The sequence below is a fragment of the Carex rostrata genome, chromosome 25 (genome assembly GCF_964058835.1).
Source record: "Carex rostrata chromosome 25, lpCarRost1.2, whole genome shotgun sequence".
Classification (NCBI taxonomy): domain Eukaryota; kingdom Viridiplantae; phylum Streptophyta; class Magnoliopsida; order Poales; family Cyperaceae; genus Carex; species Carex rostrata.
Window position 1 is genome coordinate 4,399,422 of NC_135942.1, and position 144,179 is coordinate 4,543,600.

General features: G+C 34.2%; 8 protein-coding genes and 2 long non-coding RNA genes across 14 annotated transcripts; 6 read left to right on the top strand and 4 right to left on the bottom strand.

Annotated features, from left to right (window-relative positions):
* Positions 1 to 4,786: 4,786 nt before the first annotated feature.
* LOC144576121 (aquaporin PIP1-2-like) lies at positions 4,787 to 7,425 on the bottom strand. Its single transcript, XM_078326387.1, has 4 exons — positions 7,000 to 7,425; positions 6,077 to 6,372; positions 5,837 to 5,977; positions 4,787 to 5,085 (listed from the first exon to the last, which is right to left on the bottom strand). The coding sequence occupies exons 1-4, from the start codon at positions 7,334 to 7,336 to the stop codon at positions 4,984 to 4,986; spliced, it is 876 nt and encodes a 291-aa protein (XP_078182513.1). The 5' UTR covers positions 7,337 to 7,425; the 3' UTR covers positions 4,787 to 4,983.
* A 3,709-nt stretch (positions 7,426 to 11,134) lies between these two features.
* Positions 11,135 to 13,348, top strand: LOC144576124 (aquaporin PIP1-2-like). The gene is made up of 4 exons (XM_078326389.1): positions 11,135 to 11,603; positions 12,230 to 12,525; positions 12,624 to 12,764; positions 13,032 to 13,348. The coding sequence occupies exons 1-4, from the start codon at positions 11,267 to 11,269 to the stop codon at positions 13,119 to 13,121; spliced, it is 864 nt and encodes a 287-aa protein (XP_078182515.1). The 5' UTR covers positions 11,135 to 11,266; the 3' UTR covers positions 13,122 to 13,348.
* A 2,257-nt stretch (positions 13,349 to 15,605) lies between these two features.
* On the top strand, positions 15,606 to 19,142 carry LOC144576123 (short-chain dehydrogenase TIC 32, chloroplastic-like). Its single transcript, XM_078326388.1, has 8 exons — positions 15,606 to 15,822; positions 16,377 to 16,608; positions 16,712 to 16,791; positions 17,305 to 17,461; positions 18,042 to 18,120; positions 18,342 to 18,426; positions 18,734 to 18,780; positions 18,890 to 19,142. Exons 1-8 carry the CDS (start codon positions 15,717 to 15,719, stop codon positions 19,046 to 19,048), a joined length of 945 nt encoding a protein of 314 aa, XP_078182514.1. The 5' UTR covers positions 15,606 to 15,716; the 3' UTR covers positions 19,049 to 19,142.
* A 7,379-nt stretch (positions 19,143 to 26,521) lies between these two features.
* On the top strand, positions 26,522 to 32,370 carry LOC144543724 (ascorbate transporter, chloroplastic-like). 3 transcript variants are annotated; one of them, XM_078292098.1, is made up of 12 exons: positions 26,522 to 27,053; positions 27,411 to 27,844; positions 28,357 to 28,464; positions 28,793 to 28,948; positions 29,454 to 29,669; positions 30,028 to 30,237; positions 30,327 to 30,464; positions 31,143 to 31,244; positions 31,388 to 31,453; positions 31,695 to 31,779; positions 31,873 to 31,990; positions 32,036 to 32,256. In XM_078292098.1, exons 1-11 carry the CDS (start codon positions 26,999 to 27,001, stop codon positions 31,968 to 31,970), a joined length of 1,668 nt encoding a protein of 555 aa, XP_078148224.1. In that variant the 5' UTR covers positions 26,522 to 26,998; the 3' UTR covers positions 31,971 to 31,990; positions 32,036 to 32,256. The 3 variants fall into 3 exon arrangements, with proteins under 3 accessions (XP_078148224.1, XP_078148223.1, XP_078148225.1); XM_078292097.1 differs by having other exon boundaries at positions 31,873 to 32,370; XM_078292099.1 differs by having other exon boundaries at positions 26,779 to 27,053; positions 27,417 to 27,844; positions 31,873 to 32,370.
* Positions 32,371 to 38,123: 5,753 nt separating this feature from the next.
* Positions 38,124 to 41,424, top strand: LOC144543684 (uncharacterized). Its single transcript, XM_078292038.1, has 7 exons — positions 38,124 to 38,175; positions 38,479 to 38,546; positions 38,633 to 38,704; positions 39,083 to 39,183; positions 39,383 to 39,475; positions 40,240 to 40,379; positions 41,033 to 41,424. The coding sequence occupies exons 2-7, from the start codon at positions 38,502 to 38,504 to the stop codon at positions 41,155 to 41,157; spliced, it is 576 nt and encodes a 191-aa protein (XP_078148164.1). The 5' UTR covers positions 38,124 to 38,175; positions 38,479 to 38,501; the 3' UTR covers positions 41,158 to 41,424.
* Positions 41,425 to 42,193: 769 nt separating this feature from the next.
* LOC144543941 (uncharacterized) lies at positions 42,194 to 49,023 on the bottom strand. The gene is made up of 3 exons (XM_078292385.1): positions 47,878 to 49,023; positions 46,324 to 47,790; positions 42,194 to 46,144 (listed from the first exon to the last, which is right to left on the bottom strand). Exons 1-3 carry the CDS (start codon positions 49,021 to 49,023, stop codon positions 42,194 to 42,196), a joined length of 6,564 nt encoding a protein of 2,187 aa, XP_078148511.1.
* A 6,521-nt stretch (positions 49,024 to 55,544) lies between these two features.
* Positions 55,545 to 76,693, top strand: LOC144543942 (uncharacterized). Its single transcript, XM_078292386.1, has 18 exons — positions 55,545 to 55,999; positions 56,391 to 56,831; positions 57,557 to 57,678; positions 60,746 to 61,492; positions 61,909 to 62,290; positions 62,483 to 62,648; positions 62,775 to 62,877; positions 63,674 to 63,787; positions 69,753 to 69,767; positions 70,423 to 70,451; positions 70,555 to 70,743; positions 71,059 to 71,247; positions 71,627 to 71,811; positions 72,359 to 72,454; positions 72,550 to 72,595; positions 74,632 to 74,738; positions 75,038 to 75,145; positions 75,661 to 76,693. The coding sequence occupies exons 1-18, from the start codon at positions 55,727 to 55,729 to the stop codon at positions 76,375 to 76,377; spliced, it is 4,029 nt and encodes a 1,342-aa protein (XP_078148512.1). The 5' UTR covers positions 55,545 to 55,726; the 3' UTR covers positions 76,378 to 76,693.
* LOC144543726 (uncharacterized) lies at positions 66,046 to 67,624 on the top strand. 2 transcript variants are annotated; one of them, XR_013508051.1, is made up of 3 exons: positions 66,046 to 66,268; positions 66,692 to 66,789; positions 67,173 to 67,624. It is a non-coding gene; the product is annotated as an uncharacterized LOC144543726 (long non-coding RNA). The 2 variants fall into 2 exon arrangements; XR_013508052.1 differs by having other exon boundaries at positions 66,046 to 66,263.
* On the bottom strand, positions 67,992 to 69,204 carry LOC144543725 (uncharacterized). 2 transcript variants are annotated; one of them, XR_013508050.1, is made up of 2 exons: positions 68,988 to 69,204; positions 67,992 to 68,479 (listed from the first exon to the last, which is right to left on the bottom strand). It is a non-coding gene; the product is annotated as an uncharacterized LOC144543725 (long non-coding RNA). The 2 variants fall into 2 exon arrangements; XR_013508049.1 differs by having other exon boundaries at positions 67,992 to 68,879.
* An 8,474-nt stretch (positions 76,694 to 85,167) lies between the features above and the next one.
* Positions 85,168 to 89,638, bottom strand: LOC144543719 (2-oxoglutarate (2OG) and Fe(II)-dependent oxygenase superfamily protein). The gene is made up of 4 exons (XM_078292094.1): positions 89,224 to 89,638; positions 88,758 to 89,005; positions 86,515 to 86,833; positions 85,168 to 85,720 (listed from the first exon to the last, which is right to left on the bottom strand). Exons 1-4 carry the CDS (start codon positions 89,533 to 89,535, stop codon positions 85,439 to 85,441), a joined length of 1,161 nt encoding a protein of 386 aa, XP_078148220.1. The 5' UTR covers positions 89,536 to 89,638; the 3' UTR covers positions 85,168 to 85,438.
* Between the last annotated feature and the right edge of the window lie 54,541 nt (positions 89,639 to 144,179).

Consider the following 144,179-nt stretch of genomic DNA (forward strand, 5'->3'; position numbering starts at 1 on the left):
AAATAGCAAAAAAATTCCAAAAAATGTAAAATTTGGTCTCCAAGCAGATATTAATATGGAGAACAAGATGAACGGTTCGGATCGACTGTTTGGATTTTGAAAAATCGAAAATGGGGTGGCAGCACTTCGGGCCAAGTGCTTATAGAAGCACATTAGCCTATCTCTATATATATATATATATATATATATATATATATATATGTGTGTGTGTGTGTGTGTGTGTGTGTGCGCGCGCGCATCTATCCTAAAAACAAAACATATTGAAACAGAAAAACACACAAATTATGCATAGAGGTGCAAACGGATCGGATATTGGTAAAACCATATCCGTATCCGCTTTTGTTTTTCGGATACGGATTGGATATTTGATAGATACGTACGAATACGGATCGGATATCGGATATCCGTAGATATATACATAAATATTTTCATAATATATATATTAAATAATTTAAATTATATGGTATATATCTACTATTCGGATACGGATAATTAAAATTCAAAACCATATCCGTATCCATATCCGTACGGATATTCAGATATTCGTTTCTAATTATCGAATATGAATCCGGATACAGTCGGCTATTATCTGATATGTTTGCCCCCTATATGCACTAGGGTGCAGCTTTCATATGTCAAGTTCCTACTGTGATGTCTAGATTCTGATATCAATTGGCACTACATCATTCTTTATTTCGGATAATCAGAAAATTAGTTACAATAAACATAAATTGATTGTAATAGATTAATTGTGCAACAGAAAAATTAGTTACCAGTGACAATGATTGCTAAATGTTTTGTTGCAATATATTCGCAACCAATTTTTTTATTGCAATTAAAATTGGTTTGGCGTTGCATTTTTATTTCTGTAAAGATTCTTAGATATTGTGATTGTATATGTCTGACCTTTTTTTAGTTCATATATGAGAATAATGCACATGGCAACGGATAAAAAATATAAAAATAATGACAATGTTATTTTAATTTACAAATTATATGTCATATCAATTTAATTTTAATATTCATAACCATGTTGTCAATATTTTTTGCATAGATTGGACGGCTGATCAGATCATCAAACAAGACTAGTCTCGTCTCTGATTCCCTAACATTACAGGTGCATTTGGATGAAGCAAGAATAGCACTAATCGGAGAATAATACTATTTTTTTGAGCTATTCGATGTTTAGATGGAATAAAAATAGCACTAACTCACTATTCTTTATTTGTCTTATATGAATTAGTTCATTATTTTACTAATTCAACTAAAAATTAAATTAGCTACCATTCTCATACTTAAAATTAACTCTATTTTTAATCTATTCTTACAAGAAGGGTAATTCTTCGTTCTGAATACAAGTCAACATTCGAGCACTAGAAATTTTAAACAGAGGGAGGTCTCCCGTATTCCCCAGTGCTGCTGCTGTGGGAAAATGCCACGTGTTAGAAGAATAGTGGTTTAGGGGTTGATCTTTTTTTCTTTTTGGAATATTTTTTTATCCCGTTTTTTTCAATTGATGAATAATACGACTAATCTTATTTTTAAATATTTGACAACTTTTTCCGGATTTGCCCTTCTAGACGCTGCAGCTATGGGATTCGTATCCTCTGCATCAACTCAAAAGAGAATCTTTTGAGTTAATGAATCTTGACCATTCAATTTGTTTTAAGATTCGTATAGATCAGATTCACACAAATATTAAAGGATCCCCTATATCATAAGCAGTGACTGAATTGGTTCTGTTTAAAATTAGACAGTTGAGATTCATTAACTGAAAACATTTCTTTAGATTCATTAACTAAAAATATTTCTTTTTGAGTTAATGCAGAGGATACGCATTCGCAGCTGTGTAATTATTTTGTTAAAAAGTTCGTACAGAGAAAATGTGACTATAAATAAACTACAACTGAGTATTGAAAAACTGACTAAAATTTGATAGATGTTATGAATCCTCCGAATATGTCATGTGATGAATATTTGGCAGGTTTAATGTTCATTCAGATTTTATTTTATGGTATATCTAGTTACGTTTTATTCTTTACAAGAGTATTTTATTTTATGGTAGGTCACTAATTCGAATAGGGAAATAAATCATAATTCTGTAATTTTAATAATTATTCTGAAAATCTTTAGTTTATTAAATCCATTCACATTCTAACAAGTGTTTTTAACTTTTTATTAGCGGTCATTAGTTACAAAAATTTGGACGATCTGAAATTTTATATGGAATTTAATTAAAATCATATAGATTCACAAGTGAAATTTTATATAAATCAAACAAGTGAACTTTCCACTCTACAATAAAAATTAATCATTACTTATTAATCAAACTACCCCATAATTTTTGCCAAATAAACTAAATAAATAATAAAATTTAGACAAAAACGTGTGTTTGATAGGTCACAGGATCACACTCAGAAATAAGTAAAACAAAAAACGATATTAGTAGAACTCTGAAATTAGTAAAAGAGTTGTATTACTTACTTTTGCCTTGCGAGACACGCTTTAAATCTTCTTGATTCGTTGCATGTCTAAGATGGTAAGATTTCAAATTCGCATCCTCTAAAATGGTAAGATTCGCTTTAAATCTTTCCAAATTTGCAAGCTTTCAAAAACGCTCGAGTTGGCAAAATGTTTTATTTTCATTGATTCTCGTTGCGACAGTCTATTTCCGTATCTTCTCTCTTTCATCACGAAAACAAAATTTTCTTCCGTGAATCTCTCTGAGCTCAAGACTCCTCTCGCCGCAACTGACTGCAACGAAGGTGGCACCACCGCACCCTCCTCCTTACTGCCTCCGCCGCCTCAGCCTCACTTACCTCCCCTTCCCACCATTTCGCCTATCGCAACACCTGCGGACCCCGCCCCAAACCTCACCCTGACCTCGTAGGGGAGGTGTTTCAACCTGAGAAGGAAAGTGAGGTTAATCCGTTGGTGGAGAGCCCTTCACCTGCCATGGAAAGGAAGCTTGGATCGAGGCATAGCTTGTTAATTGGAGAGTTTTCTTCTGTGGCTACGTTCAAGCACTTCCAAAGCACGACATTTGCGGTAATTTTGATCCATTTTTGTTAAATTAAGTTGCAATTTATTTTCTGACATGGATTTCCATGTGATGAAGATTGGATTTCTAACTAGAAGTGATTTGAAAATTTCTTTCATCATTTTGTTGCAAGTTATATGAAAGCATCTGGTATTTGATAGATTCAGTATAGTTCACAACTTAGGATTAGGATAGACTTAATAAGAGAGTCTAGATATATATTTAGGTCTAATTGATACTGAAATTTATAAGCTTAAATTTGGGTCTGGTTTTCTTTTGAATTCACTGCTTAAAGTGAGGTACTTTATAAATTGCTAATGATACATGCTACTAGTTGTATCTAATTTAACTATAATGTTATTTTAACAAATCGTGTTGTAATGAACTAATAAGGTAACTGAAAACACCTATCTTGGTACAGTATTGAGACTAGTTGCTCATAGTTGAAGCCTTTGAGCAGCATTGCATTTTCCATTTATGCCATCACCCCATAATTTGAACTGTGCCTTAAAGTTAAATATGTGCATCGAGCATCTTCATGTGTTGTGGTGTTATATTTACAGTCTATCCATATAGCTGAAACAAAGGGAAAAGGTTCAGTTGCTTGGATTGCTTTCTTGTTTGAATGGTCAAAATGAGGAGCAAGGCATCCTATTTATACTTGCTCCATGAGAGCCAAAAAAATATCTAGACCTAAGATATCTTTGGTCTCTTTTAGATTTTTCCTACATCTTACACTACAAGATATTTTGTTTGATAGTTTATAGACAATTCTTGATCATATCTTCATGAAAATTAATTTTGGACTTGAACTTGTTTATAATTTATATGTAGAAGTGAAGACATTGATCATAGGCCTTCAACATCTAATTTAAGAAGTTATGATGGGCATATATATAAATTTCTCAAAAAAAAAAAAGATGATTTAAGAGAAGGATAAATCTTCGTTCTGAACTTCAAATGTTTATCCTGAGTCGGCTCTTCCTCATTTATAATTAATGCTACATAATTTTCAACTATTTATTTTATATCAAACAATTAAATTGAAAGTAACCGAAGAGCTAATTAATCTCTACTAAAATGCCTAATTTTAATAACAAATTAAGAATCAATTTAAGTAATTAGTCTAAACTCTAAAATTAACAGTTCAAATTAATGATGGAACTTAGAAACTATGCAGTGAATTCCCTACAACCGGACAGGAATTGTATTTGGAGTTCTATGCAGAACACATTTTTTCATTTATATTGGAAATGAAGCTATATATAATGGGCTTGTTTGGCAAGCGTAAGAGACTTAAAATTTCAAAATGTTAATTTATATGTAAGATTAAAAAAAAGCGTCATGTTCGGTAAGATTAAGCTTTCTTAAGGTATTATTAAGGTCTAAAAAGAATTAATCATAATTAGTTGCTGGAGATGTACTCGAAAATTTAATTTTAATGCCCTTAAATGCTCTTTCGTAGTTTTCTGTACATTTTATAAGGCACACGTCGCTATGCCATATAATAAATACTTGACTATATATACTAGACTCAGTGTTCTAAAAAAACGTCTGTTTAGACCGATTAATTGGTCGATTAATTGTTGGCGGTGACTAAACCGTCATGAATTTTTTCGACTAATTAATTAGCTGATTATTTTCGATTATGACCGATTATTCCAAATTATTTTTGATTAATCGTTTGGTGATTCCCTATCCATCCGACGAGCGCATACCGTTATTTACAACACTGACTAGACTACATGCACCCATAAATTTTCTTATTTATATGTAATTAATTTACATCTTACACGCACGCATATAGTAGCACACTTCGCTTAATTGTGATGGTTGAGGCTTATTGAAAACAAGGCCCCGGAACCACAAAAAGGCAGGAAAAAGAAAAAAGCAAAAAAAACAAGCCACACCAAAGATGACATAATTAAGAGAATTGCAATATTTTAGTAGTAATCTTTGGTCTTGAAGGGAATAGCTCTAATCACTATCTGGTGGTACATTGCAGCAAGTGCAGCTCCAATGAAAGGTCCCACCCAGAAAATCCACTGTATTAGCAACAAAAAGAAGAAGAAAGCATCAGGTAAGGTTAGGTAATAGCTGATTAGGAATTACCGAAATTTTTATTAATAAGAAAATAATTAAATAAATATCGATAATGGAGAAAAAAATTGTATTTTTGTTTACATTTAAGAAGAATGTGATTGTTTATAAACTATTACAGTCTGCTTAGCGAAATCTAATTACAAACTAACTAAATCGCGGAAAAAAAAATCCTGGCCTTCACAGACTATCACAATCAGAGGACTTCATAGTCTATCACAACCAGAGGGCACAAAACTCGTCCTCTGGCCGTGATAGTCTGTGAAGGTCAGGATTTTTTTTCCACAGTTTATTAAGAGAGTAATTAGATTTTCGCTAAGCTGGCCGTGATAGTTTATAACGTTCAGAGAACGTTATAAACTATCACATTTTTCCTAGATGTCGAAAAAACACAATTTTTTTATCCATTATCGATATTTATGTAATTATTATTCTATTAATAAAAATTTCGCGAGGAATTAGGATGTATCCAATTTCGAATTAATATTTGTGCCAACTCATTTTTTTTAAACTTATTTAACCTTTTTGTCCCGTTCTCTGTTACCAATGTAGGTTAACCTCTTGCTTTGCTATAATTGCGTTTAAAAGTGGGGCTTACTTTTGAGCACTAACTAATTAATGAAAAGTTGAAAACTATAAGCAATGCAATAAAATAGAAAAGATAATTTGTGGTAGTGTAAAGGTATATATACATACATGATCATTCCAAGCATGGCTCTTGTTGTAGATTATCGCGGCACCGAGGCTTCTGGCTGGATTGATACCAGTGCCGGTGATGGGGATGGTAGCCAAGTGAACGAGGAACACGGCAAACCCAATTGGAAGAGGTGCAAGGATCTGCACAATTTCATAAACCAAATTACGAGTCAAAATTACACGAAACAACTCAAAATAAACAACACTCGTAGCGTGAGTAGTTAAAATTTTAACACGTACTGGTACGTGGGAGTCGCGAGCGTTGCGCTTAGCATCAGTAGCAGAGAAAACGGTGTATACAAGGATGAAGGTACCGACGATCTCAGCACCCAATCCATCTCCCTTAGTGTACCCAGCAGCCACGACATTGGCACCGCCTCCATTGCCGTCGTAAATACCCTTTTGGAACCCCTTCACGACTCCGGCACCGCAGATTGCACCAAGGCATTGCATGATCATGTAGTATACAGCCCTTGTCAGGGAAAGCTTGCGAGCTAGGAACAGACCGAAAGTTACCGCTGGGTTTATGTGACCACCTAATTAAAAAAAAAAGAATAAAAATTAATAATTAGGAGAGCTGTGTGCATAAATCACAATCTTTTACTAGTTAATAATTTTTTTATACTAGTTTTTTAATAACTAAGATAATATTTTTTGTGTGGAAAGTTGCAGGTTCGAAATATTTAAGTGATGAATTCTTTACAGGTTCTAAATTTAATATTGGACCAAATTCATTTAATATGCCTGAACTAACATAAAGTATTATCTTATCCAACCGAGTTTGGTTTATTTTGGTTCTAAACTGGTAAAAACATTATATGGTGATTTTGTTTTTATTAAAGCATATATATCAACTGTTATTTAATTAAAGCATATTCTGCAACGTACGTAATTATAAAAGTAAGAGCATATTATGTCTGTTTCCATTTTTTTTATCAGTACTGAAAAATTATATATTACATCAGGAGGCTGTAAAATCCTTTCATAATTTCATCAACCTTTTCTTATGGACCAATTAATTAATTGTAGAAAATTACAAGTCCTCTGCTTAATTTATTGAGATTGATCATTACCTCAAAGGTTTACAAACCTCTGGTGATAGCTGCAAGCAATCAAATTAAACAAAATAAAAGTAAGAAAGAATAAGCTCAAGTTAAACAAACCTGAGATGCCGGCGGTGCAATAAACAAGTGCGAAGATCATACCGCCAAAGGCCCATGCAATCCCTTGTATCCCCACGGTCGAGCACTTTGTCGGAGACTTAACCACACCCATAACAGTCAAAACTGTAATGTACAAGAACAAGAATGTCGCCACGAACTCGGCGATGCCGGCCCGGTAGAACGACCATGAACCCAGCTCTGACGGGTCGAAAAGGGGGGCCGGTGGTGAATCATGGTAGTCTTTGCTATCTTCTGGGACTTGAGCAGCAGTACCAATTGGTTGCCTCTCTGAGAACTTGTTGGCGCCTAGTCTCACATCCTCTTCTTTTCCCTCCATGCTTTTATTTTTGAATTAATTTGTTTCCTCTCTTTGGTGGATTTGCTGCCTCTGTATTCTCTTTAGAGAATGTTGTGTGAGAAGCTTGAGATGGAAGGATGTCTGATTTGTGGCGTTTTTATAGGAGCTCTAAGAGTCAGGAGCTGATGTTACTCTAAATAAATTAAATTTAATGTAACAAAGGAAGAAGCTTTTGTCGTTTGTTTTATATTTCTTGCAGAAATGCCCCCCAAAAATATTAATTTGTTCTGTTGAATTAAGGCTTCTTGATTTGTCAAACACTAATTAATTGCTTGTTAACTAAATTTCAATAAAATATTAAATTCATGCCATTAATATTTTTTATTTTCGGAAGATATTTATGTTTTTTTTTTATTTTAATTATCATAGTTAACTCAAAATTTAACGACGTCGATGAAAATTAGCACATGAAAATTAATTATCATAGTTAACTCAAAATTAACGTGGACGAAAATTAACACATGAAAATTAATTATCATAGCTTTACAAATCATAATTTAACGTGGACGCAATTTTTTTATGAAAATAATAAGATTAAAAATTTGGAATTATTATTTGGATTTAATATTTTAAAATATGATTAAAAAAATAAGATTAAAACATTTATGGATAAGGCCTAAGGGTAAGATATTGTATAAGCTCAGCATGGATATCAATTCATTATATTGTTGATTAAATTATATATGATATTAATTTATTCAATAATTATCGTTATTCATTTTGTTTTCTATTATTACAATAGATAAGAATAAGATATGTCTAAGGCTCTAAGCTCATATTTAATATATAAGAATAAAATATGAATAAGACTAATTTTATATCAGTATGGATATAAAAAATATTTTCACCCTATCCTACCCATTACCATTTTAACGCTACAATTTTTCTTTTACAAATCTGATCAACATTAATTAGGTGCGACTTTTGCTGTTATTCCTTTCTATAGAAAAACAAGGGACGTGTTCCTAACTATTCTTCTTCGTCAACCTCACCTCTTATTCTAAACAAAGTGCAAATTCATTTCTTCATATTCTGAAATGGAAAAGATAAAATGGGCTTCTTTCCAGCTTCCGAATTGGGAATGCAAATCAACATCCGAGCATTAAAAAATTTAAACAGAGAGAAAGAGAGGGAGGTCTCCCCAGTGCTGCTGACGTGGGAAGATGCCACGTGTTAGCATAATAATGGTTTAGGCGGTTGATCGTTTTTGGAGGAAGAGCTCTGAAATAAGCAAAATATTCTTATTTGTAAAAGTTTTACATCACTAATAATTGGGCTGTGTTTATTTTTTTATAAGTAGGCGGTTGTGAATTGTGGCTATAAGCATAGCTGCGGCCACCGGCCCTGTAGCCCTGTTTGGCTGATTCCATTTGTCCCTTAATTTAAATTTGATACTGTTGGTTACAAAAAGAAAAATATTGACCTTATGTTAATCACAAATTTACAGTAAGTTCCTACTTATAGTAACTGTATGATCTTGCCAAAGTGCAGGGGCGGACTCAGGATTTTCGTCAGGGGAATATTGAATCGGGTTTAAATAGCTTATGGGATTTAAACCCATTAACTAATTGGGTACTCAATAAAAAAAAAAACAATGCTTTAACTTATATTTTTCAATGCTCTGATTTATAATTTTTGATGCTTTAACTGATAATTCTAATTATCAATCATAATTCAAAAAAATTATTTTAATTTTAACACTAAATTTAACCCGAATTACAAATCAAATATCTAGAGGGGAACAAAAAAAATTCTAGAGAGAGACAAAATCGATCAGTATCAATAAATCACCACTTGAAATCTAGGGGAACAGTACTCTGGGTCCACCCCTGCCAAAGTGAGAGGATTAGTTATTTGTTTTTCTTTGTTTCAGTGTCCAAGACCACTAATATTCCGAGCATAATCAATGGTTTCAATTGAAATTGGGTTTTGTTGAAGGGTTTTGAACAAATCTATCTTATAGTTATAATCTTGGATGTGAGTTACTGTTCACCTACAGTGATTTTTCAATTATAATTCAAAGCTGGACTCAATCCGTTTGATCAGCTTTCAGATTCGTACAAATAATTTAAAACTTAAAATATTTAAGTTGCTCCATAAATGTAATTCATTCGTGCAAACTTTAACGTTGATTAGATGGTTTGGTTCCGACTTCAAATAAGATTTTGTCCAAAGTCCGTTGGATAAAACCGCACCGTTTCAATGTCTTGCCAATAATATTTAATTTTAAAAATAAAATTTAGTAGGCTTTTACGGGCTGCTGATTACCTTGTTATTTTTTTTGTTATTAGGACAGTTGATCCAAGCTATACATGCTTAAATATAAAACAGAGAATTATATTTAAGTCCACAGTTAACTATTACAATTAGATGATAAAACATACTCTTTTATTGAATGTACGCTATTAGGAGTACATTCAATAAAACAGTGAATTATATTTAAGTCCAAGCTATGCATAATTAACTAAAATTAATTGTACAATGATTGACAAGCAATTAGCACAATGCATAAAACCCAATTAGTGTATTCAAGTCCCACAGTAAACTATAACAATTAGATGATAAAACACACTCTTTTTATTGAAAAAAAAAAATGCACTCTATATATAAAGTAACTTTAAATTAATCTTAGGTTCACAGAGGAAGCAGTTGGGTGGATTAGGTGATTTTAAATAATTTTAACACTTTAAAACTGTTTGTGGTTGTGCAAGAACGCAACTTTACAGTCAAGCAATTTTAAATTCGAAATTAAGTATTTTTAAGTAGTGGCTGATCTCACTATAGATAACGCTCGACCGCCCAGTTTGTCATGTCCCTACCAAAAACTAATAATTTTATATTTTTTTTATAAAATTAGGGGTGGCAAAAAAAATCGTGGATAGATCGTGATTCGCATCTGACTTGCTCGTTAAGAACTTGTTTGTTAGTGAACCGAGTTGTTAACGAGCCAGCTCCCCACTAGCTTGATCAAAACTTAACAAGTTTGAATTGAGACTTAGCTCGCTCGCGAGCTGGCGAGGGAGCTGGGTCCAAGTATGAATTTGTGAATTTGATATGAATTTGTGTGAATTTAGTATGTATCAATTTATTTTGTGAAACTATGTTTGTATGAATTTAGAGATTTAGTATTTTAATATGTATGAATTTAGTTACAAACTTAATTTATGGTAATTGACTTTATAATACATTATCTAATATATTTGAACTTTTGGTCCACGAGCTGACTCGGCTCGCTCGTTGCCAAAACAAGCGAGCCATGAACTACCTTTTCAGCTCGGATTCGAATGTTGACTCGTTCGTTGCTAAAAAGAGCGAGCCATGTGCTTGGTCTAGCTCAGACCGAACCGGCTCGTTGCCAACCCTATATGAAACCAATAATTTTTTTTTTCGTTCTGTATAGTCCCTTTCTAGACCATCTCAATCCATAGTGGATTAATTTAACACAAGGAAACACCGACCAGCTAATAATAGACCATCTTCATTCCGCACTTTAAGATATATTAACTACTGCCAGTGATTGTGACTTTCTTATTATTGAGTGCATTAGTTAGTTCTAATTAACTAGTGTTTAAAACTATATCTTGTTATTATTTTTTGCCAGCCAAGTATCACCTAAGACAAATGACAAGTAGCCAAACAATTAATGGATGTTATGTTTTGTATATTGTACGGTTGATGATATTAGTAAGATAAGCTTAATCAAAAGATAATAAAAAATACAAATCTTCCTCTCTTACATCACATTAATTAACAGAGTAACAGCAGCTACTGACTCTTAGAGCTCCTATAAAAAACGCCACAAATCAGACATCATTCCATCTCAAGCTTCTCACACAACATTCTCTAAAGAGAATACAGAGGCAGCAAATCCACCAAAGAGAGGAAACAAATTAATTCAAAAATAAAAGCATGGAGGGAAAAGAAGAGGATGTGAGACTAGGCGCCAACAAGTTCTCAGAGAGGCAACCAATTGGTACTGCTGCTCAAGTCCCAGAAGATAGCAAAGACTACCATGATTCGCCACCGGCCCCCCTTTTCGACCCGTCAGAGCTGGGTTCATGGTCGTTCTACCGGGCCGGCATCGCCGAGTTCGTGGCAACATTCTTGTTCTTGTACATTACAGTTTTGACTGTTATGGGTGTGGTTAAGTCTCCGACAAAGTGCTCGACCGTGGGGATACAAGGGATTGCATGGGCCTTTGGCGGTATGATCTTCGCACTTGTTTATTGCACCGCCGGCATCTCAGGTTTGTTTAACTTGAGCTTATTCTTTCTTACTTTTATTTTGTTTAATTTGATTGCTTGCAGCTATCACCAGAGGTTTGTAAACCTTTGAGGTAATGATCAATCTCAATAAATTAAGCAGAGGACTTGTAATTTTCTACAATTAATTAATTGGTCCATAAGAAAAGGTTGATGAAATTATGAAAGGATTTTACAGCCTCCTGATGTAATATATAATTTTTCAGTACTGATAAAAAAAATGGAAACAGACATAATATGCTCTTAGTTTTATAATTACGTACGTTGCAGAATATGCTTTAATTAAATAACAGTTGATAAATATGCTTTAATAAAAACAAAATCACCATATAATGTTTTTACCAGTTTAGAACCAAAATAAACCAAACTCGGTTGGATAAGATAATACTTTATGTTAGTTCAGGCATATTAAATGAATTTGGTCCAATATTAAATTTAGAACCTGTAAAGAATTCATCACTTAAATATTTCGAACCTGCAACTTTCCACACAAAAAATATTATCTTAGTTATTAAAAAACTAGTATAAAAAAATTATTAACTAGTAAAAGATTGTGATTTATGCACACAGCTCTCCTAATTATTAATTTTTATTCTTTTTTTTTAATTAGGTGGTCACATAAACCCAGCGGTAACTTTCGGTCTGTTCCTAGCTCGCAAGCTTTCCCTGACAAGGGCTGTATACTACATGATCATGCAATGCCTTGGTGCAATCTGCGGTGCCGGAGTCGTGAAGGGGTTCCAAAAGGGTATTTACGACGGCAATGGAGGTGGTGCCAATGTCGTGGCTGCTGGGTACACTAAGGGAGATGGATTGGGTGCTGAGATCGTCGGTACCTTCATCCTTGTATACACCGTTTTCTCTGCTACTGATGCTAAGCGCAACGCTCGCGACTCCCACGTACCAGTACGTGTTAAATTTTAACCATACACACTATGAATGTTGTTTATTTTGAGTTGTTCATTGTAATTTTAACTCATAATTTGGTTTATGAAATTGTGCAGATCCTTGCACCTCTTCCAATTGGGTTTGCCGTGTTCCTCGTTCACTTGGCTACCATCCCCATTACCGGTACTGGTATCAATCCAGCCAGAAGCCTCGGTGCCGCGATAATCTACAACAAGAGCCATGCTTGGAATGATCATGTATGTATATATATACCTTTACACAACCACAAGCTATATTTTCCATTTAATAGCTTATAATTTTCATTAATTAGCTCTCAAAAGTAAGCCCCATTTTTAAACACAATAAGAGCTTAACCTACATTTGGTAACAGAGAATAGGACAAAATGGTTAAATAAGTTAAAAAAATGAGTTGGCACAAATATTAATTCGAACTTGGATACATCCAAATCATCTATTACCTAACTTTACCTAATGCTCTCTTCTTCTTTTTGTTGCTAATACAGTGGATTTTCTGGGTGGGACCTTTCATTGGAGCTGCACTTGCTGCAATGTACCACCAGATAGTGATCAGAGCCATCCCCTTCAAGAGCTAATTAAGCATGGAGAATCAGGCACCGCTTAATTATGTTATCTTTGGTGTGGCTTGTTTGTCTCGTTCTTTTTTCTTTTTCTTTTTCTTTTTCTTTTGTGGTTCCGGGGCCTTGTTTTCAATAAGCCTCAAGTCCTCAACCATCTCAATTAAGTGAAGTGTGGTACTATATGTGTGTGTGTAAGATGTAAATTAATTACATATAAATAAGAAAATTTATGGGTGCTGAAGACTGAAGTTATATATATTTTATTATTTTATCTCGTTTCCCTTTTACCATGGCCTCCGATTTGAATAATTTTCCTAACCTAATATCGAATGGATTGAATACTTGTATAGCTGGGTTAGATCATCATTCTTTAGCCTGAAATAAACAAAAAGGCCTAAACACAGATCAACGAATGAAGCCCAATTAGGGTTAAAAACATATTTCATTTAGGAATAAATAACTCAACATTGGGCTTGAAATTTTCTTATTGGGTTGCTCCATATTCTGCAATGAGCCCGTTACTGAATTGTTCCTTTTTCGGTGTACAAGAAGGCCCATTACTTGTTGTAAACAAATTTAGATGTGCATAATTGCACTTTTAAGTAGAAATGCATTTTCCATGACAAAAGAGTGGCAACTGAAGTATAATGATTACCCTTCTTGATCGGGCCATGTACTAAAGGTCTCATAAAAACCACTATATATCAAACATATAGAGGTTCGAATCCGAGCGGCGGTATGGATATATATATTTGAAAATATATTGAAACAAACTTAAAATACAAGGACTGAGGAGAAATTTCTTACCAAGATAACGTGAGGCTTCTTCTAAAGAAAAAATAGATTGCTGAATTTGAAACTTTTTTTCTGAAATTTAGAATAGAAATTTGATAGAGAAAAGATTTCTAGAGACCGAGTCTGTTTTGCTGAGATAAGGAAGACTGAGATAAGTGGTGGATATATGGACACGGTGCAGCCCACTAAAGCCCACAAAGGAGTGACCAATCAATTTGGAGCATCAGACAACATCAAAATTGACTTGTCACTTCTTAGTTGGCCCAACCATATACATCTTTCAACATCAAAATTGACTTGTCACTCCTTAGTGGGCCCCACCATCTCAGTTGAGCCACACGTGGACCGATCTAAGGAATAAGGAGTGAGTCATTTGATTCCAGGACTAGTCAAAAGCTCTGCTAATATCACCCAATGGTCCCAATGTGAAGTTGGTTAATCAGTTTAAGGCTCTTTATTGTTAAATTTTTCAGTTTTTTTCTAGTTCAGCACTGATTAAATTTTATTCAATATAAAATATATAAAACTAACACTAAATATAAAATTCACCAAATATAAAATTCACCATTGATTTTTTGCTCCAATCGTGCTGCACATCTTTATCTTCGTTTTCGATATTCAAACAGTCGATTCGAACCGTTCACCATGATATTTGTATTAAAATATATTAAATTTTTTTTTTTTAGATAGGTACAAATTCACTGTTTTGGATGGTCCATAATCTTCTGAAAACAGTGATTTTGTACCTATCTAAAAAATATAAAATTTGATCTCCAAACACATTAATACAAAGATCATAGTGAACAGTTCGGATCAACTGTTCGAATATTGAAAATAAAAATGTGAATCACAATTGAAGCACAAAACTAATGATATAGTGTACCTCTACTCATATTAATTTTAATAAAGTAAACACCAAAGATAAATAATAGTAACTTGTGCATCATTTTCTTTTACAATAAATTAAAAAAAAAAATCTAAGTTCCTATCCCGTTAAAAACGGATTCAAATCAAGAAAAGGAGCACCTTCTATTCTTTAATCCGAACCGTTCAGAATCGATCAAACAGCTTCAATTATTTTTTTCTTTTATATCAATATAATCTATTAAAATGAATCAGATGTAATGGGAGCCGTTTGATCGATTTTCAACGGTTCGGATTGAAAAATAGGAGGGTGCTCAGATTTGAATCCGTTAAAAACCTACTCAAGTGAATCATCACCTGAGTTAACTCAAATTTTGAGATTATACCTGGACCGTCCGATCTATTTTAGCATGAATATTAAAAGAGCTCTGTGCATTCCATGTCAAATCGAATTGACTCGCATGCTGATCGGATTGTCCTAATCTAATCTTAGCAATAGTTAACTAAAGTGGCCAATCTCCTTTGAAATTTGTGAGGGCCGGTCTGCGGAGTGCGTATCCTATGAGATATCTCATATTGTGCGTGACCGACGTGTCCGGTGCCTATTCGAGAATAACGCAGGGGCCAGTATTATTTGAGCTTTGAGATTCGTGCAGAACGTGTTTGAACGGTTGAGATTTTCCAAAAAGTCACGCAAATGAGATAACTCAGAGCATGCGAATTCCGGTCTGCGCACCTGAAACGTGAAGACAAAAATTAAATAAATAATTATAAAAAACTAAAAACACTGCCAAGTTGCGTCCGTTTCATTTAGTTAATTGAATCCCACACTAAGAGTCTCTAATAATTGACTCCCATCTTTCTTTCACACCTTCCTCGCCTTTGCCAAAGCAGCCCAAAACCTTGTCGCTCACAACCGAGACAAGATAAGTGGTCGAGAGAGAGGAAAGTATGTGGCCATTTGTTAGAAAAGGCGAATCTGGTTTCTCGTGGTACTCCACGGCCGAGGAAGTTACCGATGGGATTGACGCCTCTGGCCTCACCGCCATTGTCACTGGTATCGTTTCAGATTTCATCTATTGTTATGTTGACAATTCTCTTATTCACCTTTTTTTTATTCTCCCATCACTGGTTTCACTGTTCGTTTGATATCTTGATTTCAAGTTTGTTGATTGTTGTAAAGCAAGAGAAGTTTATCTTTTCTTTCTTTTTTTAAAAAGGCAAAAAATGCCCATTTCATTGCTGAAATATAATAATTACAAAGACTAGTTTGTATCTATCCAGCCTACTGAATCATTATAAGAGAAGTTTATCTTATCGAAAATAAAAATAAAATTTATTTATTTGATGATTTATGAAACAATTATTTTCTTAGAGCTGACCTCACCGGATTTAGCTGATAAACCAGCCGAATTTGCGTGTGAGTTGAGAGTAACCTTATTTACTGATCTAAATGTCTAAATCTGATATGACCTGAAATCGATGAACAATAATCCAAATGACCTTAAATATCAATCTCAACAAGAGTTTGTTCTACTGAAATTCAGCTTGCTATCTTTTCGTTACTATTCATTATGCTGAACTCAGAGATGTATTTAATCCTTATTGTAGGGGCATCTAGTGGAATTGGGACTGAAACAACACGAGTTCTTGCACTGCGTGGGGCCCACGTAGTGATGGCGGTTAGAAATGTATCTGCTGGTGCTACTGTAAAAAATGAAATATTGAAGGAGATACCTAATGCGCAGATTGATGTGCTGGAGCTTGATCTGACTTCCATGGCTTCTGTCAGGAAGTTTGCTTCAGATTTTAAAACGATGAATCTTCCACTCAATATACTCATGTTAGATAATTCTCTTATATAGATTTGTATTGTTACCTACCAATCTTTCTAATTTCATCTATCTATGCAGTATATAATATTTATTTCTATTGTACTTTGACAGTAACAATGCTGGAGTAATGGCAACCCCATTTTCGCTTTCAAAAGATGGAATTGAGCTTCAGTTTGCGACAAATCATGTTGGTAGGTTTTATTTCCCACAAGTTCAAACTTGTTTTGAATAATTACAGCTTTTTTAAAACAATTATGCAAAGAAGTACCTAACTTATCATAACCATAAAAGACAATATTTAATTTTCATTATTTAAACTGAGTCCCATTGTATCAAAAAATTAAGTTTGTCTCTTTGGTTGGTCTTTAACACCATTTGTACCATGCATAGGTAACACTAAGCAGTGTAAATGAAAACAACATTCTATAATTTATTGTAAACAAAACATTGATAAAGTGGACTCTAAACGGCAAACTAGTTTCTGTGAATGTCTGTCCATTTTAAATTGAATATGGAGGGTTTTAAAGATGCAACAAATGAAAGAGATTTATAATTTAAATTCTCAATTATCTAGGACCCTTTTTTTTGCAAACAATGAAAAGAAAGTATCTGCAATTTCTTAATAAATATGGGGCTATTCTTTGGCATGAAAATGGAGAAGAAGTGTTTTCCATACTCTTAAACATACAATGTCCATGTTGTAGGTCATTTTCTTTTGACAGACCTTCTCCTAGAAAACATGAAGAATACAGCCCGCGAATCAAACACAGAAGGAAGAATAGTTATTGTGTCATCAATGGGTCACAAATTTGCTTACCGCGAAGGCGGCATTCTTTTTGACAAGATAAATGATCAATCAGTGTACACAACATAACTCTTTTTTATTTTTGTTCAGTTTTTGTTCTATAAAAAAATACAGCTATACTGCCTGTGTGCACTTTGTTTCAGAAATACAGTTTAACAACCACAACACACTTGTGAATCTACCTTCATATTATGCAAAAAAAAAAAAAAAAAAAACTTTCAAACTTCTAAAAACACCTAGAAACCTGCTCTAAATTGATAGAGGTTACCTGTGAGTATCAAAATTGGACTGCAGTTTCAATAGAGCCCCCTCAAGCTTCATCATTTATTATATTACCATCAAAACAGCATGTTAGTGCTGGCATTTAGAAGTCAGATCTTGTAATTTAACAATCAGATGTGGTATGTAATGTAGTCTAGTGTTGGTACTTTTCATATACCGAACTTGTTGTTTGGTGTTCATTTAGTTAGTATATGATTAACTGAGTCTTAATTAGTAAAAAAGACCTCTGTCGATCATCTGCCTAGATGAATCTGGTCACCTACCTGTTCTGGTTGGCATGGTAGTCCTTCTTTTATAATAGGCGAAAGCCAATATTTTTCTGCCTTTATCTTATTTTTCCTATTTATTTTATAGGTATAACACAATTGCTGCATATGGGCAGTCAAAGCTAGCTAACATATTGCATGCAAATGAGCTTTCAAGACGATTTAAGGTAACTATCATGAATTGGTTTTTCTATAGATTAACTGAAACTTAACCTAGAGATGCAGATTGGGGTGTCTCAGTCTATTAAGCTGAGAAGTTAATTTGGAAAACTATCTGCAAATGCTAGCAGTCAGGTCCTAGCTTAAGTTGGTTACTTGCACCTAAGAGGGTCAATTATCACTAATCTTTAAATGCTTCAATCATTGAATTTTATTTTTTAATGTGCAGGAAGAAGGGGTGGAAATAACAGCAAATTCTCTTCATCCAGGGTCAATCATCACTAATCTTCTTCGCTACCACAGTATTTTAGATGGTGTGTTACCTGACCTCTATTAGTTGTGAATTTTAATTAAACAATGAAATACAAAAAGGGATTTTTTCAAGTAGTTTGAAATGATCTTGCTGCTTATTGCATCACCCAAGAAACTAAGCTGATTAACAACCTCTTTAGTCTAATCTGTTTTTTATTGTTTGTAAGAAGAAAAAAAAACGGCACAGAGGATTGATGACATGAGCCTTACAGGGCTTTATTTTACATTTTATATTATAATTTGAAATATTTCAGCTCAATGTGAACTATTTGCGAAAATAATAGATCAACTCTTCTTACTTTTGTGCAGTGATTCACCGTACACTTGGAAAACTGGTGCTGAAAAATGCCAAGCAGGTGAGATAGATGATGTTGCTTCTTTGTTCTTTCGTTCTATCTTAATTTCTATATACAAAATTATATGTGAGAAGTTTTTAAATTTCATATCATAATTTTTGTGCTATAGGGGGCTGCAACCACCTGTTATGTAGCATTGCATCCCAAAGTCAGAGGAGTGACGGGTAGATATTTTTGTGATAGCAACTTAGATGAGCCGTCTTCTAGAGCTAAGGATGCGGATTTGGGCAAGAAGCTGTGGGATTTCAGCATGAATTTGATCAACTGATTTCTGTAAATAATAAGAGCCACAATACCTTGATCTTTATAAAAGGGCACTTGTATTGTAGCATGCTTCAATCACAATAACTCTTAAACTGTTATATTGTTGTGTGATTTTTTTTTTTCTTTTTCTGTTTTTTTTGTGGAGGATATAAAATCTCCATTTTTTTTGCCTCCATATATCCTCTATTTTTTTATATTCTTACAACAAAAATTTTAAATCTGAAATAACCAAATAAAATTGTTAGAGGTGATATATTTTATTTTCCCAGCACATATATAAAAAGTACGATTTCAATGTTTGATGGTAAAATTAAAAACTTCAAAATCAACATTTTGTTTTTGTCCATATCAGTGGTTTTTTAGAAGTTATTGATATCAATCAAAACAAAGTTAAAACGTTATGATTTTTATATGTGCGTGAAAAATGATATGAATGATGAATTACATTTTACGATTTTATTCTCCGTTTTGAGTTACAAGGGGACCAAACACACTGATTAGCGCAAGCGATTAAATTTTAACGTTTTCTAGTACCAATAACAAATAAAATAGCCATAACATATAAATAGATTTCCCATTGTTCTCATTATTTTGGTCTAGTAGAACAACATGAAATAAATCTGGTACTGTATAAATAAACAATAAGAATATTATCAATAGTTAACTAAAGTGACCAATCTCCTTTGAGTGGAGTGCCCATTCAAATTTCATCGAGGGATAGACAAAAAAATTTTAGTGTGCCCATTCAAATTTTCAAAATAGCTAATATTCCCATAAATACATCATAATATCCAAAATTCCCATATAAACTTAACTTTCTTTCTTTTATCTCCAATCGTTTCTTTTATCATTTATTTTATTATTTGAAAATTTGTATTGACTATTATACCCTTCCATTAAAATGGAGGTGTCCATTAAATTTCTAAAAAGGAAATGCTTTCATCTTCCTGGGCCGCTTCACTTTCGTGTCACTTCTCCTCTCCTTGAATATTTGTTTCTTCACATTTTTTCTAAAATTATTATTGAATGGCAGGTTGGATCAGTTCTATACATCAACTATGATCTTCGTTTCTGCGCATTATGGAATAGTGCACAACTACTAAGCAAGGTCTACGAGCCCCTTCTCATCCCATATTACTTGTTGTATTTGTAGATTCACTAATGAGTAACATTAAATTTAATGAAACTTGGGTCGTCTGAATATGATTTAAAATTTAAACAAAGGATAGAAACTAATTTTGTAACTTAGATAGACTCGATACAGAGACCTTGGCCTTGGAATTTCTCTTGCTTTCTCTCTCTCGCCGCAATTCCATGACTGGCCTTGGATATGACAGAGTATACTCGATGAAGAGACCTCCTTAGCTCACGACCAGTGCGACAGGCAGCATATTGTGTAAGAATAGATCCTGTGATCGATGACCTCATCAAGCAAGCAAGAATTGATCTTGCTTTTGCCACATCAGATAAGAAGGTTTGGTCGTCGCGACGCTGCTGACATCAGCAAAGGCTGATGGAGTGGAGGTAGTGCCACCAAGATGATGAAACAGACCAGTTTTGTCAACACTGGTATTGTGATCTGAACAATCAGATCAGGCATGATCGGATTGGGATCGTAATTGGGAAAAAAATATTATGATAATCCCAATTGGAAGGAAAGGGGCTATGATACTATCTTTTAGTTTAAATACAGAGAATGAGAATTAAAAATGACTCTTGTAATTGTTTCATTGATCCAGCGACCATCACATTACATCCTGATACAGGTAATGTATAGAAACTAACTTCTAACTGAATTAATTTTTGGATCCTAGTCTTCCCTCTTAGACTCGGGCAAAAGGTGATTTGTTGGTTTGTCTCACAGTAAATTGTGTGAAGCGAAGAGGAAGAAGAGTAGTTAATTCAGAGGACAGCTTCGTATTTTTTTTTTTTTTTTTTGGTGATTTGTTGTGAAGAAGGGTCAATCTAGGTTGCACTACGTGAAAGCGGGGTTATTTTAGTGATTGATCAACTCAAAATTTGAGTTATCTCAGAGGATATGGAATCCGTAAGAACTAGGGCTGAGAGAGACATTTGGATAAAAATTTGGTCTGAAAATATCAGGGAGGAAGAAACAATTAGGAGTAATGGACATCTCAAGTTGAAATCCAAGGGTATATTGGTCAGTTCATTTTATAAAATAAGTAAATAAAATATTTCATTGTTAAAAGGGGATAGAAATAAGAATGGTTAATTTTTATGAGAATATTAGATATTATGATGTTTCTATGGGGATATTGGCTATTTTAAAAGTTTGTATGGGTACATGGAAAATTTTCTCAAAAATAAACTATTATGAATTTTTATTAATTTTTAAATAAAATTAAAGAGTATGGCTAATATAACATCGGTGTTATTTCAGTCTATATAACACCAACTCTAAAACCTATCAAATCGAATTCAAATGGTGAATCCAAATCGTTCAAACCGATCTACTTCATTAGTTGTGTTTACATGTAAAATTTATAAGTTTTTGAGTTTATTTGGTATCAAGTCAAATGTGTGAGTTTTTAAGTTAATTTTAATACATTCATTTTTCAAATTTTTTGCCGCTTGATTTGATACTAAAATAACTTGAAAATATAAAAAGTTTGCATGTAAATGCATCACTCATAAAATAAATTAGTTTGAACGGTTTGGATTCACCATTTGAACTCGATTTGATAGGTTTTGGAGTTAGTGTTATATAAACTAAAATGACACTGATGTTATATTAGCCATACTCAAAATTAAAATCATCAACGCACTCTTTATTAAAAACGAAGATAATTTTTATTTATAAATAATTCGGTAAAAATATAATATTAAAATAACTTTCATAATAACTAGCATAAAAGTTTACTACATTTACAAATTAACTATACATAATATATATGATATATTTTTAATTTCAAATGTAAATGTATGAAACATTAAATCATAATTGAAAAAAAAATAACAGTTAAAATTTTCACTATAATCTGTGATTTACACAATTTTTGTGATAAAAAGTAATTTGACTCACTACATATTAAAAATGTTCAAATAGCAATGCATAATTGCCTTGACTGATGTGAGAGTCCAAATAACTTATCATGGCCTCCGGTTTACTTTGAACCAATTATAACTTTTATCTTTAGACTTAATAGACCAATGCACAAGTGTATGTAAAAACAAATATCCAATTAATTTTCTTCTTCGAGGAACCTTTAGATTCTTCAGAGAACATAGCTGCATTCTCTTAATTTCTTCTCAAATCAACGGAACTGATAAATTCAAATTGACGCGAAAAAAGGACTAATCAAGCCACAATTAGAGAGAATCATGAGACAACGAACCGAACCAGAAGTAGGCAATAATCTTACTTTATACGTATTTATAAGTATTTTTCAAAATCCACTACTCTTGGTCTATACTGGCTCCGTCACTGTCCGAGATATCTCATATTTTTGCATGACCGACGTGTCCGGTGCCTATTGGGGAATACCACAGAGCCAGTATTATTTGAGCTTTGATATTCGTGCAGAATGTGTTTAAACGGTTGAGATATTCCAAAAAGTCACACAAAATATGAGATAACTCAGAGGATGCGAATTCCGGTCTGCGCACCTGAAACGTGAAGGCAAAAAATAAATAAATAAAAAAAAAAAACTATAAACATTTCCAGTTGCGTCCTGTCAATGCATGTCCGTTTCATTTACATCCTGTTTGGATGGAGAGTAGAGGAAGGAATGGAATAAAATCTCTCGGGATGCAGGAAAATTCTGCCTCTTCAGTCACTGTGGGTGGGACTAGTCACTGTTAAAGGGGGTCGGTCACTGTTACTTTTTAAACTGAGGGCCCATCAACAGTGACTCTGGGGGCAGGAATTTCCTACCCCCAGGGGGGGCAGACAATTCGACCTCAATGGAATAGAAGTGAAGATTAACATATTTAACATCTTCGTGTTTGGATGATTAATGAGAGAAAATAAATTTAACTTTCCTGTCTGTCTTATTTCTTGTTTGGTTGATTAAAATTTAGAAGGTTAATGAGAAATTCGGTGACTGTTGTAGCTTTGAGAAAAAAAATTTGTATGAGAATTATATATGTAAGATATATAGTTGGGCATTTGTATCATTTTTTCTAAAAATATTTCTAACAAAATTTCTTTCCATCCGTTACCCCCAATTTGAGAGGGAATCCGATTTTATTAATTATAATGATAGAAGGTTTAAACCTTTCACCTCCTGTACTCTTCACCTCCGATATAATTTTATCAACCAAACATGATTCAACAGAAACTTTTTGTTCATTTCCATTTCCTCCCTTCCTGTACTCTCCATCCAAACAAGTTAATTGAATCCCCCACTCAGAGTCTCAAAATTTTTTATCTATAGAAATTATTAAAGTCACACGTACGAAAACAGAAAGAGTACTTGAATTTCAACAAATTTAGAAAAATTTGGTTCAATGAGTTTGATCCAAATATATGGATCGGTCTCAATGGTCCAGATTCATAGATATGTTTTTATTTTAAAAAAAAATAGACGTTGATGGAAAAATTTGAAATATAGATGCCACAGAAAATCAGACAAGAAATGAATCGGCTTCAATGATGAAGATCCAAGTTGATTTTTTTTTTTTTTTTTTAAATTAGAAGGATGAAGCATCAACCTCTACCAAATTTAAAAAAAAAATTCCTTTTTCACCGTTAAATATATATAGATTGAGAAGAGTTAAAATGCACCCTCCTCTCATATCTTTATTTTCAAAGTTAAAATAGTCAATTCGAATTTTCCAACGTGTTCTTCATATTAAAATGTGCTTGAAGACCAAATTTTATATTTTTTGAAAACTTTTTACTATTTTTTCAGAATTTTTGATTTAACTAAACAATAATAAAAAATTCAGCAAAATGATGATTTTCAAAAATTCTGAAAAAATAGTAAAAGTTTCCAAAAAATGTAAAATTTGATCTCCAGACACATTTTAATATGAAGAACACATTAGAAGGTTCGAATTGACTATTTAAACTTTGAAAATGAAGATATGAGAGAAGAATGCACGTTAGGAGAACAAAAGGGAAGATGCATTTTAACCAGAATAGTATCCTCTGCGGAGTTGTTCCGTGCGGAGCTTTTAATCTAGTCCGTTCGTTTCGGACTGGACGGAACAGATCAGATCTTGTCCGAATTGAAAAAAAAAATTCTTAAAATTTGTGGAGCTTTTAATCTAGTCCGTCCGATCCAAAACGAACGGACCAGATTAAAAGCTCTACACATAATGACTCCGCAGAGGAGTGACGGGTAGATATTTTTGTGATAGCAACTTATTTGAACCATCTTCTACTAGAGCAAAGGATGCGGATTTGGGCAAGAAGCTGTGGGATTTCAGCATGAATTTGATCAACTGATTTTTTGTAAATAATAAGCGCCACAATACCTTGATTTTTATAAAAGGGCACTTGTATTGTGTGTAGCATGCTTCAATCACAATAATTCTGAGCTGTTATGTGATATATATTTTTTTTCTTTTTTTTTGTGGAGGATATAAAAATCTCCATTTTTTTTGTCTCCATATATCCTCTATTTTTAAAATTCTTAACAACAAAAATTTTAAATCTGAAATAACCAAATAAAATTGTTAGAGGTGATATATATTATTTTCCCGGCACATATATAAAAAAAATACGGTTTTCAGTTTGTTTGATGGTAAAATAATAAACAAAAATCAACATTTTGTTTTTGTCCGTATTAGTGGTTTTTAGAAGTTATTGATATCAATCAAAGATTCAAAACACAGACAAAACGTTATGATTATATGCGTAAAAAATGATATGAATGATGAATCACATTTTAAGATTTTGGTCTCAGTTTTGAGTTTTTGAGTTATATCACATCCCACAAGATTTTAGGATAGAACCATAATACGATGAACAATTGCATGGGAGCTCGGTGTCATTTATCTTGAAAATCCAAAATCTATATGTGGTTCTTTATGAATATACAAAAGGTAGGAGACTTATCTTTTGTTTTTATTTTAAAAAATTAGTTGAGTGACAACGCACAAATTTATCATTTAGAAATAAATGTTCGACCTCAACTACCATGCCAAAAAAAAAAACCCCCCGAAATTTAGATCTAATTCTTAATTCTTTATGGATATTTAAAGATGAGAAACTTGTCTATCATTTTTATCTTAAAAAATTAATTGGATGACAATGTACAAATTTTTATCTCAGAGATAAAGGTTCAACCCCCAATTCTCTGGAAGAAAGGTTACATATGAATTCTCTATGTCCCGATAATGTATTATCGAAAGATAACGCCTACAAGACCTTATGTGTTCCAAGTTTTCAGGATAAAGTTTCAAATCACGTGTTTTCCGAAAGCAATGCCACATACCTAATTTCACATGATCCCCAATTTGAAGCGCAATTATTTTAATCTTCAGTTTCATTTAAAAAAAAAAGTTAGATGCGAAAGTCATGCTAGGTGTCGATTTTAGTTCCAATTTAGTCTTAAAATCCGTGCAACATGATCATGTCATGCTTGTGATATGTCAAAGCATTTATGCTATGCAATTCGAAACTATGACAAAAAGAGTTTAGCTATTACTAGACAATTAATGATATTTTTGATAAGACATCACGTGTCATGAACAAGTCCAGAAAATTTGATTTTGGTTAGGGAAAAGTCAGAATTTTTTTTTTATAAATGGAACTCAATTAATGATATTTTTTATTTTGCAGCTCAATTTGGTGATGTGCAACAAAAATGATTTTTGGTCATCTTAAGTACTGTCTGTTGGACTATGTGGAAATATCGCAACGACATATGTTTTAATTCTAGTGCCAACAAATCAGTTAGATCTTTGATTTTACTATTTCTGTTTTTTAATATTGGAGGACTTCCCCTTGTACTCACTAGTGGTGCTGGCTCCCCAGCTGAGTAGAGAATGAAGAAAGCCATCAAATTTTGTTATGATCCAATGTTTGAATCTGATAATTATCTTAGCCCTATCTTAAGTGGCTTAGCATTAGGACTTTGTTTTTCTATAACTGTGTTTTGGTAGTTGCTTAAGAGAAGAGCATGTCTTTTGCTCAGTATTAGCTCCTGTTAGGATGTTTTTAGTTTTCTAAGTGACGGTTATATTGTTTTGTCTTTTAAATTAACTTATGGTTTCAACCTCATAGAACAGGGCAACAGGCATTTTATATGCCTTTTATAAATAAAAAAATAAAAAAAATACTAGACAAACAAACAAGTCGGAAGGACCATCGGATGACCGAAGACAGGCCCTTGAGCCCAACCAAAAAAAGGCCCATCGTATCTAGACCACGGCCCGTAAAGCCCATGCTTGAGCTCCCTTGGTTGATAATAATAAATTCCTCGATTGATTCGAATCAAATGATTCGTCATCCGTATCCGAGCCCACCGGAAGGAATCGGACACGTCGCATTTACTAACGACAGGTCCCCGCATCAACAGCTCCGATCATCTCATATTTTTCTTCAACGGCTCAACGGTTGACACGTAGTCCCTCCTCCTCCCGCAGGGTCCCTATCCAAGATCTACAACAACAGAGAAAACAACAAAAGCACCGTGCTCCAATCGACGGTCAAGATCCGGCCACTTAAACAACAAAGGGGCTACGTGGCAATACCCACGCCGTTCGAGGAATGGGCATTTTCGACCTTTTTATGTTTTTCCGCGCTTTTAGGAAAAAAAACCAGACAGTAGCATTTGTGCTCACGAAGCAGTGGCTCTGCTTATCCGTTCTTCTCTCCTCTCCTTTTCCTGCAATGACACAACTTGAAAGGAAGAAAAGAGCACGAATTCGATTCCGTTAAATTTGTTGATTCGAGATAAATTATCTGACAGTCTGACAGAGTTGAATTTCTTTGTCCGATATTTTTTTGCTTTTTTGTATTCTCTCTTTCTAGTTCTCTCCAATGGCGTTTGGAGCGGTTCTCTCCAGTAGAAGCTTCGGCTCTCCTCTTGTATCAGGTTTCTTGTTTCTTTCTTTGATGTATTCTTTTATTTGTAGTACGTTCCAAAATTTTAAAACGGTGCACATCATTTTGCATATTTGCCTCCATTATGCGAGTTGATGTTCCTAAAGGCGATTGCATATCTTCCTATTTTACGTGCTAGGAGTAAAGATAGAAACATATGGGAAAGTATTTATTACTTGTCAATGCATGAAGAGTTGAAGACTAACATAGTTTAAGAAAAGATATTATACAAATTGGTCAAATAATAGTAGCAGTAAATCCACTAAAGCATGCATTAATGTTATCAATTGATTGCTCTTTATGGTATATCAAATACATATGTATTTTAATAATCCTAAATTTCATTTAGGAAAAGAATGCCAGCTAAAGCAAACAATTCCACCAGAGAGAAGGCCGAATTTACCTTCCATTCGGGGCCAATTTGCTCTGAGACGCATTTGCGCTATGTCCATGCAAAGAGAAAGATCCCACATTTGTAGAGTTTTCTCTCCTCTTCCAACCAAACATGTGTTCGATCAAGAGAGAAAGCTTCTTTCAAAACCTGAATGTGGTGGTTTAAAGCTGAGAAAGCTGGGAATTACAACTCGGGCAAAGTACCAGCCAGAGCAGTATGGAATTGCAGGATTGCCCCTAGAGCCGAACGGGTCTTCTCCCGAAGAGGCAGTTTTGATTGGAGGAGAAGCAATTGAGGAGGTGGCGTTGCCATGGTGGCAGCAGTTCCCCAAGCGATGGACAATTGTTCTTATGTGCTTCATGGCATTTCTTCTGTGTAATATGGATCGTGTGAGTATACCATAGAATTGATAGCAGTACTTACCATTGTTTAACTTAAATTCTTTTGCTTGCTGGCTATTTTGTTGTGCTTTTTTTTTTTTGTATATTATCTGAAGCCCCAGGGCACAACTTTGAGTTAGCACTTTTTTTTTGTACCAGCTGTACCAGTCCATGAAAATATAGTCTTTTCTTCTATATGCTCATTTGTTTTTTAATTTCTTATTTGAGGTTTAACCATGAATATGTTGCCATTTAACACAAATGACACCTGAAAATAGATCCTTAGCAGATCGATTATGTTTCAAGTAGTTTCCAAGATTTTAATTCCTGATATATGTGTGTTTGTTTGTTTCACTTTGTTATTTTACTTTTTTGTTTTTTCATAAATCTAGAAAACATCATGTACCACTTACTGTTTATATGCTGATCAGAATCAGTATCGGAAAATAGTCTGAAGTGGGTAGTGAACCTTGTAAACAATTTTAGCATGAGGTCGATCTTAACTTTTTTCATCAAACCAGGTAAATATGAGTATCGCTATCCTTCCCATGTCAGCAGAGTTCAATTGGAGTCCAGCAACAGTTGGCTTGGTTCAATCCTCTTTCTTCTGGGGCTACCTTCTTACCCAGGTCTCTCTCTCTCTCTCTCTCTCTCTCGTAAAATTTTGTTATCCTGTGTTCATTAACATTCAGTCATACAAGTCCTTGCTGTCATGGTACCATAACCCCAACTTGCAATTGTATATTCCAAGTCAAGTGTTATTCAAATTTACTTTACTCCTCTACCCATACAAAAAAAAGGGTCTTCTGGTGTCCTTTGACTAGAAATAAAAATGATTAACAAAAACACGAATTGTTGAATTTAATTCATGTTATTTTGAAATTCAAAGCAGACTAGCTCAAAGAAATATCATATGCTATGCCATTTTTCTTACAATGAGTTTACATGTGTTTACAGATTGCAGGAGGTATTTGGGCCGATAAATTTGGGGGTAAGGTGGTTCTTGGTTTTGGAGTTGTGTGGTGGTCAATTGCAACCATCCTTACTCCTTTAGCAGCTAAAGTCAGTCTCCCTTGTTTGCTAATCATGCGTGCTTTTATGGGTATTGGTGAGGTCGGTTAATTTTATTCTCTCAATTTTTTAATTGTCATTCAACAAAAAGTGGTTTGAATATTTTGTTAGTGCGTGCCCTCCATGTCTTGCTGGATTTACATAGTTACTAAAACATAGACTCAGAGGGAAAATTATACTGCGCCCCTTAACAGTAGCGCAGTGCGTGCTTCCGCAACCAATGTAACTGGTATACACTATTGTGTGGGGCCCGTTGTGCAGTGTAGATGGGGGAAATTGGGGAGTGGGGTGTGGGGGGTACAGTGCACTGTCCTCCTTGTGGGGGAACCATGCAATGATTTTCTGGTTGGATTGGATCTGAGAACCTCTTTTTCTTATGGACATGTAGTGTTCAGGTGGTCAGTTGCTGCCACATGGATTCCCCAGTTGCAATTACTTGATGCGTTGATGGCATGTTAACTAACCTGACGCACTTAGTTTTCTTAACCGCAACACTTAGTCATGGAGTAAGCCAAGATCAAGATTCTAATTTGTATTTAACTTTCAGGGGGTTGCAATGCCAGCAATGAATAATATACTGTCAAAATGGATCCCAGTGGTAGAGAGAAGCAGATCTCTGGCATTGGTGTATAGTGGGATGTATCTTGGTTCTGTCACGGGTTTAGCATTTTCGCCCCTGTTAATTCAAAAATTCGGCTGGCCTTCTGTCTTTTATGCTTTTGGGTCCCTAGGAAGTATATGGTTTTCATTGTGGCTAAAGAAGGTATTTTTCCCACTTTTCTCATTGATGCCCCTAATTAGCTCTTGAGGCTTAACTAGTAAATGCATTATACATATTTGACTACTATATATCATAGGCATAGCCAAAGACCAAAAGCTCCAAATTATCAGAAATGTTTTTATCATTTAACTTAAATGTTTGATTATGGTATTATGCTTTCTTGTATTATTCTATAATGAGTGATATTATGTAGTCCTGTGACAAAAGAGCACAACAATCATTATAAGAATAATATATTGCACCAATAAATTCTATGTAGGTAATCCTATATTTGAATCATGCTGGAGTCATACTGTCATTTTCATTTCATCCCCTTCTAATTTGAGTAAATTTAAATCAGGCTCGTAGCTCTCCAGCACAAGATCCTGAGCTGACACCTAGTGAGAAGAGATTAATACTTGGAGGAAATGAAGAAAGGGCGCCTGTTACATCCATACCATGGCGGCTTATTCTTTCTAAGGGACCAGTGTGGGCCCTAATAATATCACATTTCTGTCACAACTGGGGCACATTTATCCTTCTTACATGGATGCCCACTTACTACAACCAAGTAATTGCATTTCGAATTTTTTTTAAGCCTTTTCCGAGTACTAGAAATTAATAATTGATTTCATTGATTGATCCATTGGTTTTATGTAGGTATTGAAGTTTAATCTAACAGAATCTGGACTATTGTGTGTGCTTCCATGGTTAACTATGGCTGTGTTCGCAAACATAGGGGGCTGGATTGCTGATACACTTGTTGCCAAAGGCTTTTCTATAACTACAGTTAGAAAAGTAAGACTTGTTGTTCTTCTTAGTTCAATTTCTAAGTTAATTGCTTTAATCAGTTAAGCAATGTTGATAGTTATCCTTAGGAATTCATATCCTCTGCATTAACTCAAAATTTGAGTTAAGATGTGGACCGTCTGATTGAGATCCGTACTAATATTAAAGGGCCCCGTGCGTTATAGGCTTGGGCCGGATTGGCCTGAACTCTGATCGTACGGTTCAGAAATTAACTCAAATGGTAAGTTAATGCAGAGCATACGTATTCTTATCCTTAGGGCTATAACAGAGTTGATGCTGGCAATATCATTTTATACCCATATTTAACAGATATTAATACAATTGGATGTAACCAAGCAAGTGAGAGTAGAATTATGTTATAGACATCATGATGGATAATGGTACCGAGCCTGATAGAAATGGTGCCAAACTGGCAATTTGCTCATCTGTTCAAGCAATCAAATGACAAATTTGACCCAATTAAATTTAGTTAATGCCAGATGTAACTAGCGTGCATCATATTATTCTTCACTGTTCAATTAGGTGACAATTATCCTCAAAGTGTACCCTTATTTCTGGGGTAAACACCAAGATAACCCATATTAATCAGAATTAGTCCAATGGTGTCTGAATTGGTACTAAACTACTGGTACTGAAGGCTGAGACTACATTGCTTTCGTATTGCAGATAATGCAGTCGATTGGCTTCCTGGGCCCCGCTTTCTTTCTGACACAGCTGAGTCGTGTCAGAACTCCTGCTTTAGCTGTTTTATGCATGGCATGCAGCCAGGTTTGTTATATAATATAACTTTTTTTGGTCTAGCCGAAAATTGCTCTTACATAAAGGTAGCCCTGATAGAAGAGTTTTATGGATCAACTTTTTTGACACATAGTTTACTGATTAATTTCCTTGTCTATTATTCTGTTTTTCAGGGAACTGATGCATTTTCTCAATCTGGTCTTTATTCCAATCACCAGGATATAGGCCCACGATATGCGGTAAACCCATTACCTTTTGTGTGGTGTTCTATTAATCTCATTTACAAAAGTGTCACCTAATTTATTCAATAGAAAACAAGGATCTTATGTAAATAATATTTCAGAAAACTGCTAAAGTGATTAATATCAGTTGAATTTTGTCTCTATCTTCCTCAAATGAAGAAGATGATTATCATCATGGCATTGTCAGTATGCTCTTTATTTATTTCTTATGTTAATTATATTAAAATATACACAATAGGGAGTGCTATTGGGTCTTTCAAACACTGCCGGGGTGCTTGCAGGAGTTTTTGGTACAGCTGCCACTGGCTACATCTTACAAAAAGGCAAGCTCATATTGCAAATACAAAAATCAATTTTATTTGCTAATTAGATATATTTACCCCAACTTTTGTCTTCTATTTTCATTAAAATTGTAGGTTCTTGGGATGATGTGTTCAAGGTTTCTGTGGCCTTGTACATAGTTGGAACCTTGGTTTGGAATATCTTTTCCACTGGTGAGAAGATTCTTGACTAACAAGCATAATATATGCAATCGTATATATTTCATTAAATTTGTAAGTTCTGCGGATTAATGGGTAGATGCTACCAAACTTCTATCACTGCTCTATTTTCAATGAGAGACTGGAAGGTGTTCTGAGTCTTTAAATTTGGAGTGGGCCCGCTATGGCAGTTCGAGTTTATTCGTACTCTTCCGAAAGTGGTGCTGAATTTGAGTCACATAAAAATTTTATTCTGACAGAAAGTTCTAGCTGGAAATCTTACTTACCTTCCTTTTTTTAGTTTTCTTTTTACAGTATTCAGTATTTTGTTCAATTTTACTTCTTCACAACTTTATGCACCTGTTGTTTAATTAATTTTGCCAGATTAGCGGTATAATATAACATATATCATATATGTAAGTCTGTTTAGGACAACTGAATTATTTTTTCCTTTTATTTTTATTTCTTTTGACACCAACTGAGCTTTCATAGGAGTCATGAAAATCCGTATAGTAACAAATCAAAATTGAAATAATAAAATTAAAATTGTATTATACAGATTATTATATGTCATTGTTTTAAAACGTATTTGCTCTCTATTATGCTAGACTTGCAAAATTGTCATAAAAAAGGTTTTGAAATTGTCACCCTATTAATATGCATTAAAATATTTGACAACACTCTCTTGGTCTTTTTATTTGTTCTATCGGTAAGTTCAGGGATCAACCGGAGAAATAAAGGAAAAAATATTTTTAAAAAATGGTATTTTCAGTCAAGCAGAGATGTAAATAAATGACACTTTTAGTCTCTAAATTAATATTTCAATGATTGTTCCATGTAATTTGGTAATGTCTTGCAATGTAGCTGTGCACATTCGAAATGCTATCCTCTGCAGAGGTTTTACCTGCGGTGCTGTGCGGTGGTTTTGATCTGGTCCGTTCGTTTCGGATCGGACGGGCTGGATTAAGGGTTCACCAAATTTTGAGTTTTTTTTAAATTCGGGCAAGATATGATTTGGTCCGTCCGATTCGAAACGAACGAACGAACTAGATCAAAATCACCGCACAGCACCGCAGATAAAACCTCCGCAGACGATACGCTTCCGTGCACATTCTGCATTTTTTTAAAACCATGAGAGGACTATCTGGTATAGTTTGAGCACTTCTGTTTTATTTTTGTTTTTCCAATGACTTGCGTTCAAAAGTTATTACAAGGTACAAACTTGTTCGAAATGAAGGGAACAAAAAATATTGCAGTGAAAGTGTTTTTTTTTTATTATTGTGGTTTTATTTTTTTATTTTTTTTACTTTACTGCGCTAGAGATATCAAACCAAGATATAGAGGTTTAAAGCAAAAAATCTCTTGTCGAGTGAATTATTTTCCTCTTCCTTGCTCCGTCGGATCGCACTTTAAGCAGGATTTTTCCAAAAAAAAAAATTTATTTTATTTTATTATTATTATTATTTTTTTTTTTTGACGATTTGCAGTTGCGATCTAACGCAAGGGCCGGAGGTGTATAGAAATTGGGCTAAATTAAGGTTGGTTAAAGTCTATAAACAAAAATTGAAGACTGGAGTGTGCAAAAAGAAGATTTGACAGTATAAAATTAAATTTTGCATAGGCAAAAGTTTATGTATATATGAGTCCAGACTTAATTTTCATTATTAAAAACTTAATTTTCAAATTTCTAAGATAGATAACTGCCTACCCTGTTTCAATATAACTTCGCTATAAAAAAATACGAGAGTTATGAATAATTCGAGACTGAATATTATGGTTGAATTGCTCTTTAACAAAATCTGAGCTTGAGAGAAAAGAATAGAAATATATAGAGTTTCAACTACGGCTACTGTGATCTTTGTGTAGTAACAATTACTAATTATTTGTGTATGTATTTGATTTTATTTTATTTTATTGACTAAATATGAGAATTTTTGTGATTTTGAATGATAAATTCGAGATTGGAAGAGAATATAAATAAAATTTCAAAATTAAAAAAATATATAAAAATGATATTTGACAGTCAAATAAATATACTCCATGATATATAGAATATGGCTAATATAACATCAGTGTCATTTTAGTTTATATAACACCAACTCCAAAACCTATCAAATCGAGTTCAAATGGTGAATCCAAACCGTCCAAACCGATCTACTTCATTAGTTGTGCGTTTACATGTAAAATTTATAAGTTTTTGAGTTTATTTGGTATCAAGTCAAGCGGTCAAATGTTTGTGTTTTTAAGTTAATTTTAATACATTCATTTTTCAATTTTTTTGCCGCTTGATTTGATACTAAAATAACTCGAAAATATAAAAAGTTTGCATGTAAACACATCACTCATAAAGTAAATTGGTTTGAACGGTTTGGATTCACCATTTGAACTCGATTTGATAGGTTTTGGAGTTGGCGTTATATAGACTGAAATGACACTGATGTTATATTAGCCATACTCATATATATATATAGAGAGAGAGAGCTAGGCTATGGTGAGTTGCGAAGTAAAGCAACTATTTTACTTCACGCTCATATTTTGTGATTTTAAAGTTTAAAACGTCGATCCGAACCGTTCATCTTGTTCTTCATATTGAAATGTGCTTGGAGACCAAATTTTACATTTTTTGAAATTTTTTTACTATTTATTAAGCAATTTTGAAAGTCGCTGATCTGATGGTCCAGAAAATTTTACTTTTTTTACTGTTCACAGCAAAACAGCAATTTTCAAAAATACTTAATAAATAGTAAAAAAATTCCAAAAAATGTAAAATTTGGTCTCCAAGCACATTTCTTTATGGATTAAACATCTAACGGTTCGGATCGGTCGTTTGGACTTTCAAAATAAAAATACGGCGTGAAGTAGAAACGTGTTTTACTTCGCAACTCACCGTAGCCCATCTCTCTCTCTCTCTATATATATATATATAATTTGAATTTATACTTCATACTTTAAAGCACACATCTGCGTAAAAATACCTGCTCCTGTTGAGTGGACAATGGAAATGATCGTCTGACCAAAATTCGTAAGAATATTTAAGAGATGCCATACATTTTTTTTTTTTTCACACCGAATTGATTCAGATTTTGATCATGCTGTTCAGATATAAACAAAAATATTTTGTTCCTAGTATTTGAGTGTTGCAACATAATTCAACAATAAAACAAATTATTCATTTTCAGAAATTCAAGTATATGTCACAACATAATTCTGTTTTATCGCAAGCTGACTATTGAATTGGCAAAAGAAATCTGAGGCATCATAAAATATATTAAGCATATAAATACCCGTTTTCATTTCACATGCAAAACATATAAAAAAAAAGGGAGATATTTTGATATCATAATTTCTAGTTGTTCAAATGTCATATATAAAGATATATGATATCAAATGCAATGTCATAATTTATATTGCATGTATATAAACTTCAATAAAACTTCACTAGAATTATATTAATTAAAATTGTCCATATCACCATAGGTGATGCCAAATTTTAATACAAACAGTTTCAAATTAAATCGTGTGCATTTTAGAGTACTTTGAATAATGAGTTTGAAAAGTCTCAAGTAATATTTGTTTAATTCAATTCAAAGAAGTGATCGTTTCTGTTTGAACAAGTATACATTTTGGGAAGTTTGAATAATAAAATTGGAGTTTAAGATTTTTTTTACAATTGTAAAATTATGTTGTGATAGTTATCAATATTATATTATTATTTTAAATTATCATAGAATATTTTGAATAACACGAGTACTCGAGTATGCATTGTGGCATTATTAATCGTGCATTCTCAGATGAAATAAAAAAAAAAACCATAGGCAAGTGTCTTTTTTTTAATCTCCTTTTTCTAAAAACTAATAAAAAAATAAAATGTCAAACGAGTAAATAAAATTGTTTCATATGGGATAGAAAAGGCACGCTGATAGAAACTTATTACTTGAAACAGCACAATGATTATTTATTAGACAATTGCCCGTTGCAATCCTTCTATGTGAAAGAACAATAACCATGACTTCACCAATTATTTTATGCTATCCACAGAAATGGAAAGATTTGGAAGATTTACATGCGCCGTTTATTGCATTTAAAAATATGCTATCCAAAAATATGCTCACTTAAAATCAGCTACGGTAGCTAAATAACAAGGTAAGAAATTATGCAATGAAAAATCTACATATATAAGTCCACATTAAAATTCGTATATACGGTCGTATACCATGTATGTGGTATGCGATAGTCTTTTCACATACCGCATGAAAACTGCATTTTAGAACACTGATAGTAACAAATGAATTATTTGGGTTCAGTTCAGCGAAGTCAAAAATTCGTGATTCGGGAATAATTCGGATATAATTCGGAATTATTCGGACCAAAGATCTCAGTCCTGCAAGAGAGCAAAAAGAAAAAAAAACCAAAAAAAAAAAATTGTTCTGGGAAAAATTAGGGAAAAATTCGTGAATATATTCGGTCAAAGTTCGGTCAAATGAATAATTCGGCATTTGGTTCGGCATCACCCAAAAAACGAATTTTTCGGATATAATTTGCAAATCTTGTCACTATGATGTGAAATAGATGAAGTACCCTGAAAGTACCAAAATATATGGAGGTGTGATTGGAGAGAGATTGAGAGGTATCAATCAATCTCAAGGGGTGGAGCGCAGAGTGGTCGGGGCGAGGTGGGGCGGTGCAGTTCATAGTGGTTCGGGCTGACTATTGAGTGTCGAGTGAGAGAATCAATATTTCAAATCACATTTCGAGGTACTTTACTCCGGTTTCGCATCGATTTTGTTTGTTTCTAGTTGAATTATCTAAGATCAGTGTTTTAAAATGCGGCCACATATGCGTACGCGGTTGGCAGCCGGGCTCAGAATGCCCATGCGGTCCTCCCATGCGGTTTTGACCACGCGGCCGAATATGCGGTCATGCGAAATAAAAAGATGCATATGCAGATTAAAAATGCGGTCATGCGGTCCGAATATGCGGCCATGCAGTCCTCCCATGCGGTTTTGATAATTTGATTGTATTTTAATTAAAATTTATGTGAAAAAAGTCAAAAAACTATTGTTGGTTATGTAATCATGTGGAAATAAATTTAAATATATGAATATGAATACACACACATGAATTTTTATTTTTAAATTTGCATATGTGTCTGCATACCGCATATGCAGTATGCAATAGTCTTCTACATGCATGAATAAAATTGCATTTTAAAACACTGTCTAAGATAGATAGATTTGTACTGTGGCATGCTCTAGGTATCAATTGATATACATATATAATTGTTTTAAATTCTTGGAGTCGTCACATTTTGAATTTTGCCCCCTATAAGTATTTGTTATGTAAAATTTTGGAGATTCTATATGCGGTTTGCATATAATCAAAATGTTTTATATGATTAGCAGTATGCTAATTGCCGTACTGGAGTTTTAAACTGCAGTACCAGTTGTGCATTTAATATTGCGGTCCAAATAAATATGAAATTTTTCAGAAAATAGGGTTAAATAATTCATTTTTTTAAGATGTTAAATAACAAATTTCGGCTTATGAAAGTCTTAAAATTGTTACCTTTGTAAATATTTAATTAAAGTGTACAATTATAAATTAAATTGGCTAACATTTGTAAATTCAAACTAGAAGATACAAATAGAGAGTATAGTATTTGATTGAGAGGATCAATATTTCAAATCACATTAATAAATAAAATAGTTTTTTTTTTTTTGCATGGGATGAGTATCAAATCTCAATAGAATGTGAACAATAAATATCGGACTTTATCAACCTGTATTGTATGTTGAATTCTAAATGGGCTGGATTTTAAATGGGCTTTGAATCTTTCTCTACCCAGGCCCAAACATTTTGTGTTATTCTCTCTTCAACCCTTTACCAAATTTTCGATCCTCCCTCCTCTCTCCATTCCCAGATTCTTGATTCACTAAAGTAACACAATATTTGAATTTGGATCCGAGCCGTCCGATCAGACTTCGGACCAATCGGGTCTCAGGTGGATTGTACGGGGTCCTTCAATATTCGTGTGGACTCTGATCGGACGTTCCAGATCTAGCATAAATATTTTGTTACCTTAGACTGGAGCACCCAGAAGAAGTTGCGAGATTTACCAATTTTATCCCTTTCTCTTCCCGCCTGTTTGTATCTTCTCTTTCGTGTTCCCTCCAGAAGCAAAAATATTTTTCTTCGACGCTTTGTCTTCTCTTGGCGATCGATCTCCGTTTTTCTTAACAGGTAAGCTTTCTCTTCGATTGCTTATGAAACTTGTTTTCCCTTTGAAATTTGTATCCAAACTGTTTTCCTTTAGAATTACTGAAACTGAATAGTACTAGTGCATTTTTATTTTCTGATATATTTTGCTATAATTTTCTAAGGATTTAATCACTAAATTTTCAAACTTTAAAAGGCTTATTCTGTAAATTTTTGGGTTACTAGCAAATTGACCCTGTCAGAGGGATTAATGTGCAAAATTTATGAAATTTCCGAATCTGAATTAAGTCTGAACTTCTGAACTGAGGGATTGATGCTTTTGAATAGGAATTGGAGTCTCAATTTGTGCAATGCCAGGTTATTATGATATCGATGACATCATCATGGAAGAGGAGGTAAGATAATTACTTCAAAATTTTGTTTTTCACTTGGCATTTACTAAAAGTAAATGAAAAAAAGTAATTAAACAATGTTTATATAGGCTGTATCAGTTGTTTTTCATGTGGGAGCAAATGGAGTCGGTCTACTTGATCCTGGTTCAGAAACAAACAGTGTATGTCTAAATTTCTTGGGTTTTGTACACCATGTTCACTAAGTAGTTTTAGATTCTTTCTTTGTACTGGTACTGTAAATCCACTAATTAGACCAGACATGGCTTATCCAGGTTGAGCATTTACCAGTACTCTTACATAAACAGATTGTTTTATTTTGCCAAATATGATTTTTCCCAAGAGCTTCAGCACTTACCAGTACTGGTACCGGCACATACCACTAATTGAGTAGCTTCTTTGACACACACACACACACACCCCAGTTTACATAAATCAAGCCAAGATAATATAATAATAGAAAATAGAAAATATCGTATGCCAGTATGTATTATATTCTTGTCGTGTCTATTTTAATTGTATTTTTATTTTTTTTGTTTAAGGTTGATAAGGGGGCAAAAATAGACCTTTCGTTCTGGCTATCACATGAGCTGTGTAGGAGAAGAGCCGTGTCAATTATCGTACCACCCTGCTTCAATCAAAAGTATTTTATTTTCTTCACAAAATCGCAATTTACTTTTTTTAGTATATTTACAGTATAATTCAAGCTTTCTATAGTAAATTACAAGATACCATGTGCTACTGTACAGCCACTCTATAGTAAATTTACTTTTCTTATATTCTGGTTAGTTTAATTTTCTAGTTTGTAATTGATATATTTTTTTAATTTGCCAATGTCATAGAATGAAGAAAGATGTACAAGCAGATGCTGCTTGTGTTGATTTGGGAACCCGTTATCCCTATTTCTATGAATTTGGATGCAAAATTTCTCCTTTGTAAGTTCACTTGCCTTATTAACATGTCAAGGTCTGCTAATTTATCTAGATTTCAACCCTTCTTTACCACTTGGTACTGATTCAAAAACGTCTCTGTTGAACCCCCTGACGTTGCCTGGCCTTGGTATAGCAATTTGATGCTGTTCTGAGCACTGGTACCAGTCTGTACCAGTCTATCCTATGCACTGGTACACAGATTGAACTACCAGAGACTTTTACATCAGAGACTTGATTGTATAAGAAATAAGGAATAGAAGGTCTAAATTGCAGTTTACTGAAATTAGTTAATTAAACTTGTCAGAGGGTTAATTAGTTAAATGATTTAGCCCCTTGGGTTCGGCTGAGAAATTAATTGAAAAGGAATTTGGAAGCTTATTTGGTATGGGCCTTTAGGCGGGATTAATAAACAAAATGGGCCCTGGCTGAATTGGGCTTGGATGAAATATTAAAAAAAAAAATTCTGCTGGTGCTGCGTTGTAGAGTTTGCTATTAAGATGTTCACTTTCTTATGTGTGATTCAAAATTACAAACTTCCAAGCCCCATAAATAAAATTACATTACAAAATTCACCTATAATTACTCTACAGCAATTGCTAGATGTTAACATTAACCTTAGTACTGATGTTGAAATCCCTCTGAAATGAACCCCTCAAAATGATATTAGTGTTTTTCGAAATGAACCATATTTTACATAAAAATTAAAAAGATGAGATGTTTCTTGCAAAGTCGCCGGTTGATATTTGAAAATATAATTTTGCATGTAGGGTTGGTGATAAGAGTATTGGACCCTTTCTGCGGCACACATTTGCAAGTCGATACAAGGAGATGCTTAGCAAATCTCACACAGCCTCTATTAATGCTATGCCTAAATTTGTACTCCGCCTCTCCAAAGAAGAATATCAAAGTGGGTCCCCCAACTCTCCTCATTTATGATCTATTATTTGGTACCAGACTGGTATTATTGAGATTAGGGGTGTTCATTGGGTCGGTTCGGTTAAGACCAAATTAAAATTTTGGTTTGTTTAGTTGAACTGAAATAGGAGAGATTAAAGTTGAAAAGGTCAAAACTCATACATACACAAATACATTTAATAATCATAGAAACAAATATGTAGATGTTCTGAAATATCAAAACCAAAATATAAGGTGTTGATATTACATACATTATATATAAAGCATGGATTTCAACCATATAGAGTTTGGTTGGTTCTTTCTTTTCCATTTTGAATAATCCAAAACCGAACCAAATATCAAAAATTGAAGTAATTAAAAATTTAACCAAACCGCATTTAAATTGAAAAACCGAACCATTTAATCCAAACTTTTTCGGTTCGGTTGAAAACAAAATAGACTGGACCCAATAAACACTCCTAATAGAGGTATCAGTTTCTTTAGTGTTTTGGGTTTTATGTTCTTGTCTTTACTGGCTGTTGTACCAGTATGACCAGGTCTGTCAGGAACTGGTACTGATAAAAGTTCTCTTCTTTTTGGTTTTTAATCTTATTTTTAATATAGTTTACTAATCTGATTAATTGCATTTCGCTTGGTTAACTTTAGTGTTTGAAGCTGCGAAATCTTCTATGGTTGAATATAAAAAATGGCGGGTCAGTCATTTAGGCTTGACAAAGAGTTCTCTTCTTGGCCATAAAAGGAAGACAGATTCGCAATTAGGCCCTTCTTAATCTTTTACTCTTTTTAGTAGGATTTAGTTAAGTTAATCAATTAAAGTACTGTACCGATCTGCTAATTCAACTGAAACTCAGAAACTGTATTCGGTCTCTGATCGCACTAGTATGATCAGATGAAGAACACATCAGGTTATAATGCTTTGGATCCTTTGATTCTGATTGTAACAAGTTTGAAAAAAAATTATGTTATTAGTTAGCTTGTTTGTGTACTGTTATGTGTAATATTGCATGACTAAAATAATGTATACTGGTATTTTGGGTGTTTTTATGTGTAATATTGCATGAATAAATTATAAACATGGGTTTTTCAATTTATTTATTCCTAAAAAAAACGAATTGTAATATTTTTTATGTACATATTGAGAAAATAATATAGATGATACCAAACGGTTTTATTTTAATATATAAATTTTAAAATTTTTGTTATTAAAACTTTAAAAAATAGAAACAAATAATAAACGCATTTAAACCATCCTCAATTTTCAGTCGAATTATAAAATTTGATAATAATTAATGATTGATGTGATATGTGAAAATTAATGATTGAAGCCGAAAATTAATTTGTGTTGTACAGATTAATATTAAAATATGTGTAGGTGTACGGTTGAAGTTGCACAACATGTCTTGTAGAATTGGCCAGAGAATAACACATCATCCCTATACTAATGTAACCTCGGATTTTGAAACACCTGTGCTTTCCATTATAGAATGACACATCATCCCTATACTGATGTAACCTCGGATTTTGAAACACCTGTGCTTTCCAAGCCTTTTCCTTCTTTTTTTTTTTTTGATTGAAACCCCGTAGGTGTATATTATTGATAGAAGAGCATTACACTGATATTGCTTACCAGTATTACACGCCAGTACTACATGCCAGTACTACATGCTCATACTTCATAGTTAAATTAAGTTACTCCTAATTGGAAAGGAAAAGTACAATTCTAAATTAAGCAAGGAAACAATTGAGAAAGTAAAACCTAATTTTAAGTGCCACTCTTCTTCTTCTCCCCTCTGTTATGCTCATAGGTTATTCCCAGACTTGAAAAAACTCACTACTCAAGCTTTGGTCAATTTCTAAATGGGATATAACACATTGCAGCGGTGTGCCTATTCCTGTTCTTCCTGACTTTCTTGCCCAGTTCGCAAGGTTATGTGGGGTTCGCATTGCCCTTCTTGTTATGAACTGTAGCTTCATCTTGTGTTCTCCTTCTTTGAGTAGGATTAGCGCACTCATCACTGCCTCAGCTGCCTGCCATGATGATACTTCACTAATGTCACCCCCAGTGATGACCTTCACCAAGTTTTTATTGTCAGAGAAAATTCTGAACTTTCCTTGACTTCCATCCTGTAGCACATATCGCATTGCAACCAATACTGCCATTGCCTCAGCATGTAAAGGGTCCAATGGCTGTACCGATTGGAAATTGACATATACCAGATCCCCCCTCCTGTTGTATACTGTCATACTGACCCCACCTCGTCCCTGTGTATCCCATGAACCATCCACCAGTATTACTTTTTCCCCTTGTACCACCTCAGCTACTGTCTCAATTGGTTTATTATTTTCCTTTGGTTTGGCTGCACCTTCTATCTCCATCCTTGATACTCTTAGCAGAACCTCTTGCGGGGTCATTTTTTTACCAGCAAATAATTCCTCATTGCGTGCCTTCCAAAGACACCATAGCACATTACAGAGATATGTAATTTGATCTGGTTCCAAATTCGTTTCTAAAAATAGCATGGTCTCATGAAATTGTAGAGGCAAAGCCTCCACTCTGAGATGAAAACGTGATATGAACCAGGTCACCTGTGACAGTGGGCAAAAGAACAACAGATGCATTACATATTCGTTTTCCAAATCGCATCGGACACATCTTGGACTCATCCTCTGCATTCTTCTTGCTAGTTCCCATGCCGTTGTTAGGCCGTCATGGATAGCCCGCCAAATAAACATCTTGACCCTTGGTAAAACTTGTTTCCATTTCCATACATGTCTCAAGGCCTTTAATTTATGCTCTCCATACTCTATTCTTATCGGGTTTGACTCCACCATGGCCTTATATCCTTCTTTGACTGTGTATCCACCTTTCTTCCCTTTTGTCCATATCATCCTGTCTTTTAATACCGGCTGTTGTACCGGATGTCGTACCGACCGCACAATTCGGTGGCAGACCTCCTGCCCCATTATATCCCGGATCAAATGCTCCTTCCATTTTTTTGAACTATGATCATATATAGCTGTTACCTTAAGGTTTATGGTACCGCCACCTCCTTGTATTACTCCCTGCTCATACCACGGTTGTCCCTGTACTTCAATTTCTTTGCCATCCCCGATTTGCCATATTGTATGAATCAACACCTCTTTTTTATTTTCCAACAACGCCTTCCACAAATTGCTAGTACCCCTCGTCCCTTCAGCCGACCAGAACGAGTTTAGTGGGAAATATTTTGCCTTAATTATTCCTACCCAAACTCTATCCTGATTTGTGACTAATTGCCAGACTACCTTTTGTATTAGCGCCTTGTTAAAAATCTTGAGATCTTTTATCCCCAATCCACCCTCGTCCTCCTTCTGGCATAGTTTATGCCATGCAATCATAGCTAAATATCTTTCCTTTCCAATTTTCCCCCACATGAATCTCCTCATTAATCCTTCCAGTTCATCAATTGTCTTGTTTGACAGTTTTTCAACTGCCATGTAATAGACCGGTACTGAGCATAATACCGATTTGATTAGCACGGCTCTTCCCGCATGGGATAGCATGTTTACTTTCCAACCGGCCAATCTCCCTTGGAATTTTTTTAGTATCATTTGCCCCGTATTTTTGTGCTGTGATCTTCCCTGTGAGAGAACAATTCCCAAATACCTTTCATTTGGTTTCGCCATCCTTGCTTGCAACACCTGCATCATTTCTTGCCTCTTTCTCCCTGAACACCTTTTACTAAACCAAACCGATGACTTCTCCGGATTAACAGCCAACCCCGAGTAGCTTGCAAAATGCTCCAAAATTACAGTGAATGCCCTCCCTTCCTCCACTGTGGCAAGCCCCATCACCACTAGATCATCAGCATAAATAGCATGATTAAGAGGCCTTGCTGTTTGAGAGAGTGTGATTCCTTTTATGCCTCCTAACAACGATGCTTGGTTCAGTTTCTTCGTTAGGCACTCCATGACGAGTATAAACAAATAAGGGGACAAAGGGCACCCCTGTCTTAGTCCCCTATTCGGTTTAATGAACCCGTCTCCATGGCCATTTATCAATACCGTCACTCTTCCCATCTCCATACATTCTTTTATCAATTGAATCAATTCCTTTGGCATATTCACCATTTCCATTGCTGCCCATATGAAAGACCATCTAACTGTATCAAAGGCCTTTGCTATATCCGCCTTTAACATAAACCCCTCTTCTTTATATTCCAAACTACCGAACGAATGCAAAATTTCTCTCACAAGAATGGCATTATCTGAAATACATCTACCTTTGAGGAATGTTGTTTGTGAATTAGATATGATTCTTCCCATGTGTTTTTGTAGCCTTGTTGTTATTATCTTCATGAGCAACCGATACATCACATTCCCTATAGTGATCGGCCTATAATCTTTCGGGCTACTTGGCTCCTCTACTTTCGGGATGAGTACTATATTGCTGCCCATCCATTCCATCGGTGGCTTTCTAGTTCGGAACACCCTTTGCAACTGCATAACTACCTCTTCTTTAACCACCTCCCAGTGGTCTTGCAAGAACCGAGCCGGCATTCCATCCGGGCCAGGTGACTTATCCGGCCCCATTTGGAATAAAATCTCCTTTACCTCCTTCTCGGTTAGCTGTTTCATAATATTTGCATGGTCTTCGGTTTTGATAAGAGGATCTGTTATTGGGGCAAGTGACTGAAAAAAAAGGTTTACATCATTCTCCGGCTGCACTGAGGGTGGACTATACAGTGCTTTAAAGTATCTGATAAAGGTGAACCGAATTTGAGAGTCATCAGTAATCCAGTTACCTTGATCATCCATTAATTTAAGCACCATATTATATCTCCTTCTATTCGTTGCAGATGCATGAAAGAAAGAAGTATTTCTATCACCTTGAATGGCCCAATTCAACTTTGCTCGCTGAGCCCAATACTTCTCAATTTCCTTTTCTGCTTTATCAATTTCATGTAAACACCTTTCTTCCAAACTATGATCTTGATAATGTGGATGTAACATCTGGTTCTGAAATAAGCAATTTTGCGCCTCCCTCAACCTATTCTGTGGTGACCGATGTTGCTTGGCCCATTCACGTATATTAGCACCTAGTCTGCTCATTCTGTCATGCCATGTTACATCTCGGGATTCCCTCCAATCTTTTTCCCATGCCTCTCTAAATCCCTCTGCCTCAAACCACCATGATTCCATACGAAAATGCCTTCTTTTTTGTATCCTTCCATTCAATCTTAGCATTATTGCCGCATGATCACTATGAATTCGAGGTAGGTTGTTTACATATGCTTGAACATGTAATTGTAGCCATCCCACCGTTGCCACCACTCGATCCAGCCTTTCATAGATTGCCTCCGATGCATTCCTTTTATTGGTCCATGTAAAAGCTGGCCCCTTAAATCCTAAGTCAATGAGTCCCCCTTGAAACAGAAACTCTTTGAAATCTCGGCTATTCTTGTTCAGTATCGGATCCCCTCCCACTTTCTCACTTTCATCCGTAATAGCATTAAAATCACCAACCACGCATGTCGGTGATCCTTTTGCTATTATCTGTAAAATACGTCTCCAAATTTGTGGGTTTCGGGTATGATTTGCATCCCCGTAAACACACAGTAGTTCCCATGCCACCCCACATGCATTAGTAACAGTCGCATGAATAAGTGACCTCGACTTCGCGTTGATTTGTAGTCGAGTGCCCCTATCCCACATCAACACAAGTCCCCCGGACCGGCCGTATGCCGGTACGAAGGAGAAATTTTCTAAAGGCATTTGCTGAAAAATATTTACAGTCTTATGGAACGAACACTTTGTTTCAGCGAGAAAACAAATATTCGCATTCGTCAAACGGAGAAGTGCTTTAAGGAACTGCTGTTTTCGAGGGCCCCCAATCCCCCGACAGTTCCAAGATATGATACTCATTGCTCCTGTGGAGGTGGTCCTATTTGACTCACCTCCACCATTCTTTTTTTGTTTACATGACGAACCAAATGCTCCTGCCTTTCAGTTCCCACATAATCACTCAGATTAGCATCCTTAATTAAGGAAGACTGCCCAGAGTCAGTTGCCTCTGGACCTGAATTCATTCTCTTCAAAGTACCCCCAATTATCAGTGTTCTCTCCTCCATTTTGCCCGCCTTTTCTTTAGCCCGTCTATTAGCCTTGTTCTCCTGACTTGGTGTATTTAAATCCGCACCCACCCCCCTCTTGCCCGCTCTCTCATCGGGCATTTCAGTTGGGTTTTTCTGAATTTTGTCTGGGTTTTGAATGAACATTTGGTTATTGATCCACGGGCCCACTCTATTTTTTCCCATTGCCGCAACATCAGGCCGATTCCTGTATTTAGGATCCATTAACATCCTCTGAATTCGGACTTTATCGACACAGCCATGGTGATCATGCCCTAGCCTAGCACAAAATAAGCACATCCTATTGACCCGCTCATACACAATTAAGGCTGTGAAGGTCCCTAGAGTTGGATGGTTAATCTCTCTTCTGTCCATTAAAGGTTTATCAACTGGCACCGATATTTTAATTTTATAGCACCTACTTCCCTCAATAAAAACTTCAGTTACCTCAGAAAGAGGAGTGCCCACCTCTTCTGCCAATAACATGATTCCTTCTTTCTTGACTGTCTCGAGTGGAATCTTGTGCCACTGTGTAGTGATTTCCACCCTATCCACTTTAGGCGACTCCAAATCTGATGGTCCATATGCCCTCCTAATTGCTATGGCATCCTCCCTGTAGGTCCAAAGCCCACGGTGCAGCACATGCAATAACTCATTTTCTGTCTGGAATTGTATCAAAAAGGTATTCTTTGCGACCATTGTTACCTCTGTCTGGTGACTGACCCCCCAAACTCGAGTCATCAGCTTCACAAAGTTTGATTCTATGACATTCCTGTCAGTGATTACCACCGCAAAAGCTGAGAGCGTCCAATCCCTTGTACTGACAGTATTTTGCGGTAGAGAGAATGGTTGTCGAACTGGGTTTAAAGCAGCAAATTGGGCAAGAAACTGCTCTTCCTGTTCCTCTGAAACATCCATTGTATTTTCGCTATTCTTTGTGAATTGTGTTCTGTTGTTGTGATTTGGGTGTGTATAGGGTTGTGTCTCTGTTTGCTTGCTATAAATCTTTGTGGTTGGTATCAATTGGTGGTCTTTAATGCCTCTCTTTAATGCATTTTTCAGATTGGGCTTGCTGTCATTTAGTGCTTCTATTTCAATTTTTGCAACTTTTTCCTCCTTTAGTTTGGCAGCCTGATGTATTAATTGAGAAGTACATTTGTCATCACAGTGCCCCTTTGCTTCTTCAGCCCAAATACTTCTTCCTATTCCATAATAACTCTCCAATTTTTCAGTCTCACCTTTCCAGCTTGCACGTGGTATATTTGCCTGCTTTGTCTCAGAGAAACTCTGTGTCTTTTGATTTTGTTATCCCTTTAGCTCAAATAGACCTTCATTAACTCCTTTTTCCTCCCCTGTTACATGTCCCTCCTTCATTTGTACTACAACATTAACCCCTTCAGTCACCAATACATCCATACTTTTTACTACAGCCTTCACCCCTGCATTGACACTGCTAACTCTAGCAGGGCCTACTTTTTCTTCCTTGCCTAGCATTGTGTGCCCATCCATGTGAGTGCAGGTTTGAATTACATGTGATCCTATCTGCACAGTGCTTATGATAATATCTTCGCAAATGATAGGAATGGCCCCTATTTGGATTGATAACTTCTGACTTGGTTGAAAAAATGGACTCCAGACTTGACTTTTTGGGGGGGTCTCTTCCCTGGTTGAAGGTGTTTTGCCTTCCGGATTCTTTGTTGCTTGTTCTAGTATTTCAACTGCATCATCTGAGAAATATGGTGGCGAATCTGGTGGGGTTGGCGGTTCGGGTGTGTTTAGGACACGTTGGAGTTTGTCGTGTGCCGCTAACAAAGACATTTTATATAGATCTGCCGTGCCTTCGGTTTGGGAAGCTAATATTCTTTGTTCATTTCTTGTGAGTCTTGCCTCTTCCGGTATCCCTTCGTTATATTCCCACCCCGCAATATGGATATATATTTTCTTCCATTTATTGCCATACGGCAGAGTTGTAGTCGGTGGGATTCGGCGAGGATCAATACATATTATTTCAAGAGCTAAGCTGGAACGATTATTACGAACGATAAATTCTTCATCAATATGCCTGACCTCCCCAAAACCGGCACATGCATCTTGTATGAAAGTTTCATCCCAAAAATCCAAGGGGAAGTTTGTGATATGTAACCTTACCCGGTATGGTTTTGATTGCAATCCAGCATCCTCATCAATGTCAAAGTATCGGAAGGACCACTCTTGAGATGCTCCCCACTCATTCCCTGCTCTTATAACCTCCTCGTGTGCTAGCCCATTCGGCAGCTGGAAAAGGAAGATATCTCTGGAATATTTGAGGTGAGTGTATTGCGTATAGGTACCACCATATGTTAAATATAGATAGTGTCGTACATCTCCAGGTGAACCGCCTCCGTTTTGATTGCTTCCCTGAGCAACAACCAGAATTGATCGTTTCAGTCTTTCGGTTAGGTCACGGTGTATGGCGTTGCGACGGAGGTAGGCACATCCCTCACCTGCCGGTCGGCTGAGCAGAGGGAAGGGGTCTGATATTGGCATGAGAAGCTGAGTGGTAGTGTGAATGCTAGTAGGATAATGGAGAGTGGGTTGAGAGGGTTTATTGTTCAGTAGGATAATAGAGAGTGAGCTGCGAGAGTGAGTTGTCTGTGTTCAGGTGCTTGCTTGATTTAGTTGGTGGTTTATGAGTGTAGAGACAGGATACGTTGTTTCTAGTGTCAAGGTTTTGTTTAAGGTGGTGTTGAATGCGAAATTAATGCAAAGGTTGACTCAGTAAATTTTTCAAACAGTTGGTGGGCATAAGTTGAAAACAAGTACAAGGGTAAACGGAGGGGGTTGTTGAGCTCGCAGAGAGAGAGATTCGCTAGAGTAAATGGTGTTGGGAGGTTGGTGAGTGTAATGAATGGGAATCTGGTGGAGTAATGGTGAATTGAGAAAAACGGTTTCAGTGGGGAATGGGTTTTTTTGCTTTCTCTCTTTCCATCCCAATTATTCTTTTTCGCTATTGCTGAGATTCAAAAAAAAAGTATCAGATGGAGATGCTCAAAGGACACTTCGCCTTTTCCTTCTTCTCTGTTCTTTTTTTTTTTTGAGGAAATTCTTCTCTGTTCTTACATAGGTCGGCACTCGGCAGTAATGATAAACAAAAAAAGGGAGAATTTCAAATATAACACTCAAAAATTGTAAAATTAAGTATTTATCATCTAAATTTCTATAATTACATATTTATCATCTAAAAATCTAATAACTCACGTATTTACTCAATTAATCAAAAAATAAAATTAATTAAGTTTAAAATTATATAAAATATAATTAATAAGCTATTTAGTCCCTTCTCCTTCTCTATTCCTTTCTCCTTTGCGCACATATTTCACTCGCATCTTTTTTGACGTAACTTCACATTTTCGCTTAAACTCTCTCCTCATCTCGTCTCTCCCGCTTAAACTCAGAGAGAAGAGGCAGCAGACTCGGATTTCAGTATTCCAACTCTAATTTGATATTCTAAAAACAAGGTAACTACTCCAACTTTTTCAACAAAATAACTCATACTGAATTCAACGCTGATATTGCAACCCGTTATCAAAGTAGTAACTGAGTTTAAGAATCTGTGTTTTGTTACTCGTTTAGTTTGAAATATTTGTTTTTAATTTTTTATATTGGGTATAAAGGAACAATTCTAAAGAATAAAAGAGAGGGTGCTAAGTTAATTCTTGATTAATTATAGTTTTAAGAAAATTAAACATAATTAATCTGAGTTTTGGGTATATTTGATATACACTAAAGTTATATTGGGTAAATATGTGAATTATTTGATTTTTAGATGGTAAATATGTAATTACAAAAATTCAGATGGTAAATATGTAATTTTATAATTTTTGAGAGGTATATATGAAATTCTCCCAAAAAAGAAAAACTATGTTTTATGCCTTTTCCTATAATGACACAATATTAATGCCGTACAGATTTAATTTCACAAGACGAAGCTTTATTTAATTATCATTATTTTTTTACTGTATTTTTTTAATCAATATCACAAATTCTTGAGACTGAAAATAATTGGAAGTACAATTTTTTTTTTCAAATGCTTTAGACGACGAAGGGGTATTTGACTATTTGGTAGTTATCAGAAATATATAAGAGTTCTTTGCATTTTATAGTCACTGTAGAGTAATTTGAAAATTTCTCTCTATTTTTTCTATTCCGTATGTGTGCGTCATGTTTTCATTTGTTTTTCATAATATAAATAAATACATTTCTTTACACTTGTGAGTTGTGATCGACATTGTGACTATTCCCTTGGTTTACACTTAAGCATCTGATCGAATCTTCCCAAAAAACAATTTTTTTTTTTCAGATATTTCTTATATTGGATCTTTGCCTTTTTCAAGCACAACAAACGAAAATTGATGAGCTAAGTTCTTTTACTTAAAAAAGAGAAAAATCGGAAGAAGAGTGCTATACTGAATGTAGAGATTGTGATTTTGAGAGCTGAGATTTTTTTTTAAAAATATTTATTTTATTTTTCTACTCTCTTTTTCTTATCTATTACAATTAATTATGTCATAATTAATAACAAAAAAATTATATTGCATTAAAGCATCTGACACACCTTCCTGTTTTTTCTTATACAATATTTCGAAACCGTAGATATATTTCATTGAAACAGTAAACACATTACAAAATAAAATTGACATATGTGAGAAATACCACTTTGGAAGTATTGTTCCAAGGTATTAACCACTAATAATGTCATAGGATAGGATGCACATGTTAATTGCTACATATGTGAGAAAAGAAGATGGGAAAACAAAAGCTTCAGAGACTTTCTTTCTCTCGAATTTCAATATTCGCAATTGAGCACTACAGAAAGAGATGAGAAAGATCACCCGATGCATTTTTTTTTTCCCTTTTAGTTCGTACTTCAGATAATGCCATGGAAAGAAGAATGTCATGGATGTATAGTTTTGAATCACGTCTCTGTAGAGAGTGGCGTGGTCAGAGGCAGTGGCGTAGTCAGGATTTTTATTAGGAGTAGGCAAAATAAATTATTATTATATTAATTATTATTATTTTATTTAAATTATTAAATTATAAAATATTATTAAATAATTTCCATTGGAAGCGGAATCGGTAATTAACTATGAATTAAAATCGAGAAAATCAGTAGAAATCTACCGAATTAGATCAAAAACTCAATTTTTTTGAAAGTTTACTTTGAAGCATAGTTCACAAGACTCTTCTATTAAAATTCAGCTCATTTTGAATAGTTAAACATAATAAAAATAATTTAATACATTACATTAAATTTCAATGTATTACTTTATAAACCATTTTAGTCTATTTCTTTCACAAAAATATAACAAATTTATTGTAATCCAACTATCATACTATTCTTATTAACCTTTTTCTTGTCGGAATATTTCAAAATAGATTGATGAAAGATTACCAAAATTGTAACGACTCGGTCAATTTCACTAATCAAGAGCTTCGACTCAATCAGGAGTAGACAAAACTCAAATCCAAACCAACTATATACAAACTTAATACCGTATTTCAAAATTCAGGGGTAGGCGATTGCCTACCCCTGAATATAGGTGGCTCCGCCACTGGTCAGAGGGGGCAGAGAAGTCCAATAAAAAAAGGTCACAAGCGAGAGGCGAGGCGAGGCTGAGCGAGAACGCGATTGAAATCGTCTGAGCAGTGTGAGAGGTAGAGAATAGAGGGGTGAGGAGATAGAGAGCGTGCAGACAAAGGCCGTTGAAGGGGTCGCGAGTGAATTATTAAATAGGTCAGATTAGATTGAATGCGTATCCTCTGCATTAACTCAAAAGGGAATCTTTTGAGTTAATAAATTCAACCGTCTGATTTTAAACGGAGCCAATTCGCCACCTGCCTATAATATAAGGGGTCTTTCAATATTAGTGCAAATTTGATCTACACAAATTTTAAAACAGATTGCACGGTTGAGATTGATTCTTTCCTTACGGAGGAGTTGGACTTCGACGGTTGATAGATTTATCAAATAGATCAGATAGATAGAAATAAAAAACAAAATCAGTATTTCAGCTCTCAGACTTATAATTTTTGCACTTAGTATAACACTCTCCAAATCAAAATACAAACCTTACGTATTCTTTGCAATATGTACACTCCGCAAATTTCTATGCATATCCTAAACTCCACAATGAACATTTGTCATCTATCAGCATAGTTACAAGATTTTCAAATGACATTCGTGTAATATTGGTATTTTTGTTTCAGATCCGTTTCAAATAATTTTTGAATTTATCAAATTGTACGGAAACTAGATATACAGGTTAATTAATTTTTTTGAGTGAAGGTGTCGACTAAATATGATAAAACATATTTTTGATTTAATTTAAATCATGTAATTTTAAACTCACGTGGCCTGAAGATTTTGGGGTCTGGGGTGGAAGAAATTTTTGGCACTTTATATATACCAGTGTTGTAAAAAAGGTCTTAATGACTGATTATATGCATGTTTAATCGTTAATGGTAGTCAAACTGTTATGAATACACTTATCGGAGGTCTTTTAGTGAATTTTTCTGATTAATCGGCCAATTATTCTCGATTATTCCCAATTGTTTTGTTTATTCTCATTTGATCGTCCATTTATTCTTATTTATTTTTGTTTATTCCAGTGATTATTTATTTTTATATTTTTTTTCTATAATTGTGTGATAATAAGTTTTATAAATCATATATTGCAGATTTATTTGTACTTGACTATACATCCAATTTTTTATGGCAAAGGCTTCTATGGACATAAGGACCTATTTGTAAAATGAAAATATTTTTATTTTCAAAGTTAAAACAGTCGATCCGAACCGTTCATCTTGTTCTCCATGTTAATATGTGCTTGGAGACCAAATTTTACATTTTTCTGAATTTTTTTACTATTTATTAAGATGGGTACAAAATTCAATGGTCTGAATTTGATATTTTTTGTACCCATCTTAATAAATAGTAAAAAAATTCAGAAAAATGTAAAATTTGGTCTCCAAGTACATATTAATATGGAGAACAAGATGAACGGTTCGGATCGACTGTTTGAACTTTGAAAATAAAAAGGGTGTTCATTTTACAAATAAGTCCTTATGTCCATAGAAGCATCACTCATTTTTATATATGTTTTTTCTTCTTACTTATATTGAATTAATTGATTAATTCCTCTATTATTTATATACCATATATTTTTCTTACTTACTGATGTAATTTTTTCAATTAGTACAGCATGTTCATATATTAAATTAAGTTGTTATTACGAACTAAGGGCATGTTCGGCTGCCAGACGGGAACGGGAATGGGCTTGGGTTCGGGTCCAATTTGAATGACTGAAACACTGTGTGCGTGGGAAAAAAAATTTACTCTGAGTGAATTTTTTTTTCTCACGAGCACAGTGGCAGGCATGCCCTAAATTTAGTGATTATGTTGGAATGTTTCATGTCTTTCAAATAATATATTATTAGTATTTGAAAGCCCTTAATTCTCGAATTTATTTTTTCATTAAATAAATGGTACTTACACATGTAAAGGGCGTGTGTGTTGTTAAGCGTAGTGTCATGTTATAATAATATAATTAAATTAAATTAAGTTTATTTAATAAATTATGAATATATACACATAATTTTAATAAAAATACAAAATTATCCGCATAATTCTAATTAATCGGCCGCATACCGATTAATCGCTTGACAGTATCTCATCCGTTCGACAAGTGCATACCGTTATTTACAATATTGATATATACACTTTTTTATTGATATGCTAATAGATCATTATTTATAGAAAAGTTTGGACTCTTTATATATTCAAAGTTTGAGCCCTAATATTTTAGTTATTTAATATGTACAGATTTTTTAATATATATTTTTTATTTTGAGCCCCCTTGAATTTTGGGATCCGGGGCGGTCGCTCTGGTTGCCCAGCACCAGGGCCGACCCTGGATCAGAGGCAGATTTAATAACAGAAATGAGGTCAATTGAACCGCAATTTTTTTTGTAAACAGTTGTATTTATATAGAATTCTTTATATAATTTAGATTAAAATATCATAATATTGTAAAATTAATCTCTATTTTTTACATAATTTTTTTTATATAATTAATCCACTTAATTTGAAAGTCTGACTCGCTATATTTTGTATCCAATAAAAATGTGGAACTGTTTGAGAGTTTTTTTTTTTATATAAAATGTGCGCCTCCGTTTTCATTATTATTCTGAAATCGGGTTGCACCTAACACAAATAAATAAGAAACATTAACAACTATTACTCGTAAATCACAGATAACACATATATCAAACAAATTATTTCATGAACATTCGTTTAACTCGTCTATACTTTCAAAAGACTTTAAAAAAAAATGCAAATATACTATAAATTTTATAATACATAATGGGGATCGCTATGCACAATAACAAAGGGTAAAATTGTCTTTTATTTTCAACAAAACAGAGGTAACTATGGTTTTCCATAATTTAACTAGAAAATTAATTATTAGAAGGAGAAATAAGAAACAATTTAAATTGATGAGAGATAAATAAGATAAATTAAAGACTTCAGAAATTATAAGAGTTTTGAAGGGTATAGAAAAAAATTAACCCTAAAAATAAAAGTTGGATTAGTATAACAACCTTTTACATGCTTATTTAGTTACTACAACAACTTTTTATCCGAAGCACTGAAAACTGCTGGACCCACTCTTAAGCATTAGACACCTAAGAATAATTCTTAGGACATAAATAAAAGAAACTATAAAATAAGATAAAAGACTTCTTTTGTAGTTAATGAAAGATTAAATAAATAAATGAAGAAAAGTAAGAAAACTAATATCCATGAAAAGTTAATACTTTTTCTTCATGTATTTTATAAATGTTCAATAAATTAAAATGCATTTACTTATCTCCTGGATTAGACCAGTCCTACTACATAGACGTCACTGACAATCGGACCTCACATTTCAGCAACTATCCTGCCACTAGTAAACACCGGGTCCATACATCTATAGTGTCTCCCTCTAAGATTTCTTCCCTCCCCCTCCAAGTCTCCTCTCCTCTTTCCTTCTCCAGTCTCCACTCCAAGGCAAAGAAGCGAACTCGAATAATAATAAATCTTTCCAATTTTCACAAAACCCCCTGAGGTTCTTCAAGTTCTGAACAAGCTCCATCTGTTTTCTACTAGGACCTTCTAAGGTTTTTTTCTCCGTTGGATGAAGCGGAGGCAATGCCCGACCTGCTCCGAAGGCAGGAAGCGGTGCAGATCGAGCTCCGGCGAGGACTGGAGGATTTTTTCGTGACTGGAGGCTGTCTTAACGGGTCGTTGACTGGCTTTGATCGCCGGAGCCGCGAGTCGGAGCTGGTGGCGGTCGCCGGATTGCAATCTGTCTCCATGCTTAACACTTCCTTTCTACAAAGATCCCCTCCTCCTTCTCCAACTCGCTCTTCAACTGATCGACCTCCTACCGCTTCTTCCCGTGCCCCTCCACCCGTCCTTCAGGTGAGAACTGCTTGATTTTAGTGTAGAATTTGAATTGAAATTATGATTCAAAGATTAATTTTTGGATCTTCTGAACTGGTCATTTGAGATGTTCTGCATCCCTTGGGAATCTGATTTAGCTGTAATTTTGATTCAGTTGCAGCTTAGTGGACCAGAATTAAGAAAAAACAAAAAGCTAGATGAGATGATTTTCTTCATTATTTATAAGGTTTTGCATAAGCAGAAGAACTGGCATCAGAGTTGAAATTGAACTTCTCAGTTGATTCCTTTTATTTGAATTGGAAATCAATTTCTATCTCCATTACAGATCAGTTGATTTTGTTTTATAGAAAGCTTAATATAATTACTTATGGTAGTTAATTTATGATGAATAAGTTATTCTTAAATTCAGGTATGGGAGAGGCGGATCCACTCTGAAGCAGCCAGTGAGAGTGAGTCAGACCACCATGAGGAGGACCATAACATGTTGGCGCTATCTAGCCGTGAGCACTCCCCTGAACTAGGCACTGACTTTGCCGAAAGAGAGGACAGAGAGGAAGAACCAAGAAGGGTCAGGCACATTGTGCGCCGTTGGGTGACCGAAAATGGTGTGGTGGGGGATGCAAGAGGAGATGTGAGGGGAAGTGGCAGGAGAGAGGAGAGAGAAGGTTCTGTTAGTGACCATGAAGAGGGTGTACTGCCAGAGCAGGTTAGGAGGGATAGCTTGAGGATAAGAGGGAGGCAAGCTAGGCTGGAGCTGGTCATGAAAATGAAGAGAGAAAGAGAGAGGGAGCTCATGGATCTTTCAGAGCACCGAGTTGTGTCTGATTTTGCACACCGGGGCCGCATTCAGGTTAGTGGAACTGTGGTTGTGAGTTGACATGATTCATTTTGGATAACTTTGTGAAAAGGCCTTTCTATGCAATGAGTAAAGTTGCTGCTATGAAAGTGGTATTTCAACCAAATTTTCAATATCTCCTTAAGAAAAGCAAAATCACATACTTGAGGACACTGCATGAATTAATCTTGAAATGATGGGTTTTTTTCTCCTGGAGCGTTTTTTTGTTGTTGTTGTTATTTCTTGTTAGAACCAGGTTCATCAGAATATGATACAGAAGGTCTTCATATTAATTTGTACTGCTATGGGCATTCCAAAACAGGGGACAGTGTTACAGTGACGTATTACAACATTAGTTTAAATATGAATGAGCTTTGTTTGTACTGATAAGCTTAATTAGGAGAATGTTCTCACTTTTGAGCTTTCCAACCATACAATTACTTCTTGCACACATTTTCCATGTTCATATGGAGTATGTTAGAATTATTATCTAAAGTTTTGTTTTCCGCATGTATGTTATAAGGAGGATGCAGTGCCCCAGATATAAGTCATATACATGCCAAAAATGTTCACATTTCTGGGAACCTCTGGTGCCGTTGTTCTTTAGGTTCCCTGATGGTCAGGAGTCCTTTTTTCTATTTTGTAACGTAGATCGGCAAGTGTGACTTGTTAACATATTGATTTCTATTCGGAGTATGATTTTTCTAAGAAGTATAATTTCCAACTGTTACTTATAACAGGCGAATTTAAGATCAAGATTCCTGAGGACGAGCGATAGGCCAAGTGAGGAGGAGAGGCGCCCGTCAGTAGCAGAAAATGAGCTCGGTCAGCTCAGAGAGCGGCACCGCGTCTCCGGTTTAAGGTACCAATTCTATTTTTTCTTTCTTTCGTAACTCTCTTATTTCTTACGGAAGGATTAAATTTTTTGCATTGCACTATTGTTTTCACTCCTACTTATTTTTGCACATTAATATGACGTACTTCAAAAGTTTGGTTGTACTAGTTTAATTTTTGTATTAAGAGTAGCTGAGGAGATTGATATTGGCAAAAACCTGTAGGTAGGAAAAATTTGATGGTACCTTTGCTACTGTGGATGTCCTGTATCAAATAGACTTATTATATGTTGGCTGAAATTGAAATTGTCAAACATAAAATAAATTGCAATTTTTTAGAAGAAATTCTTGTTACCCACCTGCCACAGGATGTTAGTGCTATCGGCCGCAACCTAGCTTCTGTTTTAATTTTTTCAAAATTCGAAGTTCAAGCAGTGATCCAAACTGAGGAATTTGTTCTACAATCCCCAAGTGATTTAAGCATACCCAAATTGTAAACTCTGAGGCATTTGTATATGTTCAAGGAGTCCGGCTACTATGACATCGGTGTCATTCAGTTGTAGCGACATTGACTCCAAAATCCATCAAACATGCTTCAAACAATGAATCCAAACTGATGTACCTTATGAGTGATGCATTTACATGCCAAATTTATAACTTTTTGATTTCATATGAATTCAAGCGGTTAAAAAAATAATGAAAAATGAATGCATTTAAATTCTTCTTTTTTTGACCGCTTGACTTCATACGAAATGAATTCCAAAATTTGTGGTCGATTTGAAATAACACCGATTTGTGTAAATGCATCACTTGTAAGATAGATCGATTTGAACAATTTGGATTTGTGGTTTGAAGCCTGTTTGATGGATTTTGCAGTCAGTGTCACTACGGTTGAAATAACACTGATGTCATAGTAGCTGGACTCATGATCAAGAGTAAAAAAATGCACTAAAGTTTATCATACATTCAATTTCTATTGCCTCTTGATCTCATAAATAATGGTCTTTGAAATTTTCAAAAATTGTAATTGTACACACGTCTGTGATTTAGAATAAGATATGCATTTTGATTTTGTTATTTGAGCTTTGGAATTAAATATTGGTGCTGCTTAGAAGTTCTAGGCAACTTTTGGCATTAAAATTTGAGGTAGCAGAATCCCACATGGGTTTTGTTAGTTATCTGTCACTTCTGAGTTCAATTTTCACTAACTAGGCACAATCAATATCATTTTGGAAACCTCTTAACTATCCAAAAGCCTTTTGCATGTGAAGACTTAGCTATTACCTAGTAATAAATTTTCAAATCTATACTTATTAAAAGTTTTTAAAATCATGAATTTAGGTGTCAATCATGCCTGTATTATTATAATTTTTCTTGTGGGGAGGGTTTAATGAGGAACTTTTTAGTTGGGTATTTATGGCTATACACTAATGTCATCTTAATGACCATGTGCTCAGCCAGACAATGTTTTTTTTTCCTGGTGTGGTTATTGTTGGCCTTTTAAAGTAATACATGAGATGTCATGGGCATTGTCAGAACAATCACGAGTGTGATAGCATGTTTTTGGTTAGGGGACCATTTCCGTGGAACTTGGGGATTCCTATTGTGATCCAGGTTTTTTAAAAGAGGTTCAGCTGAACTGTGGGGTCTCTAGATTGGATCAGCAACAGATCATGTGGCAAGCACATGGAAAGTTTGGTCAAGGGTTTTGTAATTAGGTTGGACTTGGGTCAAAAGGCCCTGTGGGCCACTCTTAGCTTTGCTTTCAGCCTGTATAAGCTGTAGACAAGAAGTTTTAGAGATGATAATTAGTTTAAATAATTAATTGAAGGAGATGCATCATCATTGCATGTAGGTTATCATTTGAAGAATTTCATTCAGAAAAATGTAGCAGGAAAATACCGTTTTTATAAACTAAAATAAATGCTCGAGTTTTTTCACAGTGCTGACTGCTGAGCTGCTAACTAAAAACGTATGTACATATGATTTGGACAATCAAATGTTGTCTTCATTTTTTATTACTAGTATCATACCCGTGCGTTGCAACGGAGACATATTATAAGAAACTAATATATCAATGAAAATAATAATTATCTAAAAATTAAAACACATGTTAATAGAAAATTTATATGATTATGTATTTTTAATTAACTTTAATCGTGATCTCTGATAACAATTTGATGATGTGATGATTTTTTATTTTTAAGTACCAATGATATCAAATAATAGCTCGATTCGAATCTAATATCAAATATCATACAACAATTTAATATCAACATATAATATGATATCAAAAAACATAAATAAAAAGTGTTATCGTGTGTATGTATAGGATACACACACACACATATTATAAGAAAAATATATATTTACACACACGTTCCAATTTATATTCTTCTTTGTTTTCAATTTAGAACACACACACATTGATATATTCTATATCAGAAATATATTCTAAATTGCCCACACCAATATGTATAGAAACAAAGAAAGAGAAATAAGGAAATAAAAAAAATGATTTTTATTGTGATCCGTATAGAAACGAAGAAGTAAGGAAACAATAAATAAGAAAATGGAAGGTGGAGTCTTCTCAATTGAAGAGGAGAAATATGGAAACAAAAAAAATAAGGAAACAGATAAATATATCGCTAAATTTCAGAATTTATTCAATTTTAATTGTAACGTATCGTGTGGCAGCATATGTGGTGGGTATGTTATTAACTAAATTTAGACTTCTATACATAAAACAGATGCATTTAATCAAAAGAAGACAAAATATGTAATTGGAGAGCTGAGATCAAATCCGAAGTTTCATCTCTCAATCGTAGCCGTCGGCGGATCGGACACCCAACGTGCTTAATAATAGAATAGAGATATGGAATGACCTGTTTCTCATCTTGCATAATTTTTAACAAAAATGTCTTTTGCTTTTTTTTTTTTTTTTATAAATTATAAATACACTAGAATATGCATTATACATAGTAGGATCATTGATTTTTGAAAGGTATGGTGTTCTGTGTAAAATCTCCCTATAATTTAGTTCATCCAAAGATAAATGATTGAACAGACACTGTACAATTACTTTTTTGTAACTAGAGAAGAATTTCGCTTCAGATTGGAGAACCTCGTCCGGGGCCATGGTCAAACCGTCAGCGAATCAGCATCCTTCTCTCCCCAATCCGACACCACTGTTCGACATAGTCAAAGCACCAGTCCAACAGATGTTTCTGTTTCTCAAAGCACCGAATCTTCTAGATACATCCAATCTCCTGAATTGAGCCCTCATGTAATTGAGAATGACCAAGAGGAAGTGTTCCGACCTATTAGCTCAAATACTGCACCTCAACAAACTGATGAGACCAGCACAAGTGCAACAGATAGTTCTCCTGAACCAAGCCCTCATGTAATTGAGAATAACCAAGAGGAAGTGCTCCGACCTAGTAGCTCACAAACTGATGAGGCCAGCACAAGTGCAACTGATAGTTTAAACACTAGTTTTTCCATAGTTGAGATAAGCACACAGGAGGCACCAGCCCAAGAAAGCGACTCAAGGGAAGAAGAAGAGGGGGAAAATGTAGTTCAAAATGAGAGAAGAGAGGATCAGTTGGATAGTGAGTTACATGAAGCTGGGGATGGTGATAGAAGTCTACTGCAGGAAGGACACGAGGACTGGTCTGACGACTCAACATCCATACTTTTAAGTGAGATAGCTGAGAACTGGAGAGACCAAATGGAAACCTCAGTGGAGGAACAATCAGCATCTCCTTCTCGAGTTGATCACCGGCTATTTGCAGTCCACAATGACAGTCATCATAGTAGGGAAATTAGGGAACTCCTAAACAGGTATTCAAACTTCTGCACCGTGACAAATTTAAAATAGAACAGTAAGATTTTTTTAAAGGCTTTTGATTATTATCCCTTTGCAACTTTATTCAGAAGTCCCTCCTTTGTTTAATATTGAGGAACCTTGTAACTTTCTATAGAAGACACCTTTTATATAGTTCAGTGTAAATGCCACACTGAAGATAATAACTCAAAGCTGTAAGAACTCCAGAAAGCATACTAAAAGATGCAAATAATATTAGGATACTTTGTTTATCTCAACGAACTCTTGGCTTCTAGGAGTTATCGAAAAGGGCTTCTCTTGTATTTTATTGATCGCATTGGACCTTATATAAATAAAATTGAAATCAAAGCAAGAGTTTATTGAGTTCATAAATAACTTGGTGTGTTACTCAGTTTTTCCTATGTTATTGCAGACAAACAGTCTCAAACCTTCTCCACAGTGGCTTTCGTGAAAACCTCGACCGACTAATAAGATCCTACATTGAGAGACAGGGGCACGGAGCCCTCAGCTGGGGTATGCCTGTGTTAAACCCATCTGACTCAGCTGAGGTGGGGGACCATGATGAGAGGGGCCTGCATCATGATGGGGATGAAGATGATGATGAGGAAGAGGAAGAGGAAGAGGTAGAGGGAGAGGAAGAGGATGAAAATCAGGACTCTGTTACCAATAATACTGAACGGGCCCCATTCGTTATCCCTCCCCCTCCACCGATTCCACCCCGACCACCGTTGTGGCACTCAGAACTCCACAACAGGAATAGCTGGGCCCGACAAAGCATGCATCGTTCAGAAATAGTGAGCCTTTTCCTGTATATAAGCACACTACATTTTTTTATTCTGTTGGAGATCTTGTTGATGAGTCTCAACTTGTAATATTGGTTGTTGCCAAATCCTAGTTCCACCCATGGCCATTTAAAGGGCCTCTAAAATGCTAATTTGTTCTATCCATGAGACCAATACTTGTATGTTCTTTGATTGTTTCTCAAGGAATGGGAAGCTATTAGTGACTTGAGGTCTGATGTGGCAAGACTCCAACAAGCCATGAGTCACATGCAAAGGATGCTAGAAGCCTGTATGGACATGCAGCTTGAGTTACAGCGATCTGTCAGACAGGAGGTCTCAGCTGCCTTGAACCGCTTCATGGGAGGTCAAGGTACATGTAGCTCTACTTACCATCAGTGATAATTTGGTTTATTAGTTAGCTTGTTATTCATTTATATTTTGTTATTCTATTATTTTTTGGAATTCTGTATGGTAAATATTTTTAACAAATATTCAGGAGCTACTGAGGAGGTGTTGAATGATGGATTGAAATGGAGCCAAGTGAGGAAAGGGATTTGCTGTATATGTCACGAATCTCAAATTGATTCTCTATTGTACAGGTACTTCTTAAGTTTGCCGACGTGACATTTTCTCTCTAAAAGAATAGCTAACCTTAAAAACAATGGATAATACACATATCTATATCTCGGTACACGCGCACCTGTCTCATTTAAGAAAACAAGCTTTACAACCCTATATTGTTTTCACATCCCTTTACACTATATCATCACACAAAATTACTTTATTCCCTAGAACCCTCTTCCCATATTACAAAATTGATCTCATATAAAAATAAAACTCAAAATAACAAGGAAAAGATCTGCATGCTGTCTCAGTAAAGAATATGCAATAAAACCTCATCGGCTTAGCTAATACCCTTTTGGCTGTTCCTGGCTCCAAGGCTTAGATAGAGATATAACTATTGTCTCAACAGAAAGTTGACCATCATTGACACAGATCAATCTCTTTACTGACCTGACAACATCCCCACCCCCCCACCCCCCACCCAAAAAAAAAAATAACAATAACAAATAAATAATGAATGAAAAATAAATGAAAAAAAGGAATTTGAAAAATTAACTGTTTAGCTTTGACACATGATCCATTAAATGATAAGAACGCATCTATACTTCTATGTTTCAATTTCGACGAACTTCCATGTCGCTGGTCACTATTGTCAATTTGTCAATACAAGGTACTTGTTTGAAGTATCATACTCATGTTTTCCACAACCTTATACGGGATTTTTTGTTCATATTTGTTTCTGGGTGAATTCCAGGACTTACAGTCCCCTATTTCAGTAATATGCATGTTAGGTGTTAATTCTCTGTCTCTGTTTTCTTGATGTATTATTAGGTGTGGGCACATGTGCACATGTGCTAAATGTGCGAACGAGTTGGTACGAGGTGGAGACAAGTGTCCCCTATGCCGAGCCCCAATTATTGAGGCGGTTCGGGCTTATTTCATAATGTAAATATGAAAGCACAGAAAAAGGTATTTTAGCATAACCAGACTTTACGTTAGGGCTGCTGTAGTGTAAAGTTTTGACCTCTCTTTGAATGTGTTCAAATCAATATTTATTGGTATGGTGTTTCACATTGGTTTTGAGGTGTTATATCGGGTTGGTTTATGGCTTTTGCTGATTGCAGCTTTTGCACAGATTATGAAAAGGAAAAAAGAATGCAAATTTACTCTTTCAGTGTAATCTTTATAACTTGCCTTGTAATTTATGTATTTTAATATAGATAGGTTCGCTTGGGTTGGTTAACTCTCTCTCTCTCTCTCTGAATAACAAGCATGGATATAAACATGTTCTGTGCATTTAGATGTAGGCCCTAAGGAACTATGTATTACATAAAACACAAGCTACAGACGTGGAATTGATTGTGTTTGTACATAAGTTCTTTTGTGTACAAATATTTCATCTCAGGCGTTTATTAGTCGGCGCTACTATCAAGTCGGGATTATATTCTAGTTCATCTTCAATGTTCATAAACTAGAAATTCCATTGAAAATTGTGCATGTCTTATCTTGCTAACACCATCGGGGGCGGATCTCATGGTGTTTAGCTGTTTCTATGATTTAATTTTTTTAATTATGTATATTGAAATTTAATTGAATTTTATCATTTTAAAATATTGAAACTATTGTTAGAATTTTAAAATATACTTGTAACTTGGTGGTTAAAATTTTTCAGTGTCGTGGAGACTGCTACACATTATACATTTTATGTTTAACCCTTCGATTTGAATTTTCTAGTTCTGCTCTTGGACAAGCTCAATACTATTTCTTCTGGTCATTTTACGAACTTAACTGCGGAACTGAATTCTCTGCCCTCTTGGATGTAGGAATTTTCAGTTCAAAAATTAAAAGTGATCAGCTCTTTTTAACAGTGACCGGTCTCATACACACTGACTACAGAAAATTCAGAGTACAGAAGACTATGTAGCATTAGAAATAAGAATAGAAGTACAGAAGTCCATATAAATTGCAAAAAAAAAACATATAGCATAGCGGTAGCTATAGCGGGTCTCATACAGCAGTAATAGCGGTCGTAGCTGAGTTAGCGCAATTTTATCTCATAGTTTAGCGTTTATGGTCCGGAAAAGCTATAGCTAGCTATTTAGAACTCTGCATAAGTGTAATTTTTTCTTTTACAATGCTGATAAAAAACAAAATTGGCATGCCAAAACTTTGTGAGCCTTCAAATGTTAAATTTGATCTACCAAGAGAGGTGGTATTAACTAGTGAAGTGTTTTTTTTTTAATGCAACATCAGTTTGGTTACATGATACTTTTCTATTTGTATATGTTTTGAGCAGAACTAGGGTGTTTTAAGGCACAACTTCAAAATTTATTGGATTGATTTCAAACGACAAATCTAAATTGTTGAAACCGATCCAATTCACGAGTAATGTGTTTACATATCAAATTTATATAATTTTGAATTAATTTAGTACAAAGTCAATTGGTAAAAATAAATAACGAAAAATGAATGTATTAAAGTTAATTTATAAACTTTATTTTTTTGACCACTTAACTTTATACTAAACAGATTGAAAAAAACTCTAAATTTGGCATGCAAATGTATCACTTGTGGAATAGATCAATTCCAACGACTTGAATTCGTCATTTAAAATTTTTTTGATGTATTTTGAAATTAAGCTTACCATAGACTCAGCTTCGTGAGTTTAAAAACACCTTAATTCTACTCATATGTTTTACATTTTAGTCATGTATATCTTTTAACAATAATTTGACAAAAGAAATATCGAAATTCTTTGCTTTTTAATATGAAAGGTAAATTGCTTATTTGTTTACTGTTGAGTTTAAAATCTGAATTTAACGAAGAAGAAATATCAAATAGAACGAAGAATTAGCAGGTAAATATCGAATTCGTATCCTCTGCATTAACTCAAAAGGGATCTTTTGAGTTAAAGAATCGCAACCGTTCAATCATTTTTAAAATGAGAAAATTGTGAGATTGCCACTACAAAATTTTCAAAATGTGAGAATGCCACTACAAATTTCAAAATGGTAGAAATGCCACTCTAAAACTTCAGTAATTGTAAAAATGCCATTCTTATACAATTTTTATACTATTTTTATAAAAAATAATCTGAAAAATTCTGTTTTAAAATACGTATTTTTGTATTTCCAATTATACCCTTGAAGTGAAATTAACAAAAGAAATGGACTCCTCCAGTCTTTCCCTGCCTCCCTCTCTCGCGTGATTCCTCCCTCTCACCGAGCTCTCTTTGCCTCCGTTGGCAATGAGCTTCTGTTTCGCATCTTCTCTCTCGCTCTTTCCCAATTCCCACAGGCGACGCATCTATCCCTCTTTGGCTCTTTTCCATCAAACTTCAATTGCTTCCCTCCGTTTGTCTCAATTCTAAACCCTAAACTCAACCGATCGGTAGGTTCCTGTTAGGCGGTGCGAGAGCGAGGCAAGGTTTTCTTCCCCTCTTCATTTTCACGAATATTTACTTATTACATAAAATCCTTTCGAGGAAATTGCAAATTTCAAGTTGGTAAGGAATCATGTATTTTGATTCCTTGAGTTGAGATAGATATGGGTAAAGCTTATCGAAGGAGTTCATTACTTGGTTCATCTTGGCTAATAAAATGCTTTCAAGGAAAAGAAAATCCTTACTTTTATCTATCAATATTTTTTGGCACTAAATCGTAAACTCAATATTCATGTTAGGTACTGTTTGTTCTGAATTTGCTTTATTCTAATGATACAGTCATTGCCAAATATTTCACAAAAGCAGATTCCATTTGGTTTAGTTCAAAATTATAACAATTTGCATTTCTAATTTTTTCCCCTTGATATACTGTAGGGATTTAATATATTTTTTTTCTCAAATGACAGGAGTTGGATTTATTTCGAATGAGGAATAGGATAAAACTGAGGAAAATCTCAGTGGAAGATTTAAAATCTCTATTGCTTTTTGTTATTTGCATTCAAGGGCAAGTATTCAATTTAATCCTCTTTTATGTCGGTATCTAATTTTGTTTTATTTTTCTCTTCACTTATATTTATTTTCCTTTTAGAGCTTGACAAGTCATTATATTAGCACTAATTGTGTTATCCCTTTGATTTTTTTTACTTTATTTTAACAAAAAAGATGTATCCGAAGTTCAAAAAAAAATCTTAAACAAGTTGAGATAGCCACACATACTCAGTGATATGTTTTTGAAGGCAACTGAATCAAATTTGAAGATGCTACTTATGATAGAACCATTTGTTAATTTTGGGTAATTATATTAAAAATTCTGTAAACTATTTTCATCATATTATTGTATATTGTGTTTTGAATATTGTCATTAAACAAAGTCTCATTGAAAAGTAGGTATCCAAAGCTTCATAAGAAGGGTTGTGGAAGGGTAGAGAAGGAAATTGTTCATCTCACGAACAAATGGTGCTGCAATCTGAGATTTTTCTGAAAGTGTAACAAGAGATGTATTACAATGGAAAGGGACGTGGAAGAATACAATAGAAGCAGTAGGCATTGTACCAGTAAACTGTGATTGTAGCAATTTTAAACTGGATGTCATAGGTAGTAGTTTATTTCCTTAAGGCTTTTACTTTATTGCTTTTATTTCTCATTTTCATGTGTTGTGGCCAGTAATCTGATTTGTGCTGGTAGAAGACTAACTTAGAATTGTTTATTAGGAAGCAGATGATAATTGTGCCCTTTTAAATTAATTCTTACATATTGTAATGTAGGGATGTCTCGTGTAACTCTTTTTAAGTTTCTAATGTTGGCTTACGGGTTTATCATAAAAAATAGTGCTTTTTTGTGTTTTTTTTTTATTCATGTGTTATTTTAATAATTAATGTCAGGCACTTGGTCAACTGGGATGATCTATATATAATAGCTTTTATCTAGTTTTTTGCCAACATATTGTGATGTTTATTTGCAAATGATATTAGTCAAATGAAATGGAGAATTATGATTTTTTTTGTCAAAATGACAATAATACCCTTGAGGAATAGATAATTATCAAAATCTGCAAGTATGGATGCATTATACACAAATATATTTAATATGCAAATATATTTATTTTGCATTTAATATGCAAATATATTTATTTTGCATTTAATATGCAAATATGAATAGATACACAAATATATTTCAGAAGTTGTAAGAAAAATAAAAAAGAAAATCTTACATCAAATATCAAATATCAAACAAATCTATTTGCAAACTAATTGAATAATTTACAAATCAAATCCTTCTAGTTAATTAGCTACCCAAACTTGAAATTCATATAATCTTCAGCAATCATATCACAAGCACCGGCATAACAGTGCTACTAGTATTCTCCTCCTCTAATAACAAACTGGCACCAGATGGTTACAATGTCCATTATTTCAAATCCCAGTACCCGAGTTCTTCATTTAATGAAAGAAATTTCTTCAAAGTCACAACTTGTAGCTCTGACGAGTCATTAATGCCATGCATACCCTACAAAATAATTGAAAAGCGAAGTAGACATATATACTTAAGGAAATATGAAAATGCAAGGTACTGTTTCCTTGGTAAGATTCACAGGAATATGATAGAACTGTGCCCAGTTCTTCCAATTTATCCAAAAATCATTACTTCCAATTGAGCCTGAGAGTTTCACCTCTAACACACTCTGTCGATAAAGCCTGAAAGTTGCACAATTAAGCAAATTTGAATGACCAGCCATTAAACCAGTTAAACTGAGCCAACTGATAAGTACAATTTGATGACCTAAACCTAGAAATTTGGCACTTCTGTCTCTAAAAGTATGCACAATCCAATTGAAATTTGAAAAAAAAAAATGCAACCTTTGCAAGTGATAAATCTAATAAACAAATCAATTTCGTTGAGTGCGTATTCTAATTCTCTGAAATTAATTGCATTTCTAAGCTAAAAAAAAAAGATTATCAATTAAAAAAATACCATCCAGATTTTGAACTAGGGTTGCAACAAATGAAGACTAGTGTATATAGATCCATCATCAGTAGATATGTAAGTAAGCAGTCGAGAAACAATTGACTGCTATCAAATACGGTTGCAATAATCCTTGAAAAAATTAGATAGGGACCATCAGTGTATATGTGTTTAGCACACCCAATCCTTGAAAAATTAGCAATCTATAAATTAGAACAACAGCAAATTCAGGAAGAAAACCTTATCTCACGCGCTCTTGCGCTGCATAACAGAAGCCTACCGATCAGTCGGGTTTAGGGTTTAGAATAGAGACAGACGGAGGGAAGCATGTCCGATGCCGGACCTAGTTGGGTTTCGATGGGAGAGAGAGAGAGAGGCGTCGCCGGTGTGCGAATTGGGAAAGAGCGAGAGAGAAGAAGCGATACGGAGGTTTCATTGTTAACGGGTTTAAGGGTTTGAAAATAGTATCAGTGTATGAATCTCCAAAGCAGAATATTGATTAAGGGTATTTTAGGTATTTTTACAATTAATGAGTATAAATGACATTTTCACAATTACTCAAGTTTTAGAGTGACATTTTTACTATTTTGAAATTTGCAGTGTCATTCTTACATTTTGAAGGTTTTGTAGTGGCAATCTCACAATTTTTCCTTTTAAAATTCATGCGAACTAGATCTGCACTAATATTGAAAAGTATCTCTGTTATAAGCAAGTATCGGATTGACTTCGTTTAAAATCAGACGGTTGAGATTTTTTAACTAAAAAAGAATCCCTTTTGAGGTAGGTAATGCAGAGGATATGCATTCGTAAATATCTTAATGTTGTGTTTGTATGGGGAAATATCTGTAAATGTAAGTTTTGATGGGTATGTTAGCTAATTTTACCTTTATTTATTATTTTCCTGCTCAAGCTCTTAATGCGATGATTCAATTCCCTTTGACATACGACGATTCAATTCTCTTGTTGCAGTTTTTTATCGAATGGAGATAATTTGAGCCTGTGAAATCTCCTTCTCCTCGGGTTTGTTTTACATCTTTCGTAGATTTATCATATCTTCTCTTAGCTTCTTAGCTAGATTTCTGATTATTGTCCATCGACCTGGTTAAAATTTGGAGTTGTTTTTAGGGTAAAAGGGGAACTTTTCCTTCTGGGTTTGGGTGTCATGTTTTAATTTGTATCATATCGTTTAGCAATAGTTTTACACTTTCTAAATTGTTTTTCTCTACTTGCACGATTTGTTTTTTTATTATAAATTTTGGGAGTTCCCCAACTATGACTGAATTTATGAATTTATTTAATTATTTTTTTTTCCGTGCAGAAATACTTTATTTAGACCTCTTTTCATTAACTGCTTCTGTTGGTTTGGAGGTTAATTTAAGTTTGAACTTATTCTGACAATATATTCATTTTACTAAGGTCCACAGTAGCAAATAAAAATCCAATAGACTTTTTACTTATTAGCACCAGAAATTGCTTATGCATTTCTTTTTTTGTGAACCTCTTGTTATCAATGGTTTCCTTTCCTATAGAGTATACAGTTAAATGATAGGGATTAAAGTTTGTATTGTAGTTTACTAGTTTTGTACAGTTATACACAGTCACTCGGATTGAGTTTCTGCTGTGGACACTATATGTGCATTTATACTTCAGCTGAACTTCATTTTGTGTCTTTCAGGTTATTTACCATGGCATCATTAGCAAGTGGTACGCTCATATGCACTTGTCTTCTACCTTAAGTTTTCTTTTTTCGTCTAGCGCAAATTTGTATTGCGATACTTGACCTTCTAATAAGTGATTTCCTATCTAGGGTTGTGCAAGACCGCAACAATTAATGAGTTAAGAGAATGGGAAAAGGTTCCACTGGATCATGCTTTTCTTCAAGCACTTGATAGGCTACTTCTAGAGATATATGAGACTCTTCGACCAAAGCCGATTCACTATAGACAAAGAAACACACTAGTTGATGTTTTCAATATAATGGTTACGAAAATCTTTGGTATTTTTTTTTTTTTTGCTGTAATAAGTTCCACTAGTACTTGACGGAAAGAAAAATGAAGATGCTAACTTTTCATTTGAGTTGATTTCATACATGCAAAAGGCGGTGCTTTCATAATTTTTCAGTTTGTTCAAAATATGCCCATTACACTTTGTGAGCCTTCTTGTGTATTTGAGCCTAATTTAGAATGAGTAATGCAACAAAGCTCCTCTTTAATTTTCTCATGCTAATTACTAAATTTACTCCATGTGTTGTATTATTTTTCTTATTGTCCTAATTAGAACTTCTCTTACCACCTAATCTTGTTCTGATTAGGTAAAGGTGGCGGTTTTCCTGTGGTGGAGGAATTTGGGTCCTTCAAAATGGATTTGTTTACTGCAGAAAGTGACTTGGACTTGTCAGTAAATTTTTCTGACAGCACCTTGAGCACTTCAGTTGAATACTCCCGTGCAGAAAAGATTAAGGCCCTTAGGAAGCTCTCAAAAATGTTATATGCTCATCAAAGTATATATATATATTTTTTTCATAGAGTCTTTATTTGTTATCTCCTTTTGCTAATGTTTATAGTTGTCCCAAACTGAGTATAACTAACAGTAAACCTAGTTAAGCTCATTAGCTCGCATATTTCTAACAAATTCTCCAGTTTGCAATTAAGCCTTTTTTTTTATATGAAGTGCTACTTCATTTCACAGAATATATCATCGCTGTTCAATTAGACTGAAAAAACAAGCCAGATCACTGAAAAAATAAATAACAAAATAACAAAATAAGTATAAAACTGATGGTAAACTTATTATTGCATTAACAGTTGGTACTACCTGTGCTGATACCATACTAAGATCCTATGTTTACATGCTTATTCTCTTCATTTTTGCATTACTAGGACAAGGGCATGTGACAGGGGTAGCACCCATTATGAGTGCTAGAGTGCCGGTACTGAAGGCAACAGATTGTGGTACTGGGGTTGAATGCGACATTTCAATTGAGAACAAGGATGGCATCTCTAGATCGGCTATCATCTTTGTTGTTTCTTCAATTGACGAAAGGTTTCGCATATTGTGTTATCTGGTAATTTGTACCCGCCTCTATGGTACTCTTACATACCAGTACTGACCATTGATAATAGCTTTCTTGAGATGAGCAAGTTTTTTAATAATTAGATATCCCTAATTCCCGAAGTATTAGGAAAAAAGTAATTTGTGGAGTTTGTCACGAACTCATGTTTCATTATTTCAACAAAAGCAACTACTTTAAGTCTGTCTTCAACATATTAAGTGGCTAGGGATTGTTGTAATAAATGGATAAATGGACTTAAGAGGCTATTCTCACATTATCATAGTTAATTTTACGGTTGTTAAGTGAAAGAAGTCAACTGCCGAAAAAACAAACTAAATACACTGACTTGCTCCAATTTTTCTAAAACAGACCCTTTTCTTTGATAATGAACAGGGAGGAATGCACTGTAATTTACTGACAGTTAACAGGCTCTTCGAAAACATATTTTTTTTTTTAAGTAAAACAATACATGTAAATTGTATTTTCTGATGTGGTAGTACTGTACTAATTTCTAAATACCTGTGTGACATCTTTTTTTCCTCCATTTTGTTGGGTATAGATCAAAATGTGGGCAAAAGCAAACGATATCAATAGCTCAAAAGATCGTACATTGAGCTCCATGGCCATAATTGCCTTAGTTGCTTTTCACTTGCAGGTAATTAATGATGGCCTTTCCTTGATTATTTTAATGCCATTTTGCACTTGTACTGTTCTAACCTTGAACTTCTTCTCTATTGCGATCTAGTGCAGACCCGTAATCCGCCTATAATCCCCCCCTTTTCAGCCCTCCTAAGAGGTAATTATTTTTATGTTACAAAAAGGGTCATATATAGGGTTTGCTTGACAAGCTTGCCTAATTTATGGTAAAATTCAATAATCTCATAAGCTCGAAACTGTCAAGTTTTGTTTGGAAAATGCATTTTGTTTGGAAAATGCATTTTGTTTCCTTTGTCTTGCTCGTTTTATCAAAAAAAGATTCATTGAATAATGTACATGAAAATTTTATTGAAACAGATGGCCATTTCAATTTTAATTTGAAAAGAATTCCTTAGGTTTTAGGTACGTCCTTTTCAATGGTGGAGTGGATCTCAAGAGGGGGGAAGTGGCAAAATCATACCCCCCCCCTCTCTCCAAAGAAAGCTTTTTTTTGTTAAAAGGGATAAGATATTATGAGCCAGTTTACAAATACGTGGGATATTGAGAATTATTTGTCAAATAATAGAAACTTTGGTGGTATAACTGCTTTAGGCATCTTTATTTCAATTTGAAGTTTGTAATGCTTTTTTTTTTTTTTTAAATATTAAACTTTGTGCCTGCAAAGACTTGATTTGTCTGCACTTGGTCCTTAAATCATGCTAAGTTGGTGCTCGTATTTTTACTCCATCTCCCTACAAGCCTTGGGTCCTATTCCATAATATCTCTGTTTTTGCTGCACCTTTACCTCCTTCAATCCCCACTACCCCCACCCACCCACACACACACACACACACACCAACAAACAACAATCAAAGATCTAGCTATCTAGATACGAATTCAAGAGCGTCAAGTCCTAGTCAATCAGGTGCCATCTATCACATCACGTCTGTAGTAGTCTCTGTAACCCACATTACATCACGTCCGTACTGAGTCAAGCCCATTTTTTTTTTTGTACACACATCAAATCTGAGCCATCCAGTACTGAGTCAAGCCCATTTTTTGTTTTGTACTGATAACCATAATCCTCTTTAAGAGGCGGTTAGTGTTTTAGCTTTTTTTGTTTATTATTGGAGAGTAAAAGGGTGGCAGGGTGTCCATTGGCAATATTCAGTGACCTTTTCTCTCTCTTACCTGCGACTGGGAGCTATGAGGGAGTAGAGAGAGTACTGGAGCGAAAAAGTTGAGGAAGTGTCGAGGCAAAGGTCAGAGCTGAGGTAGGAGCAGGGAGAGGTGAAGGCCGGGCAGGAACGGAAAGGAAGGGCAGCGGGGTGGAGAAAAACCCTAGATCTGGTTCTCTCTCTCTCTCTCTCTCTCTCTTGCTCGAAGCCTATAATTTACTGACTTGTACACAACGAGATGATTAGGCACCAGGTGTGCTGTCCTGCTTGGCACGGAGTTACCTCACCGGTCTGGTGTTGTGGTCTGTTGTGGTGGTGCAACATGGCACAATATTGACATAGTATGGTGCTTGACAAGAAGTTGCACTGTGGATGTTTAACAAAAGGAGAGAATGTGGCACCCTCACTACTGCACGACATTGGGCCAGAATGGACTTGCCATGAGGTGTCAGCAAGAGATCTCTCCACAGACGTGTGAGGAAGAATAGACATCTAGAGATAGTGAGTGAGGGAGGGAGGAACAATCTAGTACCTTCCAATTTTTCATTATTTTTCAAGATTTAAAGCTACAGATTGTAATTAGCAAGTTGTTGACACAAATACAAAAAAGAGTTTAATTTGATTAGGAGTTAGCTACTGTATTCTTTTTCCAAATGCTATTTTTTGAATTTGCCTATATCATAAAAGTAATGATAAAGTCTTTCTTTGTTAGGAAAGAGTAAGGTTAGTTTATATATATTGTCAAAATAAAGAAGATCCTTCATGTCATTTGTACCATTTTCCCTATGAAGTCTGGACACTCCTGGTGTAAACAATTTCTCAGTTGGATAAGTATGGATCTTCATTTTCCATCATCTTCAAATGAGAAATCACGTCTTCTAATGAGTTTATTTTTCCTATTTGCATAAGATTTTTTTTTTCCTTATGCATGGGAGGTATATCTTTTTCTGATTCTTGTGATTCTTCAGCATACATTCTCTTGCTATTTCTCATATCTGTTGCATCGCTAAATTTGCAGGTGGGAGAAGTATATCAAAGGTTAAAAAAAGTGTTCTTCAATTTGAAAATTTTGGAAGAGGAAACAAGGAGTCTATAGCTGAACTTTTCATTTCACTAATTTGTAAAGTGAGCTTTTTTTCATATATTTTCTTACTATTGCATTGCTAAAACCCTTAAAAACTTGTAAAAAACATCTCATATGCCCTTGCCAAAATAGGTGAAATGTTGCTCCACCTTTATAATTGCATCAATATACCCAAACTGGCCTGTATTCATTTTAGAAGATTATGATAATAAAATGGCAATTATAAGCCTACATGAGCCCTTAATTATGTTATATTTTATTAAGTTTCTCATTATCTGTAGCTGACAGCTGTAGAGGCCTTAATTGTGTTATATTTTATATCTTTTCTCATTATCTGTAGCTGACAGCTGTAGAGAACTTATGGAATGAGGGATTATGTGCTAGTATGTTTGAAGGAACATGGGTTTATAAGAGAGGGGAAAATAGCTCTAAGGCGGCTGGTATGAATGTAAGTACTGTCTCATGTGGTCCCGAGTTAGCCTTGGCGATCTTACTTCCATACTGTTTTTCACAATCTAAAAATATTCTCATCATTATCTGGGAACATTTTGACATCAAATTGGTTTCAAACACTAAACAAAATTATCTGTTGGTCCCAGTGCAATATCTTAAAAGTTTTGTGACTTTTGTCTAAAAGTCTCCTCCTTTTAAGTCTATATCTTTTCCGGCCTTTTGCTTTAATGTTGTTTAATTGCCAACTAGAGGGGAAACTCGATGCTTAATTTTGTTAAATGTAGTGAAATTACACTTGACCTGGGGATTTGTTGATGGTAAATGAGATTAACTTGAGGGCTTTATTTTGTGTATTGGTTCTATCATAAGTTATGCCAGCTAAAGGGGAGCAAATTAATATTAATTACACAATAAGAAGACTAAGTGACATGGATGGGTAATTTTGGGATTTCATTTTAGCTGGTCAATTGTCATAATAACTATATTACATACAATTTATTGATGAACTAGGTTGAAGATTTCTTGGACCGGTCAGACAATTTTGCTCGCTCAGTCGGTAAAGATGCCCAGATGGAGGTGATTAAGGAATGCACACAAAAGGCCTTAAATTATCTGACCCGCTTCTTATCAGGCGATGTTGACTCCTATAAATTGAAGACCTGCCTATTTGGACCTGTTTTCTCAACTCTCTCACCAATTGCTAATAAAAGGTTGGCATGGGAAGATATACCGATACCTCCGATTGAGCGAGATGTGGTACCAGGACGAAGCAAATTGGATAAGAAGAGAAAACATGAACATGTCTCCAGCAAAGCAAGCAATGCTAAAAGGAGTCGGTATGATGTGCCGCAGGCACAACAGGAACAAACACCAGTATATACGGACCGTTACCATCAAGGCCCGGCTAGTGGTTTTCACTTCACGGGTTATGACCAAAGGCTGCCGCGGATCCCCTACCCAATACCCGACCCATATTTGAGTCGGGCATCAGCCCATTTATTGGTGCCACGTTCGGGTTATGGTCAGAACCCGATAAACCCTAGTGAACCTGAATTTGTCATGACACCCCGTCAGTTTAGCCATGGGCCTGGCATTTTACCAACCACTAATTTTTCTCACCGATACCACCAACCTGATGCAGTGTACCGATACCACCAACCTGATGCAGTGTACCGACACCACCAGCCTGATCCAGTGTACCGGTATGGTCGTGGTTTCAGGGAGTAAACTAGGAACTTAGTTCATCACCGCTCATAACTTTTGGAGTTGTAGTTATCTAAAATTTGAAGTTTTGGAAACCTTCTAAACCCTTTACAGAAATAGCGTCATAGGGGGTGAAAATTAAGTAAACAAAGACATCTCATGTGGTTTGTGCTTCTTGTCGGTTGTTTCAGATAATTTTGTATATTGAAAATTGAAATTTAGTCTCAACAGGCGAGGCGCATGCCCCTCTTATAAGGAGAAAAGCATCTTGGTTCTTTTTGTGTTTCTAGATCATTTATAACAAAGATGGCATTATATGAGTCCATGTTAGATTTTGGAACGGGCATCTGCTTTGTTCTTTTTGGAACAACCCCATGTTTGGTGAGGCCTATCATGTTAAGCTGCCTAACGTAAATTAGATAGGCCAGCTTAACAGGGTCTAAGTCTAATTTGAGTTCTCCAAATTGTTGTTTTTACCTTTATTCCATCCCGTGACATGTGAAATATATGATAGTTGCTAGTTCAATTCATATTACTCGGTTTCAACCAAATATGAATAATTTAAGCCGTTCTAAATTAGAACATCACCTGAAGTACCAGGTACAATTGCAGATTTCTTGAATGCATTAGGAGCCATAGCACCATAATTGCTCAAAAAATTATAGCAATATTATGGTTGCTACTTGCTAGCATAGTCATAAGATTCGCGAATTATTCGTAAATTAAACTCGAATAATTCGTTTTCTTTGGTGATGTTGAACCGAATGCTGAATTATCCGGTTGACCGAACTTTGACCGAATTAAATTTGAATAATTCGTGAATTTTTTCCGAATTTTTTCCAGAACATTTTTTATTTATTTTGGATTTTTTCCAGAACTTTGACTGAGATCTCTGATCCGGATAATTTCGAATCATTCCCGAATTATTTCCGAATCACAAATATTTGACTTCATCAAACCGAACCCGAATAATTCATTTGTCACTATGCTCGCTAGTAGGGCTGGGCAAAAAAGCTCGAACTCGTAACTCGCTCATTTACAGCTCGTTTAACTCGGCTCATTTACAACTCGAGTTGGCCAACTCGTTTAATAAATGAGCTGAATTCGAGTTGACCCCAACTCGCTCATTTATAACTCGAGTTACATAAAATTACACAGTATTGGTCACAATAAATCTCAAAATAATCAAACCCGAATATCTAGACTGTTATTTGTGCTTTGAGATTCGTGTAAAATATGTTTGAACTTGTGTTGTAACACTATCACTGGTTAAACGAGTTATAAATGAGTTGTGAGCCAACTTGAGTTGATAACGAGCTGAGTTTGAACTTGTGTTGTAATGCTATCACTGGTTAAACGAGTTGTGAGCCAACTCGAGTTGATGACAAACTGAGTTTGAGTTGACTTTACAACTCGTTATTATCATCTCAACTCGAGTTGGCTCACTCGTTTATTAAACGAGCCGAGTTCGAGTTGAGAGTAACTCGCTCAAACTCGGCTCATTCACAACCTACTCGCTAGTAGTTCCACAATTCTTGCATATCCATCTGCACAGATAATTCGTCTATTCTATGGTCCCGTTGAGCAATTTTTAAAGAAACCGTATCATTGTCACGGTTGCTTATAAAATTAGAGAATTACCAAAACACACACACACACATCTGCCCCCTCTTTCATTTTTCACATAATTTATTTTTTCAGAATCTGTCACTAGAGCTAATTTCTAAACAGATCTAGGGCAACATTGTAATCAGCATCTAAATCTCATTCAATTTATAAATTCTTTTTTAAGATTGCATAATATAATAGACTGTAAAATTGTAATTATTATTTGTCTAGGAAACCCTGTGGTTTGAAATATTATAGCTGTTATACAATTTAGCAGTTCTGTAAGTCTTGTAGATGTCCAGTTTAGTTAATTAAATTCAAATTTGTTGTACTTGTTCTTTTTACTGAAAATGCAAGTTGTCATTAGCTGCCTGCTTTGAATTTACTTCTTAATCTCACAAAGTTAAAGAAGCTTTAAAGTTTCATTTATATTCTTATATTTTCTTCCATTACAATTTAATTGTAATGTCCAGTTTAGTTAATTAAATTCAAATTTGTTGTACTTGTTCTTTTTACTGAAAATGCAAGTTGTCATTAGCTGCCTGCTTTGAATTTACTTCTTAATCTCACAAAGTTAAAGAAGCTTTAAAGTTTCATTTATATTCTTATATTTTCTTCCATTACAATTTAATTGTAATGTCCAGTTTAGTTAATTAAATTCAAATTTGTTGTACTTGTTCTTTTTACTGAAAATGCAAGTTATCATTAGCTGCCTGCTTTGAATTTACTTCTTAATCTCACAAAGTTAAAGAAGCTTTAAAGTTTCATTTATATTCTTATATTTTCTTCCATTACAATTTAATTTTGGAAGTGCTCCTGGCCGTAACATATTTTAGTTCAGTTATAACAAAGAAGAGAGAGAAACAAAAATATTATATCAAGATTTTGATTGATAGAAAGATTGGTAGAAATCCTACCGATCTTAAAAATCAAAAAGTTTGGAACGGTAAGAAATTCACCGATCTTAAGTCAGAAAAAAATAGGCTTTGATCGATACTATTCAAACCGATATAAACAATATAAATATTTTAATCAAATTATATATTATATTCATATGAATCATGATTTGATTCAAATTAAAAATTGTTTCAAAGTTTGATCGGTAAAAGAATTACTGATCTAAACTTCAAATTTTTTGTTTCTGCATTTATTTTTGGCGAGTGTTGCTGTGAAAAAATAAAAATAAAAAAATGAGTTAGAATCTGTAAAATTTATAACGTTCCAAACTTTTTGTTCTTTAAATCGGCAGAATTCCTACCGATATTTCTACCAATCAAAATCATAATATACTTTTTTTCCCTCTCTATTGACTTCTACCCAAAAAATTGCCTAACTCTGGTTCCGTCAATTCCTATCTGTCCTCTCCAGTTTCGAAGGAAATGGATAGCCCCAGTTTCCACTACCGCTTTCACTCTCTCATGTCGGCAGTATTCATTTCAGCCCAATAATTTTGGATAAAATTTATTATTGAAACAAATATTATAGATTTGCTAAGAAAACATGTTCGTGTGGGTTGTCTACGGTACACTGGGGGTTAACGTCGGACAGCCAAGATGCGAGATTGAATTGCAGAACTTATTGTTCCAACTGAACCGAATTGACAAAAAATAAAGAAAAATGAATGTTTATAAATGAACCGTTTCGAGTCAAATCAATGTGGTCGGTTCAAGATAATCACATGAATGCGCACACGCACCCTTGTTCCCCTACCAAAGGTTAGTGTAATGCATGATGTTTTTGGCCAATCAACAATTCAACATTGAACAACCTGTTTGTTGTCTTAATTAATTTCAGTGTATGTTGCCAACCTTAAATAGAGATCTCATTTTATCATAATATGTGGATTACATTTTACTACGTGTCGAAGAGGGTTCAATTACTATTTTATCAAATAAATTTAAATTTAAAATTTTAAAATGTCATGATCCCTACTATTTTTTATGATTAAAAATATATAAAAAAGTATCCGAGGCCTTTATTTATATTATATTTTATAATTTTTACGCCAAAAGTCAAAAACACATGTTGGAAAATGTTTGGCTGTGTACTTAATTTTCGACCTGTTTGTCACAAACAAGGAACTTAAAATTGACTTCTTGAGAGACCGACTTGCAATACATACATGATAATAAAGTATTTGTTGCTATCCTGTCCCATCACATGACTTATTTTCATAACCAACATATATTTAATTCAAATTCTACGCACTCATTATCTCAACATATGATGTCAGACATAAATCACACAATAACAGGTAACAGTTGGCACATTTTTAACTGGTGGTGTTGCACCCTGAAACACACTTTCAGGCTTTTTATTTCCACCCTTCATCCATCATTTACCTGAAACACGGTGGTAATTCGATATCAGAGAAGAAACCAAATTAATGGTTATTTTAGCACTTCTAAAGAATCAAAATTAATGATTCATAACCAACAATTAATTTTTGATATAGTGGCAAAAAACAACGCTCTCCGTGTGAAAAATTGTGAGTTCAAAATTAGAATAAAGTCTTTTATAGATATTAAATAGGAGTTAAAAGGCTAAATATCCATATTCTATCTCAAAAAAAGAAAAAATTGGAATCGAATCAATGATTCAGTTTTTTTGGTGTGTCCCATCTCACATGTTTTGCAACAAAAAGTCCTCCTTGCCTCTATTGTTATTTCTAAAGAAATCAAATCAATAATTCCGTTTTTTTTTTATGGGATCAAAATTTTCAGATAATCCATTTATTTTTCTTTATTATTTGTAATGAATGTTTGTAAAATTTTTTGGAGTTAAGTTTGGAGGTTAAGTCAGTCAATTATGTAACATCTGAAAAATATTCTTATACCTGGATTTCAAAATTGCAATTTTCTACTAATTTTTGTAGGTAAAAGTTCTTTTCATAGAGAGATCAACATTATACAATCAATCTTTACTTGGGACATTTGATGAAAACTTGAGTTGGTGAGAATAGTGGACTAATCCAAAATTGAGATAATAAGCTAACCAACTTTTGATTGAGTAAAATAGCATGCTAATTTACAAAAAACAAGCAAAGAATAATCCTTTTTGCTAACCTAAATACATCCAAATGTAGAATAGTCGCTAACTCGGGTTAGCACTTTTCTTTGCCTCATCCAAATGCCATTCGTGTTTGGAGTGTGGATTGTGAAATAACGTCAAACATGTGTTTCAAACTCGGACTGTTCAATTACAATTCGAATTAATTTGAGTCAAATTTGAAATTTATGAGGCTATTTTAAATTGCCCCTTTAGAGAAGGCATATGAATTTTCGCTTCGAGAAGATTATGTTCTGTTAAAATTAAAGGAAGACGCAATCTTTACCTTTCTCTTCTTCAAAAGAGAAACGAGACACGTGATTTGACTCAGTCCTCTCCATTAGTTATTGGAGGAGAGATGCACAATAAGACTTAATTTTTTTATTTTTGCTAAATCTAGGATAACGTTGAGATTCATACCTGATGATTTATAAGGAGTTATTTCTAGATAATTTGGCGGGAATTAGGAGGTTAAGCAATATGATTAGAAATGAAGAAAAGCAAACAAATTTAAATTTCTGATATAATTTGTAATTGGATCTAGGACGGATCTAAATGTTAATTAGAAATAACTAAGTCATCACTAAAAATTAGCAGCTTTATGCTTTATAGTTTATAATTTTTATAAGTTTATATATTTTAAAGTCTGTTTAGTAACAATTATTTATTCATAGTCTCCAATTTTAATTTTTTAAATATGTTCTTGTGATTGGATCGGTTGTCGGTTGAGGCGGTAGAATTTGGAATAGGCTCCATAAGAATAGCTCCGATACCATAACAGGATGAGCACCGAAGAGAGAATAATGAAAATAGTTCAATTATTCATTGTGTCAATTGATTATGAATGTACTTCTGTACATGTACATGTAAGTGTTTATAGAAGCAACGAATTCTAATCCTAGTTGTAACCAAAGTTACAATGCTAACTATAGTTATGAGAGGAAGAAACAGAGATGCGTTGGTCAGTTTAGAAACAGAGGATTGCCACTGCGCTTATCAAACATCTGTTGGAGCGGATGGACCGAGCTGTCCATTGTGGGCAGAAATGGAGGCGTTCATGGTTATGATATTTTTTAATGTGTGAGGCTAACAGATCCATATTTTGATTTTAAAAATCTAAATAGTGATCTAAACCGATCATTATGATCTTTTTATGAAAATATACTTGGGAGTTTCAATTTTTCATTTTTAACAAAAAAAAATTTAGATAGGTAAAAAAAATCTCTCCTTTTAGAAGGTTCATAATTATTAGATCAAAAGATTTTGTACATATTTAACAAAAGAATTCTTAAAACATGTTAAACTTGACATACATAAACATTTTCATATGGAGATTACATCGAATGTTACGCATCAACAATTTAAACTTTGAAAATAAAGATGCATTCACAATATGAACAAAAGTGCGCGCTATATATAGTACCATAGCCTCACCCTTTTATAATTATCATTTTATATAGCCTCCGGACTATCGTTATCAAGGTGGTAGTGAGCTGGCTCGTTCGAGTCACGAGAGAGTGACTTTTGAGGTCGGAGTTTAAATCTCAGTTTGAAATCGTCACGAGCTGAACTGAACTAGCTCACGAACTAACAAGCAAGCTAGACTTCAACTTGAACTCGTTAATTCTAAACCGAACTAGTAACAAACTGGCTCATTAACAGCTCAATCCAGTAACAAATGAGTCATGATCGAACCACGAGTTACGAGCTTTTTTTGCCACCCCTAATCGCCATTCATCATCCAAGTTTTAGCGCTACTAATCTTACTTCGCGATCAGATCCTTCTTTCATACTTTTAAGCCCAGAGTCCGTATCCTCTGAGATATTTATTTGAATGATACTGATTTTTTACATATTAAATCACAAAATTTGAGATATCTCAGGGGATGCGAATTCTTTCGGCCGTAGTATTTCATTTAAACCTATATTGCATGAATACGGATACAGGTATTGTATCAGATACGATACGGATACGGCGATACGGTATTCTTAAAAAATCTAGGATACGATACGTGTATTATATATATATTGAGAGAGAGATGGGCTATGGTGCATTGCAATGCATAGGTCATGGTGTGCATTGGACCATAAATCACCGATTCAAAATCCAAATGACCGATTCAAACCGTTCATCTTGTTCTCTATATTAATATGTGCTTGGAGACCAAATTTTATATTTTTTGGAATTTTTTTACTATTTATTAAGCCACTTTGAAAATCGCTGATCCAACGGTGGCTTCTGATTTTACTGTTCCAAACAGTCACCGTTGGATCAGCGATTTTCAAAGTGGCTTAATAAATAGTAAAAAAATTTCAAAAAATATAAAATTTGGTCTCCAAGCACATATTAATATGGAGAACAAGATGAACGGTTTGAATCGGTCATTTGGACTTTGAATCGGTGATTTATGGTCCAATGCACACCATGGCCTATGCATTGCAATGCACCATAGCCCATCTCTCTCTCTCTCTATATATATATTATCTTATATATTATATTTAGATAATCATAATTTAAATCAAATTTGTAGAAAAAATAAAGACTTAATCTAAGTATAAGTTAAATATTATATTTACCTAAAAATATCACATAGCATACTCTAGTGTAGTGGCTAAGAATTCTGACACCAAAGGGGAAGACCCAAGATCGAATCCCGCTTCAAGCAAAAAAAAATGAGATTTTCGCAGTCCACAGGCGTGGTCCACTGTCTCGGCGCGTGGTCTACAGTCGTGGTCCACAGGCGCGGCGCGCGGTCCACGAGAGCTGGCGCGGGATCTCCTGTATTTGTAGCCGTATCTGTGAGTGTCAACGGAGTAACAGAGTATCGGAGACCGTATCGGCTGAGTAAGGATATGCCACGTAAGCTGATACGCCAGCTGGCGTATCGGAGCCGTATCGGGTGCGTATCGGGTGTGTATCCGTATCCGATACGCGTGTGATATGGGTACGGGGCCTAAACTGGCGTATCGGAGTAACATAGATTTAAACAAAGGTTCTGGATTACGCAGTTAAAATTTTATTTTGGGCAGTGTTGCACAGATAGATTTTAGTATCCATAACTCTACAATCATTCATGCAGCAGCTCTTCTCGCCTAGAGGAAAAAGAGTGACCCAGTAAAACACTAAATGTCTCTCCTTCTATTTCATCCATCTCACTCCTAGATCTCATCTTCGAACAATAATATTCTCTTCTCTCTCGTCTCTATCTCCTTAAACGGGGATGAGAATGAGGGAGAGGAGAGGGAGTGGAGTCGAGTGGAACCGATCAAAACTGATAGTGTGGTATTATCGGAGCTCGGAGTGTAGAGTCATCATCTCAATTGGAGTATGACGGTGAGTAAATCTGGTCGTCAAAGTGTGACGGCGATCAAAATAGTGGATCTGATTTTCGTGGAGCGAGATGAGGAATTAAGGTATTAAAGTTATTACGAGTGTATATAAGTATGATTAAAAGAGTAGATTTAGGAATTTAGAGGGTGATTAAGGGTATTTAGAGTAATTTTAAGTAATTTTAGAGATTTCGTGAGAATAAATGAATAGATTTAAGAATTAAAATTATCTGAGTCGTTGTAAGTACATTTTTAATATATCAAATTATTAGTTGATATTAAAGCAACTAACTTAAAAAAAAAACAAAAATTCTACAATCATTCATCAAAACAGCAGGACTAAATAGAAATTCAACATGTGGTAAGGCACTGGCCAATGGCTCCAACATATATATTTATAAGGGAAAAAAATATTTACAGCGATTTTAGGCCACTTGGACCAGCAATACATCACCACAACTCTTGACTCAGTAGCTATACATCTCAGCGGTTCCATAGTTCCCATTTCAGAAAAAAAATATGAACCAATTGTGGACGTCCATCGCTGTATCACTGATCAAGTGATGAACTGGTCTCTGCTGATTGGCAAAGACCCGGTAGTACATGTACATGTGGTTAATTTAAACACCTGAATTTATTTGGAAGGTTTAATGTATTTCTGCACCATATTAAGTATCGAAGAGCTGTGTATATTTTTCAGGGGACCTTTCTCAACGCAAAAACAAACACAAAGCACAAAAGAAGATACCAAAAAGTAAAAAAAAAAAAAATGTGAACCACTTCCTCTTTTTTTATGAACATACATACAGCACGTTTGAGGCAACCATTTCTCTTCTCCAAAAATATTATATTATAATATATTATATTATTCATTCTTATGCAATTGCATGACATAACATCTACCATATTCTATTATGTTACTGGGTCAACGATTTCCAATTTTTAACCCTATACTATCTATCTTAAATTAATTTATTTCTTGATCATACCCCCATTCGCACACCTTATCCCTCCTAAAGTGAGCTGTGCATTGGCTGGACCAAACACAGAATAATAAGCTCCACGCCATCAATTGCTGCCACGTAAGCACCATACAATGTCAACATGGTTGACCTTCAGTTCTTTGTTCCCTTGTACAAGTCAACTTCCTTGATTCAAGGAAGTTCTTCTTCTTGAATTCAGTAGATGAGATGTATTCGAGGAATGCGGCGAAATCTGTGTCCATGAACTGTTTCGGTGTCGACTCTGACACGAGCTCGGTTGCCGGGCCGATCACTTTTTCGACCGGCATGCTGTGCAGAGAGGCAATGGAGATCCGATTTTGCAAGGAGTTAACTAGTACCCGGTGCAGAATGCTCTTGTATATTCCATTACTGAAAATCTGAAAGAACAATTATATGTCTATATTAGGTACCGGATATAAGTTTTGGTAGACATACAAATTTACATGTCAAAAAGAAAAGTTAAATGTGCTGGAAATTTTCCATATTTCTAGCATTACATATTATAAAAATTAAATTTAAGGCTTGATTTTTTTTTTATTCTGGCAGTTGTACTGAACATGTCATGAATTTTAATTATGCTTTGAAAATATTAATTTGATTTAATATGCTTTGGTGACATGATGTAAATATTTGAGTTGACTTCTAGATTGATATCACCGGATGCATGTACCAATTAACATCACCACTTTTGGCCTTAAAGATGACTTTGACTTTGTTCCAATAAAAAAAATACTTTTGACCTAATCTATAATTTAATTATTTTGGAGTATCTCTCCGATTATTAGAATTTAGTCAAAACACAAGTTGGGTTGACCTTAGAAAGATCAATGCCTTGTTTATTTTGTAGATAATCTATAGTAAATTTGTCAGAGGAGCAGTTCACTTTCTTATTTGAATGATCTGATGAACTTTTCCTTGTATGATCTCACACCGATACTGACATTACAAGCATTATTCTTGATCTTTTAAAATTTAAACTAGACCGACATACCTGTCTCTGTTCTGATGTCTATATATGATCTTTTTCAGAAGTTGTTCACAATTTATTAGAACAAATACCAGCCAGCAATTAGAGATAAAAATAACAAACTACCAGTCAAAATTTGTGCAAAGTTCAAATTCAATTTTAAGAATAACAAACTAAAATAAAAAAAATTGATTCTTAAATTACCTCAAGATGATCGCCGACATTGACAACGAAAGCGCCCGGTACGGGTTCTATGGTGACCCACTCGTCTTTGTACTGCACCTGAAGCCCCTCCACCTCATCTTGCAATAGCAGCGTTAGAAAGCCGTAGTCTGAGTGAGGTGGCATCCCTAGGGTCAAATTCGGCTCCGGGCACGGTGGGTAGCAGTTTACAACCATAAGGTGCGAGCCGTCGTCGAACTCAGACAGAAACTTTTTGTCGACTCCAAGCGACTCGAGGATTGCGCTCATCAGCTCCATGAATAAGGTTTTGGTGCCGTTGGCGTAAGCAATCGTCTTCTCCCTGTCAAATATTGATTTTAGTATTTTTCATCAGATAAAATATTTGTTTGAGAAGGATCGGCATAAAGCATATATATTAATTCATGTTTTGCTTGTGATATAGAGAAAATAAAGTGTGAATTTGGTAAAACGGAAACTTTAAATATTCATGTTTTGCTAAGAGAATTAACATACATAGATAGCAGCTAGCTAGCATCACCAGTGGTGACTAGAGAGTAGACTCTAAGGAATAAGGTTTTAAAATTATACCACATATATATATACAATGTACCTGGCAATAATTAATTAAATGTCAAATATTGTTATAGTAAAGGATGTGGCATTTATGATAGCTACCTATAAATGTGACCTAATCAATGGGACTCTGTAGTTTGGATTCTTTCAATTTGGTATCCTAAATTCTAATACGGGTTGCTGTCTCGGTGCTGGATTCAGAGTACTAGCCAACTAAGCCTAAGTATTTATAGCACATTTATTGTTGTCTTTTTCATGAAAATTGTCGTATCTATCTTCAAATATGAAAACGATTTGTTTTGGTACTGTTATCCGGGCCCCCTAACCAGCAGAGTTTCTGACAAATGTGGCGACCAGTGGCACAAGAAACACAAGAAACACACCAATCCAAGAGTCCTAGGCTCTGTGTAGTAGATAACTGTATGGATATATACAGTATATAAACAGAGACAAATGGCATGAATTGGGGATTCATAAGATGGTTAGTAACAACTAACAAACCTCTAGATTCATCAATTAGTTGTTTAAATTTTTGTACTGTTATTCTAGAAACTATATATGCACTGTTAAGAAACGTAATGCTAATGATTTGAAATTAACAGATTTCTCAAAAGAGTTGAACGGTTTATAAGCCATACATAACTCATTCTTCAACGAATTTTAGAAAATAAAAAGAATCCACAACCACCCTTAAAAATGCAAAAATCCCCCAAAAAATATCTCCTTGAAATATTCTATTTTTCTGGTCCAGACTGTGTTATCAGTTATCACTAATTATCAGGTTGCTGCTTATCTTGTATTCTATATATAGATAGCGCCTAATCGCCACATATCATGTGGATTTTAAGATTGAGGCCCTTTCACAATATTCTCCAAGGATGTCAGTTTTCATGATTATGAAACTTTTTGTGTGCTTTGCCTGTCCATGACATGCTACATGGCGTGGTAATATATGTATCCGACACAGAAAAACCAGATTCTGAACCTACTACTGTAATATTAAAAATGGAGGGTTTGAAGCCAATAAAAGCAGTGTGTTTTTTTGCCTGCTTGCCTTAAAATGCAATCACAACAGTTTCATGATGCATCTGGCAACATTTTAGTGAAATAGGCCATCTATTCCCGTTTTGCCCATGTGTCACCTGCTCCATCCATGGCTTCAGATATGTGGGCCTCAATTCCTGGATTAGTATCCTTTCATTTACCACTAGTCTGCACTGGACCTCTCCAGTCTTAACTGCCTCTAACCCCCCGTCCCCCGATCCCCGTGAAAATAAAATAAAATAAAATAGTTTAAATAATTGTGGAGTTTCTGTTGCCGTGTGGTAAAACAAAGATGTCACGAAAAATAATTGTGGAGTGCAACAATAATATTTCTCGATCAATGAAAAATAAGGCTGCGTTTTGTTCGTTTTGAAAGAAAGATTCTACCTTCTTTCTCATACTCAATTGCTTTCAACAAGATATTTTCAGAATTTTTACGACATCGGAGCATGCTATATATAGCAAAAATTTAACAGCCTATCTCTTTTCTTAAAAAAAAAACAAAAACAAAGAGAGGCATTCTCCCTTAGTTAAAAAGCAATACTCAACTTGTTGGTTAACAAAACTAAATTAACAACACAAGAAGTTTATTTTTTGAAAGAAAAATAAAGAATGAAGGAAAAAAAAATTACAGTTGAAATAATTACCTCAAGTCAGCTGGTGAAGAAGGCCAGAAAGGCAGGACACTATCAAGAGGTTGGCAGTTGAGCTTCAAAAAATCGCGCCAGCAAAACACACGGTCGCGAATCTGGTTGAAACTGGTACCGTACCGGACTGGTGACTGCAAATCTGATGACATGTACTTTGCTCTCTCTTCGTATGACATGCCAAAAAATCTCTTGGAGACCTCTACCATTTCCTGTACCACCTCGTTGGGAATGCCATGGTTCACAACCTGTTCAGGGATTATACCAGCGTGTGGTTGAACAGTTAAAATCAGAATTTTATTATCATTAATGTACAAGTAACTTACAGCCATTGGGCTTTTTGATTCGTTTGTTGTGACCCAGGTATTTGTACGAATTTGTGTGGTCGTAATTGTACAGAGAATGAAAGAAAATCTATCTCTGTTTTTTTTTTTTGGTTCTGAATATATAAAATTTTCGTTCTGACCTGAAAGAAACCAAATTCCTTGCAAGCCAGAGACAGAGCTTCCAAAACCATTGCTCTCTTGGGTGTGTGAAGCAAAGAGAGGTCAATAATTGGTAGCTTCAAGTTGTGAGTGCTTGTAGTATCTCCACAGCTGACAATGTGGGGTCTTTCAGACGCCGGTAGAATGTACCGGCCTGGTACTTTTGTTACACCAGCATCATAGAGGTGCCTCACCCCCTTCATGTGCTCTGCTTCCCCCCTTCTCTCCTCTTCTATATTTACCTTGCTCTCTCCTTCCATCTTATCTCTCGAGGTTATATCTATGGCCCCCATGAAAGAGAGAGATATAGAAAAGGAGAGAGAACGAGGGAGAGAGACTGAAAAGAGAGAGAGCTAAATGTGAGGAGCAATGGTGGTAAAGGAGAGGGATATATATAGAGTAGCAACAGAGACTGGGCCAATGGGGTCAAGAGGAGAGAGAGAGAGAAACACACCGATACAATGAAAAAACCTTAGCAGGAACTCGGTATCGGGTTTCCGGGTTGACCCGATAGCTGGTCAGACCCACGAGCCTGGAGGACTGACTTGTTCTCTCCAGTTCCACGTACAGGACATGTCCATTATTTTGCGATGAGATGTGCCGAGTACTACTAGATTTCTAAACTTTTAGATTGTTCTTTTTATTAAAATATAGCTGTTGTAAAGTGTAAACAAGCATTTATGCGATGAATTTAAAAAGATATATGGAATAATTTCTAAATAGAAGATCCAGTACAATGTTCAATTTGATATAATACATACAGGTCATCGTCATTCAATTTCAACAAACACATGGAATTAACATATTATAATGTTTATATTTGACAACGCGTTAACTTAATTTATTCATCATGCAACTTTAAAGACAAATTAATCTTTAGCCCTGAACCATTAATCATTCAAACATTAAGTGCATAGTTCAGTTTAAACTAGATGCCGTGTCAAATATAAAAATTCTAAATATTTCAATTTGAACATTTCTTGTAATTAGAGATGATTAAGTGACGGCCTAATATCTACAACTTATGTGTCACAGTTATATATCAAGTACCTTATTATTAGGGGCGGATCCCGGATTTTGTCACGGGGCAAAAAAATATCGAATCGGGTTTAAATAGTTTATCGAATTTAAACCCATTAACTAATTGGATACTCGATAAAAAAAACAATGCTCTGACCTATAATATCTAATATTTTAACTTATAATTCTAATTACCAATTCTAATTGAAGAAATTTATTTTGATATTAACACTAAATTTAACCCAAATTACAAATCAAATATTCAAGGGGGGCAAAATTTTTTCCAAAGAGGGACAAAGTCGATAGGTACCGATAGATCACCACTAAAACTCAAAATCTAGAGAAGGCAGTCGCCCCCTAGTTCTATACTGGGTCCGCCCCTGCTTATTATGCTATACAAATAACATATGATCTCATCTTAGCAAATTACCACATCAAGATAATTATGTACTGATAACAAAAAAAGAGTTGATTGAACTAAATATAATATTTAACAGGCCTATATATAAAGTCAAAAGAAAATTAAATATCTAATTGGACATGTGATTAGTTTGAGGGCCAAAATATTTTTTTTCTTTGCCAAATTAATAGTTTATCTTCTGTGCAGGATCAGTTCATCCATACAATTAAGTATTATTCTCAAGTAAACTAATATTGTTGACAATGATGATTGTTGAACAAATTATAATATTTTTATTGAATTTGCTGGTTAAAATGATATTGACTCCTGATTAATTTTCCATTATCGGAAACTTGCTTTGCGTCCTAGAATTATGAGAAAAAACTTTCAAACATTGTATTAGTATGATTAATACTTGTAGTATAATTAATTTTATAAATTATGTAGTTGCACTTTAAGAAAATTAGCTTAATGGTTTTATAATTTCAGTACCGTGAGCGTTCTTCATTAAATTAAAAAAATAATAACGATATTAATTAATCTCACTCGGTCAACAAAAAAAGAATAGTGGGAATTTTGTTAATTGGAGAAATGGAGAGATAGGTGGGGTCCGGGCTTAGCACAGTAACCTGGGGACAAATTAATGATTGATATGAGGAATTATGAAAGGGGTGGATTGAAATGCTTCCCTTTGCCACTTGGCAGTTGGCAGGAGGTACACCTCTCGGCCTTCATATATTTGCAAACTATCTAGATCAGCACCGCCACCCAGAAGAATTTATCTGAACATGCATCATCTTATCTCGACCGTTCGATTCAGTTTAGTGGTCCAAGTTTTACAGATGGATGATGGAGATCTGTTGTTGGTTGAGTGGAGAACAGCTGATCCGTTCACTGCCCGGCTTCCACCTCAGCACAAGTTGGCGCTGACTTTGCTAGCATTGCTTAAAATATGTCAATCATTCATAAATGCACCTAATTTTTAATAAATCGCTAAAACTTAATGCACGTTTATTGTGGGTTTGTTAATTTTGTTTGGTGTTATTTTGCATCCGAGTCCCCATCCGTCCATAATATCTAGCGATGGAGCTTACTGCTCCCTTAGGTCAATCATGCTGGTACAATAAATAAATATGTAATAAATAGATTATTTTTTACCTTTAATTAACAACTCAAAAAGACATAGGCAAAGTAAAATTATAAATCTAGTCAGATCTAATAAACAGGTGTTCAGTTCAACGAATGCATCAACATCAGAACAAGAAAAATCTTGAGGGTGGGAACTCCACATATTAGGCCAATAGATGCCTATAGATTCTGCAACCATGACATCTGTATCAATCCATAATGGTTCCACCTTAATGAAACACAATCTAGTAAGAGATCATGTTTTTCATTAGCATATCTTACTTTCTCTTGGATGTGTTTGTCTTTGATAGGCGGACCTATATCACCTATATATGAAGTCAATAATATACAAAGTTGGAATGATTTTCTATTCAAATATTCAATTGACCGCCGACCGTTTTAATCGAGTTCAGTGGAGGATAGCTGCATAGGGCTTTCGGCGAGTACTGGTACCCAGTGTTTTAAAAATCGGCCTATTCAGCCGAATATTCGTATTCAGTTGGAAACCGAATAGAAAATGAGTATTCGGTTCAATATTCAGTTTCGAATATTCAGCCGAATATATTTTTCCGCATATTATCTATTCGGCCGAATATTTCCGAACAGAGAATAAGAATCCGAATAAGAACCGAGTATGAACTGAATATGAACCGAATATTTCCGAATAGAGAATAAGAATCCAAATAAGAACCGAATATGAACCGAATAGAGAATAAGAATCCGAATAAGAACCGAATATGAACCGAATATTTCCGAATAGAGAATAAGAATCTAAATAAGAACCGAATAAGTTATAATTTTATTTATTTAAGTTTGAATTTATGTTTTATTTATGCTTATTTGTAATGTTTATCTATGTTTATTAGAGTTAATGCCTATGATTTTTTATTTGAAAATCCGAATAAAAATTCGAATATTCGGCCGCATACTGTATATATATTTGGTATTCGGTGGCTTTCCGAATACCGAATAAGAACCGAATATTAAAACACTGCTGGTACCAGTGATTCAGTTCTGTCTTAGAACTAGCAACTACATATTACAAAGTTCAATATTACTTAGCTAAATAAGCACCTACAACATAACAAAACATACTTAGAATAATATGTTATAATTAAGTGTACATAAAAATTGCAATTTGAAAAAAAATGGTGAAAGAGTATTGTACTTTAACTATTAATAAGTGCTAATTATGTTTAATTAGTAGCATGTGATTTTAATACTGGTTAAAAGAGTGTATTTTCTCCATTTTTCTTCCTTAAATAATGGAAGAGTGTTCTTCCAACTCTTTCTATAGAGTCCGGCTAGTATAACATCGGTGTCATGTGACACTAACTTCAAAATTGATTAAATAGAGTTCAAACGACAGATTCAACCCATTCAAACCGATTTACTTTATGAGTAATGCGTTTACACGCAAATTTTTTTATATTTTCAAGTTGTTTTAGTATCAAATCAAGCGGTAAAAATATTGAAAAATGAATGTATTAAAATTAACTTAAAACCTCACACATTTGACCGCTTGACTTGATACTAAATAAATTCCAAAAATTATAATTTTTGCATGTAAACGCACAACTAATGAAGTAGATCGGTTTATATTCACCGTTTGAAGTCGATTCGATAGATTTTGAAGTTGATGTTATATACACTAAAATAACACTGATATTATACTAGCTGAACTCCTTATGCAGTACATTTGTATTTGGTACCTTTTCTAGTCCGTGAAATAGCACTAATATATATAAAGAGGAGTAGAACTAGGGTGCTCTTAAGCTCACCAAAGTTTTGGTGAGCTTAACTCTAAAACTTATCAAATCGATTTCAAATGATAAATTCGAACCGTTGAAACCCGCCTACCTTACGTGTGATGCATCTACATGTGAAATTTTTAAACATTCGAATTAATTTAGTATAAAGTCAAGCAGTCAAAAAACGTTCAAAAATGAATGCACTAAAATTAATTTATCAACCTTCTAATTTTGACCGCTTGACTTTATACTAAATTAATTTGAATGTTTAAAAATTTCATATATAGATGCATCACACGTAAGGTAGGCGGGTTTCAACGGTTCGGATTCGTCATTTGAAATCAATTTTATGAGTTTTAGAGTTAAGCTCACCAAAACTTCAGTGAGCTTAAGAGCACCCTAGTTCTACTCTATAAAGAGTATCATAATGCCGACTTGCCAATCAACTCATAAAGAAGAAAAGAGGAAATATGCTTTGTCACTAAAATCTTTCATATCTTTGTCAATATTTTTCAAATTAAATAAATAAAGTTGTAGATATAATCTTTATTATTATTTGAATGTATTGAATTTGAGACCACCTTTAGAATCCTTTAGCCTTCATCAAACGTTCAAATATATGATATATTGAACCATTCAACTTTTCATATCATTTGATCGATGGATAACTCATCAGTAATTTTAAATGATAACAAATTTGAGACATATTGTATATGCTACTTTATTCTTAGAAAAGCAAGACCCTACTATGTAAATATGTATTATGGAATCAGATGTTCGGATTAAAACGAATGGACTAGATCAATCCATCGACATCATTGAAAGAGGCTCTTTCCATCTTTTCACTCAGACGGTTCTATTTAAAAAAAAAAAAAATTAAAAATATACTTTTCTAATTAAGGAAAAAGTAGCGAAAACAAAATCATCTCCTCAGGGCTGTTTTATTAAAAGAGATTAAAACCTGCATTAGAGTAACGAATAGAAGCAGATCCAGAAATTTCATCAGGGGATAAAAAATAGCGAATCGGATTTTAACCCATTAACTAATTAGATAATAGATAAAAATAATATTATGACTTATAATTTTAATGAACAATCTGAATTCAAAAAAATTATTCTAATTTTAAACTTAAATTTAACCCAAAATAATATATCATAAATTTAAAAGGAGAAAAAAAAAATTCAGAGCAAAACAAAGCTGATCTAGGCTCCACTTGGACCGACCCCTGGTAAATACAGCTATACTGTATAGTATATCTATATACGGTCTAAGTACAAGATGGAAACTATTGAGTACATGATTGAACTGTACTTCCAAAAGAATCCAATTAATGAGGCATCCAGAAAATAACCTTTGATGGCGAGCTTTCATTGGTGAATTGTCACATTCTATCAGTCATTACGTTTCTGACGGTTTTACTCTTAACTTGTATTTCAGATATTTCAAATTGATAGACACGTGTCGAAACACTAGAACGAATAAAGAAATTGACAAAACTGCACACATGCTTTTTACTAATTCAATAAAACCCCTTTATTATACAATTATTTCTTGTATAAATTAATGTTTAGTTTTTTAGCTTAGAATAATAATAACATACAGTTTCACACACAAAACGAAGTTAATTAAGCACGTGAGTATAGTTCGAAATTTTATTTTTCTAATCCGATCCCATCCCTTCTTGCACCCCGTGCAACAGTAATTAATAATTAAGAAGAGAAAAGTGTAGGTCTGATGGTTATCAAAATAATTTTTCCACTGAACAGTTCTGATATCCATCATATCCAAATTTACTTCTGATAGTCATCGAACCTAAAATGCACTAAATTAATAAAGGTATAGTCTTAGTCTCTTTACTCAGACGTAAATCTGAATTTTTATGATACTCAAGGGCGGAAGTATATATGCTCAAGTTATGAGGAACAATTGATCCTCATTTATTTATATTTTCAATATTTTTGTATTTATGTATGATTTTTTTTGTACGGTTTTGAGTAAAATATTTTATATATTATAAAATTGACTTCTATTCGTAGTATTTAATTTGTATATAATTAATCTTAATGAAATTCATTTATTTATATTTTCAATATTTTTGTATTTATGTATGATTTTTTTTTTTACGGTTTTGAGTAAAATGTTTTGTATATTATAAAATTGACTCCTATTCGTAGTATTTAATTTGTATATAATTAATCTTCATTCATATTTCATCTTGTAACTTAAAAATCTAACTCCACTTCTAATAATATCCGTTGCAACTACTCAATCATAAAGATAATATATGACAAACAGTTGGCCCTATTTTCAACTTGGCAGCTAGCAAAATTCAAAATTGGAGATATTTTATTGTTTTTTCTTGATGTGGTATGACGGGAGAAATTCAATTGTAGCCATTGAATTTTAAAATTTTTCTTCCTAATCTTTGAATTACATCAAATTAGCCGGTCACTGATAATTCAAAAAAATGTTGGTCATTGAATTTAAAAAAATAAATAAAACAAAGTCTATTTTAGCCTAACATTATATATAGCTTCTCTAGGAAGTATTGGGTTATTACTTTTGAAAAAGCCTATGAAACAAAATAATATGAATTAATTTTTGAAAGAAGTTAAAGCACTAACTTGGAATATTTTTTTAAAAATTAAGGGTCATCCGTGTTTTATAAAGCATTCCATATAAACCATGGACGGAAAATTAGTTTTATCAAACCGTGGTTTACAATAAATTAAAAAACGCCAATAAACGGAAGTGGACAGAATAATTTAAGCTACAAAACTAGACCGGAATATAGTGCTTATAATTGTGTCCGAACAATTTCCATATAAACCATGGATGAGCCGCATTCAGAGAAAGTTGGATTCCTCCGTTTTGGACTACAGGTTCTCTAAAGCAGTGTTATAAATAATGGTATGCGGTCGTTGGACGGATAGGGTACCGCCAAACGATTAATTGAGAATAATCGAAAATAATCGGACATAATCGGGAATAATCGGCCGATTAATCAGAAATATCCATGATGGTTTGGTCACTGCCAACGACTAATCGGCCGATTAATCGGCCTAAACGAACGTTTTTTACAACACTGCTCTCAAGTAGAGCTGTAAATAAGCGAGTCAATTCGAGTTGGGATGTCAATAACGAGCTATAAAGTTAACTCGAGTTCAGCTCATTACCAACTCGAGTTGACTCATAACTTGTTTATAACTCGTTTAACCAGTCAATTTTCTTAGTTATAGTTATATAATACTAAGAGTTCATCTAAATACAAACAATTCAAATAATTTAGTAAGAGTTATCTAAACACAAACAATTTTAAAATAATTAACAAGACAACTAATAAAACAAAAAAAAAAGAAAATCTAAAACAACGACTTAGAAGTCATTTAGAAGTGCATAGGATTAATTGTGATGAATTTTGTGTAACTCGAGTTGTTAATGAGCGAGTTGGGGTATGCTCAAACTCAGCTCATTTATTAAACGAGTCAGCCAACTCGAATTGGAGCTGACTCAAGTTGTAAATAAGCGAGTTAAAGCGAGCAAGTTATTAACGAATTACGAGTTTGAGCGATTTTGGTACAATCCTACTCTCTGAAGTAACTCAATTTAAGTACAATGCACATGGTCCCTTTAATATTTGTGTCAAAACAGATTCGACAGGCTGGATATAAACTCAAAATTTGAGTTACTTCAGGAGTTTAGGTCATATGAATTCCGTTTTGTTCATCAATAGCGAAAGCTTTTCCAATTAATTGCCACCCGTTTTAAGGCGAGCATTGCAAGTAATTGTTGTTCTGAAGAATCCAATTAATTGTCTCTTTCTAAAAAAAAATGTCTCGTGGTTTCTTGTTAAGTATCTAACCTAAGATCTGATTGTACCTTCAACTGCATTTTGTGCCACTAGGTAGTCGTAAATATATAAATAGATTCTTGATAAGATTTGATATGCAAGTGATCTAAGACCAATGTTTTTATAGGAGCGATAGGGTCTAAGCTTTTTCAACGTAGAGGTCCTCTTAGGTTCATTGAACTAGTGTTTTGAATTCGGGTTGGGTCGGGTCCACACGGTCTGAATCCGCCCGGGCCACGGGTCCCTCGGTCTGTGAGTCCGGTGGGTCTACGGGTTTGGACAGATCGGGTCCGGCGGGTCTTATTTTGGAGAGTTAGATCAAACCCGTGCTAGATCCTTGGTCCAAATTTAGCACGGGTCGGTCCGAGTTGGGTCCTGATCTGATTCGGGTCTTTTTTTTTTTAAGACAGCACAATTTTTTTTTAAAACAACACCAATTTTTTGTTAAAGAGCTAATCAACTAATAAATTAAAATTATTATAACATATCTAACCAATAACAAATAAAATTAAACATAATATATTAAACATAAATATAACATTCTTAAAATAAATCTAAGCTATTGAAAAATAAATCTAACACATTAAAAATAAATCTAACATTTTTAAAATAAATCTAACATATTTTGAATTAAATCTAACACATTAGAAATAAAACTAACATATCTAACCAATTTAAAAACAAATCTACATTTTTAAAATAACACATTAAAAATAAATCTAACATTTTTAAAATTAATCTAACACATTAAAAATTCAAAACAGAAATAAATGTGCAGTTTCGGCCTCTGTTCCAGGCCGAAACAGACTGTTTTGGTCTTCCCAAAAAAGCTGTATTTTCTGTAAAGGCCGAAACAGTCTGTTTCGGCCAGAAACAGAGGCCAAAACTGTATAAATCTAATGCAATTTAAATTAAAAAACTAGGGTCCGGGCTAATACGGGTCCGTGGGGTTAGTACGGGTTTAGAGAGGTTTAGGGGAGGCCGGGTAGGGGGTCTAAAATAAAAAAGCCGGACCAAACCCATGCTAGACCCGACCCTAGGGTTGGTTCGGGCCGGTTCGGGGGTCTAGCTTGGGTCGGCCAGGGCCGGGTTCGGTCCCCGGTTCGACCGGGTCGAGTCTAACCCGCTCGGTTTTTTTCAATACACTACATTGAACTTCTACTTCTGGAAACAAAAGCATGACTTTTTTTAGGGGGAACTTTTGTATATACTGTTCCCTTACAAAAGTATGCTACAAAGTTTCAGGTACAGCTAGCTGTACCAGTTTAAACCTTGAATCTACTCTCGTCTAAGATTGCAAGTGCACAATCCAATCCGTATAGTATAATAAGGTATCGATCCTCAGGGATGGTATAATTCGACTCTAAATTCTTACTAATCTGAGTTAGGTACTAGAAGTGTGAAAAGTTGGGTTTGGTTTGTTTATATTTCCTAATTTCAAGTGACAATTCAATTAACAGTAAATGAAAGCAATTAAAGGTTTTGGTTTTGAACAATGATAAAAGGCGTTCCCAGGGTTTCAGGTTTCATCCCAAACTTAGCCCTCTCTGGACCTATCATCCGACTCGCATCATCTCTAATGCGACCCGTTTGATGCGACTCGCATCATCTCTGATGCGGGTCGCTTGGCCCTCGAGCTGAGCTGACATGTGTTCGTATCTAAGTCGATTTCTTGTGCGAGGCTTCAACCTGTAGCTCTCACCTACTGGTATCTAACCTAAATTGATTGTCTGGTTTGCTAGAAGTATCCACAACCTTTCGATAATGGAAAGTTCACCTCTCGGCTACTATTGATCTTAGATCTACCTCAAATACTCAATCACAATTGCAAGAAACATCAATGTCAAATTACTAGAAGAGATGCTATAGACATCTAACAGTAGACAATCAAGAATCAATCAAGCAATCAAAATCAAGCAATCAATGAATACTCAAACAAAGAATCACACAAGTTCAAACTTAGATCAAAACAACATGCAACTCAAAGAAAAAGTTTAGAGACTACATCCTAACCCTAGGAACTAAAGATCTACTCAAGCATGGTAAAAGAAAGCATAAAAGAGGGGAGAAGAGAAGAGATCATGATGAAGCTCGAAGATCCAAGGTGGATTGGAGAGGATCTTGCAATCTTCTCTTCTTCTCCAAGCGATCTCCAATCTCTCTCTTCTTTCTTGATCAACACTCCAATTCTTGAGGTTTTGAATCTTCAAATTCGGAACCCCCTCCCTGGTAGCAGGGGTGGTCTATTTATAGACATTTCAAAACGAGTGCTTCAATTCTGGGCCTTAATTGGGCCTTTGCTGTCTGCTCTGGAAGCTCGCGATGCGACCCTCATCAGGTCTGATGCTACCCGCATCGACTCTGATGAGGGTCGCGTCAGATGTGATGAGGGTCGCGTGCAGAGTCTCAGAATTCAGTAACTTCCCTGATTTCGCCCGTTTTATGCAAAATAAGAATGAAATCGCAGCAGTACCACATTCTATGGATATTCAATGTAAAATACGCGATTTGGTGGTTTAAAACGCATATTTTGGTACAAGAATTGGTCGGAACAATAGATCAAATATGGAGATATCATATACTCCTAAAAATTTGTGAAATTATGTATATATGGTCCGAAGTCATTAATATCATATTTATCCTTCTAAATTTAAAAATTCACAAATTTGTCTGTTTTATTGTCTTTTATATTAAAAACTCATTTTAAATTTATAACTCATAAATTTGTCCATTTTAAATTCATAAAATACTTATTTTATCTTTTATTAAAAAACAAAAGAAAAAAATGTAGTATGTTTCAGAGTCAGACTTCTAATTAGTCAGTTTCCGAGAGCAAATGGACAATTTATCTACTTTTGACGGTTACACAAGTGCATACCTAAATGTTACTGTGTAAGTGTCACAAGTAGAGAAATGACCTATTTGCCCACAAAAACCAACTAATTAGGACTTAGGAGACTAACATTTTTCTTAAACATGCTACATATTTTTTTCTTGATTTAATAAAGGATAAAAATGAATATTTTATAAACTTAAAAATGAGAATTGAAAAAAAGGACAATAAAATGAGTATATTTGTGAGTTTTTGAAATTTACAAGTGTAAATGTGATATTATGAATTTTAGAGCAGAAGATAGGTAATTTCAATTTTTTTGAGGAATATACATGAAATTTCCCTTTTTTGATTGGAAAACATGAATGGTTGAGTAGCTTAAGTGGCTATGTCTTTGACGTCTCATACACATTGATGATCAATTATATAAAATTTTCATATTTCATGTTAAGTACACTCTTTATAACATTTTACTCTGAACTAACTTCAACCCCACTCCATCTTCTTTCACTTAACTCTATCATTTTCACTCCTTGTAGATCTCAGTTCTAATACAACACATCTCCTCTCTATTGGTACTACCTCTTCGAGCGAAGAGAAGAATGAGAGAGGGGAGGAACCGGAGCCAAGTGGAGATGACCGGAGCTGAAAATATGACATGGTCAGAGCTTACAATGTAGAGTTCCATCTCGGTCGGAGTGCGACGGTGAGTAGATCCGGTCGTCGTCGGAGCACGATGGTGGTCGAAAAAGCTGATCCGATTGTGGAGCGAGAGGGTAGAGATTAGTGCTGAGCGGAGTTGAATGGAGCCGAGAGTGCGGTAATGTCGGAGCTTGGAGTGTAGAGTTTTTATCTCAATCCAAGCGCGACGGTGAGTAGATCCGATCATCGTCGGAGCACGGCGGAGATCGAAGAAGCGGATCCGGTCGTAAAGCGAGATTAAAAGTAAATTCTAAAATTAAGTATAAATGTAAAAATTTACTTTTGTGTTGCATGAAGAGATAAAATTTAGAATTTTGTAAACAATCTTTTCTTATCAATATATTTGTTAGTGGTAGTTTTAATCACTAACAATAAAAAATATTTTACTCTGAACTATATATAAAATATAAATCATGTCTAGTATATATATTGAAAATAAATAGCGATCAGTTGATTGTTATTCACTCCATGTAGATTTGGCCCAGGTGACACTACAATATTTTATATTGATAGCTCTGATTTTTTTATTTATATTAAAAAATAAAATAAAATTAAAAAAATAACCAAACGTTGGTTGTATTTTCAAAACTATTCAAACCAGAATTTTTTTTTCCGATTTTAGCATCAATTACCGGATTTTTTTCCCGGAAATTCATGTCTTAAACCGGAAAAAATATTTCCAGTATCCAATTCCGAATTTTTTTTTCCGGTTTTTAGTCCCAAAACCGAAAATGGAATTTTTCATTTTTTTTTATAAACTCATTTACATATATACATATACATATATTACATATAAATATATATACATATACATATATTATATTATATTATATATACGAGATGAGCTACGGTGAGCCATGGAGTAAAATGCGTTTGTACTCCACGCCATATTTCCATTTTGAAAATTAAAACGACCGATCCGAACCGTTAGATGTTGTTCGCTTACAAAAGTATGCTACAAAGTCTCAGGTACAGCTAGCTGTACCAGTTTAAACCTTGAATCAACTCTCGTCTAAGACTGCAAGTGCACAATCCTATCCGTATAGTATAATAAGGTATCGATCCTCAGGGACGGTATAATTCGATTCTAAATTCCTACAAATCCGAGTTAGGTACTAGAAGTGACAAACTTTGGTTGAATTGGTTTCAATTTCTAAATTCAATAACAAAAGATTGCAAAAGAAAATAAATGTTCGTTTCAGTCAAGTATAAAAGGATGTTTCCAGGGTTTCAGATTTCATCCTCAGCTTTGCCTCTCTGGGCCCTCACTTGACTCGCATCATCTCTGATGCGACCCTAGTGATGCGACCCGCATGGTCTCCCATGCGACTCGCATGGCCCTCAAGTGAATGCAGCATTGCACCTGTTTCTGAGTTGTTCGATTGTGCAAGGTTCTACTGACCCTACCTACGATTCCTGAGCCTCAACTCTCGTTTATTAGCACCAGAAACCTAGTAAGGAATTGCAATTTCACCTTCTTAGATCTACAACTTTCAACTCTCGTTTATTCGTGTTCAATCTAAGTCAATTGATCGGTTTGCTAAAGGTATCCACTATCTCTCAATAAATGGAAATCTCACCTTTCGGTTCAATTGATCTATCTTTTCAGATTTCTAACCTACCTCATGTGTTTGATTAAGTTGCAAGAAGGATCAAAGTCAAGAAATTAGAAGAGATGCAAGAAACATTCAACAATAGACAATCAAGATTCAAACAATCAAAATCAAGCAATGAAAGAATAATACTCAATCAATTGATCACAAGAACAACTCAAATTCAAATTCAATACATACAATCAAAGCTTTAGACTACATCAACCCTAGAAACAAGAAAAGATCTACTCAAGCAACATCATAAAAGAAGAGAGAAGAGAAGAGATCATGATAGAACCCAATGTAGCAATCTAGCAAGGATCTTCCCCTCTTTCTTGATCAACACTCCAATTCTTGAGGTTTTGAATCTTCAAATTCGGAACTCCCCCTCTGGTAGCAGGGGTGGCCTATTTATAGGCTTTTTAAAACGAGTGCTTCAATTCTGGGCCTTTATTGGGCCTTTGCTGTCTGCTCTGGAAGCTCGTGATGCGACCAGCGTCAGGTCTGATGCTACCCGCATCGACTCTAATGCTACCCGCATCGACTCTGATGCTACCCGCATCGACTCTGATGCTACCCGCATCGACTCTGATGCTACCCGCATCGACTCTGATGCTACCCGCATCGACTCTGATGCTACCCGCATCGACTTGGATGCTACCCGCATCGAATCTGATGAGGGTCGCGTCAGATGTGATGAGGGTCGCGTGCAGAGTCTCAGAATTCAGTAACTTCCCTGATTTCGCCCGTTTTCTGCAAAATAAGAATGAAATCGTAGCAGTACCACATTCTATGGATATTCAATGTAAAATACGCGATTTGGTGGTTTAAAACGCAGATTTTGGTATAGGAATTGGTCGGAACAATAGATCAAATATGGAGATATCAGATGTGATCTCTATATTGAAATGTGCTTGGAGACTAAATTTTACATTTTTTGGATTTTTTTTTACTATTTATTTAGCAATTTTGAAAATTGTTGTTTTGCTGTGAACAGTAAAAAACAGTAAAAATTTATGGACCATTAGATCAGTGATTTTCAAAGTGGCTTAATAAATAGTAGAATTTGGTCTCCAAGCACATTTCAATATGGAGAACATGTTGAACGATTCGGATCGAACGTTTGGATTTTCAAAATAAAAATATAGTGCTATGAAGCACCAACTCATTTTACTCCATAGCTCACCATAGCCCATCTCTTATGTATACATATATTATAAAAAAATGAGTTTATACAAAAAAACCCAAACGACATTTATAAACAAAATACCGATTGTTGTATGCCTACCGTTGAACGAAAACTTAAATTGAATTTTTGACGCACTAAATTTTTCCGGTAATTGGTGTTAAGACCGGAATTTCTTTTGCCGGTTTGGATACTTTTGAAATTCCAGCCCATTTTTGGTTATTTAAAAAAAAAATGGATATAAATAAAAAAATTATATGTATATGTATGTCAAATTTGACCTCTGCTGGTAAATCAGCAAATCTGGACTGATATAAAGACCAAACTACAAAAGTGATTATACCAGCATGTAGAGCATTCAAAAATACACATAATTGACACAAATTTCAATTTAGTTGGATTTTTCTACAGTTAGTTATGAATTTCGAAAATTCAGCTTTCGAAAAACTTTAAACAACCATAACTTTGGCTAGGAAAGTCGGATTTGGGCGTATGACCACTTTTCAGAAAGGGGGGGGGGACGAGATGGATCTGAATATTGCCCAGGGGTTTAGGGTTCGGATTCGTCATTTGAAATAGATTTTGAAGTTAAACTCACCAAACACTTTGGTGAGCTTAAGAACACCCTAGTAATATATGTATATATATATGGAGTTAGGCTGGGGTGCTATGGATAGCATAGAGGCCTCTATGCTATGGCTCAATATTCGAATTTTCAAAATCCAAACGGTCGATCCGAACCGTTCATCTTATTCTCCATATTAATATCTGCTTGGAGACCAAATTTTACATTTTTCTGAATTTGTTTACTATTTATTAAGTATTTTACAAAATTGTTGATCCAACGGTGGCTGCACAAAACAGTAAAACCGTTGGATTAGCGATTTTCAAAGTGGCTTAATAAATAGTAAAAAAATTCAGAAAAATGTAAGATTTGGTCTCCAAGCAGATATTAATATGGAGAATAAGATGAACGGTTCGGATCGACCATTTGGATTTTGAAAACTCGAATATTGAGCCGTAGCATAGAGGCATCTATGCTATCCATAGCACCCCAGCCTAACTCTATATATATGTATATGTATATATGTAAATGAGTTTATAAAAAAAAATTGAAAAATCTCATTTCCAGAAATGGATATTAGAATTTTTTTTTCCGGTTTTAGACATGAATTTCCGAAAATATTTTTTCTAGTTTTAGACATGAATTTCCGGAAAATTTTTTTTCGGTAATTGGTGCTAAAAGCGGAATTTTTTTTTCTTGTTTGGTTAGTTTTGAAAATACAACTGATGTTTGGTTATTTTTTTAAATTTTATTTTATTTTTGAATATAAATAAAAAAATCGGTTGATAGGTTGTACCAATAATTATAAGAAAAAAAAGACACTACAACATTTTTTTCAGGTGATGATATAGCGTTTTTGGTTTTTCTCTTCTAATTAGGAGTTATCATTTTATCTGCATATCCAAGATGTGTTTATATTTTTCTCCAAAAATATCTATACATGATGAAGAAAGTGTTTTTTTTTTTATCTTTTTATAAATAGGATTAAAAACTTTAGAAGTTGTATTATTCACTTTATTATTTCACAAAGTATTTAAGTTCTACAATCTGTACCAAGGTTCTAAATAGCGTTTATCGCGTCATAGCGGGAAGCCTACAAAAAAGCTATAGCGAATAGTGTCGCTATAGCAAAAGTTATGCTACATAGTGTTTTCTTATTTTTATAAAAATTATATCATATATTTATACTAAATATCAACATTATCTAAGTCTCATAGAACAATAAATAATATCAAATTGATTAACAAATTATAATATTCGTATTGAACCAATACAAAGTCCAAATTGTGACTCAAAATATCCATAGTAATACTAATATCATAAACTATTAATCTTTTTCTATTCAGCATAATGGCATAATCTATCTTTTTTCTATTTAAATTTCAAAATAACCTAGACATCATGGAATAATTAACTATCTTAATATAGTCAAAATATTCAAACTACTGTATAGTAAGTATCATTTTGTTACTTCAAGAAATATCTTAATATATTCAATCTAAGCCTTTATTTAAAACCCATATAAATTGAAAAGAAAAAAAAAACAGCTTATGTTGCATAGTGCTTTGTAGCTTCCTTATTTTGATTTCGTTTGATGGATCTCTCATTAAATATTTAATAGTTTAATATAAAGTTTAGTACGTCTATTGTAAAAAAAAATACGGTTAAAATCCAATTCGAGCCTTTATTTAAAGCTCATATAAATTGAAAAAAAAACAGCAAATGTTGCATAGCGGACGCTATTTGCGCTACACGCTATGCGCTATAGCGGACCGCTATTACCGCTATAGCGTTCGTAGCTCAAATAACGCGTTATTATGCTATAACTTAGCGTTTAGGGTCCAAAAACGCTATAGCACCGCTATAGCGTGCTATTTAGAACACTGATCTGTATAAATATTTTTCAGGCGAAATCATACAAGAATAATTTCTCTTCTTTCTTTCTCTAAATGACAGTGAAACGGAAAAAAAAATCTAACAATGAGGAGTGCTAATGTTTGTAATCAAAATCTTCATCAATCCTTTATATCTGAAAAAACCTCATTTAATTATTAAAAAGTCCGAAATTTTTATTAATAGCATAAAAAAAAAAATCAAAACACCTCCGTTTCTTGAGAATTCGAGTTTTATCCAGGCCGCACTTTTGCGGACTCAAATACTAAAGTCCGTACAATCAATCTGTGGTCCCATATTTTTTTTTTAAATTCGTGCATCTGAGAATCAAATTGGCACCCAGTTTTACTTTTTTTGAATTCGTGCTCCAGTTTTGGAATTTTGCACCTGAGAGAATCAAATTTTGAATTCGCGGCTGACATATCTCAAAGTTTGAGCCGTTTTTTGTTTTTTTATTAACAAATGTTTATGTAATAAAAATAAATAAAAGAAAATAGTTTGGACTGCAGATTAAATCTGTGAACTTCAGTTTGAGGTCATAGATTAGTTTTGCAGTCTTTATTAAATGGAGCCGCAGATTGACTGTGCGACATGGATATTCATGAAATTTCTCCAAAACGAGATTGTTTTGGTGTATTTTTTTTAGTATGCTATTAATAAAAATTTCGGTTAAAGGTAGTCAGGTCAGCAATTCTTCCTCAAGTTTCGCTACTTTTTGTAAAATTTGCAGTTATGCCAATTTATTAGTAAAAATTAATATTAAATAAAAATGAATTAAATAAAACTGAATTAGGATACTCTTTCCATTTCTTTCCCACTTGAGCTACAGAAAATTTCTCTGATAACGTCCATTTACAAAACCTACTCTTCTCTCCAGTTTCATCTCTCGCCTCTCTTTCACACGGAACACATGAGAGACCGAGTCCCAAACCCTTCTTGTATGAAATATATTTTTCCCTAATCTACACCAGCCTGAAATATTATTAGTCACTAAATTCCTGATTACCCTTTGTGTTGTTATTAATTATTATCCCTTCTCACGCCGGTGTCGTGCATTACGTTTACGTACCCCACCTTCCCCTGATGACGTCCCCCAACAATCACCTAATAATCTCCTTACACTGAGCGTAAAGATCTCTGATTAGCATCACAGTGGAAGTAGTCTAATTTTTGTGCAACTATTAAGGGAGAATTTCATGTACACCACTCAAAAACTGTGAAATTATGTATTTATCATTCAAATTTCTATAATTACATATTTATCATCTAAAAATCTAATAACTCACATATTTATCCAATTAATTAAAAAAATGAAATTAATTAAGTTTAAGATTATATAAAATATAATTAACAAGTTATTTAGTCGCTTCTCCTTCCCTGCCTCTTCCTCTTTTGCGCACATATTTTCCTTATGTCCATTTTGACGTAACTTTTCATTTTCGCTTAAACTCTCTCCTTATCTCATCTCTCCCGCTTAAACTCAGAGCGAAGGGAGCAACAGACTCGGATTTAAGGATTTCAACTCCAACTTGATCGTCTAAAAACAAGGTAACCGCTCTAACTTTTCCAACAAAATTACTCATACTGAATTCGAAGCTGATATCGCAACCTGTTATCAAAGTAGTAACTGAGTTTGAAAATCTGTGTTTTGTTACTGACTCAGTTTGGAATATCTGTTTTTAATCTTTTATATTGGTTATAAAGGAGAACGGTTCTAAGGAATGAAAGAGAGGGTGCTAAGTTAATCATTGATTAATTATAATTTTAACTAAATTAAACATAATTAATTTAAGTTTTGAGTATTTTTGATATATACTAAAGTTATAATGAGTAAATATGTGAGTTATTGGATTTTAGATGGTAAATATGTAATTACAAAAATTTGGATGATAAATATGTAATTTCACAGTTTTTGAGTGGTATATATAAAATTCTCCCAACTATTAATTAGTGATGGAAAAAAGCAGCTTTTAACTAATATGTCGTAACATGACTAGAAATATTTTTTTCCGTGATGTAACGTGGCATAACTAAAATAGTAGAAGAAAATTTAATTAATAGTTGGTCATGTTTAATTTTTTTCTTTCTAATTTTAAGTTGGTTTATAGAAAAAATGCTAAAAAATAATAAAACATTGAATAAAAATAAAATAGAGAGTAATGTTGGAAAAAAAGTGATCACGTAACGTGATAGATCAGTTTGCATGACGTATCATTTTTTTTTATCAAAGGTAGACGTGCCACGCAACACGCGTATCACGTTACGTGATCAAATAGACACGTGACATGACTTGTTGTATCCGTGACGAAACTGCTAATAGTGTAACAATTTCATTCACTAGCAAGTAGTTATAGCACTTTTTGTATAAAATTTTCTTAAAATCTATAATGTCACTTGTAGCTTACATATTATCTGTGTAGAACCCTTGTTTTTCTTTCTCTCCGTCCCTTTCCCTTTCTCTACAGACGATGATTCTGAAACACACCCTTAGTATCATTCAATGAAGTTCCAGCTGGTTGCAACAATTCATCGACAGAGTGAATGAGCACAGCAGATGTTTTGCACTGCACGGATGCATCTTTATCATTTCAAATTAAACATATCGGTAAAGGTCACCTTTCTAATTACAAAAGGTCGCCTTTCAAGTTGCAATACATGATATATAATTTCAAATCCGGGCCAACTTGGTCTTCCAAGATTTTTGGGGGTTTCCAACAAGGAAAGAAAACATCTTGTTTTTCCAAAAATTAGACACCTTTTACTTAATTGGAAACATAGATATTATTTTTTGGGAGTACCATAACGTGCTTCTAAATTATTATTTATTTGTGATAAATCGACAACCGAACTTCTATTTTAAACAAGTAACCTTCTTTCTAGAAATTTCCAATTCTATGACCTCCACCCACTCAAATATAATTCCACTCATAATTATTGTAATATTTAGATGAAAAATTATCAAATTAACTTTAAAAGTTTACAATTTTGTTATTCGAGATTTAATATTTGGAAATAAAATAAACTGATTCTTACAAAATAATTGACTATTAATTCATAGACAACCAAAACTTATATAAAATGTTTATTCCATAATAGCAGTAAAAATAATTTAAAATAAATATTGGAAATTATATACGATATAAAGTTCATAAAAGAATTGTTATAGGGACATTATAGTCATTTTAAGCTAAAAATAATAATTTGGAGTATGATTAAGCTAGAGTTATATGAGGCATTTGTCACATATGAAAAGTTCATAAAGATGATCGATTGTCAAAAATAAAAGGTTTAGATTTAGAATTACCCTAATACATAATTTCAAAATTGAGCATTTAGTTAAGTGGTAAATTAACTCCTGAAAGAGTATTTGTCACCAATTATATGGTTTCAGAAAAAGAAGAGAATAATTGTCAAAATAAAAAATTCGAATACTAATTTGTCAAAACTTTATGAGCCACATATGTATCATCCATTTATTGTAAACATTTTGAGTTCCTACACTAAGGCTATGCTCCAGAGGAGGGGAAGAGAACGCCATTAAAGAAAAGGGAAGGGAGAGAGGTGAAGAGCGACTAGACCGGATCTGACCGAGATTGTTTCTCTACTCCAGAAGAGGAAAATCAGAGAAAAAGCGGAGGCAAACAGAGGAGAGAAAGGGAGAATTCGCTGTAGAAAAGCTTTGAATTTTGTCACTCCCAAATCAGAGTGTAGACAGAGTAAATGGCCGTTGATCCCTTCCTTCTCCTTCCATTCTTTTCCTCTGTGTGGAGGTTTTGTGAAGCACGCCCTAAAATTCACTGTAACAGGCTGTTCGCACCATTGAACGAAAATAAAAAAAGAAAAAAGAAAATACAAAAAAACCATTTTTTTTTTCAGGTTTTATTTCTAGAACAATAATAGCTTCGCGAACATGCTTCCTCGTAACAGGACATAAAACTGGGAAGAAGTATTTTGATACAGCTAATTAACTTAACTACTAAATTAAAAGACATTATATATATCAATAGGTTTTGTAGATCATGACCTAAAAATAGAATTTATTTTTAAATATTACAACAGCTAACGATGAAAACTATGATCCAGCCGACAAAGGCCACAAATCAGAGCAAGTCTTTGTGATTTGCACGAACTTAAAATTAAAAAACGCATTTTCTTTTGTTGATTGTGAAGTTATGCCTTGGCTTTATGTATCAACATTTTGTTGTTCTTCTTTTTTGTCAATATTTTAGTAAAACAGTCTTAGAGTGATCAATTGGTACACTTGGAGGACCAATAGTGGATCCGATAATTTTATGAATAGCTCCATGCAAGGATACTAGTTTATTCCTTATAGTAGATAAAGTTAAGGGTGGAGTTTTTTTTTCAAAAGGTTTTGGACAAAATTTCATTCAAATTAAGTCAGTTGTAAATCGTCCGATCTGTGTTAAAATTTACACGGATAGTTTAGATTTATGGGGTAATTCAGAGTTATTAAGTTTTAAATATACTGACACAAAATTTAAAACAAATCAAACGGTAAAACCCAGCTTTAAATAAGATTTTGTTCCCTTTGGACAAAATCCAATTCCTAAAGTTAATTAATAATGTCTCCATTAATAAGAGAAATGAGAATATTTGTTCGAGGAAAGATCGTGTAGCACTTGTTCAAAACGCTAGTACAAATTTTAAAATTAATAGAAAAATTATGCCTTATATATACATTTTGTTGTATGGCTTTTAATATACAAAAATGGTGAATTCTGTATATATATGTTGGACAAGAACTAAACCATTTTTCTTAAACGATTATAAGCAATTCTCTCTGTTTGTATATTTTTCTCTTGTCAAACAAGACAATTTGATAGTCAAATTGGAATTTGGAAGTGATATGCATGTTTCTTGTATACTATGGTTTGTATTATATATTAGCTCAGCCAACAATACCGAAACAAAAAAATTAGGAAAGAAAAACTTCATGTTTTCTTATTTACTGTATAAAAAGAGTTTCATCTCACAAGGTCTACTATAGCGAAAGAAAAATGTAATGTGATAGGATCAACATGTTGTAATTTGATTACGTTATATCACAGTATGTGACTAAAATGACAAAAAACTGCCACGTCATGTATAGTCATGCCATGACTAAAATGTAAAGGACAATCACATGACTAGAAGTTTTCTTAAAATTTGTTCATAAAAAAAAATATAAAATTACTACAAATTAGAAACTATTGCAAATTAAAATAAATAAACAATGTTGAAAAAATTGATCACATAACGTGTCACGTGACGCGACTAGGTCAATTGTGTGATATGTCATGGCCTGTCATTTCCGGTCGAAGAGAAAGTACATGTCACAAAAATAGCCATACCACATGATAAGGGAGACACATCACGTGATCGGCATAAGTAGTGGCATAGCCATATACATTTAGAGGTAGGCAGCTGGATTTTGAAAAACAACACCATACCCGTATATAGTTGGCTTGGGTCTGGAATTTGTTTACTTCTGAATTTGAGTTTTGCCTACCTCTAACTGAGTCTCAGTTCTTAGTGAAATCAATAATCACTCTAAATTTGATAGAATTTTTCATCAATCTTCTTCGAAATATAATAACAGGAGAGAGTAATTAAAAAGGTCTAATAATAGGACCACAATAAACATGTTTTTTTATTTATTTAAAGGAAATGAATCAAATATTTTTGTAAAAGTAAAAGTAATAAGCTGAACTTTAATATAATGCATTAAATTATTTTTGAGGTTAAATTGTTCAAAAATAAGTTGAATTTCAAAGGAGATTCTTATGGATTATGCTTTAAAGTAAAATATAATACTTCAATACTTTTAATTAATTTTTTTTATCTTAACATAATTTTTGAAAAAGTCAGGCTTTTGATCTAATTCACCAATTTCTACTGATATTCTCTATTAGGATTTTATGGTTAACTTACCGATTCTACTTCAAATGACATTTATTAATAACACTTCAATAATAAATTAATAAAAATAAATTTGTGTAGCCTTGATGAAAATCTTAGTTATGCCTCTGAACATAAGTAACATGATGTACGCGTAATACACCATGATATACTAATTCTCTTTAAGACACATTGTATCATTATATATCTCGAAAAAAAGAAGAAGAAGAAGAAGATCGGGCACTCCATAATGCACACAGTTTTTATCGGTTTTGAGACTGGATCGATGGTGATATGATGTTCCTCAGTCTAGTCAAATAATTAAAAATAACGATGGTCAGGTTGTCGATTATAATGTTCATTGAATCTAATTTATTTAATAAATTTTTTATTATCTAGTTAAATAGCGAAAAAATAATAATAAAAAATAAATATATTAAAATTAATTGAGCATTTTTCATTTTTTTAATCACTGCGTATACTAAATCGATGTAAAATAAAACTGACAAATAAATATATTTAAATTAACTGAACATGTTTCATTTTTTCAATCACTTGTATACTAAATAAAATTTTAAAAAATAATGGCAAATAAATTCATTAAAATGAACTGAACATTTTTTATTTTTTTAATTATTTAACTTAATACTAAATAAAATAAAATAATTATACATTTTACATGCAGTTAAACACATCATTTGTGAAGTAGAAGAAGACGATTCAAACAATTTAGTTTCTTCTTTTGAGACCCATATTTCCAATAGATTTTAAAGACCATAGACTTGGACTACATGCAGTTAAACAAATCATTTGTGAAGTAGAAGAAGACGATTCGAACAATTTAGTTTCTTCTTTTGAGACCCATATTTCCAATAGATTTTAAAGACCATAGACTTGAACTACATGCAGTTAAACACATCATTTGTGAAGTAGAAGAAGATGATTCGAACAATTTAGTTTCTTCTTTTGAAACCCATATTTCCAATAGGATTTTAAAAACCGTAGACTTGGACTACATGCAGTTAAACACATCATTTGTAAAGTAGAAGAAGACGATTCGAACAATTTAGTTTCTTCTTTTGAGACCCATATTTCCAATAGATTTTAAAGACCATAGACTTGGACTACATGCAGTTAAACACATCATTTGTGAAGTAGAAGAAGATTCAAACAATTTAGTTTCTTTTTTTGAGACTCATATTTCCAATAGATTTTAAAGACCATAGACTTGGATTACATGCAGTTAAACACATCATTTGTGAAGTAGAAGAAGATGATTCAAACAATTTAGTTTCTTCTTTTGAGACCCATATTTCCAATAGATTTTAAAGACCGTAGACTTGGACTACATGCAGTTAAACACATAATTTGTGAAGTAGAAGAAGACGATTCGAACAATTTAGTTTCTTCTTTTGAAACCCATATTTCCAATAGATTTTAAAGACCGTAGATTTGGACTACATGCAGTTAAACACATCATTTGTGAAGTAGAAGAAGACGATTCGAACAATTTAGTTTCTTCTTTTGAGACCCATATTTCCAATAAATTTTAAAGACCGTAGACTTAGACTAAAATTCTGGATTCCTATCCTCTCGGGTATTGTAGGAGAACCATTCAAACTTTTGCAAACCCATATATATCCAAAATATTTATATTTATATCTAGTAATTATAAATCTATGTCGGCACTCCCCTATAAAACAACATCCGTACAAATCTGATAGAAACAATAAAACTGTAAACCAATCATACGGAATCGAACTTACCTCAGTTTGACTTTGAATAAGATTTGAATCGAATTGATTTGAATCGAATTGATTTGAATCAAATTGATTTAATTTGTTTCAAATCAAATCAATTGCGAACTACAAATTTTTCGATTCGAAGTCAAGAGAATTATGAATTACAATTTTTTTTGGCAGCTCCAGTTATACTGGTAATTTATGCATTAGTTTTCTTCTCGCAGAACAAAATTCACACAGTTTCCTTTTATCTTTCACGAATTCACACTAATCGATTATAGGTCAGTTCAAGATTTTCTTACCTTTTACGTTGCTAGATTGATTAAAATTAAGGCATGAACCTAGTCAAATGAAACTTATTCTATTGTTAATTTGTTACGATGCTGAAATATTTTACTATTATGAGTTATCATTATATTAACAATTTTGAGCTGTGGTATAAGTTAGGTTCCTGCATTATTAAAGATTAATGGTCAAATCTATTAGTTGCATTATTTGAGATTCAAACCTAATATAGTTCGCGAATCAATTTCAAACGAATTATATCTAGTTTGAGTTTGATTTGAATAAGATTCGAACCGAATTGGTTTGATTTGTTTCAGAATGAACTAATTTTGAATCGAATTAAACTCAAATCGAATCATGAACTACAAATTTTTTTTCCACTCCTAGAAATAATTACTAAAATATGCTTGGAGACAAATTTTATGTTTTTTTTTATATGAGAAATTTAGTTATATCCCCATCAAAACTTGTCTTTTTAGATATTTTCCCATCACAATTCAAAATTTAGTTATATCCCATCAAAACTCCACTGTTTTATTTGTATCCCCATTTTATCATTTAACTATTTAAAATTTAAAATTAATATTATTAAAAAACTTAAAAAGACAGTTTTGCCCCTAAAAAATTAGGGTGCTAATCCGTTCCTTTTTCTTTTTTCCTGTCTCTCTACCCTTTCGTTTCTTTTTTCATTTCTCTTCACACTAATCCTTTTGTCGTTTTTTCCTGGCTCTATTTACCAGTATGTGCTAATGATTCAAAATTGACTGATATGATCGAGAAGATTTACTGGTAAGACACAATGGACTTGAAACTCTTCAATGGATGCTCTCAATAGCCACCATTTAAGATAATTCAGTTGCTTGCTCTTTTCATTCATACTTGTTCATTGTTTTGATAAAAACGTCACAGTGAAGACATTACATGAATAGTAATTACAGAAAAAACTAAAAAAAAAGCTTGTAAAGAAAAAAAAAAAAAAAAACTACAACAACTACCCTATTATAATACTTCTAAGATTAAATGTTTAATAGATATTGTACCAGCAAGAATGCTAATTCTTGAAGAATGCACAAGACAAGAGGACAAAGAAGGGTGATTGATACTGGGTAAAACCTCTACACATGGTGCTTCCTGGAGATTGCAAGTACTTTTAAGCAGAGAAAATCAGATTGCAACTGGTACAGTACCCTATTACACATAAGACCCTATAAATTCATGCCGTAGATTAGACTAATTGAATTATGCAGAGAAAAAATGAGGGAGCGTCAGAAGAAACGCGGGAAAAAGAAAAAAAAAACGAAGGTTTAGCGGGAAGGAAATTAGCGTGAAGAGAAAAAAAGGAAGGGTTATTTAGGGGCAAAACTGTCTTTTTAAGTTTTTTAATAATATTAATTTTAAATTTTAAATAGTTAAATGATGAAATGGGGATATAAATAAAACAGTAAAATTTTGAGGGGATATAACTAAATTTTGAATTGTGATGGGGAAATATCTAAATAGACAAGTTTTGATGGGATATAACTAAATTTCTCTTTTTATATTTATTTACTATTTTGTATCCATCTAAAAAAATATAAAAAAATATATAAATTTGATCTACAAGCATATTATAATATATGGATATCATATTGAGCAGTTCGGATCAATAATTTCAACTCTAAAAACTGAGATATAAAATATGAGGTACGATGAAGCAGGGAGAGCAGGTATTTGAACCCACATGTATACGCATATTTATGGATTATATTCATTCCCTCATCAGCCCCTACAAAATAGTGGATTGAATCAAAATGTAACTTATCAATTGAACAACTTGGCATCTGTTTCCATCAGATCAAAAAGGCTTTTACTTGGTCATTTTCTAGAGAAAAGAGAAGTTCTTCGTTGATATATAAATATCTCAATACCTTGCAAGTTCTTTGTTGGATATTTTAATACAAAAAAAAAACTAATATATATATTTTTTTTCCATCAATGCTGATATATAAATGTCAAAAGTTAAAACCCTAGAATAGTTTTCTTCTGTGATTTATTTGCATAATTTCATAGGGTAAATCTCCAATATTACTGAAATACAAATCGTGCTTTTAAGTCCCGACAAATGTGGTAAATGTTACGACTGGTGCATTAATAAAATGTTGAATTATGTAATCATGCATGTTTGAATTATGCAAATACAACTCGTGATATTCGTTTCAACTAATTAAATAGATTTCATAAGTTTATAGATTGAAACTGAATATCTCACTAAAAATCTAAATTTGATCTCACCTGTTTATTTTGTATGTAAATTTCAAGTAGAGAAGCATTAGAGCTAGTTTCAAATATAGAAGTCTAAATTAAATTTGCTCTCTCGCCCGTCACTATACGATCACTTTTGTGCTTTAAGATAAACGGCTGCACACTATGCGTTGATATTAAATATTATTTCAAATGGTAAATTTTTATCGGAATATTGAATTAAAATATCTTCTTATATATTAAACCAAAAAACAACCTTGAAATGCTTCAGCAAAAATCATTCGCTTTATCCATCTAGTAAACATCTTCTTCTCTAAGAAAAACAAGAAACAACCAAATTTGCTATTGAGTCCATTATTAAGCTACTTACAGTTTAAATTTGTTTTAACCATATTGTTCTACTCTAATTTTCTTTCATAAAAAGTATTATTTTCCATTACCGCCTCACTTCAAGATTCAAAGAAATTGTTTTAAAAAAATCATTTATTTAACGTTTATGAACATAATATCCACAATATAAATATGCAGCCCTTATAAAAATTGAATTCAAAATTCATAAAAAATTTAATCAATATTTCATAATTTGTTCCATTATATTTGCAATCTAACTTACAGCTTGCATGCAATTGCGACCAAAATCAGAGGAATGGAGTGCTAAAAGTAAGGAGGCTTAATTTCTATACAATTTTAATGGTATTTAAAGTCAACCAGAGAAAAGCTGCTAATAGTTGTATATATTAATAGTTTATAAACTAATACTAATGCAATAGTATTTGATTTGATGGCTTTGAGGCAGCATAGAGGGGAGGTACTACATAAAGACTTCTCATTTTCAACTAATTAATTTCAAAGCTATGTTCTTGGCTGTATCCAACGCAAAATCACAAGGATAACATTACATAATATATTATAGAATGCGACATCATATCAACATTAATTTTTTGCCCAAAGCTATTTGAAAAAATAATAAGCAATTGTTTGACGATTGGATTAGCCAAAGAGGTGATTAACTATTCCTTCGTTGACAATTTAGAATAATGCATGTCAGGCAAACCTAAGAGGCTAATTTTTTATATCATATCAGTCAAAGGAATTTATATTTTTAAGAGAAGACTCGGAATATTACTTAAAAAAAAAGGCTAGCAATGGGACATTTTAAGAGGAGCGGCAGAGTAGGTCAGATGAACATCGGATTAGGGCTGTCAAAAAAGTTCGCGGCTCGTGGCTCGCTCGTGGCTCACCTCTAGCTCGCTTGCTAACAGCTTGCTCGGTAGTGGACCGAGCTGTTAACGAGCCAGCTCGGCTCAGGCTCGGGCCAAAATAAACGAGCTGAGCCAGGGGTCAGCTCGACTCGTTAAGCTACAGTGAATTTAGGGTTTAGCCCCGTATAATTTTAAGTCCAGTCCCATTTTCAAAGGTGTAATTATGCAAAATTGATGTATTTTTGGTCTGGGAAGAAATGATACGGGCTTCAGTTGCTTGAAGATGTGCATGCTGGACGATTTCTTAAATTTTTTGAATGAGCTTTCTTATTTTTATATTTTTGAATTTGTATAATAGCAGCCCAATAAAATCCAGCGAGCTAGCTCGTCAGCTCGCGAGCTAATTCAGACTGGCTTGTCACGAGCGAGCCAGGGGATTTTGGCTCGGGTGATCTAGATCCAGCTCGCTCGGTCCAAGTTCGGACCAAAATAAACGAGCCGAGCTAAGACTCAGCTCGGCCCGAGCCAGCTCGTTTACACCCCTACATCGGATGCACTTTTGAGTCTGGTGAGCACTGAAATTATCTGATGCACTTTAAAGTTCATGCACATGAATTTCAGAGCGAAAAATATCGGATAGTTCCAGTGTCCATCGAACCCAAAAATACATCCGATCCGATGTCATCACACCTACACATTTCTCTTTTAACCAGTATTTTAAAATGCGGCCGCATGGGCTGCATATGCGTATGCGGTCAACAGCCGTGCTTAGAATGCCCATACGGTTTTTCCATGCGGCCGCATATGCGGTCATGCGGATTAAAAATACGGCCATGCGGTTCGAATATGCGGCCATGCGGTCTGAATGTGCGGCCATGCGGACTGAAATATGTAGCCATGCAGTTTTCCTATGCGGTTTTGATAATTTGATTGTATTTTAATTAAAATTTATATTAAAAAAAATTAAAAAATTATTGTTAGTTATGTTATTATGTAAAAATAAATTCAAATATATGAATATATATATATATATATATATATATATATATATAGAGTTAGGCTGGGGTGCTATGGATAGCATAGTGGCCTCTATGCTACGGCTCAATATTCGAGTTTCCAAAATCCAAACAGTCGATCCGAACCGTTCATCTTATTCTCCATATTAATATCTGCTTGGAGACCAAATTTTATAATTTTCTGAATTATTTTACTATTTATTAAGCCACTTTGAAAATCGCTAATTCAACGGTTTTACTGTTTTGTGCAGCCACCGTTGGATCAACAATTTTGTAAAATACTTAATAAATAGTAAAAAAATTCAGAAAAATGTAAAATTTGGTCTCCAAGCAGATATTAATATGGAGAATAAGATGAACGGTTCGGATCGACCGTTTGGATTTTGAAAACTCGAATATTGAGCCGTAGCATAGAGGCCACTATGCTATCCATAGCACCCCAGCCTAACTCTATGCTATCCATAGCACCTAAGCCTTACTCTATATATATATATGAATCCGTACCCTCTCTATTACTACAGAGAGACTGTTCCGTAGAGTTACTAGATCTGAACCGTTCCTTTTAACTTGGCACGAATCTCAAAGCCCAAAAATACTGCCTCCTATTGCGATCTGAATCTCAAACCGGTTGAGATTTAATCTGAACCGTTCCTTTTAACTCTACGGAACAGTCTCTCTGTAGTAATAGAGAGGATACAGATTCTATATATATATAGAGTAAGACTTAGGTGCTATGGATAACATAGAAGGCTACGGTGCTACGGCTCAATATTTGAGTTTTCAAAATCCTAACGGTCGATCCGAACCGTTCATCTTGTTCTCCATATTAATATGTGCTTGGAGACCAAATTTTATATTTTTTGAAAATTTTTTACTATTTTTTTAGCTAGGTAGAAAATCACTTGATCTAAAAAATTCTGCACCATTCAGATATTTAATTTTCTATCTATCTAAAAAAAATAGTAAAAAAATTCCAAAAAAAATAAAATTTGGTCCCCAAACACATATTAATATGGAGAACAAGATGAACGGTTCGGATCGACTGTTCGGATTTTGAAAACTCGAATATTGAGCCGTAGCACCGTAGCCCTCTATGCTATCCATATCACCCAAGCCTCACTCTCTATATATATATAGTGTTAGTTTGTAATAATCTAGAAGTCAATAATACGATAATTTATCATAAAGCTTTGTTCATGAATTGGATGATTAATATCATTTTGTTGCCTTGAGTATTATTGAATTTATGGATCATTTCGAGTTCATGACTGAAATTGTGAAACTCCATAATATAGATGATATATACTCTTAATCTTAAAACGTCACTAACCAAGGTAATTAGCAGGAACACTAATTACCGCTATAAGGTTAGTATGTGGATTAAAAGATGGTTAAGTTTTACAAACCACCTGACACGAGATGTCATTTTAATCACATAGATACATGTTCTAGAAACATGGTATTTGACAGACCCCGAATGAAACATTAAATAGAATTGTGTTCGTGTCATTTATGTTTTCATTCAGTGTCACGTTCTACAGTATGAGGTATTTATCGTTCCCACTAAGAAATATATATGTGTGAGTGTTATCTAACGCTGTCCGTAAAAAGCAGTCATAACGGTAGCATTTCGATATATATAGCTTAGCTGAGGAAGTGATAGTTTACCAAGAATACTATTTGTCCCTCGTATCTCTATACGAGCTATAGCATCACTGGGCCCCTTGATAGAGTTAGATTATCTGCTAGCGGTATAATTACAAGAGTAATTATATTTGATAATCTGCTCAAGATCAAGAAAAGATTCAGTTAGCAAGGATGACACACATCTACCATGAAACTAATCTGATAGCTATGAGACAGAAGAACAGACACAAGTAAATTGTTTACTGGATCGTGATATTGTACAGTACAGCATCATCTGTGTAATTGGATGGTCATGATGTGTTGCCAGACGCCACCCATGATTATAGAAGTTAAAACGGTTTTAACTCTATTTACCAACATAATACAGATCCTATTGGGTCACACCATATAGGAGTTAATCGGAGAATCTTATTTTGATTGATTATAAATTGGTTATGATCAATGATAAGATGGTTATAATTAATTATACATGTTATAATTAAATTATAAATGTTATGTAAAAATAACAAGCAAAAACATTGGTTAATTTATAAACGTGTATGACACGTTGTATAAAAGTTAACCGGTTAATTTATAAATGTGCAGGACACATTGTATAAATTACCGAAACAACAACCGCAAGAAAAATATATATAATTATTCAGAATAATTATACGAATATTATTTGTGTTCGGGCCGAGGGCATTCGGATCTTTTCAGATTCGTCCTTATCCGCATGACATGTCATCGATCCTATCCAGATGACACGTCATCGACACCGAAACAAATAATCGAAAGAAAAATATATATATAATTGTTCAGAATAATTATACGAATATTATTTGTGTTCGGGCCGAGGGCATTCGGGTCTTTTCAGATTCGACCTTATCCGCATGACACGTCATTGATCCTATCCAGATGACATGTCATCAATCCTATCCACAAGGGCAAAATGGTCATTTCACACCTATGCCACCTTGCATGTGTAGAAGCATGGAGAAGAATGTGGAAGGGTGTGGAAGGGGTATTTTGGTCATTTCACATATAAAAGGATGAGGTGTCAATGGCATATCTTGTAAATAGGCCGAACTTGGAGGGCATTTTGGTCTTTTGCAACCGAATCTAAACACTATAAATAGGGGTGGAGGGGTAGAGAGAAAATATATATATACATATGCACATTCACATGTATCTTTTCGTGCAGAAACGAATCGGTATTTTCTCTCTTTCCCGGTTTCTCTCCCAAATAGTGTTTCGGTTGAGAAAAGAAAGTTATACGTACTTGACGTATAATCTTGCGGGTTTTTGTGGAGTATATTTACGGGATCGATGAATAGTGTTTTACCGAATTTAGCGGTATGTCAGTTTTGCATATTGATGAAACTGAGCAACCGAAAATTCGTGTTTACAGGTTTTCGTCTTTTTCCCCGTGAATAGTGTTTTTGCAGAATTCCGCGGTTTACGGTATTTCTGGCAGAAGAAACAAACCGCTCTCTGGTTAGTCCTGGTGGATAACCGATAAAGGCATTAGACGTCTGATGCTCCGAGTCGATTCCTTCCCTGGTGAGGCTCTACTCGCTCGGTCTGCATTCCAACTGTGATTTGGAAACAAGGTATAAATATGTTATATTAATCTATTTAATTTGTAAGTAGATTAAAGTTTTAGAAATCAATCATGGAGTAGATCTGTAAAAGGATTAAATTGGGTTTTGATGCCAAAGGAATACTGAAGGTGGACCGCCTTGGAAAGTTTCCTGACATACCCCGTTTAATCCTGAGCTTAAGTTGGCTGTAGAAATTTTTGTTCTACGGTCATTCCGCACCTTAAGCCTAAAAGGGGTTTTGGTTAGCACCGCGCAAAACCCAACATATAGACGTTAATTTTTATTTTAAAATCCGCATATGCGGTATGCAGTGGCCTTCCGCATGCAGGAACAAAACCGCATTTTAAAACACTGCTTTTAACTGCCACCTAGTTTTATTATTGACAAAAAGACTAAATAGTTCAACCTGATTTGGGCTTGTAAATCTGGCCCTTTTTGCGACGCAATTAAAAAAGCTATCATACCAAAAAAGCCCAATATAAAGAATCCAAATCCCTCAGCTCAGTGTTGATTTTGGTATTCGTTTCTTTTAAAATGTTTTGTTTTGTTAAAGAGTATACAATATTAAATAAGTCTTTTCGTAAAGAAACGAGATTATTATCATATATGTTATACTGACAGTTCAGTATGGAGGGTTATTGGTGTTGTCTCGTTAATGATTTCTGAAATTAATTTAATGATCTTTTCTGCTTGATCCATTACCAGCGTTATTCTTTACATTTTAGTTTGAGTGAGTCTACGGTACTATACATAGTACGGATTGGATTTTCATTTTCAATATTTGAACGGTCGATATTTGAATTGTTTAACATGATGCTCATATGAATATGTACTTGCAAATCAAATTTTGTAATTTAAAAAAAAAAAAAAACTATTTTTTAAGATAGGTAGAAAATCACTCCCGCTTCTAAAGCATGAGTTTTGATAATATTTCTTTCAGGTATTTATGTTCTCAAGAGAATTTTTAGATCAAGTGATTTTCCAACTATCTTAAAAACTAGTAAAAAAAAAATTATAAAAAATATAAAATTCGGTTTGCAAGTAGATATTTATATGGGGATCATATTGAACAGTTCACATCAATCATTAGGATTTTAAAAATAAAAATATTAATCCGTATTACGAACTAATCCGTGTTATGCATAGTACCATAGACTCACTCTTTAGTTTTTTTTATAATGATGTTTAGTCAACTCAATTCGAAATTATAGAAATGATAAATGGAAATCGTAATAAGTTGATGTAATTTCTTGCAATTTATGCCATTTTGATTTGAATATAATCACATCTTCTTCTTTTTGCATCTGAATAACCCAGCAAATTAAAGCCCTTTCCTTGTCTGTATGTATGGACTTATTTATAGTTACTTGCATTGAAAATAGTTTATATTATTCTAAACAAATTTGATCTTTTTTCTTCAGAAACCTTTCTAATGAAATTATGATACGTACCACATTTTGAATTTTTAGTGTTATATTCTCGAATTTTTATTTTTTGGATAAAAAAGCAGACTATGGTACCAAATAACAATTATTTGGACAAAAAATAATATTGAATTCTGATTTGCTCATCACTCGATTATGAAATCCCAACATCGTTGCCTCCGTGAATTCCAACCAAAAAATAAAAAAAAATTCGAACATTTTCTTCAAAAAGTTGAGCTAAATCGGTGAAAGATGAGACAAATTTGTATGGCGAAAAGCAAAATGGAATAGCTGAAAGGTAAGACTGTTTAGGAAACCATCGGTGGGTAACCTCACTCTATTTAGTCTGATATATCAGACATAACCCTCGACCATCAAAGGTAAAAGGTGATGTCTACTGAGTATGTCCCCTCAATCAATGAACAATGGTTTGAGAATGATAGAGTAGGTAGGGCATATTACTTAATTTTAGAATTTGTGTTTATGCTTAGCCTTGTAAGCAGTCAGTTCGTAATGACCTTGGCCAGTATTATGGACACGTGAAAGGGGTTTGCCGGAAAGACAACCGAAAGTTTCTTTTCCAATCTTTCCTTGACATAACCTTCTTTCACGGCTCCTTGAAAGCGGTAAATATAATTTATACATTTCATATCAAAGCAGTAAATCTAATTTACTTATATATGTGATCAAGTCACGTATAATTTTATCATTTCATAATTCTTTATTTTGCAGCTATGCATATGTTCTTATTTATACAGTAATAGGCACATAAACAATTTATATGTTTTAAAACAATAATTTTGTTCAGTACGTAAAACAATTTGGTAATGTGACAAAGTTCACTTTCGGTCAGTCATTAGGACATGTAAAAAGGGCTACCAGGAAAGATCAGGGTCACAATGACCGCTTTAAATTTAATCTTTTATAGACAGAACTATCTCTTTTACGGTGTGAAAATGACAGCTCTTACTCAGGTATTTTATTGCTTTATCACATTCTTAGATGTACTTTACATATCCGAAGGTTTTCGAAAAGGCAAAAAAGTCACATTTTGCCATTCTTCGAAAGCATAAAAGTAATTTGGTAACGTGACAAAGTTCCTTTTGGGCTAGTTATCAGGACACGTAAAAGGGGTTTGCCGGAAAGACAACCGAAAGTTCCTTTTTCAGTCTTTCCTTGACATAACCTTATCTTTTACAGTGTGGAGATCAACAGCTCTTACTCAGGTACTTTATTGCTTCATCACATATTCTTAGATATACTTTAACAGAATTGAAAGTTTTTGAAGGGAAAATATTCACACAAAAGCTTATGAACAAAGTTTCAGTATAGCAAGCTATACTTTTTAAACCTTGGTTATACCTTTTGATTCAGATTGCAAGTGTAGAATCCTATCGAGCAGTATATTCAAGTATCGATCCTAAGAACTGTTCAATTCTTGACTAGATTCTACTTAAATCAATTAAAAACTAGAAGTTCTACAAAGTTGGTTTTGGGTATTTAATTTCCTAAATAGTTACATGATAAGAATTTAAATTAACTAAAAGAAGTTTAAATCTGGTTTTGAATGAATAAAAAGGTGTTCCTAGGGTTTCTGAATTCGTCTCAGTTTTGCCTCTCGGTGCCCGGTGTTGGGTTTGGACAGTTCAAACCCATTGATTAATTATGTTGGGGTTTTGACGGTTCAAACTCATTTATTTGCTTAAGGTGCGGAAAGAGTAAAACAATAATTTTTACATCTAACTTAAGCTACTGATTAAATGAATCAAGAAGATCCGTTTAATCCTATTTACAGATCTACTCCATAATTGATTTTCTAAAGCTTTAAATCTATTTACCAATTAAATAGATTAATATAACAATTTATACCTTGTTTCCAAATCACAGTTGGAATGCAGATGAGCGAGAAGAGCTACACCAGGGAAGAAATCGACTCGGAGTATCACACGTGTGATACCTCTATTGGTTATCCACCAGGACTAACCAGAGAGCGGTTTATTTCTTTTGCCAGAAATACTATAAACCGCGGTATATAGCAAAAAACACTATTCACCGAAAAAGCATAATAACACTATTCACAAACTTTCGATTAATCAGATTCACTAATAAGCAAAATCTGAAATACCGCGAAATTCGGTAAAGCACTATTCACCAATTCGAAAAACAGTAAACCGATAAAGAGAGAAATTCCAATTAACGAAGTAATCAGATTAACACGTGAATTAGTGAATTTTCTCTTTCACCTATGCCCCTCTATTTATAGGCATTCGAGGAGGTTCGCAAAAAGACCGAAATACCCCCGAAGTTGCCAAAATTACCATTTTGCCCTTTTGTGGCAGTTTTGGAGAGGTATCCAATTTGGATTTTGCTATTTCATATTGGTTGGATTTGTTTAATGGATCCTAAACCCATTAACCCAAAGGAATAGTAAATAGTAACTATCCAAATCAAATATGTATAATTGTCATGTACAATTATATTCGTCTGCGGTTTTCATTTGGTAATTTTTATACAACATGTCAAACACGTTTATAAACTAACCAGTGCTTCTGTTTGTCATTCTAAATGACGTATAATTAATTATATCAAGTATAACTAATTATAACTATTAGTTTTTGCTTTGTCATTTTACATGACAAATATAATTTAATTATAACACGTATAATTTAATTATAACCATCTTAATATTAATTACAATCAATTTATAATTAATCAGTAAGATTCTCCGAATAGCTCCTATATGGTGTGACCCAATAGGATCTGTGTTATGTTGGTAAATAGAGTTAAAACTGTTTTAACTTCTATAATCATGAGCGGCATCTGGCAGTATACATCATGACCATCCAATTACACAGATGATGCTGTACTGTACAATATCACGATCCAGTAAACAATTTACTTGTGTCTGTTCTTCTGTCTTATAGTTATCAGATCAGTTTCAAGGTAGATGTGTGTCATCCTTGTTAACTGAATCTTTTCTTGATCTTGAGTAGATTATCAAATATAATTACTCTTGTAATTATACCGCATGCAGATAATCTAACTCTACCAAGGGGCCTAGTGATGCTATAGCTCGTATAAAATACGAGGGACAAATAGTATTCTTGGTAAACTATCACTTCCACAGCTAAGCTATAAATATGGAAAAGCTACCGTTATGACTGCTTTTTACGGACAGCGTTAGATAACACTCACACATACATATTACTTAGTAGGAACGATAAATACCTCATACTGTAGAACTTGACACTGAATGAAAACATTAATGACACAAACACAATTCTATTCAATGTTTCATTCGAGGTCTGTCAAATACCATGTTCCTAGAACATGTATCTATGTGATTAAAATGACATCTCGTGTCTATGGTTTGTAAAACTTAACCATCTTTTAATCCACATACTAACCTAGTAACGGTTAATTAGTGTTCCTGCTAATTACCTCGGTTAGTGACTTCTTAAGAATATATATCATCTTAATTATGGAGTTTCACAATTCCAGTCATGAACTCGAAATGATCCATAATACAATAATATTCAAGGCAACAAAATGATATATAATTAAACATTCAATTCATGAACAAAGCTTTATGATAAATTATCATATTATTGACTTCTAGAATATTACAAACTAACACCCGGTCCGTGCACTCTCATGCACGGGCCGTATCTAACGTACACGGGCTGTGTACTCTCATACACGGTCTGTATGGTCCTCAAGCTAATACAACAACTATTTATTTCTGTGTTGTTCCTTTGTGTAGGGTTCTATTGACTTTACCTGATGTTCCCAAAGCTGAACTCTCATTTGTTGGCTTAAATAACTCGGTTCGGAATTGTAATTTATGCCCTCTTAGGGTTATAAATCTCAACTCTCGTTTGTTGGTTCGAATTACCTAAATTACTTGTTAGGTTTACTAAAGGTATCCACCATCTCTTGACGTATGGAAAGTTCACCTCTCAGCTACTAATTGATCTCACCTCTCGGTTCACAGACCTACCTCAAGTACTTAGTCTGGTTGAGTGAATGTGCAAGGTCTTAATACAGGCTAGATGTGGCCATTCATCTAACAATAAAACCAATCAGAAACAAACAATTCAAACTAAGCAATTAAAATACTACACAAGCAAGCAAACACAGATTCAAATAACTAGCATATAAAACAAAACATTTGACTACATCATAACCCTAGAAACTGAAGAGTTTAGCCCAACATGATTCTAGAATAAAAAAAAAAAAAGATAAAAGAACAATTCATGACAAAACCCGAAGAACAAAGAAGATTCGTCGCAAAACTCGCGTTTTCCTCCTCTCAACTTCGTTTTCAAGCTTAGCCGTCAAGTCCAAACCCTAGGTTTTGCTCTCTGCTCCAGAATGATATCTCTGGTACTAGAAATCTCGCTTATATGCCTCCTGTGCCGACCTTCCTTCAATTGACCTTATTTCCAAATACTGAATCTGTTTCCGAAAATGCCATACATGGTCCGTGTGTAATGTTACACCGGCCGTGTGTCTGTGTCTTGATCGGATAGGCTGAGTGCAGTCGTGTCTGTGGTCGAGCAAAGTTTTGTACGGTCCGCATAGGGTCTTGCACGGTTCTTGTATAAAACTTCAAATCTTTGATTCTTCCTCAGTTTCGCCAGTTTCCTGCAAAATAAGAACAAAAGCATAGCAGTACCATATTCTATAGATATTCAATTAAATAAACACGGTTTGACAGTTTTAGGCATAGGTTTTGGTACAAAGTCTGGTCGGAATAGAGACAAAATAGGGAGACATCAGAAAACATAAAGAAAGCATAAAATCATATTTTATCTTTCTCGGTCAGAAAACCGAACCAAGAAATTTAAATTTCGTAAGAAAACATAAAGAAAGCTTTAAATCTAATTTTAACTTTCTCCGTCGGAAAACCAATCCAAGAAAATCATATTTTATTCGACTTTGACTTTTAGCTGCAAATCTAATAATTAAACCGATACTCGGTATATGCACCTAATTTGCATATGTTACAAGTTTTAGAAAATCAATCAGGGAGAGAGCCTTGTGCTCTGATACCACTGTAGGGTTTTCATGCTACCCTTTGATTAGGCCTAAGCTGCGGAAAGACCGTAAAACAAAAATTTTACTTCTAACTCAAGCTTAGAATTAAAAGAGGTATGTCGAAAAGACCACCGAAAGTTCATTTTTTTCAGTCTTTCTTTAACAAGACATTTTTAATCCTTTAAGGATCTACTCCTTGATTGATTTCTAAAACTAAATTTATTTAACAATTAAATAAATTAATATAACATTTATACCTTGTTTCCAAATTTCAATTGGAACAAAGTCTGACTCGTCTCGGAGCACCAGACGTCTGATGCCTCTATAGGTTATCCACCAGAACTAACTAGAGAGCGGTTATTTCTTTTGCCAAAAATACTGAAATCGCGGTATTCGCAAAAACACTATTCACAGGAGGCATAAAATACACAATCCACAGATAAATAGATTCACAACAATGTGCAAAAATAGAAATACCGCGATCTTCGCAAAAAAACTATTCACAGATCCCGCAAAAATACTATTCAACAACTCGCAAGATTATACATGGATTACGTATAACTTTCTTTTCGTTAAACACTATTTGGGAAAGAAAACACCAAAAGAGAGAAAATAGATATTCGAATAGGCCTGCTAATGGACGGGCCCCCTGTTCTTGCTTGGTCCAGTTCAAAATTAAATAGAACAGGCCCTGTTCATGTTCGGCCCAAAATAAAAGAGTTTATGTTCATGATCAGCCCGTTCAGTAATGTTCATAACTGAGTCCAGTTCATAACTAAGTTATGTTCGGAACAGGCCCGTTTGATCAAACTTGGCTGAACAATGGACAACCAATCCAGCTAGCTTATGGACAATATATGAACATTGGACAATAAGGCTTATTACTAATAGATCAGCACAAGAGTAATCTTTGAATCAAATCAAGGCATGTGATTTTTAAATGTAATTAATGAAATACCTGATCACAGAAATAAATCACACGAAAGGAAACTAAATACAATCAATCAATAACAGTTTGTAACAAGTTCAAAATTTACTTTGTAAATTCCTATAATAAGTTGATTAATAATTAATTAAACATATAAACTAGTGATCACAAAATACAAGCAACTACAAAAGAGAACCATTGTTGTAAAAAATGATTAAATAAAATTTCAAAAAGAACCTCAAATGCACACGTATTAAGAGCTCAAATGATGTAAATATTCACAAATATTGTGAAAACCTGACTGTAACAATACTAACAAAGTATAACATTTTGACAGAAAGCACACAAATATGATTTATAAAGATAACTTTCTTTTCATTCTTCTGCTTGTGAGAACTGCGAACCTCAGTGTTTTAGTACTTGACTGCTCGAATATTGACAGCTGCAAATTTTACAAATAAGACCTTATAAATAATCACAATTGTACACATATTAGTTTCCATACAACTAGGTCAAAATATATTGTGAACTATATAGACTACAATTTCGAATATTGGAGCACTATAGGAATGTCTCCAGATGGCAAGATAATAAGGCATTTACAATCCCAAAACAACACTCCAATTGAAGGTGTTTGGAGCACTCTAGTAGTGACTCTATATAGCAAGATAATAGGGCATTTACAACCCTAATACAACACTCCAATCGAAGGTGTTTGGAGCACTCCAGTAGTGTCTCTATATACCAAGATAATATAACATTTACAACCGTAATACAACACTGCAATTGAAGGTGTTTCGAGCACTCGAGTAGTGTCTCCAGATAGCAAGATAATATGGTATTTACAACCCCAACACTCAAATTGAAGGTGTTTAGAACACTCGAGTAGTGACTCTATATAGCAAGATAAAATGACATTTACATCCCTAATACAACACTCCAATTGAAGGTGTATGAAGAACTCTAGTAATGTCTCTGGATGGTAAGATAATAGGGCATTTGCAACCCTAATAGAACACTCCAATTGAAAGTGTTTGGAGCACTCTAGTAATATCTCTATATGGCAAGATAATAATGAAATTACAACCCTAATTCAATACTCCAATTGAAGGTGTTTGGAGCACTCTAGTAATGTCTCCAGAAGGCAAGATAATAAGACATTTATAACCCTAAAATAACACTCCAGTTGAAGGTGTTGGAAGCACTCTAGTAGTGACTCTAAATACCAGAATAATAGGGCAATTACAACCCTAATACAACACTTCAATTGAAGGTGTGTGGAGTACTCTAGTAGTGTCTCTATATAGCAAGATAATAGGGCATTTACAACTCTAATACAACACTCCAGTTGAAGGTGTTTGGAGTACTCTAGTAGCGTCTCCAGATGAAAAGATAATAGGGAATTTGCAACCCTAATACAACACTCCAATTGAAGGTGTTTGGAGCACTCTAGTAGTGACTCTATTTGGCAAGATAATAGGGCATTTACGACCCTAATGCAATACTCCAATTAAAGATGTTTGGAGGACTCTAGTAATGTCTCCAAATGGCAAGATAATAGGGCTATTACAACCGTAAAATAACACTCCAATTGAAGGTGTTTGGAGCACACTAGTGACTATATATAGCAAGATAATAGGGCATTTGCAACCGTAATACAAAACTCCAATTGAAGGTGTTTGGGACCCTCTAGTAGTGACTCTATATAGCAATATAATAGGGCATTTACAATCCGAATACAACACTCCAATTGAAGGTCTTTGGAGCACTCTAGTAGTGTCTCCAGATGGCAAGATAATTGGGCATTTAAAACCCTAATACAACACTCCAATTGAAGCTGTTTGGAGAACCCTAGTAGTGTCTTTATATGGAAAGATATTAGGGAATTTACAAACCTAATACAACACTCTAATTGAAGGTGTTTGGAGCACTCTAGTAGTGTCTCCAGATGACAAGATAATAGGGCAATTACAACCCCAAAACAACACTACAATTGAAGGTGTTTAGAGCACTTTAGTAGTGACTCTATATGGCATGATCATAGGGCATTTACAACACAAATGCAACACTCCAATTGAAAGTGTGTGGAGCACTCTAGTAGTGACTTATAGGGATTTCAACCCTAATACAAAACTCTAATTGAAGGTGTTCGGAGCACTCTAGTAGTGACTCTATATAGGAAGATAATAGGGCATTTACAACTCTAATACAACACTCCAATTGAAGGTGTTCGGAACACTCTAGTAGTGGCTCTATATAGCAAGGTAATAGGGCATTTAAGACCCTAATACAACACTCCAATTGAAGGTGTTTTGAGTACTCCTGTAGTGTCTCTATATGGCAAGGTAAAAGGGAATTTACAACGCTAATACGAAACTCCAATTGAAGGTGTTTCGATCACTCCAGTAATGCCTCCAGAAGGCAAGAAAATAGAGCATTGACAACCCTAATAAAATACTCCAATTGAAAGTATTTTGGGGCACTCTTGTAGTGATTATAGATGAAAATATAACGGGGTATTTACAACCCTAATACGAACACTCCAATTAAATATATTTGGAGCACCCTAGTAGTGACCCTATATAGTAAGATAATAGGGCATGTACAACCCTAATACAACACTCCAATTGAAGGTGTTTGGAGCACTCTAGTAGTGTCTCTAGATAAAAAGATAATAGGACATTTACAACCCTAATACAACACTCCAATTGAAGGTGTTTGGAGTAGTCTAGTAGTGACTTTGTATGGCAAGATCATAGGGTATTTACAACCCTAATGCAATAGTCCAATTGAAAGTGTTTGGAGCACTCTAGTAGTGTCTCCGGGTAGCAATATAATAGGACATTTACAACCCTAATACAACACTCCAATTGAATGTGTTTGGATCACTATAGTAGTGTCTCCAGTTTGAAAGATAATAGGGCATTTACAACCCTAATACAACACTCCAATTGAAGGTGTTTGGAGCACTCTAGTAATGAATCTATATGGCAAGATCATAGGACATTTACAACCCTAATGCAACACTTCAATTGAAAGTGTTTGGAGCATTCTAGTAGTGACTATATGGCAAGATAATAGGGCATTTACAACCCTAATACAGCACTCCAATTGAAGCTGTCTGAAACACTTTAGTCGTGTCTTTATATAGCAAGATAATAGGGCATTTACAACCCTAATACAACACTCCAATTGAAGGTGTTTTGAGGATTGTTGTAGTGTCTATATTTTTTAAAGATAAAAGGGAATTTACAACTCTAATACGACACTCCAATTAAAGGTGTTTGGATCACTCCAGTAGTGTCTTCCAGATGGCAAGATAATAGATCATTTACAGCCCTAATACAACACTCCAATGGAAGATGTTTGGAGCACTCTAGTAGTGACTCTATATAGCAAAAGAATAGGGCATTCACAACCCTAATACAACACTCCAATTGAAGGGGTTTGGAGCATTCTAGTAATGTCTCCAGTTGAAAATATAATAGGGCATTTACAAAGATAATACAACACCCCAATTGAAGTTGTTTGGAACACTCTAGTAGTGACTCTATATAGCAAGATAATAGGGCATTTACAACCCTAATACAACACTCCAATTGAACATGCTGGGTGCTATCTAGGAGTGTCTCGATATGAAAAGTAGGGCATATACAACGCTAATATAACACTCCAATTGAAGGTGTTTGGTGCACTCTAGCAGTGTCTCCAGATGGCAAGATATTAGAGCATTAACAACCCTGATACAACACTCCAATTGAAGGTGTTTCGGGCACTCTAGTAGTGACTCCAGATGAAAAGATAACAGGGCAATTGGAGGTCGCCGGGGCACTCCTGTTATGCCTCCAAATGACAAGATAATACGCTATTTACCAAGCTAAAATAGCACTCCAATTGAAGGTGTTTGGAGCACTCTAGTAGTAACTTTATATGGCAAGATAAGATGGCATTTAGAACCCTAATACAACACTCCAATTGAAGGTGTTTTTAGCATTCTAATAGTGTCTCTATATGGAAAGATGAGAGGGCGTTTACAACACTCCAACTGAATGTGTTTCGAGCACTCTAGTAGTGTCTATATAGCAAGAGAATAGGGCATTTACAACCCTAATACAACACTTCAATTGAAGGTGTTTGGAGCATTCTACTAGTGTCTCCAGATGAAAAGATAATAGGTGATTTACAACCCTAAAACAACACTCCAATCGATGGTGTTTGGAGTACTCTAGTGGTGACTCTATATAGCAAGATAATTGGGCGTTTACAACCCTAATGCCATACTCCAATTGAAGGTGTTTGGTGAACTCTTGTAGTTTCTCCAGATGGTAAGATAATAGAGCATTTACAACCCTAATACAACACTCCAATTGGAGGTGTTTGGAGCACTCTAGTAGTGACTCTATGTAGCAAGATAATAGGACATTTACAATGCTAATACAACACTCCAATTGAAGGTGTTTGGGGCACTCTAGTTGTGACTCCAAATGAAAAGATAAGACGACATTTACAACCCTAATACAACACTCCAATTGAAGGTGTTTGGAGCACTCTAGTAGTCTCTCCAAATGGCAACATAATAGGGCATTTACAACCCTAATACAACACACCAATTGAAGGTGTTTGGAGCACTCTAGATGTGTCCCTATATAGCATGATAATAGGGCCTTTACAACCCTAATACAACTCTCAAATTGAAGATCTTTCGGGCACTCTTGTAGTGTCTCTAGATGGCAAGATAATAGAGCATTTACAACCCAAAAACAACACTCCAATTGAAGATGTTTGGAGCAAACTAGTTGTGTCTCCAGATGGCAAGGTAATAGGGCATTTACAACCATAATACAACACTCCTATTGAAGATGTTTGGAGCACTGTGGTAGTGTCCATATATGGCATGATAATAAGGCATTTGCAACCCTAATAGAATACTCCAATTGAATGTGTTTGGATCGCTCTAGTAGTATCGTACAAATGGGAAGATAATAGAGCATTTACAACGCTAATACAATATTTCAATTGAAGGTGTTTGGTGCACTCTAGTAGTGACGACAGATAGCAAAATACTACGCCATTTACAACCCTAATACAACACTCCAATTGAATGTATTTGGAGCAGTCTAGTAGTGACTCTATATAGCAAGAGAATAAGATATTTACATCCCTAATACAACATTCCAATTGAAGGTGGTTGGAGCACTCTAGTTGTGACTCTACATAGCAAGAGAATAGGGCATTTATAACCCTAATACAACACCCCAATGGAAGGTGTCTGAATTACTCTAGTAGTGTCTCCCTATGGCATGATAATAGGGCATTTAAAACCCTAATACAACACTCCAATTAAAGGTGTTTGGAGCACTCTAGTAATATCTACAGATAGCAAAATACTACGCCATTTACAACCCTAATACAACACTCCAATTGAATGTATTTGGCGCAGTCTAGTAGTGACTCCATATAGCAAGAGAATAGGATATTTACATCCCTAATACAACATTCCAATTGAAGGTGGTTGGAGCACTCTAGTTGTGACTCTATATAGCAAGATAACCGGACATTTACAACCCTAATACAAGACTCCAATCGCAATTGTTTGGAGCACTCTGGTAGTGTCTCCCGATAGAAAAATAATAGGGCTTTTACAACCCTAATACAGCACTCCAATTGAAGGTGTTTGGAGCACTCTAGTAGTGGACTCTATATAGCAGGAGATTAGGGCATTTACAACCCTAATACAACACCCCAATTGAAGGTGTTAGAAGCACTCTAGTAGTGTCTCCATATGAAATGATAATAGGGCATTTACGACTCTAATATAACACTCCAATTGATAGTGTTTGGAGCACTCTAGTAATGTCTCAAGATGGCAAGAGAATAGGGCATTTACAACCCTAAAACAACACTCCAATTGAAGAAAATAAGGCATTTACAACACTAAAACAACACTCCAATTGAAGTTGTTTGGAGCACTCTAGTAGTGACTCTACATAGCACAATAATAGGGCATTTACTCCAATTGCAGGTGTTTGGAGCACTCTAGTAGTGCCTCCAGATGGAAAGATAATATGGCATTTACAACCCTAAAACAAATAACTCCAATTGAAGTTATTTGGAGCACTCTAGTAGTGACTCCATATAGGAAGATAATAGGACATTTACTGAAAGTTTTTATGCTTAGATAACAAGGAATAAAACAAAAATTTTATTCGACTCTAAACAAACGATCTAGTTATTGTAAGTGTAAGAAACAATCTTAATTAGCCTAATCAAGAATGGAATAACATAATACCTTGGATTTGATCTCCAAATCAAATCAAGAAGAGTTGTCTTGCTTAGCAACTTCTTATTCCCTTCCTCCTTCAATGGTGGTTGTGCTTTAGCCCCTCAAATGACGAGCCTCCTTAGGTATCCACCGAGAGATTAAAGAAATACTTGTATCTCTACGGCTAGTAAGAGATTAACAAGTAGAACCTTAATCCTAGTTTAACCCTCTTCTTAATTTCTGAAAACTTATTAGAGGATTTCTAAATCTCAACACATGAGAAAAATTGGAAGAGAGGAGAAAAGAGCAAATTTCGGCCAAGATATCTTTCACAGAATTTCTGACCTTTCGGTACTAAAATCCTTATATCTTTTTCTAGGTAACTCCAAACGACTTGAAATCTTCACCATTGGATTCTAGACTCCAAGGGCTATAGATTACATATGTCATGCGTCCAGAATGATTAGTATTTTCCCTTTCAAATTCCAGTTCAAAGTTACCTAAAAAATCTGTCCAGAAATTTTTTTGCTCTTTAATGAGATTGATTAGATTTAATGATATATTTAAATATTCCTTAAATCATGCCATTACTAATCAATTCTCCCCAGCATATATTTGGGCTTTGGGCTTAAACATATTAATCATATTAATATTTAATTAAGTCCACAATCCCATACATTAAAAGAGGCCAACATATAAATTAATATTCCATGTTAATTTATATGCATATCTCATGTGTCAAAAACTATTTAAAATATGTCACACATACTTTAAATATTACTAGGATTATTTTATAACATCTCCATGTCATAAAATTGTTCATATATTAATAACATATAATTTGTACAAATTAATTATAACTTCTTATAACATAGCACATATTATATACATATCACATATGAATTATTAATATATTTTCTTTTAATCTTTCATATGGTGTGACCCTATGGGATCCCATCATTATGGCAATAGAATTAAACATTTTTAATTCCAAAAATCAATGATACAACTAGCCATGGTATATTGATTACCCAAATGACGTGGATGAAAAAGCACAATGCAAAATCACGATCCCTGTAACATTAAAAATGTTGTTGTGTCAATTCCTTGCCACATGATATCCAAATAATCGTAAGGTAGGAATGTGTCATCCTTACCAATTATTCTTTCTTGATTTCCTGAAGTTTAATTATGATATGATTATCATATAATCATATTGCATGCACATAATATAAACTTTATCAAGGGGCCCAGAGATATCATCACTTATATTAACATATAAGGGACAATGGTTTCTTGATACGTATCATTCTTCCGCATAAGTTATATGCACTGCAGTAACTGCCTTTATAACTCATGGTTAAAGAGAGCGTTGGACAGTACCAACAATACACATCCCTTATGTAAGAAAAATAAATATCTCAACCAAAGAATTCTAGACACAATGAAATATCGATGACACAGAACACAATCCATATGATATTTCATTCTTGGGTCTGTCCAGTGCCATACATCTCCATGTATGCACATGTGTGATTAGATCGATAACTCCTTATCGTATAACCTATAGAACATGGCCATCATCTAATCACCACACTTATCTTATATGGTCAACCAGTGTACCTTTGCTGATTGCCAAGATAAGGAACATTTAAGAGTAAACAAATTTATTCATTGTGAAGTTCTACAATTTAAGTCATCAACTCAAATGATCCAGTAATATGAATACTCAAGGTACAAAATGATAGAATCATTCACTAATAAACTAAACATATCATAGATATGATCTGGGTCTAGGACACCAACACTAACATTTACAACCCTAATACAACACTCCAATTGAAGGTTTATGGATGCCCTAGTAGTGTCTCTATAAGGCAAGATAATAGGGCATTTACAACCCTAATACAACACTCCAGTTGAAGGTGTCTGGAGCACTCTAGTAGTGTCTCTAGATAGCAAGATAATAAGGCATTTACAACCCTAATTCAACACTCCAATTGAAGGTGTTTGGAGCACTCTAGTAGTGACTCTATAATGCAAGATAATGGGGCATTTACAACCCTAATACAACACCCCAATTGAAGGTGTTTGGAGCACTCTAGTAGTGTCTCTAGATGGCAAGATAATAAGGCATTTACAGCCCCAATACAACACTCCTTTTAAAAGTGTCCGGAGCACTCTAGTAGTGACTCTATATAGCAAGAGAATATTTACAACCCTAATACAACACTCCAATTGAAGGTGTTTGGAGCATTCTAGTAGTGTCTCCAGATGAAAAGATAATAGGGCATTTACAACCATAATACAACACTCCAATTGAAGGTGTTTGGAGCACTCTAGTAGTGACTCTATATAGCAAGATAATAGGACATTTACAACCCTAATACTGCACTCCGATTGAATGTGTTTGGAGCACTCTAGTAGTGTCTCGAGATGGCAAGATAATAGGACATTTACAACCCTAATACAACTCTCATATTGAAGGTGTTTATTCTAGTAGTGTCTCCAGATGAAAAGATAATAGGTCATTTACAACCCTAAAACAACACTCCAATCGATGGTGTTTGCAGCACTCTAGAGGTGACTCTATATAGCAAGATAATTGGGCGTTTATAATACCACACTCCAATTGAAGGTGTTTTGTGAACTATTGTAGTGTCTCCAGATGGCCAGATAATAGAGCATTTACAACCCTAATACAACAGTCCAATTGAAGGTGTTTGGGCCACTCTAGTAGTGACTCTATATAGGAAGATAACCGGACATTTACAACCCTAATACAAAACTCAAATTGCAATTGTTTGGAGCACTCTAGTAGTGTCTCCCGATAGAAAAATAATAGGGCATTTACAACCACAATACAACACTCCAATTCATGGTGTTTGGAGCACTCTAGTAGTGTCTCTAGATGGCAAGATAATAGGTCATTTACAACCCTAATACAACACTCCAATTGAAGGTGTTGGGAGCACTCTAGTAGTGACTCTATAATGTAACATAATGGGGCATTTACAACCCTAATACAACACCCCAACTGAAGGTGTTTAGAGCACTCTAGTAGTGTCTCTATATATCCAGATAATAAGGCATTTACAAACAACACTCCAATCGATGGTGTTTCGAGCACTGTAGTGGTGACTCTATATAGCAAGATAATAGGGCATTTACAACACTAATACAACACTCTAATTGAAGGTGTTCGGAGTACTCTAGTAATGTCTCCAAATGGCAAGATAATACGCTATTTATCACGGTAAAACAACACTCAATTTGAAGGTGTTTGGAGGACTCTAGTAGTGACTTTATATGGCAAGATAAGAGGGCATTTACAACCCTTATACAACAGTCCAATTCAAGGTCTTTGGTGCCCTCTAGTAGTGTCTCTAGATGAAAATATAATAAAGCATTTACAACACTAATACAACACTCCAATTGAAGGTGTTTGGTGCATTCTAGTAGTGTCTCCATATCGCAAGATAATAGAGCATTAACAACCTTGATACAACACTCCAATTGAAGGTGTTTCGGGCACTCTAGTAGTGACTCGAGATGAAAAGATAACAGGGCATTTACAACCCTAATACAAACACTCCAATTGGAGGTGTCCGGAGCAGTCCAGGTATGTCTCCAAATGGCAAGATAAAAAGCCATTTACAACCGAAAAACCACATTCCAATTGAAGGTGTTTGGTGCACTCTAGTAGTGACATTATATTGCAAGATAAGAGGGCATTTACAACCATAATACAACACTCCAATTCTTGGTGTTTGGAGCACTCTAGTAGTGTCTCTATATGGCAAGATAACAGGGCATTTACAACCCTAATACAAGATTTCAATTGAAGGTGTTTGGAGCACTCTAGTAGTGACTCTATAATGTAACATAATGGGGCATTTACAACCCTAATACAACACCCCAATTGAAGGTGTTTGGAGTACTCTAGTAGTGTCTCCAGATGGCAAGAGAATAGGGCAATTACAACCCTAATAAAGCACTCCAATTGAAGGTGTTTGTGACTCTGCATAGCAAGAGAATAGGGCATTTATAACCCTAATACAACACCCCAATGGAAGGTGTCTGAATTACTCTAGTAGTGTCTCCATATGGCATGATGATAGGGCATTTAAAATCCTAATACAACTCCAATTAAAGGTGTTTGGAGGACTCTAGTAATGTCTACAGATAGCAAAATACTATGCCATTTACAACCCTAATACAACCCTCCAATTGAATGTATTTGGAGCTCTTTAGTAATGACTCTATATAGCAAGATAATAGGGCATTTTCAACCTTAATACGACACTCCAATTGAAGATGTTTGGAGCACTCTAGTAGTGTCTCTATATGGCAAGATAATAGGGCATTTACAACCCTAATACAACACTCCAATTGAAGGTATTTGTAGCACTTTAGTAGTGTCTCTATAGGACATTTACAACCCTAATACTTCACTCTAATTAAAGGTGTTTGGAGCACTCTAGTAGTATCTCTAGATGTTATATTCCAAAATTTTATAATATGATTTATTTGCTAAATCGATCATTACGCTTAAATAATTTTTTTAATTTAATTAACGATCGTTCGGATTTAACTGATTGAGTTAAAACAAATCTAAAATTTTGGAATATAAATGAATTATGAAATTATGTACTTTAAAAAGTTAGAAATTTAAAAATAAAATAAAATATAGCACTATGAATAAAATTATAACTATTCGATAAATTAGTAACTTAGAAAAATCCTTTACAATTCCCCTAGATTTAAAAAAAGAAGAAATTGATTTAATTAGATTCGTGTGATCAAATATATGATTGAATTCTAAATAAGAGTATAAGTATACAAAATTATTCGTATAAATAAATTATAGAATTTATAATACTAGTTCATTCAGGAATTTTTTAGATTTAATCGAATATATGTAATTATATAAATTGAGAATGAATTATTCGAATCCTAATTTGAGAAATAAACATACGAAATATTTGAATTAATTATAAAAAAAATTACAAACCTTCAATTTCAATTTATAAAAGAAATATACTTTAAAATCAATTAAAAGAAACCACTTTGATATTCTGAATTATTTAGGCCATTTGATTCATTCAGCACGAATCTTAAAGTAGGCCAATTAATACAACCCTCTCCCTTCTCTCTTGTCTCCCTATTTCCCTGTCTGTGAGACCCCCACTCCACCGCGTTCCCTTCCTCTCTTCTACACCAAACCCAGCCCCCCTCCTCCTTTCTCCTTCCCTCCCGTGCTCCTCGAACCAGCACCCTAGCCCCGCCTCTTTCTCTCCTCTCTCTTTGTGCCCATGAAACCCCCACAATAGCACACCTCTCTCTCTCTCTTTACGCCTCCCTCTTTCCCTCCCGACAAAACCCTAGCCAGCCTCTTTCCTCCCACGCTAACCCGCGGCTCCACCACGAAAACTTCCCTCTCTTTTCTCTCTGACCCGCGGACCCCCTCTCCCGACTGAACTCTCCCTTTTTTGCCTTTTGTTGCTGATTTCGTGAAAATTCGAAAACCCTAGAATTTGGGGGTTTTTTCTTTATTGCTTGTGGGTGCTTTCTTGTGGTTGCTATGTGCTTTCTTGTGCCCGAGTGAGACGGCTGCAAAGCGGGGCGAAACCCTCAGAACCGGTCGCTTTCTTTCGACATTCTCTCTTTCGGGTAGTTTCTGAAATTCGCTTCTAAATTCTTGATTTGTGCCTTGATGAGTCGATTAATGCCGTAGAATATGAATTTGCAAATTTTCAAGTACGGGTTGTTGATTTTCCCGACTCGATCGAATTAATGATAGCTTAGGTGACTTGTGTCGATCAATCTATTTCGAGAAACCATAGAACTTGAATTGGTTAAATTATCGAGTGCGAGTTGTTGATTTTCTCGACTCGACTGATCAATGAACTTGTTGTATTGATTATCTTGTGCACGAGTCATGTATTAATTTTCTGGCGATCACTTGTGTGAAACCTTGAATTGTGTAGAATTAATTAAAGGGGGAATTTCATGTATACCCCTCAAAGACTTCAATATTACGTATTTCCCCCTCTAAATTTTAAAATTACATATTTCCCCCTCTAAACTCCAAAAACTCACATATTTACCCATTTTATTGTATTTTATATTAAAACACATTCTAAATTTATAAAATACCTATTTTACCCTTTTATTAAAAAAGCATAATACGCCCATTTGACTCCAATTTGACTCTGAAGGTTCCTCTACCGTTCGAATTGCTTTAAGATCCGTGCGTGCTACATCAACACGAATCTTGAAGCGAACACACACAGATATTGAAGCAATGTGCACAGATTTTAATGTGTTGCATGAGGATCAAAATTGCTTTGAGATCCGTGCAGACTAGATTAGCACGAATCTTGAAGCGAACACGCAATAATCTTATTGCGATGCGCTCGGATCAGACAGTATAGGAACCCTTCAGATTCAAATTTGAGTTTAATGGGGCATTTCATACTTTTAATGAAGGGTAAAGTAGGTATTTTATAATTTAGAATTAGTTTTAATATAAAAGACAATAAATGGGTAAATGTGTGAGTTTTTGAAGTTTAGAGAGGGAATACGTAATTTCAAAATTTAGAGGGGGAAATACGTAATATTGAAGTTTTTGAGTGGTATACATGAAATTCCCCCTTAATTAAATGTAGGGGGTCTCTATGCAAATCGAAAAAATTTGAGTGAGAACTCGGCCTTAGGAAATGAATTGTGAATTTAGCTTATTAATATGCGAATTGTCGGAAAAAAAATTTTTGTAAAATTGTCGTCGATCAAATTGTCGCACCTCATTTACTTGTGAATTTGGGTGTCAAATGTTTGCTCGGCTACACTTTCTTGGTTCTTGTTTGATTTCCAAAATGTGTGAATTTACAACTCAAAACAAAGCCCCCTCAATTAGTGCTGGGTGTGAGTTTAATGGTGAAATGCTTATACGGGTGCACTAATGAATTTACAAGACCTAATTGTAAATTTTATAAATCAAGGGGGTTGTATGTTAATTTCTAATAGTTATATAATAATCTCTTTTAAAAGGAATTATACTCGGATATCAAACGTTATATACTACCGACTTATATATACAAGGGTTGTAAAACATATCTTATGGTGATCACTTAAACTAATATTTTAATATGCTAATATATTCTAATGCCTAATTATATTATGAGCGTAACTTCTCGTTTGTATCTATGCGTTAGAAGGGTAAAACCGAAACAAGTAAGATGGTGGAATTTATGCATTTTTAGCATTTACTTTATCTTCAATTTAAATTTCTGCATAAGTCACGTTTTACTAACACACTTAGTCACTTAGCTTTATCCCAAACCTAAGGGTATGGTTGAAGAAGGGATCAAAGCATAAAGGAAAAGGTGAAATGAATATTTATCTTCTTTATAGTTATTCTCATAGTAATGGTTTTAAATTTCTATTTTTGAAAGATTCCGACTAAAGTCAAAAATGGTGTTGTGATGCAAAGGTTTCTATTTCTAAAAGATTTTCATTAAAGTACAAAAATTATAGTTTGAGTAAGCAATTTCATGACAAATCCAGATCCGAAGTAATTTAACAAGTCTTGTAGTATGTGTGATCGGGGAATGAATTGTTTATATTTGGTTGGGGACAATCAAATCTATCACAGTTATAAAATCTTTGAACTTTATTCAGGGATGAAGAAAATTCTAAGATTATTTGTTCGGGACAAACAAAGGTTTAAGTTTGGGGGTGTGATGGGGGTGAAATAAGTCGTTATTTTTCGTATCACTTAACATAAAATATTGTCATTTATCATATTACAATCACTAATTTTCTATACAATTAGATTACTTTTGTCATTTTACCCTAATTCTGGAGAATTGCATATTTCTATTACTTTTAGGTCCAAAAAAGGGGTAAAGCGAAGTATTCTGGACACCAAGTATGTGTCGTACTGTTTGGACACAAACTGCATGCAAGTGAGGCAAGGAACTGGAGCAAGAATTTGAAGATTCTCGATAGCACACGGATGAGCCAAACCACAAGCCCAAACCGTACACTATTGAAGAAGCCATCCGCACAGAAATACATATAGTACACTAATTTTGGATCGCTTCTCGAGGTCTGTACATTCTGAATCTGAACTCCAAGCCTCATGAAAGTTGTAGATCTTGTTTTCTAATTTCCAACCCAATTTGAATCAACTCAATCGGAGCTCATATGATAATTCTACAGCCAAAATATGAAAGGTCGACGAGTCTGCGAGGTTCTGCATACTCACGTGCGTTTTGACTCAAACCGTATGCTATCGAGACATTCGCATGCCATAACTGCCAGAACAGCAGTTACAGCCCTAACTTGGCAGCCAATCGCCACCAGGCCTATATAAGCATCTGGACGCCCAGGAAGATTATCTCTCCCATCTCTCGAATCTCTGAAGCCATAGAGACATTTACGCCAGGGAGCACTTAGAATTAGGAATTGTCTCTTATGGAGGCTATGCAAAGGAGAGATCAACAGAATAGCAATGTCTCCATTAGAAGAAAAGAGTAAAGGCAAGACTAGAAGACGGCGTGCATGAGAGAAGAGGCGGCATAGGTGTCCACCTTCCATCTCTTTCTCTCTATTGCTCTCTTTCTTAATGTATTTTGTCTCTTTTGTTGTTGAACCCACCATGAACGGCTAAGCAACCCTTTTCTAAGGTGAAGACATGTAATATTGAATTCTTATGAGTTTAATCTAGTTGTTTATTTATAT

What these genes read in the sequence shown, in the direction of transcription:
- LOC144576121 (XM_078326387.1), bottom strand. Translation starts at nt 7,336, where the DNA reads ATGGAGGGAAAAGAAGAGGATGTGAGACTAGGCGCCAACAAGTTCTCA. An exon ending in TTGCACCGCCGGCATCTCAG is followed by an intron (nt 6,373 to 6,999) that starts GTTTGTTTAACT and finishes TTTTTTAATTAG; the next exon opens with GTGGTCACATAAACCCAGCG. An exon ending in CTCGCGACTCCCACGTACCA is followed by an intron (nt 5,978 to 6,076) that starts GTACGTGTTAAA and finishes GAAATTGTGCAG; the next exon opens with ATCCTTGCACCTCTTCCAAT.
- LOC144576124 (XM_078326389.1), top strand. Translation starts at nt 11,267, where the DNA reads ATGGAGGGAAAAGAAGAGGATGTGAGACTAGGCGCCAACAAGTTCTCA. An exon ending in CTCGCGACTCCCACGTACCA is followed by an intron (nt 12,526 to 12,623) that starts GTACGTGTTAAA and finishes GAAATTGTGCAG; the next exon opens with ATCCTTGCACCTCTTCCAAT. An exon ending in GCCATGCTTGGAATGATCAT is followed by an intron (nt 12,765 to 13,031) that starts GTATGTATATAT and finishes TTGCTAATACAG; the next exon opens with TGGATTTTCTGGGTGGGACC.
- LOC144576123 (XM_078326388.1), top strand. Translation starts at nt 15,717, where the DNA reads ATGTGGCCATTTGTTAGAAAAGGCGAATCTGGTTTCTCGTGGTACTCC. An exon ending in CCTCACCGCCATTGTCACTG is followed by an intron (nt 15,823 to 16,376) that starts GTATCGTTTCAG and finishes TCCTTATTGTAG; the next exon opens with GGGCATCTAGTGGAATTGGG. An exon ending in TGCTGAAAAATGCCAAGCAG is followed by an intron (nt 18,781 to 18,889) that starts GTGAGATAGATG and finishes TTTGTGCTATAG; the next exon opens with GGGGCTGCAACCACCTGTTA.
- LOC144543724 (XM_078292097.1), top strand. Translation starts at nt 26,999, where the DNA reads ATGGCGTTTGGAGCGGTTCTCTCCAGTAGAAGCTTCGGCTCTCCTCTT. An exon ending in GGGGCTACCTTCTTACCCAG is followed by an intron (nt 28,465 to 28,792) that starts GTCTCTCTCTCT and finishes ATGTGTTTACAG; the next exon opens with ATTGCAGGAGGTATTTGGGC. An exon ending in ATATAGGCCCACGATATGCG is followed by an intron (nt 31,454 to 31,694) that starts GTAAACCCATTA and finishes TATACACAATAG; the next exon opens with GGAGTGCTATTGGGTCTTTC.
- LOC144543684 (XM_078292038.1), top strand. Translation starts at nt 38,502, where the DNA reads ATGCCAGGTTATTATGATATCGATGACATCATCATGGAAGAGGAG. An exon ending in CTGGTTCAGAAACAAACAGT is followed by an intron (nt 38,705 to 39,082) that starts GTATGTCTAAAT and finishes TTTTTGTTTAAG; the next exon opens with GTTGATAAGGGGGCAAAAAT. An exon ending in CCACCCTGCTTCAATCAAAA is followed by an intron (nt 39,184 to 39,382) that starts GTATTTTATTTT and finishes CCAATGTCATAG; the next exon opens with AATGAAGAAAGATGTACAAG.
- LOC144543941 (XM_078292385.1), bottom strand. Translation starts at nt 49,023, where the DNA reads ATGCCAATATCAGACCCCTTCCCTCTGCTCAGCCGACCGGCAGGTGAG. An exon ending in CTGAAGGGGTTAATGTTGTA is followed by an intron (nt 47,791 to 47,877) that starts GTACAAATGAAG and finishes CAAAATCAAAAG; the next exon opens with ACACAGAGTTTCTCTGAGAC. An exon ending in ACAAAAAAAGAATGGTGGAG is followed by an intron (nt 46,145 to 46,323) that starts GTGAGTCAAATA and finishes AATATTTTTCAG; the next exon opens with CAAATGCCTTTAGAAAATTT.
- LOC144543942 (XM_078292386.1), top strand. Translation starts at nt 55,727, where the DNA reads ATGCCCGACCTGCTCCGAAGGCAGGAAGCGGTGCAGATCGAGCTCCGG. An exon ending in CACACCGGGGCCGCATTCAG is followed by an intron (nt 56,832 to 57,556) that starts GTTAGTGGAACT and finishes TACTTATAACAG; the next exon opens with GCGAATTTAAGATCAAGATT. An exon ending in GCATGCATCGTTCAGAAATA is followed by an intron (nt 62,291 to 62,482) that starts GTGAGCCTTTTC and finishes TTGTTTCTCAAG; the next exon opens with GAATGGGAAGCTATTAGTGA.
- LOC144543719 (XM_078292094.1), bottom strand. Translation starts at nt 89,535, where the DNA reads ATGGGGGCCATAGATATAACCTCGAGAGATAAGATGGAAGGAGAGAGC. An exon ending in AGGAATTTGGTTTCTTTCAG is followed by an intron (nt 89,006 to 89,223) that starts GTCAGAACGAAA and finishes ATCCCTGAACAG; the next exon opens with GTTGTGAACCATGGCATTCC. An exon ending in TCTTCACCAGCTGACTTGAG is followed by an intron (nt 86,834 to 88,757) that starts GTAATTATTTCA and finishes AATATTTGACAG; the next exon opens with GGAGAAGACGATTGCTTACG.